This window comes from Gymnoscopelus microlampas (assembly GCF_963454915.1).
Source record: "Gymnoscopelus microlampas genome assembly, chromosome: 15".
Taxonomy (NCBI): domain Eukaryota; kingdom Metazoa; phylum Chordata; class Actinopteri; order Myctophiformes; family Myctophidae; genus Gymnoscopelus; species Gymnoscopelus microlampas.
In genome coordinates this window covers 32,478,890-32,581,274 of record NC_139952.1, presented here as the reverse complement: position 1 = coordinate 32,581,274, position 102,385 = coordinate 32,478,890, and the positions used below count along the sequence as shown (strand labels likewise).

At 41.7% G+C, this 102,385-nt stretch overlaps 4 protein-coding genes across 10 annotated transcripts in view; 1 reads left to right on the top strand and 3 right to left on the bottom strand.

Annotated features, from left to right (window-relative positions):
- The window catches only part of fam91a1 (family with sequence similarity 91 member A1), a 60,203-nt gene extending 44,867 nt beyond the window's left edge, over positions 1 to 15,336 (bottom strand). For all 4 annotated transcript variants that reach the window (XM_084079905.1, XM_084079907.1, XM_084079906.1 and 1 more), the window contains exons 1-6: positions 15,057 to 15,336; positions 14,239 to 14,323; positions 10,632 to 10,783; positions 4,624 to 4,681; positions 806 to 873; positions 49 to 162 (exon numbers count right to left, since the gene is read on the bottom strand). In XM_084079905.1, coding sequence (XP_083936031.1) covers positions 49 to 162; positions 806 to 873; positions 4,624 to 4,681; positions 10,632 to 10,783; positions 14,239 to 14,323; positions 15,057 to 15,128 — 549 coding nt within the window. In that variant the 5' untranslated portion in view covers positions 15,129 to 15,336. The remainder of the gene's footprint in view (positions 1 to 48; positions 163 to 805; positions 874 to 4,623; positions 4,682 to 10,631; positions 10,784 to 14,238; positions 14,324 to 15,056) is intronic.
- Positions 15,337 to 20,048: 4,712 nt separating this feature from the next.
- Positions 20,049 to 29,173, top strand: klhl38a (kelch-like family member 38a). The gene is made up of 4 exons (XM_084079827.1): positions 20,049 to 20,186; positions 22,768 to 24,124; positions 26,236 to 26,341; positions 26,497 to 29,173. The coding sequence occupies exons 1-4, from the start codon at positions 20,176 to 20,178 to the stop codon at positions 26,784 to 26,786; spliced, it is 1,764 nt and encodes a 587-aa protein (XP_083935953.1). The 5' UTR covers positions 20,049 to 20,175; the 3' UTR covers positions 26,787 to 29,173.
- Positions 29,174 to 33,846: 4,673 nt separating this feature from the next.
- spire1a (spire-type actin nucleation factor 1a) lies at positions 33,847 to 94,190 on the bottom strand. Of its 4 annotated transcripts, none has more exons than XM_084080958.1 (18): positions 93,615 to 94,190; positions 87,422 to 87,453; positions 65,851 to 66,117; positions 62,571 to 62,696; positions 53,173 to 53,247; positions 52,486 to 52,650; positions 49,792 to 49,881; positions 49,162 to 49,291; positions 44,805 to 44,852; positions 44,069 to 44,223; positions 41,866 to 41,947; positions 40,441 to 40,583; positions 38,753 to 38,782; positions 37,530 to 37,667; positions 37,031 to 37,101; positions 36,908 to 36,935; positions 36,594 to 36,757; positions 33,847 to 36,481 (listed from the first exon to the last, which is right to left on the bottom strand). In XM_084080958.1, exons 1-18 carry the CDS (start codon positions 94,012 to 94,014, stop codon positions 36,211 to 36,213), a joined length of 2,415 nt encoding a protein of 804 aa, XP_083937084.1. In that variant the 5' UTR covers positions 94,015 to 94,190; the 3' UTR covers positions 33,847 to 36,210. The 4 variants fall into 4 exon arrangements, with proteins under 4 accessions (XP_083937084.1, XP_083937085.1, XP_083937086.1 ...); XM_084080959.1 differs by having other exon boundaries at positions 49,792 to 49,878; XM_084080960.1 differs by lacking the exon at positions 38,753 to 38,782.
- A 3,908-nt stretch (positions 94,191 to 98,098) lies between these two features.
- On the bottom strand, positions 98,099 to 100,678 carry LOC311061742 (uncharacterized protein; the record flags this gene model as incomplete). The annotated part of the gene is made up of 3 exons (XM_084080434.1): positions 98,099 to 98,218; positions 99,446 to 99,585; positions 100,546 to 100,678. The coding sequence occupies 3 exons, from the start codon at positions 100,676 to 100,678 to the stop codon at positions 98,099 to 98,101; spliced, it is 393 nt and encodes a 130-aa protein (XP_083936560.1).
- Positions 100,679 to 102,385: the final 1,707 nt, after the last annotated feature.

The following is a 102,385-nucleotide window of genomic DNA, read 5'->3' as shown; positions in this document are numbered from 1 at the left end:
AAAATAATAATATCATAGGACAAAGAAAATTATGGCGGTCTCTCTCACCCTGATGTCGTCCTCTGTGATGTAGCCTGTTTGAGCGACCCACCAGGGTTCAACCGAGATCTCCACCGGCTTGGCGGGCAGAAGGTCACGCGCCGATTTCCTGCGGAAGAATTTCTGCCAGGAGGAAGGGTGGGACACACACACACACAGACAGACATTAGAACCCCCATGTTGCACTTAACGTGTTAAAACCGGGACAGCATCTGGTGTCATTTTAGATTTTAGCGTTGGCTATTCAAAAATAGCAGATATAGCTCACAGCACGCCACTTCGTGCCGTGCTGCGAGCTTGCTCATCTGCTATTCTTGAACCCTGCTGAAAAATCTCGAAAGTGTGAGAACGACTGATTTAGAAGGCATTTGTAGAATCGGGTCCTAATGTGTTAATTCATACTATCTCATGAGGCGTTGTGAGCTTGTATATCGGTTATTTCTAATATGTGCCACAATCATACAACGAAGCACGAGTCGGTAGAAAAGGCACCAATATGTTAAAAAATGTTATCATGGAGAGCTTAAAGGAGTAGTTCACACAAAATAATACTTATTTTCTATCAATTACACACCCCATGACCCATTACTGGGTCATCAAATTATTGGCTGTGCGACAAAAACAAAAACTCTCCATGAATTCAAGGCTTCATGGGGTGTATAATTGATAGAAAATCCATGGCCTAATAACATATACATTTTGAAGGTTCTTGACATGAAAATGTTTGAGAAGCACTGCTCCTTAAGACGAAAAGAAGATGTCTCACTTTGGAGGACCTGCACTGGTTCATCAGGTCGATGTACTGGTTCCTCCCGATACCCAGCAGCCTCAGACCTAAGGCATGATGGGAGAGAAATGACTCAAGCAAATGTCTCAAGCGTTTTTTTTTGTTTTTTTTTTCCATTACTGGTCTGAGGAGCTCTTCAAGAAATTGGGAGAGAGAGTCAGAGTGAGAGAGGGGAGAAGTTGCGCAAATTGGTTCCCAGAATATTTCCAGCCTCGTACTGGAGAGCTATTTCCACCCGGGAAGGAGCCTTTTGAGCGCTGTGAGTGACTCATTGCCACTCTGCAGTGGCAGTACTTACGTGCACACGCACGCACTTAAATGGAGAGAGTATGTTTGTATGTGTCTGCACACACACACACACACACACACACACACACACACACACACACACACACACACACACACACACACACACACACACACACACACACACACACACACACACACACACACACACACACACACACACACACACACACACACACTTCTGCTAAAGTGCACCAAGAGGCCTTATGGGGATTTAAATGTGTGTCTGTAAACAGCTATGTGTGTGAGTGTTTATTTGTGTGTGTGTGTGTGTGAGTGTGTGTGTGTGTGTGTGTGTGTGTGTGTGTGTGTGTGTGTGCGTGCGTGCGTGCGTGCGCCTATGCAGACACATGCAAACATACTCTCTCCATTTACGTTTTGAGTGAAGCTTTGCATGACAAAATGTCTGCACACAAAATAGTGTCACTGTGCTGTGGAGGAGGTTCACTAGAGGCTCTCTGGGGTCAGGGACAGCAGAGGGGACACAGCAGTGGGGACACAGCATAGGGGACATAACAAAAACAAGCTGGGCACTCTGCCAAGACACACAAACGCCATCCATCTAACAACACGTTAATCAACCTTTTCAGTCTCTCCGGGACCAAAATGAGATCCTTGTAGCTTGTAGATTTGCTACAAGCTACAAGTTTTTGTTTGATGTTTGAAATTATTTAAAAAAAATGTGATATATGTACTTATTTTAGAAAGTCTTTTGATATCAAAATACAAATATATAAATACTGTATATAAGAAACATTAAAAAAGGGGATATTTTCTCACGTCACGACCCATATAAATGGTTCCAGGGCCTAAAAATGGGTCTCTCTCTCTCTCTCTCTCATACACACATACTCCCTCTCGCCCACTTCTGCATGACAAACTTCCATGCCCTGCAGGGGGATTAGAGGAGACAGCGCACCCTGCAGGACAGGCAGTGACAGCTTGCTGGCAGCCTTAATCTGCCAGGCCTCACTCAGTCCCCAGCCCCTGCCAAGGCCCGTCTCACCTGACAAGCACAAAAGTCACGGAACCCCGCGGCAGGGCCTGCCTTCTTTCAGCTCTGACGCAATACTACTGCAACAGAGTCTCTAGAGCAGCCGTTCCCAACCTGTGGGTTGGGACTCCCAGGGGGGTCCCCACATGATTTTGGGGGGGTCCCCAGATGACAGTGAAGTGACAATTTAAGGACTTTTCACTCTCTGGCTGCCAAGAACGAGTTATCACGAGTGTTTTTCTGAATGCCCTGGCTGCCAAGAACGAGTTATCATGAGTTTAAAAAAAACAAAAAAAATACTTTGTTGGTTTCATTGATCCAAGCCGGAACACAATCGATTGATTGATCATTAAAATAAACATGCTCTGAAAATGCACGCAGCCCACCCATTTCACCACTAAACATGGCAGCCGTGTTAAGTGGTCATATTGAGATTTTCAAGTGGGCCCTGATCCAGAAAAGGTTGAGAACGACACTTTTCTAGAGGAAATCAGTTCCCTTTTTAAAGATGATGGGAGCGCATCAGCTACTTAGCGTAGCCTAACTTTTATTTTTATTTTTTAAGCCGCTTTGATAGTGGGAGCGTTTGCAACCTTGTTTTTGCTAGTGAGATAAGCAGGACATATTAGGACTGCTAGTGTAAGCCACTGGGGCTGAAAACCATTTCGGTGACAGATTACTGTCCTCCTATGTGGTAAACTTCATTGTAAAAACATCTTGGGAAATGGTTTTGGAGATGCTGTGTGTAATTTGCAAGAGAAATGTTTTTAGGCTCAGTGCCTTGCGCCAATATTGCCAATAAACACTAGAAGATTTCTGCATTCAATATCTCTAAAACCAATGTGCTGGGGCATTTTGGCTGCAGTACAAAGACTATACCTTTAAATCACGAAGCCATATGCTAGACATTATACCAACGGCGACACATTTTATATTTGCAGCACGCTCACTGTGACATGAGCTGCCTCTGGGATGAGTGTTCAACACTACCATTCTGGCTTTTCATCTAAAATACCAACTGGCAATGAAGCACGCATCCTGGAAGAGAGTGGCAAAGGACATGAACAAATATTATATAATCATCCAACTTAGCTTGCAGAAGCTGTGTGTTTAAAATACAGTTTCCAAAATTGTGAAAGGATAATTAAAGGGGTAGCAAGTCATATTTTTTGTTGTTGTTGTTTTTGTTCATAAATAAGTGTTAGATATATCTATCTCTGATAGCAATCATTGCTATATCTCTGATCATTGCGATGGTGTTCATTCAGAAATAGGGAAAACATCCGTTTTCAGGTCGGGATACCAATTTATTCAATCAGGAGAGCTCATACAGGGTACAGGATAAACAAGTGAAATTGGAATTGATGAAACAAAACCAAACAATTGCAGGCACATTTTGATCTGGAACACAAAAAAATCCTGACCTGAAAATGTATTTTCCGTTAATAAAGAGCTGGACAGATTGGGGAGACCCCTGTTAGTGAACAAACATTCCATAGCAATGATTACTATCAGAACGTAGAGTTTTAACCTTTTAACAAAACATATCACTTAGCCTACACCCCCTTGAAACAAGACAAAGAGTCTTATAAAGGCGTGGCCATCCTGTCCAACCTCTAGCTATCGATAGCTCGTTGCTAGGTGTACACTTGAACGAGTCTTTAGATTCGGTGCGGTTTCGTGGAACGTCTGTTCGTTCTCCGCCGCAGTGAAGTACAACGGGCGGACACCATTAAAGAAGTTTCTGATTTCGTGATGTCATGCACCTAGTAGTATGAGCAGTGATTGGTCTACCTATGTGGGGGGTAGGCCAATAGCAGACTAGCAGCCGCTAAATAACTGCTAAATCAGTCATTACATTATTGGAAGGCCAACGCTGGGCCGTGCGTGTCCGGAATGCCTGCGTGGATAATGCATGCCAGACTTTGCAAAGGTTCTGCAAAAAGCCAAAGATTGCTTTAACCCATTTAGACCGGGAAAGCATCTGACTGTGTCATTTTCAGATTTATTTGGCTATTCAAAAATAGCAGATCTACAAGCTCATAGCGCGGTACCGAGTGCCGCGCTACGAGCTTGTAGATCTGCTATTTTTGAAAGATCTTGAACATTTATGTTCAAGATCTTAAACATACTTAACTAAAATCTTTGCTTCTGGAGGTCCCTGGAATAAAATATTTTAAAATTGTTCGCTTTAAAAAATATATATATTCAAAGATTTGCGCACATTTTCACGATTTTTCAAAAATAGCAGATCTACAAGCTCATGAGCTTAGATCTGCTATTTTTGAATAGCCAAAGACATCTAAAATGACAGAGACGCGTTCCCTGTCTTAATGGGTTAAGCTTGTAGATGAAAGTGTGCTAAGGTCAAAGCGTCCTGCGGGGGGAGTTACAGCTCGGCAGCACTTCACAGTGATTGCTCCGTCGTATTTGCATTCTGACAGGCCTTTACAAAATAATGACTGTGGAAAAGGCAGGGAACTGCGAGGGAACTCACAATCAGCAGCGGTGAAGTTGGGCAGGGAGTCATAACTCTTCTCACTGTTCATAATGTCCTGCAGGAGGAGAGAGAGAGAGAGAGAGAGAGAGAGAGAGAGAGAGAGAGAGAGAGAGAGAGAGAGAGAGGGAGAATGAAAACAATTTCTTCTCTGGGGCCCTGCCGGTGCTACAGTACATTTCTCCGCCTTTGATTAACCACATTCAAAGGGCCGTCCGCACCAAGAATGACAACTATGGAATAACTAGAAAGGTGCGCCAGGTCTTCGCCAGGCTGGGTGGTCTACCCAGTGGGGCTGTCACGTTTATTTGACAATTAATTGTCATACAAATAATTATGATTCATGATTTAATTTAGGTTTTGACATTGAACATTGGAACATATGAATAAAAATGTTATATGTAATAATGAACACAAATTAAATAATTTCATAATTGTATACTTTCAAAAAAGTGGAAATAGCTGATCTACAAGCTCACAACGCGTCGCGTTGTGAGCTTCTTTGAAAATGTAAAAAATAAAAAAATCAACATGGAAACAATTACGACAATTCTACAAAATAATTGCGATTATCTAAAATAATCACGATTAGGCCGTAATAATTGTGACAGGCCTACAGGCCTACGGACAGGACAAGAAGCAACGACATACGGTTCAAGTTTTCGCATTTGTGGCACATCCTACAGGCAGAAGAAAGTGCTTTTGGAGGTGTGCACTATAGCAGCCCCTCAACATGCGATTCCAATTTGGGGATGATTGGATATTCATGATACAAAATATCAGTCAAAACATCGGTACTCAATGGTCTAGGACTCTCCAAAATCGGGATCAGCAACGGACCCATAAATATGACATCAGCCAGGCTCTACAACCATGTTCTGAACAGTGAATATGTTATCAGCAAACACAGTTTCCACGATTTAAGAAGGTTGTACAGAGACACTCTTTTGTGCACCAGTCGACCCTGAAGTTAAAGCGGCTCTATGTAACTTTTTTTCTTATGAATAAAATGTAATTTTGGCCAATCTGTATGGTGGAGTATTCAATTCAATTCAATTCAATCTTTATTTCAGACTCAGGGTCCATAAGAACAGTATGACATGACACATACACAGTGCTTAAAACTATAAAAAAGCAAAGAGATAAAACAATACAAAACATAAAACACATAAAACAAAAACAGTCCATCTACAGCTGCTCAGAGTCTGTAAAGGCTGTTGCGCCAATGACTCCATATCATGGAGGAGAACCGTGTAGAACTCTTGATAGGGTTCATTAAAATCTTAATTACATGATTGTCAGACTCTTCAATACGACATATGAATTAGTACATTAGATTTCTTAACAGGGCTTGACAGGTAGGTACTCCCAAATTAACAAACAGCTGACTGGCACTGTGCCATCTTGGTACCCTCACCAGCAAAGTATGTTAATACAATATCATTTATACAATTGGGGTGGTTGTATTTTGTCTAACTGCTCTTCTATTGAGACATTAGGTTGTGTCAAAGGTCATGTCTCACCTAGACACAGGATCTGACGTGAATTTTGACCTGAAGGTCAAGTTCATTTTATCCCCTGAGCAAGCAGGCAGGCTCTATTAGCTCAATGGTAAAACTGTCATTGCAGGAAAACAGGTAAAGTGCAGCTTTAAAGAAATAATAGTAATCAATCCCAGACCAAATAGTACATTGAAGGGCCTCATTGATTGTAATGTTCTATTAAATGTATGCATTATGTTTGTACTTTTGTCTTTGGTGTTACAAATGGTGCCACTGGTGATGCAAAGCTACAATAAAGGATAATCAATAAATCAATCAATGAAATAGACAAGAGGACACTAAAAAAGGAAGCTTTAAAATGACTATGCCTAAAACATTTACGCACGTCGCGTGCGCGCACACACACACATTTTATTTAATAGAATTTCTTGTATTATTTAGATACAAGAACACATGAGGGTTCAGTGAGCATTTAGTGACACCTAGTGGCCAAATTAAACCATGTCCTGAGACACACTGGTGGGGCGATGTTCTGTGTTGTTGGTACTGTTGTTACAGTGTTACACATCATCCAGGCCTTGTATTTAACCTGAATGCTCCATTTCTGACAGAGTATGGATTCTATCCAGACTAAGAAGAATGGAGGAACGCCTGGGGGAGACAATACAGCCACAACACAGTGGCATGCTTTAGTTTTTCACTTGTTTTTACTTGACAGTCACAGAGTACATTTTGATTGTATTTTGTTTTTTAAATACAAATTACATTTTGCCCAAATGTAAAAGTTAAAGCTGCACTATGTAACTTTCCTGTTGTTCCTGTTGTCCGGAGTGCTGATTTTCTTTTACCATTGAGCTAATAGAGCCTGCCTGCTTGCTCAGGGGATAAATTGAATCTCGACCTTCAGGTAAAAAATTGTGTCAAACCAGGAACAGGATGGTTTTCAAATGTCTCACCTAGACACAGGATCTAAATGTCTCAATAGAAGAGCAGGGAGACCAAAGACAACCACCCCAATTATATAAGTAATATTGTATTAACATACACATTGGACAAAATTACATTTTGTTAATTTAAAGAAAAGTTGCATAGTGCCACTTTAAGCTACCCAGCAGCACATAAAGTAATTAAAACCAGCCCAACCTTTACCAGCTGCAACATTAAAGATTAAAGACATGATAAACACATTAATGCATTTCTAATTACAGTACATTCCAATAATATGATCGTAAAAAGGACCATTTTGCATAACATGCACTTTTATTTTTGGTACTCTAAGTATATTTTGATGTCATTACTTTTGTACTTTTGCTCGAGTAAAATATTTGATACAGAAACAACCACTAAAGCACGCACATGCCACATACTATACACTCACTAAAATACCAGGTGCCGGGCAGAGGTCAGAATCGCAAAACAATAAAGTCTGCACACTGGATCATGCTCCAAAGTTTAATCCAGGGGTCTTCAACAGGGGGTCCGGGACCCCTAGGGGGTCCTCAGAGTTACTACAGGGGGTCCGGCAAATTTTTGTGTGATTAGATTTTTTTTTTACCACACAACGCCTCGCACTGCGAGGCGTTGTGAGCTTGTAGATCGGCTATTTTTGGCAAAGAGGTATAGAGGGAAAAAAGAGCAGACCAAGTAAACAAAAAGGGTTGTATCTGAAACACAATTGTATACGATATAGAGGGGGTCCCTGCTTCATCTCTCTCTCAGCTAGGGGGTCCTTGGCCTGAAAACGTTGAAGACCCCTGGTTTAATCCATTAAAAGCGGGAAAGCATCTGTGTCATTTTAGATTTTAGCGTTGTCTATTCAAACATCTTAAAGATTGTGCAAATCTTTGAATAGGCCTATAAATATGTTTTTAAAGTGCAACATTTTTAACTCAAATCTTAGCTTCTGGGGGTCCCTGGAACAAAATATTTTGAGGTGGGGGCGTCAGGCCACGTGACGTCTTAGACGTCATGTGGCACAGAATGAGTTAGCAGGGTCAAATGTATTGGTTTCCACCAAGGACGTGACGTTTCGAGCCTCACCGTCTGATGAACATCACTTCTTTGTTGGAAACAAATACATTGTAAACTTTTTACAAATTAAAAGTCCTGTATTCAAATGTTTTAAAACAATAAAGTCCACACACTGGATCATGCTCCAGAGTTAGTTGTTTAATTGTCTACATTGTGGTATTGCTAATTGTATTGTAATTGAGTATCTGAGTATGCTGCCTCTGCCCCCCTCTTCTTCTTCTCGTTCTCTTTTTATGGAAATAAAAAAAACAATGGAAATTGCACAAAAACTAATTTCACCCACTGTTTTAAAACTATAAACCTGTGATGATGTGACAATAAAGTTAATTAATTCTGAGTATAGTATGCAAGGCTACACAACTGAGACTGCCTATCCATCACAATACAGTGTTACGAAAAAATGAAAACTGGGAAAGATAACTGTAGGTAATTGCCTCTCACTAAGCCGAGAGAGGCAATTACAATTTAGGCATTTAGCAGACACTCTTATCCAGAGCGACTTACAATAAGCAAGGTAAGCACATACATAAAATTCAGAGAGATAGTGTAGTGCCTCAGTAAACAAGGATCACAGGTAAGCCAAGAACCTAGCATCAGTCTAAACAATATACTATAAAAATAATAATCTGTACATTGAAACCATAGGATACCATAAACAATGAACCTAGCATCTGTCTAAATAACATGCTATATAAATTACATGTTAACCTTTGCATAGAGACCCTTCCACCTTTAGGTTGAACTGACATACGTAAGACAGATAATACACATAACATACGTTCTACTGCATATATTATGGGATGGCCTTTAGTTTTGGCCTGAAACTACACAAATTAGCATTCATCTCCCTCTGCCAGTCTTGAACTGCCATCACTCTAATGGTCTGATGCCAAAACACAGGTCATGGCTCCAATTTCATCCAACTGTGATTCTATATATGCTCAACAAAATATGAAGCTTTGTATTGAGGGGGTTCAGGGGGACCGGACCCCCAGTCAAATGATGTGTGGTTTGATTTCAGCTATAATTCAATTCACTTGACATTACAATAGCGATATGTTTCAATATTAGCACTGTGTAGAAATGTTCCTACTGTATACCATTTCCCCCGCATTAACAACACATGAATGTGCAAATCGGGTTGATAAGAGTACATATCCGATACCAGTTTGGAGGAAAAAAAAGAAGACAAAAGAAGAATGCAGAGAATGAATACCATTTTGACGGACATTTTACAAGCTCTGACTAACGCAACACTCTCTGATATCTATCACTGCACGTGTTGTTGTCGTTTGCCTGTCACAATCATCATTATGATAAATTAGTAATTACATGATATCAGATCATTGCATAGACTCACATACTCGCCCATACCCAATCCATTTTAAGCAGTATTGGCGGCATTTCCCATACTAGAAACGATATCTAAACAACTCTAATATACTATGAATCAATTTCTCATACAGTTCAGACAATTTGACATATATATTTTTCTCTTCTTTTTTTTTTTAGAGGAGCCAATAAACATTTTTACCCTCTTTTTCCTTGATATGTCTTCCCGGTGAGGAGCCCCCACCGGGAAGACATAGCCGCACTCGGAGTTAAATTAACACTGAGGCTTTTACAGTGTAGCTTGGGTTCCAAGAGACATAAATCATATCATTTGGGGGTTCAAGGCCTAATGCATTTCAAACTGGGGGTGAAATTAAACAGGTGGAGAATCGCTAATGTATTACACTTGTTTCACTTGTCCATATCCTGCATGATATAGACAAACATCCTGACAAAACCTCATTATTTTATGCCAAATATCTCAATAGTAACACGACTACTACACTTGTTACATATTTTAAGTGTAGGAACAGTAAAAAAATAGGCTTTTTTTTTTTTTAAATGCTCAAAACTCATACAGAATCATTTGGTAAGCTGCTTACGGCATTGAAGTCTTTTCACTGTTTGGTTGTTTGACGTTGTTTGGTTGTTTGACGTCGTTTGGACGTTGTCGCCAGTGACAAAGGTTTTGTCTGGAGCTCAGGTGATGCGCAGGTAAAGAGGGGTTGGAAGAGCTGAACTTGAAAAAAGCTATTAAACACTTGAGTGTGAAGGGATGTTTGTCATTGGCTGCCTTTGGCTGTACATACAGGGTGAGCGTTCATATCATTCCCTTTTGCGATGTTAATATCTTGCATGTTCATATCTAGAAAACGACCGTTAAACCCTTGTGCGCTCTCCTTTGAGAGCATAGGGCGTGTGACGGATTGGTGTAATGTACATGAGGGAATACACAACTACATTATGCCTTTGTGGCATGTTTTTCTGACGTTTAGTCTCGCTGGTGCCTAAATCCCCTGTAGCACCCTGCTTACCTCCACGATTCCTACAGTATATGATAGTTAGGAACCAAATGGACCTGTAAGGGTCCATTTATACACTCTCAGAGTTAAATGAACACGAATGATTTTACTGAGTGCTTACCTCCATGATTCCTATGTAATAGGAGAAGGGCGTGACGCGCAGTCCTTTGACCATGATGTCAGACAGGTGGTACGGGTACAGCATCAGATGCTCACGGCTGTACTTCAGCAGCTCCTCGTAGTACTTGCGCTCGTCCTTCCGCACGTGGCGCACTGCGCACGCAAACACACACACACACACACAAACAGTACACACAGATTTATTAGAACGTGGGCCAGCCTAGTGCCGTGCAGACACACACATACACTCATGCAAACACGCACACACACAGGCACGCACGCACACACGCACGCACAGACACACACCCCAGTGTTACCACCTGGATTCGAACTCGGCTCTCCTGCATGGAAAACCAAAGACCCACCGCTTAACCAAAGATCCACCGCTTGCCCAAAAGGGGAATCAGCCCCTGGTCAAGGACATATTGGGCATCTGCAGCCGGTTGCACCAGCTATGTGTTAAGTTCAAATTTAGCCTAGCTAGAACTAGGGATGTTCATGGTTAACAATTTAACCGGTAACCGTTAATAGTGGTGGATACTGGATAGTCTTCATAATTTACTCACCAAAGACTATGTTTACCCACATTTGGCTGTACAGCTTGGAGACCCTAAAGGGCTTAACCGTTTCACAACCTCAAATGCTGTCCTAGCGGGTGAGTGATCCACAGACATTCGTCCATTCAAAAAAGTATACTTTATTCTTATCGGTTAATTAACCAGTAATGAGTTTTGGTTACCGGTTAAGAAAGGTTCCCCAAATGGCCAATTGGCCATCTCTAGTTAGAACTAATCGATTTCAATTCTTACTACTAAGATGTGATTTAAGCATTAATAAAATAACAGCAGTTGTTATTTACAATGTAATTCTAAGCAACAACTAGCCTACAGTACATATAGTTACACATGCCCTAGGGTAGGTGTAAGTCACAGTCACATAATTACACTCAACAACTGTAATTACACATCATGTTTTCATTAAATTACAGGCCATTTTGCATCACAGTAATCCAGTAGAGACCAGATTTATTGATATGATATTTAAATATCGATCTAGTTTACAACGACGTGCTACGATGCCAAGAGGCTCATGCCAGCCAAGAAGCTACTGTGTACGGTAACCATGGCAATGGAACTCTATCTTCAATCAGATCTGATTGGCCACTCGTTATAATGACTTTACATCCAAACTTGTCTAAGTCAGTGGTTCTCAAAGTGGGGTCCAGTGACCCCAGGGGTCCTTGAGGGGATTCCACGATTAAACGGCTGAACTTACACATAGCTCACGCTGGGCAAGACCTAGCCGGTTGAGTGTCTAAACGGAAGTACCGGAATTTGGCGGAAGTACCGCCCAAGGAAATGACGTTGACGCTTTACAAATCTGTTTACATTCTCTGTGAATGAAACGAGTGTTGTGATTGGACGAAAAAGATCGATATACGTACGACGGACGTCCCGCCCCAATAGATACTCTCTGCAATAGGTCGTGACCAGGCTTTTCTCTTTGCAGATGAGTAAGGCTGGAAACGAGGCTACACATAGCTAAGCCTGTCACAATTATTACATACATCGCCTGATCGTAATTATTTGTGCATAATCATCAAAAATCGTCCAAGCAAAAAAAAATCTTACGTTTTCCAAAATTTGTGGAAATAGCAGATCTACAAGCTCACGTGTCACGACGCAACATGTTGTATTAACATAATCTACCATACAGATGTACTAGTTACAGTATATTGTATTTAATATACTCTGAAGCAAACTTGAACAGACGTTTCGGTCCCACTGGACCTTCATCAAGAGTGTCTTACTCTTGATGAAGGCCCAGTGGGACCGAAACGTCTGTCAATTTAAATAAAAGCAGAGGCTGCTGAGCAAGAGCAGTGTGCGGGAGTTTTTTGTTCATGAAAATATTTTTTTCATGTTTGCTTCGGTTTTCATTGTCCAACACACCTGCATCCGAATGACGTGGATTGTGCGAATACTTCCTTACATAGATTTAATGTACTCTAGTCTACCATACAGTTATTACAGTTGTAATTACATTTTATTCAATAATATAGTACTGGATTTTGTTTCTTTTTTTAATGTTCTGTACACACTATCCTGGCAGTCTGTCCAGAACAAGTGTAACACTGAATTCGATACAGCTTATCCTTTATCATTCTCCCAAAGTCAGAAGGGTCTCCTCAAATAGCAGCACAGATAATTGCCTCAAATTGTCATCTGTCTAAAGTCAAGAAGTATACAATTTATCCCATTTCTTTGTATAACTGCTAGCTGGCCTGCATGTATACAGCATATTTCCTGCCTTCAGTGTCTTGCTCAATGGCCCTTCGACATGACGCTGGACCTGTCACAATGATTACATAATCGTCTTATCGCAATTATTTGAGATAATCGCAATTATGTTTGCATTATCATCATAATCTTTCCCATTATGAAAAATGTTCACACATTTTCAAATATTAAAAAAGCAGAAATAGCAGATCGACAAGCTTGCAACGTGTCACAAAGTAACGTTGTTTTTATATATATAATTTCTTTGTATATTTCAGTTATTTGTCATATCGGCCCTGTGCAATTTTTGATTACGAAGCCTAAAAGGCTTCATATTTTCCAATGTTCAATGCGAAACACACAATTAAAAATGTTAATCTCAATTAGAGGGACAATTAATCGTCAACTTAGATGCGTAATCTAAGACGCAAGACGCATGACGCAAGAAGGTACCATGGATTGGAACCAGGAACCTTCCAGTTCCAGGATGCCTGCTCTATCTACCTCCTGTGCCACGACTCCCCCTCGCGTGGGAGACCCAAGTTTCTACCACTCTTCCAAGAGGGATTCCCGAAATATCTCCCCGGGAGATATTGGGGCTTATGAGCTTCAGCCAGTACTACTTCAATCTCAACCAGTAGGTGTCCTACCTGACACCAGGGTCTTAATGTCTCAATGGAAGAGCAGGGAGACCACCTCCAACCACTGCACCACTGATCTACAGTACTAGTTATATTAACAGTCATCCATGCCACGTTATTCATTACATTAAGTTCCTGGATTGCAGCTTTATGGTTCCATGACCAAATAAATTCATGGTTTGTTTGTGTGGTTTACAGCATTGGTTCTCAAAGTGGGTCCGGGGACCCCCAGGGGTCTTTGGGGGGTCCAGGGGGGGTCCAGGGGGTCCCCAGCTAAATAATTTAATATAGCGTCACAATCATTTTAACCACTTTATCCATATTTTATACTTTGGCTATTCAAAAATAACAGATCTACAAGCTCCTAGTTTTTGAAAATGTGTGCAAATCTTTAAATCTTTTTTCTTTAAAGGCGAACGTTTTTAACACAAATCTTTGCTTCTTGGGGTCCCTGGCACAACATATTTTCAGATGGGGGTCCGCAGCCAAATTCATATTATTTTGGGGGTCCTTGAGATGAAAAAGTTTGAGAACCACTGGTTTACAGTACAAACCTTAACTGTACAGCAATACCACCAGAAAATGTTGCCCTTTGGCAAACTCTGCATATTCCTCCCTTCTGGCCTCAGGGTGTAATTTTTGCCCTTGAATGGTAATAAAATTGTTTCTACACGTGCTCACTGCTCACCTAAGTTATTGCGGAAACGCAGCTGGTTGCGGATACTGTAGAGCAGTACATGTTTCTCATACTCCCTCTGAGAGTTTCCCAGACCCTGGGAAAGAAAAGAAAAGAAAAAGAAATCATGAGGAAATGTGAACACATCTAAGCAGAAAGACAAACAGAGAGAGAGACAGAGAGAGTCAGCTCTATCTCTCTCTCTCTGAGACATAACTCTGTTTATACATTTATGTGTATTCCCTTTAATTTGTGTACCATATACATGTCTTAGTTTGTAATTGTTTTTACTAACATATGTTTTTTCGTGCCAATAAAGCTCCTTTGAATTGAATTGAATTGAATTGAGAGAGGAAGAGGTAGCATTAAGGGGCAAGACGGAGAGAGAGAGAGAGAGAGAGAGAGAGAGAGAGAGAGAGAGAGAGAGAGAGAGAGAGGTCATTCATGACATAACAGCTCGGTGGTTTGCTGCTGGTAGGTGGGATTTATGGAGCCATAATCAAAGCGTCATCATGGGGGGGGGGGGTTCACATCACATCACATCTGATGTGTCGCGGTGTTAGGCTACTATCATAAATATTATGAACCATAACCTGTCCTGTCCTGGCATCACCTGTCAAATCGACCAGTCACGTGATCGAGGTGATGATAATAACAAAGATGGTTTAGTGTCATCATGGCTCCGTTGTTGCAGATCATGCGTGTGACCGACCGATTAGTGTCAATGACACATGCACCCCCCTCCTCCTCCTCCCTCCTCGGGGGACAGATCGATACATTTACAGTACATGCATCATACTAACATAATAATGACATTAATGACACGTTACCTGTTTGACATTAGCTGGCAGTTTGTTCCACGGATAATTCTGTCTGATGTGGAATTCCACGTCCGTGTTCATATTTGCAGTGCAGAGTAAAACACGACGGCTTTAAAACACAGCCTCGATCACGCACACACACACTGTGACTAGCACGCACACACACACATACACACACCGATCAATGTTAGAATGATCGGATATGTTGCCGCTAAAGGTTATTCTGCTTTCCAATAAAATAAAAAAACGTTACCACTTCCTTGTTGTATTTTCGAGCGAGCCGTTCACGTCACGCTTTCGGCCGCCGACGTCACGTCCGGGCCAGGCGTGACCACCATGGACATGAATGAATGGAGTATTTACTGCAAGGCAAGGGGTCCCAAACCTTTTCATGTGCATTTGGCTGCTGCGGACCCCCATCTGAAAATATGTTGTGCCAAGGACCCCATACAAGATTTGGTGATAGAAATGTCAAAAAAAATTCAAACATTTTCAAAGAATGTCAATATTTTTTTAAATAGCTGATAGGGGTCCTGGGGGTCCCCGACCCGTACCCCACTTTGAGAACCCCTGCATATTCGACCACGGACCACCATAACTCTGAAAGTGTACAAATGTACATTTGTACACTGTCAGAGTTACAGACACATATGGGGTCCATTTGGTTCCTAACTATCCATCATATTTTATCTGGGGACCCCCTGGAACCCCCTCAAGGACCCCTGGGGGTCCCCGGACCCCACTTTGAGAACCCTTGGTTTACTGTATCTATCTTCCTTATTACTTGCTTATTACTGCAGTGGTGGACAAAGTCCATAGTCATGTAAATACTCCACTATTCCAAAGTACAAATTACGAAGTACATTTTCTATTTGATATCAATGCATTGCTGTATTGAAATTTTGAAATTTAGAACACCCATGTTCAGGGGATTTTTTTAATGAAATTAGCAGATCTACAAGCTCACAGGGCGTTGCAGTCATATGTGGTAGTGTGACACGTGAGCTTGTAGATCGGCTATTTTCACTATATTTGAAATATGGCTTAAGTGATTGATTCCACTCATTCTGATGAACTAATTTAGCTGGGGACCCCCTGGAACCCCCTCAAGGACCCCTGGGGGTCCCCAGACCCCACTTTGAGAACCACTGTATTTACTGGACCCACTTACTTATTTTAGTAGGTTTACTTTTTACTTACCGGTATGTATTTTTATTTCATTAATGGATGTGAATGGAGATAAGGATAAATTATTATGAACCATTATTATTTTCATGAGGGAAAGTCTTATACACAGAATGCAAAGTTCAATAAAATATCAAGAAACATAAATTATGTATCAGACCTGCTGCTCATAAACATTGATTTAGCCTTTTAAGGCATATTACATAGGCCCATGTGTTACATTGCTATTCATAGGCTATAGACTTAGGATTCATAGGATATATGACTTTTTAGGTTACTGTACTTATAGGAACATTATGATGAATAATAAATCTCTCTTGTCCCAGGTGTCTCTCCCTGCTGCCCATAAGAGGTCCATTCAAGGCTGAGCAAAAACAGGTATTGTTTGATTGTCACACAAAACAAGTATCTTAGGCTTTAATGATATTTTGTTGTTTGTGTTGCTGTCAGTGCATGTAAACGGAGCTATGATGTTGAACAAATGCTGCAGTTTTCTGTGGGCTATATAGGCTATCCTTTTGTTTAAATTTGAATCAAGGATTGTTTTTATTTATTCCCAGGGCAATGTTTTAATGTTTGAAACTAATAAGGATCAAATTAATTGAAATAACTGAGTTTCCTAAGCATTTTAACCTACCGTATATAGCTAAAATAGCAGTCTGCTATTTTTGCTATGATAAAACTTTTGAAATGTTTTGAAAATCCAAGTTGTATTTGTGGCTTGTTATCAGTCAGGGGTGCTAGTAGAGACATGTGGGTGATGGATCCCCCAGGGCCCAGGTAAATGAATGTGTCTCTCAATAGACCAAAGACAAAAGGTATGCAGTATACATTTTCTTAACCGCAAATTGTCATATATATATTTTTAAACATTCAAACTGATACCCTGAAGGCGCTTTTAAAAGAATTAAACAACACAGTGAAAGAAGAACGATCGAAATATTTCTCCCATCTAATTGCTTCTAATCCCCATGATCCAAAACTTCTCTTTAGCACCATCAACTCTTATACATCGTCCTTCCGACTCCAGTGAAATAACTTCCACTGAGAGATGTGATGCCTTTCAAGCCTTCTTCTTAGACAAGGTCTCCAGCATTAGATCCCAAATATTACCTTATTTATTACTGTAGGCCTATTCTCTTTTTTTCTGGACTCCCAAAAAAGGCAATTGTTCAAAACACAGCAGCTAGAGTTCTTACAAGAACCAGGAGGGACCACATTTCTCCTGTTCTTGCCTCACTGCACTGCTACAGTGGTGCCAGTGGCGTTCCGAATTTTAAATGACTGAACTGACTTACTCCTCATTTTTTTTTACCTCCTGTCTCCTCACATACTCACCAGTAATCTCATCAGCAGACAAACTTTTACTTGACCCCCCCAAGACAAGGCTTGTGTTGTGACGGAAGGTGACAGGGCATTCGCTGTTAGGCTGGCATTGTAGCCTAGGGTGCCTGCCCTGGACCGTCACGCTACGGCCCAGGGCACTCTTATTTTTTCTTATTATTTTTTAATTGTTCCTTTGTTTTTAATTATCATCGTTGAATTGCCTTTATATTTCCTGTTTATGTACTGTATGTGAAGCAGTTTGTAAACCTTTTTTTGAAAAGTGCTATATACATTTTCCATAATCCTTAAAAATCTTTCAAATGCGTAATTTGTTTTCAGAAGAAAATAATAGCCCGGCCAGCTATTTTCGCTTGCCATGGGACGAAATAGATTGTAAATCGTAAGATGACCATTGAGCTCAAATTACGGACCTCCAAAATATTCACCCGCCTCTGCGACGACGTCCCTTATCACGCCCCAGTTAGTACACACACCACCACCAACATGTATTTAGCTGTCACTTGGTAACCACCAGTAAAAAAAAGTGTAGGATTTCAGTGTGTCAGAGTGCACCAACGCTTAGTGACAGCTCACTCCCATGTAGCTGCTCTGTGTTATTCAATCTGTCCATGTGTGTCTGTCTCAGATTCCTCGCCATATGCCCCTAAACAAACATGACAATAACTCATCTCATCGCGCCTGGAGCTGCGCGGTGGCTTGCTGGAGACAGTGGTGGAAAAAGTACTACAATACCGCAATGTAGCAACACTCTGTTACAAGTAAAAGTCCGGTAATCAAAATTTACTTGAGTAAAAAGTGCAAAAGTATTGGCATAAAATAAGTACCAAAAGTAAAAGTAGCCTACTCATTATTCAGAACGTCCTGTTTCACAAGTTATCACATGTCTAAAATGTATTTAAAATATTTTGAAAATAGCTGATCTACAAGCTGGTCGCTGATCTACATAGCTGGTCGCACCGCGACGTGTTGTGTGCTTGTAGATCGGCTATTTTCAAATAGCCAAAATTTAAATAGAGCTGAAGTGGTTAATGTATGTTTTGTAATAATCTAAAATCTACAATGTAACTAATAACTAAAGTTTTCAAATAATTGTAGTGGAGTAAAATTATTACAATTGGAAATACTCCAGTAAGTACAGTAAAAGTACCTCAAAATTGTACTGTACTTAAGTACAGTACTTGATTAAATGTAGGCTACATGGTTACTTTCCACCACTGGCTGGAGATAAGGCCCTTTTACCGTCAGAAGATAAAGACATCATGCCTTCTGTAGATCAGCTATTTTCCGCTGTACGACCGAGTCATTTCATTGTTGTCTTTGCCTTCCCTAACTTCAGATCATGGTACAGATCCTGTCCTATCTGTTGATATATTTTAATAAAGATAGTGACAGTGGTTCCCAAACACCATGTGCCGTGGCGTGAGACAAGACATTTACAAAAAAATAATAATAATACATTTGTTTTTGAAATTACATTTTTGTTCACCAACTGTATAATGCCAAAAATAGGGACACCAGGTTGAAATGGTTAAGCATGGCAGAGGTTGATTGATTTGATTGATTGAATACTTTATTAACAGTTTGCAAAAAAGTACAGTGGTACGATTATACAAATGGTGTTAAAAGGATTACACAAAACGTGCTTGTTTCCATTGTCGTCCTGAGGTCAGACAAGTGAAACAAAAACAAAGCCATGCACCTTGGCATGGACAAATGACTCCTCACGCACGCACGCACACACACACACACACACACACACACACACACACACACACACACACACACACACACACACACACACACACACACACACACACACACACACACACACTCACCACCTCGGGACAAACCGTCCGTATCCACAGCTGTTGCTCTTGCTCAGGTTCACCCATCAGCACCGCACTATATTTACCTGCTTCCTCGCTTACACCTGATTTATACTTATCACACACCGTGCAGCGCACCAGAAATAGCCGATCTACAAGCTCACTGCATGTCGCCAAGCGACGCTCTGTGAGCTTGTAGATCAGCTATTTTGGGTGCGCGACACAGTCAGAAGAGGAGAGAAGAGAAGGATAATGATGGGAGCGATGGTGGGGGCCGGGCATTTGCACGTGAGGGGGATAAGGGGGTCGCTGCCCCCCACGGGGGGACTTTTCATTAGACACCCGTTCTCCGTGTGGGGCACCAGCGGTGCTGGGGAGGGACCCCCCATGATGACTGTGCCCTCCCCAGGCTATTGTAAACACACACACTGTAGTCTCCAGTGGACCGGGGCTGATGAGCCACTAAGCCGGTGGCACGGTACCAAGCGGCCCTGCTGTGTCACATGAGAGCGCCTGGCCGGAGACACGGTGGCCTGCGATAGGCTACTATTAGCGGCAGGAATGTACACAGTGGCCCTCATGGCAAACTCCCACAGCTCCTAGCAGGAGAGTCCTCCTCTGTTTCTCACTGTGTGACTGATCGCACTGCTCTAGCCTACTTTACCACATCATATTTACTCTAGGAGAACATTTTTTGGAGTTATTTTCTCCATTGTGGCTGACATTGTTCCTGCCCAGACTCAAGACGTATCACGGATGTATTGATTTACATGTACAGGAGGTAAGGATTTGTTTTTATACTTTGGTGAACGAACCGCACTACCAGATTTTGGGAATTCAGATGGTTTGTCAGAATTGTTCATTGATTTATTGAGACGCAGAATACTCCTTAAAACACAAATTTAGGTTAGGCTACAAACAACTCATAACCCAAAGAGTGGTTTAACTATTGTTATAACTACAACAACTATAAGGTTTGTCACAGCCAGGGTCAGCTATACTGTGTTAGGACTAGGAGCACAAGTGAGAGCTGTATGTTGCAACTTTATCTTTGGAAATGATATACATGGAATTTATAGAAGAGTCCTAGATGAGCCTTCAGATTCACATCACAGGTTTACAGGTGTAAAAGAGTGGGTTGTAGCCTACAAGCTCCCAACATTTGCAGTTTCAAGAAAGGGGTTAAGAATAGAGAAAGAGAGAAACAAGGAAAATTAGTTAGATAGGCCTATGTCAAATATTCTAATATAATATTAGCAATGTCTAAAGGTGTGTGGTTCATAATATGAATAATATACTACAAGGTGGGGAAAATAGCAGCAGAATACAATCATACAATCATCTCTTCTGCAGGTGAGACATTTCTTAGATATCAAACATGTCAGTGTACTGTATACAAGCCTTGATTTGAACACAGGATGATATCATCAAATAGACAACAGTATGGTCAGTGACAGGTTCAAAACACTTACTGTAAACCCGACTGTATACTTAGATGACCCAGGGCAGCAGGGCTCTATACTAGGTCCACTCCTTGTTTCCCCTCTACACCAGATCTCGTGTGGTTAAGACACAATATATTACAATAATACACAGAAACATAAAAGAAAAAAAACATAAAAGTAGTCTACCCATTGGTAGACTCTTTTAGATGAAACTGATCCTGTTTTTTACTGGTGATATTTGATGTGATGTTAATTAACCACTTAACCATCCTAGTTAAGTTGACCGGAGTCCTCCAGTGATATACTAGGCCTTCTCCTATTTTCCCTCTACACCAAATTAGTTTATTTTAATGATCAATCAATCGATTGTGTTCCACCTCGGACCAATGGAACTAACATAGTACTGTATACTTTACCCTTGTATTTATCTGTATCACTTTTCGATATTAATGTTATATTTTATTAAAAATCGTAGCGTTTTGTCAATCATTCGGAGGCCCACTTGCGATACTCTCGCGGCCCACCTGGGCCCACAGGTTGAGAACCACTGCTCAATGTCTCGCCTTCTCCCTGGCAACTGAAGTGACCGTGTTTGGCCCCTGTGATCAACACAATGCCGGGGTCTATTTCAGCCCCAGTTAAACGGTGTGGGGGAATACTGTCAGCTGTATGGTGTCACTCACTCACACCCATCAGGGCATCACAAAATGATTATCCATCCAAATATATACCAGGCAGAGTGGGCCCCCTGTGTGTGTGTGTGTGTGTGTGTGTGTGTGTGTGTGTGTGTGTGTGTGTGTGTGTGTGTGTGTGTGTGTGTGTGTGTGTGTGTGTGTGTGTGTGTGTGTGTGTGTGTGTGTGTGTGTGTGTGTGTGTGTGTGTGTGAGTGCGTGCGTGCGTGCATGTGTGCATGTGTGCGTGCGCGCAAATCAGTAGCTGTCTCGATGGTGATTAGAAGACTTAGTGATGATAATAGCCCCTGGAAATTACCCCTCTACCAAACGCCAGGATTGTCAATGGCGACACCCTTCATTTGGGGGAGAGAGAGAGCGAGTGAATGAGACGAGGGAAAGAGAAAGAAAAATATAATGAGAGAGCGTGGGTGAGAGGGAAGTGGAGAGAGATAGTGAGAGTGAAAGAGAGAGACTCTTGATTCTTGAGAAACGGCTGTCTTGTGACATAACCCATGAAGCGGCAGATCAGAGAGAAGTGGATGCATGGAGATAATTTAGGGAAAGGGGTTAAAAATAGAACAGCTGGCAGTGGGTGATCATAACATCAATGGCAGCTGTCCGGCAGGATGTGTCAGAGTTAAAGAGAGCGGGCTAAAAGGTTTACTCTGGTATCCATACTGACAGGAAGGATCTGCATTCTTAATGCCATGGTAAAAGTCAGACTCATCCTCCGTAGAACATCATGGCTCTTCCTGCTGAGATGATCGGGTCATTAGCTGAGCCATGAAGTGATGCAAAACTACTGTTATAGTGAGTCTGTGTATGAATGCAGTACAGTCCCCCTGTCTGTCAGCCAATGTGTCCACCAGCGGCCACAAGTGGCCTCTAGGTGGTCTTGTTCATCAGAGATTATACATTAATAATAATAATCTATTTTAAAGGACCCTACCTGTGGTCTGGCATGTCATGTGTAGCCCAATGACTCGTGGTATATTTGACATTGCTGCTGACCATTTTTGAAAGCATACCATAGTTACTTGTTCATTTCCAAGGAATATTTTGGATTCAATTATTTTCAGTGGCCTATGGTAGTAGTCTGGTATAGAGTTTACAGGAGCCTCTCAAAGATGTCATGGCTTATAGAGTTAACATTATTGTGAACCCAGTGTAACATTGACATTAGGACCAGTCCAAGTGGCCTCCTTAGTGAATCTGTCTCTCTGTTCCTCTGTCCCTCCTCCAGAATGGCCTGGAGACTTCATCAAGTGTTACCATTCAAAGACCTGGAGCTTCCCTCCCACCTGCTCACCCAGCTCAACATCCTCCGTCAGGAGCGCGTCATGACGGATGTACTGCTCTGCACCGAGCACCGGGAGATACCCTGCCACCGTAACGTCCTGGTGTCCAGCAGCCCTTACTTCCGTGCCATGTTCTGTAGCAACTTCCTGGAAAGCAGCCAGGCACGCGTGGACCTGAAGGGAATCGCGCCCGATGTTCTCAGCGGCATCGTGGACTACATCTACACCGGCGCCATCACCATCTCCATGGAGATTGTGCTTCCACTCATGCAGGCGGCGTCTATGCTCCACTACGGGCGTCTCTTTGAGGCGTGCTCTGCATTTCTCCAGGAGCAGCTCAGTCCAGATAACTGTCTAAGCATGATAAGACTTTCGGAGATCCTTCACTGTGAAAGTTTGAAGGAGAGGGCCAAAGAGATGGCTGTGAGGTGTTTCTCTGACGTGGCCGCCACAGAGGACTTCTGTGAGCTGTCTCTTCCTGAGCTCATGTGTTACTTGGAGGATGACCGTCTTTGTGCGGAGGAAGAGCAGGTGTTTGAGACCCTATTAGCGTGGATCCACCACGACCCTTTCTCGCGACGTGGCGCAATACACGACCTCTTCAAGAAAGTCCGCCTTCGTTACATCCACCCAACGTACCTATTCCAATTCATTGCCAACGACCCACTGGTGCAGTCTTCCACTCTTTGCACCGAAATTATCGAGTCGGTGCGACGCCTCATGCTCTCAGTCAGCACCAAGTGCAGCCGCGAGCTCAAGCCACTTTGGACCACGCCGCGCCGCTACACCTGCAGAGAAACACTGGTGGTGGTCGGAGGGCGCAAAAACAACGAGCAGACTTCACGCGAGGCCTTGCTCTACGACGAGAGGACCCATCGCTGGCAGTGGTTGGCCAAGCTACCGCTGCGCCTCTACAAAGCTGCGTACGTGTGCATTCATAGCATCCTCTATGTGGTGGGTGGGCTGCGTCTCTGTATGGTATCAGGCGACAGCTCCGTGAGCGCTACAGTTTACACACTCTCCCTTAAGACCAACCAGTGGCGAACAGCTGAGCCAATGTTGGATCCACGATATGCCCACCAGAGTGTGTCCTACCAGCACTTTATTTTTGTCCTAGGAGGCATTGGAGTGGACAAGCAGATCTCCAGCTCGGTGGAGAGGTATAACAGTATGTTCAATCAATGGGAGGCCATGGCGCCCTTGCCCACACCGGTGCTGCATCCGGCGGTTGCGGCCAGTGATCAGAGGATCTATGTTTTTGGTGGAGAGGACGCCATGCAGAATCCTGTGAGGCTGATTCAGGTAGAGAAGGCTTTATAATGAAAGATTAATTTGGAACTCTACAAATAAGCAATAATAGTTATTTTTCGGTATCCAAACTTAATAGGCAAGCTCTCTCTAGTCACTAGAGAGTGACTAGAAACGGCTGTCTTATGACATAACCGATGAAGCGGCAGATCAGAGAGAAGTGGATGCATGGAGATGATTTAGGGAAAGGGGTTAAAAATAGAACAGTTGGCAGTGGGTGATCATAGCATCAATAACATCAACACCAAGACAGACCAATCACAACAGTGGAGTGCCAGTCTGGCTCAGGAGATAGAGTGGCCGTCTGGCAATCGGAAGATTACCAGTTTGATCCCCGCCTCCTCCTTGAGCAAGGCACTTAACCCCTAACTAACTGCTCCGCGATGAGCAGGGTGGTGCCTTGCACGGTTCCCTCCGCCGTCAGTGTGTGAATGTGTGTGAAAATGTGAATGTGATGCACATTGTAAAAGCCCTTTGGATAGAGATGCTAATGTACCATTTAGACCTGGAAAGCATTTGTGTCATTTCAGACTTTAGCTATTCAAAAATAGCAGATATACAAGCTTTGTGCCACGCTATGCGCTTGTAGATCTGCTATTTTTGATCATTCTTGAATTTTTCTTTTTACTCAAATCTTTGCTTCTGGGGGTCTCACAAAATATTTTGAGATGGAGGTCTGCGACCAAATACATAATTTTGGGGGTCCTTCCTTGACATGAAAAGGTAGGGATACAGTTACAGCATTCCCATCCCGTCACTCCCGTCCCCATGACGACCACTGCTTGCTCTCTGCAGCATGACTGGACCTGTTTCCTGACCTCCAAGGACACAGGCCTGCAATGTTTGACAGAAAGCCTCAAGTGGGCAACAAGTGGTGGTGGGGGGGTGCTTTTCTTCTTTATAATTATGAATAAGAATACAAGTATGTATATGCAATTTCTATAGAGCTTTTCTATATACCCAAAGATGCCTCAAAATAGTTAAAATGAAAAGGTGAAATGGGGATTTAAATTAGGAAAGACAAATTTCCGATACACAGACATGAACATTGTATGGTTAAAGTAAACAAATGTGGGTGGGACAAGTTTGGTTGGGGGTCCTCTCCAAAACGGTTTAACACAGATTATGTCATTTCCTGTATTCTGGTGAATTTTAAAGCGGCACTAAGTAACTTTTTTTATGAATAAAATGAAATTTTGTCCAGTCTGTATAGTAGAGTTTGTTAATACAATATAACTTATTATACAATTGGGGTGGTTGTATTTTGTCTCCCTACTCTTCTATCGAGACATTTAGATCGTGTCAAAGGTCATATCTCACCTAGACACAGGATCTGACGAATTTTGAGATTCAATTTATCCCCTGAGCAAGCAGGCAGGCTCTATTAGCTCAATGGTAAAATTTTAGTCAGCACTTGCACAGGAAACCAAAAACGGTTCAAAACCGTGGTAGAAGAGGAAAATTAATGGGTATACTGTATTTTGTCATTTCATCCATTATAAACCAAAAAACAGGAGAATTTCAGGATACATTTCAATTCAGGAGCCAAAAAGGAGACAGGGTAAAAAATCAGGAGTCTCCTGCTTAAATCAGGAGTGTTGGCAGGTGCTTGAGTGTGCTACTCACTAAGCTACAGTATGGCCGGCCCCAAAAAATAGGGAGGTGCCAGGTCCACTGCAGTGATTGGTCTGTCTTGGACATACAGTAGCTTCTGTGGTTGGATCGCTAGAGAGTGTGCCCCTTGGGGTTATTTTAATGAACCTATAGTTTTGTTTACAAATTTTTGCTTAATTGTGTACAGTGTATGTTGTTGAACCTCAATGTTGAAATAATGTATTATCTTATTACCTTGTATTACAACATTATATGTAACAAATTAGCATTATTTCAACTAGACCGGTGCGCACAGGCCTACTCGGGAACGATGCAAGTCGGGAACAATGCAAGTAGAGAATGCATGCCCCACCCGGTTATGCAAACCCATTGTACCCGTTATCAGAGTACCCGTTGTGTCTGTCTGTCTGTCTGTCCGTTTTTTAGCAAGCCACACACATGGAGTATGAATTAAGCTTTACTGACCATAATAATGTGTGCTGTGCCAACAGGTGTATCACATCTCTCGTAACCTGTGGTCCAGACTGGAGACCAGGACGGTGAAGAATGTCTGTGCTCCAGCTGCCGTCATCGAAGACAAGATCTACATCGTGGGAGGTGAGTGCAGGCAACTGTGTACAGTCTGCTCATTCATGTATGAAAAGCCATTAAGTAATACAGTTATTTCGCCACAGCTGTCACATAAGAAAATGCGCATGAAAGGCTTTACGTGGATATAGGCTCTGATGTTCTCGATTCATGTTTATCTCCAGGGTACACCAGGCGAATGATCGCTTACGACACCAAGGCCAACAAGTTTGTGAAGTGTGAGAACCTGAGAGAGCGCAGGATGCATCACAGCGCCACAGTGATCAACAACAAGCTCTATGTGACTGGAGGACGCATCCTCAACGGACACGATGTCATCGAGGACTCAGACTGCTTCGACTGTTACGACCCCAAGACAGACACGTGGACTTCCAAGGGCTCTCTGCCCTACAAGTTATTTGACCACGGCTCCCTGCCACTAGTTTGTGTTTCAAACAGGCCCAATCCACCCTGACCCCAGCACCACCGCCCGGCCACCCACTTTGGGTGGCCTTGCTACATGCTATAACCTTTGCCACGAGACATCATTGGCCTGTCTCTGTAGCTAAGGATGGGACCCCCATCTAGGTCAGCCTATACCTCCCACAACATAGCGGTATGCTATGCTAGGCTGAGTAGCATCTGTGGTATTCAAAATCAAAGGAGACCTCGGCTGGCAAGCAGTGGGTGTCATAACTGTGGCATTTGAGAGGAAGTAGAACTGAGGATCCCTGAAGTAATGAGAGGCAGACTTTACTGTACACAACAAGCAGCTGTTCAGACACAGGGGAAATCTGATGTCTGCAGTCTCTTTATGCTTACTATTAATAGTCACTAACAGTTTATTTATTTCTTAGAAGGTATTTGCCTGTATATCTGCATAAAAATCGGATACACAGTACACGTTGAAAGTTTGTGTGCAGGTTAACTGTGCTCTGATTTTTGTCGTGATGTGGCTGTGTAGACATCTTCATGAATGTTACAAAGCACTTCAATCACAAGAGAAATCACATTCCTGCCTAGCCAGCGTCTTCTGTCACAGTTCTCTTGCAATTTAGAGACATCGAGACAAAAGGCCCATATGCTGCAGAGCTAGCAGAGAGGTTGGTGAAGCAGACTTCAACCACATTCGCAGAAATGTTGTTGGAGAGACTCATTTTGCTTAAATTAAACAATCTGGTGAAAAGCTACTATAGCCTAATTAAAAACTATAATTATTTTTGCTTTGATCTATGACGGATGTCAGGGTGTCAGATGTCACTGCTTTAACCACCACCAATGGCTTTGCATGCATACAAATGCACATGTGCATTCAACGTTTGCATTTTCCATTTTATATTCTGTGGTGTTTGACTTACAACATCGGCTGCTGAAGTCTACAGTAAGGTTTACAGTTTGGTCCAAAATGGTGTAGACAAAAAAATATTTTTGCAGAGTTCTACCTTGGGTGGTGATTACTGCCAAGGAGGTTATGCAATGACATCTCTCTGTTTGTTCATCTTGGTCTGTGACCGACTGATATCTTGAAAACCATGGCCGGTTTGCCATGACATTTGGGTTCATTATTCACGTTCCCAAGAGGAAGAAACATAGATTTTGGTTACCCCATGACCTTTCATCAGGTCAAACTTAAAGATTTCAAATGAGCATATCTCAAAAGGGGATGGCTGGATTGCATTGGAATTTGTTGTGCACATTCAGCAAGTCATGATGACCTTTGCTCTAGCACCACTAGACTAAACTAAACCGGCTAAACTGGCTAAACTAAAATCTAATTGTATCTCCCTTTGTTGTACAGACACTAATTGCACATTCTTGCTCCGAAGAGGATGATTTTGGTGACCCCATGAACTTTCCTATTCTAGTGCCTCAATGAGCAACTTGGGGAGTGCTTTAGGTCCTGGCACGGGTCCACATGCTACTGAGTGCTTTCTTTGTTTGCAATGATAGTAAAAACACCCACTAGGACAGGTGTGTAGGGAAAATCAGGCAACATAGCTCAGGAGAGTCCGCTCACTGTCTTCACTTACAGAAATCTTTATTGCAGAAACATTTCGGTCAACTGACCTTCATCGGGTATCTGACTCAAGATACCTGTCTTGTTTGCAATGATAAAACCTACAGTGTCAGCAAGTTATGCAGCTTTAATGTTTTACCGTCAATGATTGTTTTCAAGGCAATCAATTGTTCTTACTTCACATTGTTTTATGTTAGCCTGTGTTAGCCTTTAATTTCACCCTGTGTTGTTTTTGGCAAATGAAAACAGCTTCAAGAGATGTTAGTATATTGAACCGTGGTGACTCACTGATTCTGTGGGAAGGTCTGTGGGTGTGTGGTCCTGTGCTGTCTGCTACTTCTGACGAGCTTCTGAAGACATGTGTCGGATGACGTCCTCAAGCGACATGAGAGACTACAGAAAATCTGAGAAAATGCAGTGACTGACACGTTCCAAAATGCATCAACAGCCCCTTTAGTGTCCGTAATAAGTGCCTAAACTGTGTCAGGTGTTGGACAGCGGTCACTGACATCATGAAAATAATGCATTGTTTCTCACATGATGAAGGCTACACTAAAGTTAATTTATCCACTTGTAACTCTCAGAGTTAAATGAATGCAGAACATTTTACTGTGCATTTGTCTTCTCACCATCTAACACGCTTGACCCCTGTGGGAGTGACATCCACCGCTTGTGGTGTCCGACAGGTCCCTGCGCTAGGCAACAGTCACTATGGCAACCGAGTCACATCACATGACTGGAGGGGACCGTGTCACAGCGCGTCCCTACAGTGTGTCTACTGTATTTCAAATCATACTGCTGCTACACTGCGTAATGCATAATGTACTGTGGGTGTTTCTGTTGCTAGCGCCAAGCACATTTTCTCCATACTGTTAAATGTTGGATTTTCATTACTTATTTATGAAACTTGTATTTTTATAAAGGAAGATATTCATTTGCACACAAATAGAAAACCTGTGGTTGGATTTAAACTGTATGGCAGGGTATGCAATACAAAACAATATAACTAGCACATCTGAAGGTGCCTGCTCTTCCATTGAAACATTTAGACCCTGGTGTCAGGTAGGACAAGTAGCAATGTACAAGTAGTACTGTCTGCCTGAAGACTTGTTGACAAGTACATCTGCCTGAAGCTCATATATCTATCTCCCCAGGTCAAGTGGGGATTCCCTCTCGGAAGAGTAGCAGAAATTTGGTCTCTCATGCAAGAGACACAGGTTTGAATCCTGGGTAGGTCATAAAGTTATGAATTGCAGGTTTACTTAGGGAGTTAGATATAAAAAAAGGCCATTACACGGGCAGACTCCACGTTGTGCGCTTTTGAAATGGACACATAACTCATATGGACAACATGAGTGTTGTGCATGTTAGACCCCCAACCCGGCACGTTCTGACCATGAAGCGTGTTTGGCACGGGGAGGCCTGCATGCGACGCAGCTCCAGTTACCGAATTCCCCTTGAGACGCTCAGTCTCACCAAAGTGGCACTGGCCTATTTGTATGCAGCCCCGGGGTGAAGCTGACCCTAGGGGGGATAGAGACCTGGGATCAGCTGTCCCTTTTCATGTACCAATCCCTGCCCATTAGAGGGGGAACCTTGAAACTGCGCCAAGCGCAGCGATCGTGAGGGGATTTTACCACACTCTCTATTAGTAAGCTGAGGCTGTCGTTGACTTAAATACCTCCTTGTTAGCCTGGTTACACTGGTGTGTGTGTGTGTGTGTGTGTGTGTGTGTGTGTGTGTGTGTGTGTGTGTGTGTGTATGTGTGTGTGTGTGTGTGTGTGTGTGAGAGTGTGTGTGTGTGTGTGTGTGTGTGTGTGTGTGTGTGTGTGTGTGTGCGTGCGTGCATTCGCACATGTATGTGTGGCCCTAAGGCCCAAAGTAATTTACAAAATGTTCAACACTGCTCTCATGTTCTGTTCATTTAGCCAGTGCAGCAATTTGACAAGAACACACCATTAAAACATTTTTATTGGCCTGCTGCTAAATTCAGGTAAGTGTATCTATCCAGCCTAGCCTGTTTACTGGTGTGTGTTTGCGTGCGGGGTAACCAAAGAGACCAGTGTGTGAGGGTCACCCTTGCTTAATTTATACCCCGTCATCATACAACGGTGTCGGACTGTGGAAATAGCCGATCTACAAGCTCACAACGTGTCGCATTGTGAGGCGTTGTGAGCTTGTAGATCAGACATTTCTGCCATGCGACACTGCCCTATGGTGAAGTCAGGCTTCAGAATTCCGTTTCCTGGCCGGCTATTTCCAGTACTTGTTGCCAACCCATGCAGGGAGTGGGGGGGGGGGGGGTAGCCTTTCAGTGCTAGCTGCCGAGATGCCAGTTCAGGGCTGCCGCAGAGTAATTTGACAATTTTTGGAATTAATCAGTCAAAATGAATTTGAATCAGTTCTAACTGAAACATATTCTCAGATTTCCCACGAGACATATCTAAAAAGAATAATGCATGCAAGGTGTTTGGATTTAACATAATTATTGAAACATAAAAATACTATCTATACCTATTGCTGCTACTACGCATGCAAAAACAGTCGATAATTCACAGTTTTATTTTGAGGGCTTATTACTATTAAGCCAGCCACTGGTTATAGCCTATAGCCTACATACATCCAGATGTGCACACATACATATCACGCATACAGTAAATAAATACATTCTTATACACATGCCTGCATTCAAACTATTATTTAGCATTGTACAGTGGTCTCCCTCTTTGATGCATAAATTCTATATCAGGACAACTAGAAATTCTGACTTTTTTTTACTGGAACCACTAGAGGTCACCATAACCACTGGTTGAGAAGCCACCCCTTGTCTAAAAACAGAGGAGACCCTTCCTTCACCCAGTCTGTTGCTTTTCCTATTACCTGTATAGAAGTCTGTTATGATGTTGACAGACAGTGTTTTTTGGTTTTTTTTTTAAACACACACTTCTTCCTTTCATCTATTCTATTGCCCACAGTAGTTTTCAAACTATGGTTTGGGACCCAAGTGGGGTTGCAGGAAGGTGATGGTGGGATCACACATTGACAGCTGGAAAAAAGGTATTAACTAAGACATTAAGTCTGTTTCATTTGTTTTTTCAAAAACATAGCCTGTGTGAATGCATTTTCTTTCTTTTCCCACCATTTTTATAGGGTTAGAGTAGGGGCAACAGATATAGGCTATTACATGCTTCCATTTACGTGTACATAAACACTTTTCTGTAGCTTTTAAACTACAATGATAAGACAATATTAGCAGGGATCACAGCAATGTAAACACATTTTGTAACACATATTCCTATTCAATGCTATCAATGTATGCTTTTTTTATATGCTTTATTTCAACTTTGAAATTGCACCATAAGTCAATTCGGGGGTTGCTTTATGAAGTTACTGTTTAACTTCATGAAGCAGAACACTAAACTGCAGTTCAAAGAAGTTAACAGAAACATCACTTCTCGCAAATCCAGTTGTCTGTAACTCTTTGAATAGAACATGACCAATTATCCCATCCTCCATCACTGTAGTGGTATGCGACACAGTTCCTCTCTTCATCATTATGAGGCTTTCAAGGGCGCCAGTACCTGCAGAGTAAAACGCCTTAATGTATTTTTAACCACATCCACTCAGTCATGCACAGTGACTTTGATAGAATTAGAATAGAAAAACGTACCTTGACATTTTCCATCATTCCGTCCTTTTCAGACCAATCCAAGACCAACACCCCAAGTTTGAATCCTCTGATGAATTCCTGATCATTTGCACATGATTGAATAATAACATTTCTCTAATACATTTAAAGGTAGGGTAAGTGATTCTCTTTGGTTAAAATAAGAGTTAAATAGCTTTATATTCTGATAATACTCATTGCTACAGGGTGTTTGTTCAGTAACAGGAGTCTCCATGTCTCTCCAGCTCTTTAGTAAACAGAAAATGCATTTTCAGGTCAGGATACCAATTCTATCCAATCAGGATAGAGACCTCAGTCGGGATAGAAATTAACCAAGTGCAATTGGAAGTGATGACACTAAGAAATGAGCAGATAAAATTGGAAATGGAACATAAAAATGAAGCTGATAAATGGATACTCTCCCCTGATTGGCTGACATTTTGTAACCTACCTGAAAATGTATTTTCTGTTTATTAAAGAGCTGGAGAGACGGGGAGACCCCTGTTACTGAACACTTTGTAGCAATAATTATTATCAAATACAGTGCTTTAACTTTTTTTTTTAACCAAAATATATCACTTACCCTACCTTTAAGTTTGCATTATAATCACCGAATCACATGCATCTATGTAGAATTACAATTGTCCATTATCTGTACACTATTGCCATCTAGTGGTCATTTGGGAACGTCACCAAATAAACCATTTATCCTGACACGCATATATAGGCCTAATGTTACACATAACATTCAAATGATAGCCCTGTGTTTCACTAGCTGGTTATTTTCACATATTGATTTGACTGTTTCACAGAAGGCGTTCATAGCAGAGAGAGAGAGCTTTCATTCTTGTTCTGCTCTAGGCTGCTCAGATGTAGCGATAGACCAGTCCAGTTTATTGTTCATGTGTAGGCTACTCCCAGGAACTTGTTGGTGTCACATCTCCATCTCCTCCCCTTGGATGGTGATGGGAGCCTCTTTATGCACCACTGGTACAGTAGTCCACCACCAGCTCCATTGTACGGTACCACTACCGTACAAAACACTCCACCAGTATTATTGGTTACTTACATTACTTTTCCATAGATAAAATAAGGCTATTTGAAGTTAAGTTTATATACAGTAAGTATTTTCACTGCCCATTCATGAAAACTCTATTAGGTGCTTAAGGTATCACAGTAAAAAGGTGTAAATGTTAAATGCGTACTTAAAGCAAAAGGAATAATGGTATAACCCTAACTGTTGGTTAGTAATGTGTTTGAATACAACCCTATAAATAAATGTATAGAAAGGACAGTATATGATGTAGGATTTAAACCTATACAGCTATAGGGTACAGACGTATTGGCATCCATACCTGGGTCATCAGGTTATATAATATAGAGTATTCAAGTGTTACAGCTTTTGTTGACAATAAGCCTAATGCAATTTTACCGTTACACTAATGTTTTTCAAAGGACCGTAAACGAGTTTACACAGAGCCTGAATTTGCCCAGTTTTACCAGTGTGCAGCTCTACATTTTACCAGTGTGCAAGCTCTTTATGGCTGTACGCAAGGTGTTTAGATTCAACGTGATTACTACAAGATAAAAACTCTATCTAGACCTACTGCTACAACAACGCAATTCAAAGACAGTCGTTAATTGTGTTCTATTAATTCTATATCAACACAACTAGAAATGCCATTCCAGTGTTTAGCCAAATAATTCAAGAAAATTACATTCAATGCTTAACTGGAACCACCGGAGGTCCCCATATCACCAAAAGTCTGTTGCTCTCCCAATCACCTGTATAGAATTATGTTAGATCAAACTGTAGCCTAAAACCACAGAGCAAATGATACTGGAGACAAATATCAGTCTATCATGTTTTATTATAATTTCTTTCATTAAAAAAAAAAAGAAATCACATTACAGCATGCGCACCATTCATTCCTTACCGAGGGTTTAAAATGTGGTCATACTGTAGGTACCATTTGACAGTAGCATGACATCACTTTAACAAGCTGGTTTTGTCTTTCTGCCTCGCTGGTAACAAGGTCACAAAACTAAGTATATGACAGTACAGGCAGGTGTGAAAGATCATGTGTATGTAAGATCATTTGAACACAAATATAAAACTATACGCATTCCAATGTCAGAACTAAACTAAATAGCCTATACATTCAGTTGAGTGGGGTGGATTTTACTTTTCTCTGGCCAGACACCAACAAACTCTCAATCATTCACTCAAATGTTCACCCTTGGAAGAACCCTGGGAAATGGCACTGTGGAACCCCAAAAGGTGAACAGACAGACAAATGTAAAAAGACAAAAATAATTAAGACAGAAACAAAACAATGGTCCAATAAAAGTGCTATTTGAGATCTATGAATCAAAAGACCATTGTACATACAAAAGTCAAATAAAAACCTTTTATATTAGATTGACACAAACCATAACATTAGAATATAATACTAATAAGAGATTAAGAGAACTAGGAGTGTGTCAGGACATGACACTCCTTGTGCTCAAACCTTTGAAAATAAAATAAACATGGATAAATTATACTTCTGTATACAGTCAAAAATCCAAATGCATGGATTTTCATACATACTAAAAGAGTTTTTCATTATTTGAACTTAAAGTTTTGGAATATTAGATTTGGAAGGATTTTAGATATACAGCATGTACACACTCAAACCCCCACAATTCTGTGCTTCTGTTGCTCAGCTTAGAACAAAGCATTGTGGGCCACAATGAGTCACTGAGCCACCCCGTTAATGTCCCAGCTCAATCTTCACACTAACTATTTACAATGTACAATACATCCACAATTACACAAGCACAGCACAAGACCCTGAGCGTTACTTTCATCGTGAAAGTCTAAAAATGGACCCATCGGCACATTTCTACACTTTCAGTGTTAACACTTAAGGACATGGCCGTGTATTTTGGAGAGGAGGGAACTATTTTGGCACCAGGCACAGAATTCTATGTACTGTACATCAATGGCCAAGTGGCTAAAACCCACCCGACAAAAACACTGACACCACTCTGGCTCCTCACTTCAACATTCATCTCTAAATGTCTAAAAAGATGAGTGATATTTTGGCAATATGTTAAATTAGAAAGGGCAGCGATATGAGGCAGAGATGGATCCATCCCAGCAGACCTGACTAAGTGGATCTACAGTGCATTTCTGTCAAACAGACAATCGGTTCGTTCTTCCTGAGTGCTAGCAGTAGTAAACAGGAACGGGAAAACTGTGTTTACAGCGTAGGGATCTGGATGGGGAACTTCCGCCTCCAGTATTGACAAAGTCACCGCGCAATGTTATTGGCTAAAGAAAACGTGTCAAATATACATTCGCATGCTTGGGTTCATCATCCCACTAACAACATCGCCCTGAATTATTACACACAGTAAAATCCTGCATGTTAATTTAAAGGAGAATTTTGCCCTAAGCGTTTTCCTACCTTGATTTGATGTCGTTAAGTCATGATGAGTGGTCCTGGACCCCCAGTTCATAACGAGCGAAGTTCGGGGACCCCCCAAACCGCAGCTCAGAACGGCCGAGTTGGGCTAAATCTGCTTATTTCTGTCGCTCGGAAATAGTTTTTTACTGTATGTATCTGTAGTGTGTGTTTCGTCTGATGTCACTGCTATGCTATTGCTACATGGGCGCCGCCATTTCTGTTTACAGATCTGATATACTGAAATCACGTTACCGATCTGATATACTGAAATCACGTTACAGATCTGATATACTGAAATCACATTTTAAATTTCGTCCGCGATACTTCCGCCCTCCAGAATAGCGGATCCTGTGTGTTATTACACACTTTTTCACTGTGCAGCCACCCGCAGAAAAATGGGGCCATTACATTTTTCAATCGGCCGCCAAAGAGTTTCCAGCAAGATGAGTTTGTGACATGTGAAACGTGGCTCGTCTTTATGACCATCACGAACAGAGCAGGTCTACTTTTCCTGAGAAGGGGGGTTAATACTAAATTGGTGTAAAAGGGGCTTTGGGTTAATGGTCACATGTGACTTATTTTCTTGTTAAATAAGTCACCAGTCCGAGACACTGCAGTGAACTTGTTGACAAAACTGTCCATCTAAAAAAACTAAACAAAAAAAACACATTCTTTTTGAGTTTCTTTCAGAGTCCACCCCGCGCCTTGTCCTTTGAGGAGGTCGGTGTGGGGAAATTACGAATTGAGGGAATTGTCCTTTCTACACCTCGTTGATGGTGCGCTCCGACGGCCTGAAGTTGACGGAGTTGGAGGACGAGGACGACGCCAAGTAGAATGACTGCGTTTTGCGGTTGAGGCGCGCACGCTTGCTGGCCACTGACAGGCTCCGCTTGCTGGACGAGATGATCTCGGTGATGAACTTCTTGCAGTCCACGCACACCTCCATGGTGGCCCAGTCCTCTGTCAGCTCCTTGGGCAGCTCCGGCTCGTCCCGGGACCGGCACTCGGTCGATCCGCTGTGCTTCGACAGCCTGGGGGGTTGCAGGGAAAAAAGCGTTAAAGACAGGACATCAGCCTTGTTATTGTGGTTCTCATCTGTAAAATATGTAGTTACAAAAAAAGACAAATTCTACAGGCCCGTACTTGGACACGGTTTTACGCAGGCTGTGTCTGTTGTGTCCGGACCCAAAGGGCGTCTTGTCTGCCTGGGCGCTGGCCGAGGACGTAGCATCTTCCTCCTTCGACATGGCGCTGGGACCCAGGGAGTAGATGGGCAAGTTGGAATAGGGCTTCGACGGGAGCCGCATCTGAGGTAGAAATTATTAAAGCTTAATTTAGGTCACTGGTTCGGCCCCCGGACCACCATGTACTGTATATGTCTATAAGTGTCTAAGGCCTAACAGAAGCCGTGTTAGCGACACTTCAAGGGGTTCGTTTGGGTTGTGGGAGCGGCTTACCTTTTTACAGCACTGTGAGCACACAGGCCTGGAGAAGAGACAAAAGCAGGTTGTTTGTTATCCCGTTTTTGGATTTTTAGTACAGCATAAAGACAGTGATGTTAACAGTTCGATCTGATTTACCGTTTGCAGAACTGGCAGATGTAGGACCACGTGAATAAGGAGAACTTCTTGGTCCGGCATGAAAAGCAAAGCTAGAGTGTGGAGACGAAAGGGAAAACATTGACATGTTAAGACGATTTTATACTTTGTCGTACGACAGTGGCACACGCCTAAAATAGGCCATCTACAAGTTCACAGCGCGTCGGTTGAGACGCATTGTGAGCTTGTCGATCAGCTATTTTCGGCGTGCAACAACCCGCGGACAACAGAGCTTGAATTACACATCATATTCCAAGTACTGTATGTGGGAGTTGGATGCCTTCTCGCCAGATATACAAAATTAACCTCTTTTCGTGACATGGCTAATACTCAAACTGACACTATGCGATGCAACACAGCTAAATAGTGAGTGTTCATTTTAGCACTGGACACCTTCAGAGATTGATTAACACCCATTCTGCTGTAGGGCCAGCTGTATAGGGGTTTTGCCTGCTTAAATAAAAATGTACAAACACTGTACCTTTCCTTTCTTGAGGGCAGTGTAGATGTCCTTGTACTGCTGGAACTTCTCCAGCTCCGCTTTGACCAGCACCTGCCTGATGTGCATGACCTCATCCACTGTCAATGCCAGGCACTCCACCGGGTAGCAGAACTCCTCCTAGAGTGAAGGACAGGACGCACGGCAGGTCAACAACACTACCCCTATGTGGGAAGGGATGGCTCCCCGTATCCCAAGGTGTTAGGACACGGCGTGAGGTGATCATGTTGAAGAGATGATGGTGACACCATGTGAATGAAGGCGAAAATGACACCGTCATGCTGAGAAAGCAACCATTCAAGTAGTCTCCTGTAGCCAGAGATCTCTGCCTACTGATGCTGTACGTCTGGTGACATCTAAATTCAGTGAATGGGCTAAAACTGAATTCAGAAATGTAAACAATACCAGCTTCCCAGAGCCAATTCAAAGACTTCAAGGTCCTTCATATTGGGACAGTGATATTTGTTTTCAAAGCAGTGGGGAGTAGCGGTCGTCAGACGTATCAGTGGGAAAGATCTGACCGCCTGGCTATGCGAGACTACCCTTTAACCAAATACCACCACGCACCCCCAAACAACTCAATCTAGCCAGGAGACCAAGTCATGTGACAGAGATGACAATGCTATTAAAAGAGCTCCACTCTAGGATTATTATAGTTTATTAAAACTGTTTTTTTTTTAATGTTAACATAAACTTAAAATCTAAAGTAAAACCAACAAACGACTAAAAACTACTTATGGTATGGACTCGTAAAATGTAGTAAAACACTAATATTTCTTTACTACAGTACATTATCTCCGCTCCCATGAGGGTAGAGGAATGCTACTGTAGCAGGGGGAAAGGTCTACCTCGGTCACCTTTTCATTGGTGGCTTGATACATTTGGAGAAACATTAGCGACTGATTGCGGAAACGATGTGAAATAACCAAAACCATTTATATTTAGTTGCACGTGGGTGTCACGCACCAAAAATAGCCGAATGCGTGTAGATCGGCTATTTTCGGTGACACCCAAGTGCAAATCAGTAAAAATCAGTGATTGTTCCTCTGGATGTTTTTTAGACAACATAATTAAACAAAATTAAAGAAAAGAACCTGGCTCCCCGCACCCTATTAGTATCAAAGATGCCTTCGTGAAGGATGGGATGGGGTGTGGTTGGGTAGGGGTGTTAGTTGCAACTTGGTGACATAATCAAAGTGACATACCCCGCCTTGATCACTGCTGACCACTTCCACCTGACCAATAGGAGAATTACAATACAGTCAAACAGGAATAAAACCTCCTGTTGCAACAATCTGAGGGTTAAAGGTCCAGTCAGTTCAAAATTGGCAACGTTTCCCTTTAAGCGTAATGTGTGACTTCTGCATTCAACAAACTCAGTTTCTCATTTCAACTCAGTGGAAATGATAATTGATAATTGAGCAACGTTATCTAATGTCTGTTTCTAACATAGAATGTGTATCTATGTTATCTAAATGCAACAACTGACACTGCAGTTTGTGTCTGGACAATCCCCTGACAGCTGGATAATCCACTGGCATCGGTTAGACTCTAGACATTTGTGTGTTTCAGGTTTTCTATAGCACAATGAGAGCGAGTGATGATGATGACCAACAGATGATACACACTGGCCAGGTTACCTTGTTGGTGGGTTCCGCCTGTTGCTGCTTTGTGTAAAAAACAAACAAACAGAGGAAACAACTGGACTTAAGTATTTGGAGGAGCCAGATAGCCAGCCATTGAAAAGATTGTAACGGGGAAATTGAGACGGGCTTGGGGACAAAGGCCTCATTGTTTAACACTGCTGCCTGCACATGCCGTCACAGGGGATAAACTACCATTATGAGGAAAAAACATGTACATATTTGAAAGGGTAAAAATCCCATTAACCACTCTGTACCTGGCACCCCTAATTTGGCCATGTCATTATAGACCCCTTGTACAGTATACCATGATGTCAGTTTATATAATTCATCATAATGATAAACTGTCGTCAAGTCGCACAGCTAGCATCTTTATGTTGGCAGACAATCAGAAAAAATCCAAATATAAAAGGATTTCTATGCTATTGCCAATAGCATTGCCGTTGGTTCTTCATTTCGAAACAGGTCTTTTCCCAGAATATCCATATTTTGCAATAGAATTGTGATCTGAATCAATATTTTAGCTCTACATCGATCAAAAATCTCAGTTTTATGACTGAGGCAATTACATACGCATGACGACATGTAGCACTGCAATACAGTAGATTATAGAGGCTCTATAGCCGCGCCCTGAGGAAGACATGTTGTCAAAACTGGACAGAGTCTTTGGCATTTTATTGTTTTTAATATGTAGCCCTGTCGTCAAATTAAAGGCTTTTTAACTACGTCCTTGCTCAAGTGTGCCCATTTGATGGGACCCCTCTTCATCTTTGATCCTGTATCGACTTCGTGAGCACCTCATTACCACCTGGACTGGAGTCTTCACCCATTAAAACTCTTAAGTAGCACTCGGCTCGCCTGTTCTTTGACAGTAGATTAGGATAGATTTTTGTTCCTGCAATTTCACGACTGCAAATACAGTCCTGGTGGGTGTTAATTTCGGACCAGAGTGAGTCACATTGTAAATAGTAGCCCATTTTATACTTAGTGGTTAAATGGTTAATTACCTTTCGTTAATAGTTAAAAAAAGCATTAAGAAAAAATCATTCCCATGCCATTGTTATTGTACAACCAACCCTAAAATACATTTTTTACATTGGAATATGGACCACAATAAAGTTCCTCAGGTGCTGGATGTGGTCCGCAGGCCGCCAGATCTCGATGGTGCAACCTAGTGAGTAAATAATGACTATTGGCTGCAGGACACCGATGGATAAATCAGACTTTTAGACTGCTTGTGGCTGACTTACCAGAGACTTGGAGCTCTGTCTGGAAGGAGGCACAAAGGGACGCACGCTGGTGGGAGCCTCCTTCTCAATGGAGTGCCTCCTATGATGGGCATGGCGCTCAACTGGCTCCGGGGTGGAGGAAATGGGCAGGAAGTTCGGTCGACCTGGAGATGATGACAAAACGTGAGAAAGATGTGGAACGACAATCAAGGTAGTGGACGATGAGCAGATAAGAGGCCTCAAGTTTTACGTCAAGACTAGAGTCCAGCTGATGCTTCAGGCCTCATTTGACCTTTTGATGGCATAGATAATCAGCAATTATGCAACCGATATGTCCCGATTTTTTGGGGCGGTGTAACCACCCCCTATAAGTGAGGTTTGGACACTGACCAATCCGGCACCGTGATTGGCCAATAGTCTAGGCTAACGCTTCCAGAGTCAATGCAAATCTAAACTTTTGCAAAGTCACCCAATCACATTACAGCTAGTGTCACCACCACTAGGTTTAGGCATAGTTTTAGTGAGGTTGTATTTAAGGGGTTAAGGTTAGGTTTAGGCATAGTTTTTGGGCGGTGCAACCGCCCCTATATGTGAGGTTTGAAATTTTCGCCCCCCCAACCCTGCGCTGTGATTGGCCACCAGTGTACCCCCCTAACCCTGCACCGTGATTGACCACCATGACTCTATTCAGGACTGTGATTGGCTAGAAACACATGACACATGTGCATAGCCCTATAAATACGCACGCACACTTAAGAAAAACACTTTTGTTTTTTTTAAGTGATTCACTTCCATCACTGTGATGACCACTGTGACCACACCGCCCACTTCACACTGGGTGCGATTTTTTACCTTTTGATAAAAAGGAAGAGCAGATCCAGATGTGTCTCAGCTTGTAGATAAGCCATCTTTGTAAAATGTTGAACCCAATAAAACCTGGAATGCATCCGTGTCATTTTAGATTTTAGCATTGGTTATTCAAAAATAGCAGATGTACAAGTACAATCGCACAAGTGGTGTGAGATATACTGATTTGGAAGGCATTAAGAGAATCGGCCTCGTCTTAATGGGTTAAATAAAATCAGTTCAGTTCGTGGGCGTCATTGTTATGAGATTGATTAGTTTAGACCCCTCCCAGACCCTTCCCCACTTTACCAAACTGCTGTCAGTGCTTTATCATCAAATCTATTCCACTTGCTTATTGAGAAAAAAATCAGTCCAGTCCCCCGCACCTCGCGACTTAATTGTACCGAATTAACCCAAATAAAGTTACAAAGCCCCCAAAAATGAACAAACCCAACCGGAAAAAATGCACACAGTCCGCATTTACGCGCGCGCATGCGGCCCCCGATGTGTCTCCCGCCCCATGTCATTTTCCATTCCAGCGCCCCTGGGGTACAGTGTTAACAGACCTTACTGGTCCTCATGGTAGTGTTCAGCTCTTACCTTTCCTGACTATGACCGACTCAGGTGATGTGTCCTCTACCATGGATGTGGATGCACTGGAGCTGCTCTGAGTGGCATCTTCCTAACATGTGGAAGACATGACCCAGTGTTTACAATTGAGGCACTTTGCAGACACTCTCATCCACATCTACTCGCAGTACAAAAGTGCAGGATCGGAGTAAACGGCATGAATCCTAGTCCAGTGATTCTCAACCTGTGGGTCATGAGGATATTGCAAGTGGGCCCCCCCGACTAATTGGCAAAACACTAGGATTTTAATGATACAACATTAAAAAAGTGTGGCCACTTGGGCGGCCTGGCAGTGCATCGTGGGGTTGAGTCCCAATCCCAGAGGCCTTTGCTGCATGTCTCTCCGTATCTCTCTCCCCCTGTTTCCTGTCCATCTCTACTATACACTATAGAGGCAGAAAAAGCCCTAAAAAAGGCTTTAAAAAAAGATTTTCAAGTGCAGGCCCTGATCCAGAAAAGGTTGAGAACCACTGCCCTAGTCAACAAACAGGGTAAATGGTCAAATCAACAAGTGTCAAGACCTTACGTTTACATAAGAGTGATTTGTATATGAATCAAGAGCGAGTATCCTTTGCACTGCTTGTAATATTGTGTTACCTTGTGTTGATGCAGCTATAGATACGTTCTGTTAATGCGAGTTACAATTTTAGGTCACCACGTGATCATTATGCTATTTAGAGCGCGTCTCACGTACGTTAGCTTGGGGCCCTCGGCTCACCTGACTCAGCACGACAGATTGAAACATGTCATGTCGAGTTCAACAGGTTCATACATTTATTACTTTTAACTGTTCACATTAACCCTGAGATTGGTTAATACATGGCTATGTCATATGTTGCTAGCTGTACTGCTAGTCATGGCCAACTCATTGACAGGATACATGCGTGTAGGTTTTCACAATAGAAACATAAAGGCATCCATCCGGTCATTGCTGGCGTGAGGATTTAATCTGAATCATAACAGGAAATGTTACGCCAACATTAGCAGTAACTTGAGATAAAGATGTGTTTGTAATGCTTTTGATATGCTTTGATAGCGTCAAAGGGAAAGAAATGTAGCTGTAGCCATTTAATCACTCTGTTTACGGGACACTTATTTGTGTCACTCCTATTATTGTTCATATTAGGTTTGGTAACACGGCAGATTAATGTATTTGTTATTTTCCATCACCAGAATTATTAGTTTGTTTACCCTCTGTAACTCATAAGCTCAGGGCAGCTGTTATCCATCCATATTGGCTATGCATGGTACTTTTTACCCTAAATGTATTCTTGTAAGGTAGCCATCCTAGTTACAATGTTGCAGACTACATCAGTGATTCTCAGCCTTTTGAGCTGTGGACCACTAGAAGATTTCAATGTACAGTATATGTAAAACATGTATATGTACAGTATGTCACAGTACGATTGGAGAACCAGTCAGAACCAGTCGCCGCCCAGCCGTGGGGGAGCGTGGGAGGTGAACTCTTAGAAAACTAGCACTCATTTTTCAATCTGACTGGTTCTTCTATCGTACCATGTATACGCTTAGAAAATAAGTATGCACCGCAATGGAAACAAGCCGTAAGCTTTTTTGCGTTATCCTTTTGATTATGATGGGTCAGATGTACAGTATGTTACATGTGACATGTTTTTATTTCATGATCAATAAAGATATCAATCAAATTTGAATAAAAAACATTTGATTAATATTTAAAATTAAAAGCATACTGTATCAGTTATTGCGAGATGTGTTGCGCACTGAAAATAGCAGATCAACAGTCTCACAACGCAGCGTGATGCAACGCACTGTGAGCTTTAAGATCGGCTATTTCCGACACGTGACACCAGCACACATAGATTGGACTTTACTGCAAAAGGGAGAAGTAAATTAAAATAAATAAAAGAAAATTATCAGCGTCAATCATCTCTCAGTTTATTTATTTTACGCATGAATGAGCCTCTATTCTTCCTGGGGTGCTGAACAAAGCAACAACAAATGTGCAACAAAAAATACAAATAAAATAAAACAAAAAAAATAAACAATAGTCCTTTATTATTCATAGTCTGGAAACTTTGGCTTTAAGTGGAGATCTGGCCGACACGTCGGGGACATCCTAGTACAAAACAAACGCAATCAATAATAATCTCCGCTACAATTCCTCATTTAGTTGTGATGTTGAGTGCGGTCTTACGTCTGAGTCGGAGCTGTCCAGCTCGGCCAGCGTGGGCGCTTTGAGCAGTCTCTTCCGCTGGATCAGCGGCTGCGCTCCGCCTGGCCCGGGAGCCAAGGCTGCGTTGCCCAGGGATTGTGTGCTGCCAGCCAGCTTCCTGGGGGCGTCTGGTGTGTCTGTAGGTGGTGGAGAGAGGGGGGGGGGGGGGGATACCGTCAGAAATACAGTAGAGCTGTAACAGTTAAAGTAATGACATTCCTGGAGGTGCAAGGCAGGCATCTGGTTGTGTTGTGTTAATTGTGTTGTTGCATAGATCTAACCACTTAGACCCTCTATACCAAGTAAAATGGACCCGAGTTGCGCTGTACTGTACGGACCCGAGTTACACTGCATTTCTTTTTCAATCTACACCAAATTTCTTAACCAAAAATAGCAGATTTACAAGCATCCACTTAAAGCAGTCAATGACCACTTACTTACTTGATCACTAACTTATAATGACCCTTAAAATTATTGTAATGTATCACAACTATAATTCATAATGCCTGTAAAAATCTAATTACTAAGATTCTGTTGGAAATGCCCATGTTTCAATGCCCGAAGAGGACCCATTATACTGCCAATCCGACTGATATCTTCATGTACGTACACGTACAGTGACACAAATTGAAGAGGACAAAACACATCCAATCAATGTGTGAATTGAAACGTGCACCAGGGTGTGATGAGGCATCATGCATGCCGTGTACGCATTTACCTGAGCCACGGAACAGGTCCTGGGGTGTGCTGATGCTCTTCCCTGCGCCTGTGGAGAGGAACACAGCCTTCAGTAGGACCCTGACACTCATGACATGATGAGAATATTCAATATTATCGAAGAATGCCCAAGCCTACACAGTGGGGTCATGACAAGAATCAGCAGCTTCGGTTCATTCTGGATTTTACACAGAAACACGCACACACGTGCATGCACACACACATATTTTGTGCAGGGAAAGCCTGGCAAACACTCTGGGAGTTTGTCAGACACAGTGGAAGCAGAGACAGGAGGATTTGTGGGGTCACAGAAAGTGCAAAAAACATCATTCCGAACGTATTGGCTGCAGTCATGTGACTCTGGGTGTCTACTGTACGTTCAGTGGTGCAGTATTGCTTCCGTGGCGTTCCGACTGTTAACACGAGGGGGGAAGCTGGAGCGTTACGCAACCCGTCATATGACACAGTGACGGCGGATTAAGAATGACAAGCGGGTCGACTGCAGAGGCAGTAGTGACAGACAATGCATCCCTACTGGCTCCAAGTCATGACTCACTGGCAGAGAAGCACTTATACTACATTCTTAAAATCCTGATTGTTCATTTAACACCAAGAAGTGTAGAAATGGAAGCAAATGGACCCATTTGGTTCCATTATTACACTCTCGGGAATTACAAATGGATACATTAATGAGGATTTGACTTGTGTCCCAGGATATTTCAGCTGCCATTCCAAGAGCTCAGAATAGCAATAGACTCTGCTAAACCACACTTATCTTATTCATTATCACTGAATACATGTTTTTTAAAGTACTGTTAACTGGGTGGAAGGGTGTCATGTCTCACAGCAGCCAGCGTGTGGCAGTGTTACTGCAGTGGCTCGTGTCAAACACACATTCCAAAACAAGAGAGTGAAATGTTAAGATGAGGGGTGTGTGTGTGCAGTTCAGGTAGGGACTGAATGAAATAAAATGAACAACAGCCAGCAGAGAAACAAACACACAGTACACGCATTTGTAAGAAAAGCAGGAATAATTTTACCTGACGAGTCAAAACTGTAAGGCATGTTTAGAGGCCTGATAACTGAACAAGAGGCCCGTGGTAGAACAAAAAAAGGAGAGAAGCAATGGAAAGAAAAGGAGAGAACAATGGATGTCGATGTCTAGAACCTCTATTAACCCATTTTCCAATCCGGGAACGCATCTGAAAATGTCTTCTAAATCTTAACAGATTTCTGAAAACCGTATGTTGCTATAATATCAGTGGTTCTCAAACTTGCTCATGTCAAGGACCCCCCAAATGATATGTATTTGGTCGCGGACCCCCCTCTCAAAATGTTTTGTTCCAGGGACCCCCGAAGCAAAGATTTGAGTTACAAATGTTCGCTTAAAAAAAATATATATATATATTCAAAGATTTGCACACATTTTTCATGATTTTTCAAAAATAGCAGATCTACAAGCTCATAGCGCGGCACTCTGTTCCGTGCTATAAGCTTGTATATCTGCTATTTTTAAATAGCCAATGTATAATATAATGGTTAAAATCTAAAATGACAGATACTTTCCCGGTCTTAATGGGTTAAAGCTGCAAACCTTTTTTTTGGGTCGACGAATTAGATTTCAATTTCTGACGCTCAATCAGATGGATTCCAGGCGTAGCCAGGGGAGACATTGCGTGCACAAGCTTCAAGACAGAACTACTCGTCAACCAGTAGGTGTCCTACCCGACACCAGAGTCGAAATGTCTCAAAGCAATATTACTTTATCTACATCTGTGGAGGTTGGAGGTAGTCTCCCTACTCTACATTAACACAGTGGTTCTCAACCTGTGCGTCGGAACCCCCAGGGGGATCCCCACATGATTTTGGGGGTGTCCCCAGATATATAAAAAAAAGAGAAATGAAATTAAAAAAGACCATTACTGCATCAAAAGTAAAGCTGGTCAAACATTGGCCAAATTGTCAAAAAAAGAAAGAGGGAAAAATTGTGAACATGGCCGATCTACAAGCTCACAACGTTGTGAGCTTGTAGTATTTTTACAATATTTATCTGTGGAACAGAGTCAAACTAAATGTAATGTCTCAACTCCTACAATTCCAAGTGCTTGTCAGACTGGGGGGTCCCCAGTTCAAATATGATTGTGGGGGGGTCACGGCCTGAAAAGGTTGAGAACCACTGCATTAACGTACTGTATTAATATACATGTTTTATTCATTAAACTAAGTATCAGATTGCAGCTTTAAAACATCGGCACAAAGTCACAAACGCAAAACTATGTGCTGAAGAACATGCAGAACCGTGTGCATTTCTTCAGGGAAGTCTAATACTCTGCCGTTAAGTCTTATGTAACAAACAACCTACATATATTACCCTCCTAACTCCCTGAACAAAAGACACCCTGTGAATTCTGTATGGTTGCATTGTTGGAGAAAAAGGCCGACCATGAAGTATGAATTCCTTAACATTTAATCACATTAACCCTGGAGTCCTGATTTTGGGGGATATTGTCAAAAAGAAACAAATACAGCCAAAAATCCATCCATCTTCTCTATCGTTTGTCTGGAATCAAAGCACAGAGGGAACAGTTCTAGCAGAGAATCCCAGACTTCCCTTCCTTCCCCCAAAAACACTGATCTTCATGCAGTATACAGACCCAATTCTGATCTCCATGTAGTATACAGATCTAATTCTGATCTCCATGTAGAATACAGATCCAATTCTGATCTCCATGTAGTATACAGATCCAATTCTGATCTCCATGTAGTATACAGATCCAATTCTGATCTTCATGCAGTATACAGATCTAATCCTATATCCATGCAGTATACAGATCTAAACCTGACCCGTTCCAACAACTGCAACAACGTGCCAACAGACCGTATCACCGCGGAAACAGGGGATCGATATTTTGATTTCTTTCCTTAATTCAGTTTACGCCAATAAAAGACATTAGCCCGTACGGGAGCTTTTTTCAGCAATCTTATAAGTGCTTTCAGACTATAAATCGCTTATACACCACCAGTGGAAAAACTGACCTTATTTACAGGTCAATTTTGTTTTACCCTGTTCTCTTGTGAGTAGGACAAGTGAAAATCACTTCTAAATGTGTTCCGTCTCTCGAGAGCTCGTTGTCTAGGCCAGTGGAGGGTGGAAGAAGTACTCAGATCTTTTTTTTTACTTGAGTAAAAGTAGCAATACCACAATATAAGAATACTGTGACAAGAAAAAGGCCTGTGTTCAAAAAAAGTATAAACATTTTGGTTTACAGTACTAAAGTAAAATTACTTAAAATGTTCAAACCTTTTCAAATGGGTTTATGTGGTTAATGCATGTTTTGTAATAACCTAAAACGAATTACTACTAATTAACTAGTATCTAAAGATGTGAATGAATTGTAGTGGAGTAAAAAGTACAACATTTTCCTCTGGGATGTAGTAGAGTACTAATTTAGTATAAACATGGATATACCCAAGTACAGTAAACGTACCTATAATTTGTACTTAAATATACAGTACTTGAGTAAATGTACATCCACCACTGGTGGAGGACAAGTGAAAATCACTTCAAAATGCGTTCGTTGTCTAGGCACTGCAATATCTCCAGCAGCCTACAAAAGATATATTCACATTTTACGACATGTCCTGACATGTGCTCATACAGAACGATAGGATTCAGGTTAAAACTTGGGAGAAGTTGCCCTTTAAACTTTATGAAAGGCCCTGACTGACTGACTCAGAGCTATGGAGGGAAGAAGGGGGTCAGAACTGCGATGTTTTAATATGATTAAATGTTAATGGTTATGTCCCCAGGTGACAGGTTATGTTAGGAGCCGTCATGCACAACGCACAGCAATATCCAGAGTGCTGATTTAACTCCCAGGAGTTCATTTACTCTTAAATTAACACCATTTTGACCAGTGATATGTGTGCAGGTCAAATTGTGTCTTTTATACCGATACAGCGCACTAAAGGGAGCAAAATATTGAATTGCCAATTATATTTTAACTAATGGCATGACAAATTCAAAACTGATGCATCAAAAAAGTGCTTCCTTTCATGTGTGAAAGGAATGCTGTACTACTGTGTTATTCAGAAGTCCGAGTTCAGTAAATACTTAAAACACAGAGTACTGTATGTTGAATAATGTCATTAAGGACGTTTAGAGAAAACGTGACAATATCAAGACACTGAATGTCAATGTTTGTATTACACAAAGGAGCTGGTGTGCTCCCTCTGACTCCCAGGTGCTTTATATTATCATTAGCCAATGATTTTTGTATACGTTCCTTTGACTGACAGTATAATATTTGCCTGATGAAGACAAATATTGTAATGTAATACGTGTGTGTTTGTCTTACCCAGGCGGTGTCTGCGGATGGTGTCAGGGGAGACGGGTCTGAGCTTCCTCTCAGCCTTGATGCCCTCCAGTAAACGCTCATGGAGGCTGGCGGGACGCTGGACGCGGGGCTTCAACTTACGGGAAGACACCTGCCGGGACGGGACAACCGTGCGTCAGTGACAGCTCTGTCACCAAGGACACCGTGATGCTACTGTAGCTTCCACAATAAAAACATCTTTAAAGGAGTAGTTTGAGACTCAATGGAGACTCAATTGAGCCTCCGCCATTCATCAAATTATTGGCTTAGGAATGCGACAAAAACCAAAGAATCTCCATGAATTCAAGGCTTCATCTCTCTCTACGTCGTCCTCAGACGAGCCCTCCATATATATTCATGGGGTGTGTAATTGATAGACAATAAGTAATGTTTGGGGTAAACTACTCCTTTTAATGAATAAGTGATTAACTACAGTTGGACCCCGTAATAAATATGAATATTTTAGGTACAAAATCCTATTGTTTCTCCTTTCTGGTGGAAATTGATTAATGCTTGGGTAGTTTCAAAAAGACTAAAGCACCTTTAAAGCAGCAAATGATCAGAGTGTGTGTGTGTGTGTGTGTGTGTGCGCATGTGTACTGTGTAACTCACAGGGTTGAGAGGGGGCCGTGATCTGATGAAGTCCAGAATGACCTCGTGGGCACTCTTCTTTAACCTAGGAGGGATGCCTCCGTTTACCTGCTTGACAAATATACAAAGAGAAGTACAGTACATATATTTTCATTTTCATGTCGGCATCTGAAAAGCAAACCTCTAAAGTGGGGCCGACTGGAGAGGAAAATGAGGAAACAACAAAATAGATATGAATTAAATAAATAAATTCAATTTCAGATTATTGTGCCAGTTTAACAACATTCAACCTGACGTCTCTATTTTAGGCATGTCAATCACAAATGTTCAGAATTAACTAAAATAGCAGATCCACAAACACCCAACGCACTGTGCTTGTTTGTATCAGCTTATTTTTTAAGCCATTTTGCAATAGGGGGCCAGAGCCAGAGGCTAAGACTATTTGGGGGTCCTTGGCATGGAATAGTTTGAAAAGCTCTGATCTAGTGTCTAGATCAGAGCTTTTCTAACTATTCCACTACTAGATTCTAGTGTACTTAAACAACAACTACCATAAAACTATCAATGAAATTCTACCGTAGTCATAGAGCTCAACCCACACACAGCCTTCTCTATCAATGTGGCCTAGTTTGTAATCATATCTACTACTGGACATCTTTGCTGTCAGGCAGGAACATTATATCTCCATATTTCATTTAGTTTTACTTTTTTACATAAACAAATTATGTACTTTATACAAGTGTGTCACGCAAAAGTAGCAAGATTACGCATCTACAAGCTCACAGCGTGCGTTGTGAGCTTGTAGATCCGCTATTTTTCTAAATGTTTAAAGAGAAAGTCAGTGATAAATTGTTTTATAAATATACTTAAGGTAGGGTTAGGGTTAGTGGTATTTTTGGTTAAAACAAAAAGTATTTTGTTAAAAGGTTAAAGCACTATATTCTGATAGTAATCATTGCTATAGAGTGTTTGTTCAGTAACAGGAGTCTCCCCTTCTCTCCAGCTCTTTAATAAACAGAAAAAGTATTTTCCGGTAGGTGTCAAAATCTCAGCCAATCAGGAGAAAGTACCCATTTTTAAGCTTCATTTTTACAGTGTTCCAGTTCCAATTTTGTCTGCTCATTTCTTAGTGTCATCACTTCCAATTTCACTTGTTTAATCTATATCCTGATTGGATAAAATTGGAAATGAAACTAACGAAAATGCATTTTCTGTTTTATAAAGAGCTGGAGAGACAAGGAGACTCCTTTTACTGAACAAACACTCTATAGCAATGAGTACTATCAGAATATAGAGCTATTTAACACTTATTTTAACCAAAGAAAATCACTTACCCTAGCTTTAATGTCTGAGTTTTATAAATATTGAACCAAGGAAAAGAGCTTGTGACTAAATGATAACCATCCAGGATCAATTGGAACATTTTTCTTACCCTGAAAAGTAACCGTTTTGGACATACAAGGTTTACACCCGACAGTGATGATATACAGTAGGTTTCAACGGTCTGAGGGAAGACTCTGTTGAGTATAAACCTGACCACATAGTCCACCAAACAAGCCAATGGAACAAAGGTTTGCTGTTGTCTCATACACAACTGACCTGGGCTGCTGATGGACCAAAGTTCCATCATTTTAGCCTCAAGCCACTTGTTAGAATGAATGAATGAATGAATAGAATGAATGAATGAATAGAAAACCTGCAAGATATCTGCCTGTAATCATGATCAGAGTAGTAAACATTGTATTGTGAGCAGCAGTAAACCATACAGCCCAACAGGTCATACTGTACATACTGTACGTCTGCGTTTAGAAACAACCGCTGAAATGTCAAAATGCATCAACTGCAGTTACCGACTTTGAAATGAGTTTCACAATGTGCTTGGCAAATAGTACTGTGTTTGCCAAGCAGATCAGAAAATAAGCTGGCAAAAGATCTCATGTGTTTGGAGCAAATAAATCCCTTTCAATTAGATTTTAAGTGGATTCATTTGGAAGAGATTTTTCTTCAGTGGTCTTAGTCATTTAATAACCTAATGTTCATTGAAGTGGTTGGCACAAATACTTTGGAAATGTGTTAGAAATGGTCACCACTAGAGGTTCGAATCCACCGCGGTGCTTTCAGTTTGGCCGAGCGTATTTACAAACACACAATTGGCCGTGTGTGGGGAGGGAAGCCGGGCAGGACACCGTCGCAAGACTGAGTATAAATTCAGCGTCACCTAAACGAGACCTTAAGTACAAAGCCTCACCATCCTGAATCCTTTCTGCTAGGCCTCTATCCAGTTGGACACAGAATAAAGCGCAATGAGAGAATATTTATAGATATTTGTCTTTTACAAGCTAAAAGAGTAATAGCATTGACCTGTAAGAGGCCAGACAAACCAAGCATTGCACAGTGGTTAAGGGAACTGTCTTTATGTCTACCTCTGGAGAAAATCACATATATCCTTAAGGACAAACAAGAGATGTTTCAGGAGGTGTGGGGTCGTTTTATACAGAACATGGAAAACAATAATCTGTCACATTTAATGGAAGAATCTGGAGAGGAGTAGTGCTGATGTCATTGTGTTATTCTTTTGTTTTTTAGTGATTGTCTTGTAATGTTTAAATGTACTTGTCCATTTTGCTTTCTGTTATGTAAGTAATGTAATGTTGAAATATTTTGTGAAAAAAGGAAAAAATCAATAAACATATTGTTGAAAAAACAAAGCCTCACCATGACTTTGCGGAGCTTGTATCGCTTTGAGCGGATGTCGTCCATAAGCATCTCATAGGGCGTCAGCTGGTATTCGATGGGCAGCGGGTTGTACTGGCGCTCGTGGACCTTCTTCAGCTTGACGCCGTCCCGCAGGTCACGCATCACCTGCACCCAGAAGCGCGCCTGAAAGATGGTGAGAAACATTTAAATAGCTGCCAAAGAATGGTGGTTTGTGTCGACCTTAAAAAGGGACACTGTCAAACTTTTTATGTACATTTCAGTTCACTGTTGATGGTTATCACAGTATAATTAACCTTGTTCCCAGGTTTTAACATTCATCAGTGACATCACTAGGGTAAAATTGTTTTCTCAGTGTTATGACTGCTAACAGAACATTAGCGGCAGTGGGGAAGCAGTGGCTCAGGAGGTAGAGCGGCCGCTTGAGAATTGGAAGGTTCCTGTGTGAAAATGGGTGAACTGTAATGCACATTGTAATGCACTTTGGATAAAGGCGCTATATAAATGCATCATTTACCATTAGCTATACAACAAAGAGATCACTTTGACAATCATGATAGTGACCCTTTGCGGCTAGTTCATAGCTCAAACGATTCTGTTGGCTGACAGAAATTATGTATTCCACAATGTAACCAGTATCGAGGAGAGTCGTACGTTTAGCATAACGACACTTGAGATCTCCCTTACCCAATCAGCATTCTGGAGCTCGTCGAGGTCTTGAACAGGATCACCCCGCGTATGAACTTCCATCTTCCTCAGGTTCTACCCATCCATCCCAGAGAAAGAGAGGAAGGTTAGAAAAGGTGAACTGCCCTACTGCACGGGCAGAGGAAGGACTAACAAACAGAAACCATCAAAACAAACACAGAGGTTGAGAAATGTAACCCCTTTCAACCTGACATCTGACAGTCTTTGCGTGTCATTATAGGCGAATATAATAAATTACAAGCTCACAATGTGTGATGCGAGTTTGAAGATCAGCTATTTGCTCATTTTGAAATATAACTTAAGGTCTTTACACAGCGGGGGCATTGACAAACAAATGATACTGAAATCGCCAGAGTATTTCACATCAAAACTATTCATATGGTTGATTTCTCATTTCATACAGGCTTGATTCCTTTATTCAGGTATCGAAGCATCAAAGCGAGCACAAGTAGACTGAAGAACAGTTTTTTACCCCAGGCTGTGAGACTATTAAATACGTCTATGAAATGAAATTATTTATTTCTATGGTGTGACGGCCTTGTATGCTGACCTTGGTCTTTTAAACTGACTTTTTAAACTGTTTTTAATCTTTACGGAAATTTAGTATTGTTATTTATGAACTGTTTTATTCTTTGTTTTATGGAGCACCCCCAACCTAAGTTTTTCACAGTGCATGTACTTGTACTTGTACTTGTACCTTGTGACAATAAACATCTTGAATCTTGAATCTTGAATTCAGTGAAAATTCAACCTCATTCCGAATCAAAATTACATCGCTTTATCACCACGTAATATTTGTGCTGCGTGTATATGTACTCATGACACAAATATTTTGAAACGTATATTTTCATTGTATTATTTAATTGCAAAAAATAAACCCTAAACCTAACCCCCTGTGCATAAGGACCTTTAAGTGGTTTCAATAACGTCATGACATTGACACGGTGCTGGAAAGGCAAAACATTAGTGACCAGAGTTTCCCCTCATCTGACCGTGCCATCTGGCATGGTTGTCAATCGATATGGCTCTTAGTTTCTGATATCCGCCTGGACCCATCTGATGGGGACAACACTGAGCTAGGGCTGGGAGCAGAAATCAATGGCCGACTAATGACTGCTTTTAATGTTTGTCTTTCTGCCAAGTCCTCTCTGTAGCGCGTCAACAGTACCAGCTAGCTGTACTGTTGTGGGGTTCGGTGACCCCCAGGGCAGGGTCCTTGAGGGGTTCTGTTTGAAGGGTCCCCAGCTAAATGATTCATAGTTGGGACCCAAATGGACCCTTTTGGATCAGTAACACTGAGACTGTACAAATGGAACAAAATTGACCTGTAAGCTCAAGTTAAATTAACATTGGGACCCCAACCTACACTGTAAAAATCTTCAGAGATAAGAATCACATCACATGTCTGTGGCCCAAAACGTATCAAAACTGTGGGTCCTTGAAATGAAAAGAAGTTGATAATCAAGACCTGTCCATCACTGCTTAAGAGTCCTACAGTCCAACATAGAGGACCCCCCCCCCTGTTTTTATTTAAAAATGTTAAGTTAGCATTATTAAATATCACTAGTATTATCATTATTATAATTTAACAGGTATTAGTATTAGGATAATTTGCATTGATTGATGTGTAACTAGAAAAAGTGCTCCTCGGAGCACAGGTCTCCGCCAGGTCAGGTAGGCTACTGTGGCCTCCTGGTGGCGCTATAATAGGCCAACGTGAAAAGGGCCATTTCTTCTTAGGCCTTGCACGTCAATCGGACACTGACTGCATTCATGATTTGAGGCATTTTGTTAAAAACATGTGTTTTGCTAAATTAGACCTGTTGGTGGCGCTATAACAGGCCAATGTTAAAAGGGTGGCATTTGTTCCTCAACATAGTGTGAATGTGCGTGCAAAGTTTGAGCGCAATTGGACGGTGCATTCATGATTTGCAGAATTTTGTTCAAAACAAGCCAATAATGCAAACTTTAGATGTCAATCGTAGCCAATCAGTATGGAATATGAAAAATCAAACACATCCGTCGTGATCACATGACTATAAAGATCATGTGTACCGATTTGCGTGAAATTTGGATGAAATCTGAAGGCTTACAATCAAAAAATGTGTTTTACATAAGTCGGCCTCCTGGTGGCGCTATAAAAGGCAGATGTGAAAAATGCAGGGCAAAGGTTTTTCCTTGACCTATAGGGAGTGTGCATACAAAGTTTTACACAGATCGGTGCAATTATAGGTAAAAACACAAATCGGCCTGTTATAGCGCCACCATGAGGCTGATTTGAACATTTTCAAATGGTAGTTCTTCCTCGGCCTAATGGGAATGTGCTTGCAAAATTTCACGGAAATTGCATGCCGTGTTCATGATTTGAGGCATTGTGTTCAAAACGGAGCACTCCTGCAAACTTTGGAAGGCAATTTTAGTCAATCAGGAAGGAATATGAAAAATCTGAAAGACCCGTTTCGTTTAATGACTATAGAGATACTGTGTACCGATTTGCGTGCTGTTTGGACAAAATCTGTAGGAGTACTGGCAAGAAATGTGTTTTGCACCAATCGGCCTCCTGGTGGCGCTATAACAGGCCCCTGTGAAAAATTGGGGGCAGAGGTTCTGCTCTGGTATCCAGGGAGTGTGTGTGCACAGTTTGGCTGCGAGCAAGCCAACGGTGCCGGAGATTAGCTGTACACAGACAGATCGAAGGACGGACACACGGACGGACGGACGGACGGACAGGGGGTAAAACATACTCTCTCGCCATGCCTTTCGGCCTGGCGGAGACAATTATTTATTTATTTATAGTTATTACCTTCTGATTATTGCATTTTATTTTTAACACTGGGTGTATAGATATAAGAGAAAAAAAAGAAAACGTTTGCAAGAACTAAATGTAACCTAAAGGTCATTACGCGCCAGGAGCGACGCAAATACATTATATGAAAATGTGACGCCATTATTACACAGACTTTTATTTTGGCGAATCCTTCATTCATACAGGTGGATTTGACGGCGCTGAAAAATCTACCTCGTTTCGAAAAATAATTCTGTCTCCCCGTTCATGTTGCACAACACAAACAGCAGCTTAAATCAATGCGAACTAGAAAAAGTGCTCCTCGGAGCACAGGTCTCCGCCAGGTCAGGTAGGCTATTGTGGCCTCCTGGTGGCGCTATAATAGGCCAACGTGAAAAGGGTTCCATTTCTTCTTAGGCCTTGCACGACAATCGGACACTGACTGCATTCATGATTTGAGGCATTTTGTTAAAAACATGTGTTTTGCTAAATTAGACCTGTTGGTGGCGCTACAACAGGCCAATGTTAAAAGGGTGGCATTTGTTCCTCAACATAGTGTGAATGTGCGTGCAAAGTTTGAGTGCAATTGGATGGTGCGTTCATGATTTGCAGAATTTTGTTCAGAACAAGCCAATAATGCAAACTTTAGATGTCAATCTTAGCCAATCAGTATGGAATATGAAAAATCAAACACATCCGTCTTGATCACATGACTATAGAGATCATGTGTACCGATTTGCGTGAAATTTGGATAAAATTGGAAGGAGTAGTATAAAAAAATGTGTTTTACACAGGTCGGCCTCCTGGTGGCGCTATAAAAGGCAGATGTGAAAAATGCAGGGCAAAGGTTTTTCCTTGACCTCTAGGGAGTGTGCATACAAAGTTTTACACAGATCGGTGCAATTATAGGTAAAAACACGAATCGGCCTGTTATAGCGCCACCATGAGGCTGATTTGAAAATGTTCAAATGGTAGTTCTTCCTCGTTCTAATGGGAATGTGCGTGCAGAATTTCACGGAAATTGCATGCTGTGTTCATGATTTGAGGCATTTTGTTCAAAACGGTGCACTCCTGCAAACTTTGGAAGCCATTTTTAGCCAATCAGGATGGAATATGAGAAATCTGAAAGACCCGTTTCGTTTAATGATTATAGAGATACTGTGTACCGATTTGTGGGATTTTTGGACAAAATCTGTAGGAGTACTGTCAAAAAATGTGTTTTGCACAAATCAGCCTCCTGGTGGCGCTGTAACAGGCCCCTGTGAAAAAATTGGGGCAGAGGTTCTGCTCTGGTATCCAGGGACTGTGTGTGCACAGTTTGGCTGCGAGCAAGCCAACGGTGCCGGAGATTAGCTGTACACAGACAGATCGAATGACGGACGGACGGACGGACGGACGGACAGGGGGTAAAACATACTCTCTCGCCATGCCTTTCGGCCTGGCGGAGACAATTAATGGCACAAAACAAAACGCTCCCAGTGTGTACAGACCTTTAGAGTAAAATGTCACTCGATGGCCAGCTGCACTGTAAAGTGAATTACATAACAGGTACAGTATGTACTGTAACATACTGTAGGCACTGGGGCATGGACGTGAAGACATATTCAGCCAGCCCCATCCACCTTTCAGCAGGTTTAGCAGTACTGTCATCATACCGTATGTTTTATAGATCAATGTCCAGGAGACAGACGAAGACGGCTGCATATCCGTCAGAGACAGCGTCAGAAGCCCTGCCACCACGGAAATACTGCAGAGGTTTCACTTTCTGCTACAGAAGCTATTCCACGCATGTTGTCTAGAGGCCTAGCTAATCAAACAGTTATTTTAGGCCAGATGAATCAAACATGATCCATGCCAGACGCTCAGATCAAAAAGAAGGAAGCCCTGAGGATTCGCTGCTGCCTCTTTCTTCAGCTACGCAGTAAAATACTCCGTGTTAATTTATTCATTTCTAACTCTGAAACCCTCTGGGTCCATTTGTGCACCGAGTTAAATGAACACTCGGGAGTTTACCGTGTGTACTTCAGTGATGAAAGTACTTTGATTTTTTTACTAAGTAGCAATGTCAAAGTACAAAAGTACAGTACAAACCTTTTGAAAATAACATATTTACAAGGTCTGTGACATGTTGTGAGCTTAGGCTATTTTCGAAGTATCAAATAGGGCTAAAATTTGAAATACAAAGTCTGAATCTACAAAGTAACTAAAGCTGTCAAATCATTTTAGTGGAGGAAAAAGTACCATATCTGCTTCTGAGATGTTATACAGTAGAAATTTAAAGTATCAAAAAATGGGAAATACTCAAGTTGAGTAAATGTACCACAAAATTGTACTCAAGTACATTACTTTTAGTGTACTTACTACTTAGCTATAAGTCGGGGCATCTCTTCCATGGCATGTCCTACCCAGCATTTGAACCAGGGTCTCCCAGGTGGGAGACCAAACTTCTACCGCTCAGACAAAATACCCGCTTGGCCAGGGGAGATATTGCGATCATGAACAACACTACTTGTCAGTAGGTGTCCTACGTGACACCAGGGTCTACATTTCTCAATGGAAGAGTAGGGAGACCACCTCCAACCACTGCAGATCTACCGGTTACTGTACATTGTATTACCATACTCTACACATTTGAGAAAGTCAAATGTGCATAGATGTATGCCATTTTACAGCAACACCATTTCATGACCGTTACAACCATGCACAGTGCACATGCGCTTATATGTAGGAGCTGCACAGTAAAACAAATTCACTGTTGGTCACTGGGAGCTGACCAGTGCAGATTCAGATTCAGATCTGCACTGGTCAGCTCCCAGTGCAACCACGGTCTTCTACAGTTGCTGGCCAATAGGAGCTGACCAGTAAAACCATAGTCTTCTACTGTTGTACTGGGAGCTGCCCAGTACAAACATACTCTTCTGTTGTGGGCCACTGGGACTTTCCCAGTACAACCACACTCTTCTACTGTTGTGAGCCACTGGGAGCTGCCCAGTACAACCACACACTTCTGTTGGCCACTGGGAGCTGTCCAGTACCACCAAGATCCACCACTGTCATCTAGTCAGAAGATCCACTAAATTATAATTGGGATTAAGAGGTGTGCTCAAAGACAACAGTGTCAGTTTCTGAGGTGAGGGAGAGCAATGAGTCACTTATCCCACCCCGACTGTTCTCACCAAGCCCACGGATCCAGTCACACAAGCTTGCTTCCCTACAGTAACTGCTCCCATTGAGCTCCTATAAGTCCCATAATTAGTTGCGTTTATTGCTTGCCAATATATGAAAATATTGCGAGTTGTGAGCTTGCGGGACAACAAACATTGTATGACTAAGAATGAATCAGGCTTATGTATGTATGTAACTCTATCACGGTCACACAGGCTGAACACAGCCATGCAAGCTCAACTCTGCTATGAAACCACTGTTATGTTTGGATTCACCAGCTCACTGACAGCTCTGCTCAACACTGCAGTTCCCATATGACGCTCTGCCTCCAGTCACCCATCTTATCTCCATTCATTCACACACACACACACACCGTCATACAGCCTTGGCAAACGCACATTTTGTTCTCACCAAGACGCCCACACACACTTCTCAACGGAGGGATTCTATTTATTTATAGAGCTGCAAAATACTGGTTCGAAGAGAAAAGCTATTTAAAAGAAAAGGAGGTGTCATTCACTGCTGACGTTTTTCCCTTTTCTCCTTTGTACATAGTTTTGTATTTGTTGATGACATGAATGACTGCGTTATTTCTTTATGCTATGTTGATGACTTGAATACATAGGACCACAATGATAACAGTTTTGTGATATGCTTTTAGCCTTAATGTCTGACTGTACCTCATGCCGTTCACATTTCTGCCGAATAAAGTTTTCAATCAAGGAGAAAAATCTATGACACCATGACTACGGAACAAGCGATGAAGTAAAACAGACACATTGGAATGTGGTGCAAACAGGATTTCCTGAAGCCTACGCTAGTTATTATATGATTATGTATTAACGAGTATACGGGACCATTCAGTACAGTTGGCCTCTGCCCTGTATTTTAATCTCCTTATGGTGGTCTAAAGAGGTTCCACTGGCTTTTGCAACCATATGTTACATAAGTGTATAAGGGTGACTCCACACTGCAGCAGTCATACAGTACATAATGAAATCCTCACTGTTAATTTATCTGAGAGTTGTAAAATGTACCATTTACTAGATTTTGCCATGTACCCAGCACCTACTGTACACCTGGTCTAAGCATGTGCTATCACAATGCAGCCTGCATACTAACTGAAATTTAAATACATTCTGAGGAACAAAAGAATACTGGTGGGTGGGGAAGAGTTTGAGTATTTCAATTCATAACTGGCCATTACAAAAAAAAGATTAGGAAAATGTTTTATATCCTACATGTGGCCATGTATTTTACGCATTAAGAAAGGTACAGACGACGTACAGTCATAAAAATATATATTCTTCATTTCATTAGTTGAGCTGCACGAAACGTGTGTAGGCCTCATAATGTAATTATGAGAATGCACACAAACAAACATCAAAATGGCTCCGCTCAACTACTCACACTTTTAGGTTAACTTGTTGTCAGACAGGTATAACTTCTAATAGTGCCTGCACATAACTTTGACAAAGCAGTTTCACGCCCAGGGCATGGAGGCCATGGCCACCGTGGCCCCTCACTTTGGCCTTGTGACCCTTCAAAAAAGTATATGTCCTGTTTCTTTTGTTGAGATTGTGAATTCTTAACTCATTCCCTCAACATCCCATCTTCAAATGAATCCAGTGACTGACAGATCCAGGGATGAGAGTGTATTATATAAATTAATTTCACAAAATAATATATATTTTGTTGTGAAATAACCAGCTTGTTTATTTATTTTACTGATAGTTATGCCATGTTTTGAAAATGTTATAAATGAAAGTAATTTTTTTGGACTTATAATCATTGTTTTATGTGATGGCCTTCCTGTCATGGCATTTATGCTCTCAAAAAATGTACAACCCTAATAGGTTAAGTGACCTTGCCCTTGAAATCACAAAATTCCACGCCCTTCTTTAAAAGTCATTATGGGAATATGTGACGCAAGCTGGCGGCCCGATACAGGTGAAAACAAGGCAGGTATGTAGCATAACATTCAACAGAGTCTGAATGTTGGCATGCCAACACCCTGCTGGGACCATGGACAATAGGCAGAAATTCTACAATAAGGTTATTTGAGGCGTAATGTCAGGACTTCTCATGTCCCGTCTTAAGTGATATAAAGGGACATGGCCTGGCCTGAATTTATATCCTGTATCTGATATCCTAGATGGATCTCACCACAGCTTTAAACGACACCTCACTAATTCAGCACAAGGAGAGTTAAAACACCAGATTAAAATCGCCAGAATGACTGTCTTTTTTGTTTTGCTTGGGGTAAGGTAGAGCAGACCAGGCTAGTTCAGTGAAATAATCCAAAATATGTTGGGAGACTATACAGCAAGCTGTAGTCTGTGTTTATTTAACCCATTAAGACCTGAGGCCGATTTTAAAAATGTTTTCTGAAAAACGTATATTGCTATATCAGTGGAGCTCAAACCTTTCTATGTCAAGGACCCCAAAATGATATGCATTTGGCCATCTACCCCGGACCCAAACTTACAAAAATACATTATTAATAAACCACTTCAGCCCAATTTCAATTGTTTGGGAACCACTGCCACAGGGCATGTGTTGGTGGAAATCAGCCATGCTACTCGACCCTGTGGGAAGACAATTCTCCTTTATGTCATTGTAATGAAGAGTGTGGTTTTGTGTTATTGGGGACGTATTAGATTAACAGGGTTTAGGTATTAGATTTCCCAGATTTAGGAAGCCTGCTGGTCTCACAAACCCAGTTCAACCAGTTTACTGCTGCTATGATGCCATTAAATCTACATTCACTAGAGCCCTGAGGGAAGGAACTCTGTGCTTGCTGCTACAGTATGTACACTGCAAAATCCTCAGCATTCATTTCACTCTCTAAGTGAAAAAAATTGAAATGGGGTAATTACTGTGTGCTTTTCCAAGACACAGGTCTACCTTCCCCTGTCACTTTCAGTTTTTTACCATACCGAGCTCTGCTATCTCACTCGACAGCTATTATGATGGTGACGTTGGGTGATAAGGTCTAGCACTGAGTCTAATGTTCAAGGTATAATTCATGATTATCTGGATTTGATCATGTAAGAATGAGAAGCAAATATAGTGGATGTGAACATAGAACTAAATTATTTTTTTTTAAAGTCATGTAGATCTTGAACGGCGTGGCTCCAATGTGGATCTCGCCTTCGTGTGACGTCAGTCATCTACGACAAATCTATATTATCCAAATTTGGGCATGGGCAACTTCTTCATCACCAGACGATGGTGCTGCGGGCCTAAAATACCCGATCTACCATCTTGCGATGTGACACGTTGTGAACATGTAGATCGGCTACTGTCAGCGTGCATGGGAGTATACATCTGACTTTACTGGTCCATTTTTAGACTGCTGTGCATATCTACTGCTGTGCCGTAGTATTTGATTGATAGTGTGTGTGTGTGTGCGTGCATCTCTCACCTCCTTGGCGCTCCTGATCTTCTCCAGGAAAGTGCGGAGCTCCCTCGTCTCGGCGTACAGCGCGCGACACACCGCCTGGTAGTGGTTGGGGGCGTCTGACGGACTGGGTAGGTGGGACGAGCATATCTGTTTGGGAGGGGGGGCATGATATAGATTATTGTGCAAACATCAACTCTAGGAATCAGGTAGTCAGTTAGACCACCTGCTCGCCTGATATAGGCGTTTAAAAGTCCCTGAGCAAGATACTTATCCCCTAACATTCCCCACCCTCCCATGTGCTACCATCAACTGGATGAGGATTTAAAAACAATTTCCCCTCTCCTGGGAACCATAAAAATACTCCTTTCCCTTCCGAGTTGATTTCACATCAAACATAACTAAGTCTCCTCAGCGGTGAGGAGAACCGGATCGGCCAGTTGCAGCATCTTTGGATAACGAGCTGACCTCCGTATTAATCCCTGACCTTCACGGTATTTTGTGACAACGAAAACAAACAAGGCGGCACCCATCATTATCTTCAGCAACAATGGGGCGAAACCGGGCCAATGACATTTCTTTTCCAACCTCCAGGGTTGGGCCCGCCACAGGAATGTTTTGACACAGCAAAACTGTCGTCTTCCTTCTCAGACGTTCAGGGGAAATTCACAGGTAACATGAAACCAGGTAGTTGTCAGGTTTAAATTGCTAAATAGTGGCGGTTTCCATTCTTCCTGCCAAGTATGCAGATCTCCATCGAGTGAATTGGGGACCAGAAGATAACATTAACCACTTTCAAACTGGAGACCCCATTTTGGGCATGTCATTATAGGATAACATTTTCCAAAAATGACAAGACATTGTTGTACGGCTAATAGCAAGAATAGCTCATCTAAAAAGGCTCACCAAGTATAAATTGGGGCTAAAGTGGTTAAAACCGGGGTTATTCAGACTGATACCGAGAGTAAAACTGGTTTATTGTAACACTTGACCAGGTAAATAACTGCAGGGTCCCCACACATTTTTAGCAATGAATTTCCAAAACTTTTCCAAAACCTTTCCAGAATATTTAGCCCAATTTCCAGGCCTATATAACAATCATTCGGCGCAATAATGTGTCTCTTACTCCTATGTAGAATGCCCAAAGATAGGCAGTGTAGCAAAAATAAAGTTTGAGACAGGCTGCCGTCACACAGCCCGTTCGGCGAAAAACTACTTATGTTACATATTTCGTGTAATATTATTCATGTTTATGAAAATGTTTTGTTTTAACAAAATCAATAGCCAAAAACAATGCATAGCCAAATATTTTTCCAGGACCCTTGATAAATTCCAGGACCTTTGATGATGTTCGATCAATTTCAAACCTTTTCCAGTACTGGATTTTTTTATTTTTTATTTCAAAATATTTCCAGGAATTTCATGACCGTGGGGACCCTGTAACTGGTGCTGATATAATGATACCACCAAACATGGGTAAAAATGCCTGCCACCGTTTAATCTAAGTCTCTATGATGACAATTTAATCGTTGAGCGACATAACTCAATGCGACAGACTGATCAACATGGGCATGACAGCAACAACAAGCATATCTCTCTACATTTTAAAATCATCTCACTATTCCGGTATCTGCAGAACATTTGTGTTTGCATGTTCTTTCAGCCTCAAGCTTCAGTGGACCCCACCCCCCCTTCCTTCTCCAAATTTATGTCAACCTGACAGAATAGCAGAGTAGTCTGAAATAAACAAGACCAGAATGTACAGTTATCCAATATGGCCGTGTTGTAAGTAACCACATGTAATACACACTAAATCCAGTGCTTGTTGTGGTTCTTTAAGGAGCTGAACGAAACCAGGCTAGAGACGCAAACAGGCTTTAGTGCTTGCGTTACATACCAGGCTATACGCTGGGGTTCATCATTATGATGAGAGGATCAGAGCATAAGAGTTTCTAAGCCCATTCCCCAAATACCAGTGTGTTTACAGAGCTAGAACTAAAGTCCCATGATTCAGAAGAGATGAATTCAGTTTGGAGTGTAGAACGCCCTTGTGGGTGTTTTTAACCACTTTAAACCTGGCGTCCCTTATTTTGGGCATATCATTATAGGTAGGGATGGGGATTGTGAATATAGTTTGGATCCCCTTACCGATCAGTTTCCTTGTTGATCCCTTTATCAATCCTTTTCTATTATTGGTAGCCGTTTCTATTATTGGTAGCTGTTGGTAGCCATCGGTAGCTGGTAAAACAAGGAACATGAATCTAAGGGCTTGCATGTACATTTTGCTTCACTGTTGCGCAAGAAATTCAACAGAAGCTTTATTAGAATTACCTATGTTTGTACCAGTTATTTGATTTCAATGACATGACTGATCTCTCAAGAGTCGAGACATGACGTCACGTTATGCCCTGCTAGAATTGATAAGAAAACGTATAAGCCTAAAACGTATTGATTTCCGATTCTCAATATCTTCGGAATCGATTCCCTTCAGATTCTCGATTCCCATCCCTAATTATAGGTGGATGTTTTTCCAACTTCTTTCAAAAAAAGCCGATCTACAGGCTTACCACACATTGCATCGCGACGTTGTGAGCTTGTAGATCAGCCATTTTCACCATGTGACACAGTTGTACAAGGAAACATAAAACAGGCGTGAGGGCTAACCGAGGGAGACTGACATGCTGAGCTCTCATTTCCTTCCAGGGCCGTAGGCTAATCAGAATTTTAATTATGATTAATTTAAAGTTGAGCAATGTGCTCAGCTTTTAGATCAGATTCTAAGTAGCCTTGGGCTAATATTGAATAATAAAAGGTTTTGCGATATTTTCCCACTCTTTATATATTTAAAGGGGATATTTCCCCAATATCACAAATAATGTAGTCTCCACTCCTTTGTTTTTTTTTTTGTAACTACATTTAAGTGACATTTTTCCTCTGCATTTACCCATCCTAACTATAAGGAGCAGTGGGCGCTATTAATACAGGGTCCGGGGAGCAGTTGGGGGCTAATTGAATTGCTCAGGAAGTCTTCGACACATACAGGACACAAAGTGAAATTGGTGATGAAGCAAAAACAAAAAAACGTCTGAGTTCCCTCTCCTGATTGGACAAAATTAGTATCCCAACCTGAAAATGTATATTCGGTTTACAAAAAATACGATTGCATTTTTCATATTTTTTAAACGTAATACAATAAAATATTGTATATCTCGATATTGTGGCATGACTATGACACAACATTTTGGATATGGCCCCAAACGCAACTCCAAGACACAACCAGTTTCAGCCTGGACACTCAACATACCGTCATGATGTCTCGATACGTGCGGACACTGTCAACGGCGTTGCCGGGGACGATGGCGGTGGGCCCCTCGTCTCCCTCCCCCTCCTCCTCCTCCTCCTCGGTGGCCTCGTAACCCTCGTCGGGACAGGGGTCGTCGCATTCGGTCTCGGTGGTGTTGGTCATCAGGTCTATGAGGCGCTCCAGGGGCGGGCTCAGCTCCCGCTCCTCGTTCTCCTTCAGGCCGTAGTCCAGGGCCTTGTAAATCATGATGCCTAGAGACTCGATCACCTGCGGTAGAGAGAAAAGTAGGGTTGCAACGTTTAATCAAACTAATCAATTATAAAACAGTATTCATTTCAATGAAATCATCAATTTTCACATGTAGCGAAAATAACTTGTACATTGGCTATTTTTGCAATTTTTGTGCAACACTGTTGTATGACAAAGTATAAAACAGGGCTTAAGTTGCTAATCAGACTAATTGATTTAGTCAATTAGAAATAATTATAATTCTGAGAAAAGTCAGGTAACAAGGCTAGAGCCTTCCGGTACATATAAGGTTTTAACTTTTAAGTGACTAAATTTAGTACAAAAAGTTTCAAATAATCCTGATATTGATTTGAAGTCATATCGCCCAACCCTAGCGTGTAGATCATCCATTTTCAGTAAGACATTGGTGAAGAGGGAAAACAGGAGGGTGCCTAGTATAGATCCCTGCAGTCTAGGGGTTTATGAAACTGTGCAATTGTACATACAGATGTGGGTCCCAGTCCACAATAGTTAGACTAATAGGGTAGACTAATTATATTACATGTCCTCAAGCTAGAGGCCAAGCAAGGCAGTCCTGCAGGCTGCTCCCAGCATCACTGTAATTAGACCAACTCTGCATGATTTCCTCACCGCTTCCACACATTGCCAATCAAAGTCCCTCATACAAGACACACACACACACACACACACACACACACACACACACACACACACGATACAAGTACACATCTTAAAAGATCTTCATCTCTCAGAATGTACAAAGCACTTCTTTCACCGCTCCGATATGAGCTCCGCTCTGTGCCATATGCTTTCCCAAAGGCTCAATCACATCGTTCCAATCAGGTTGACAAAGTGGCCACTTGTTGCACCCACAAATGAGATGGCCGTCTGGGCGGACAGTTTTGGGTGCTCCGAACAAACCAGAGCTTAACATGCCAAGTTGACCCAAGGTGCCCAAAACAACAACCCATGCAAACTTCAGGACGATGAGGTTCCCATTAGGGATAATACAATTCTAGGAAGGAGCAAGTGATTTCAAGCCAGCGGGTCAATAAATAAAAGCTATTCTAAGACTAAATCTAATTTTACATGAAAAGGTAGCAGACTTTGAAGTGTTTGTCTAAGGACCATCTGCCAACATTAGTGAAGTCCATAACCGGGAGCAAGCGCTTAAGATCAACGTTTGTGGACACACCCCTAAGTGGCGCACCTTATATTTAGAATCTATACAATGAAGCGTAAAGCAGAGGTTCTCAAAGTGGGGTCCGGGGACCCCCAGAGGTCCTTGATGGGGCTTCCCAACGAAATTGGGAACACTTTAACACTTAAGCCCATTTTAATTTAGTTTTAAGTGGTTCACTATAGTTTTGCCAGCTAGAAGATAATCCAATGAGATAATGTACAGCATAAGAATGACTATTCTCCCTTTCTTCTCTCTCCAGACAGTTCTGTACTAAATCTATTTCTAACGACTAAGATCTTCTCTTATGGGGGTCTATGGCAACAAATCTTTTCAATGGGGGTCCACGGCCTCATACACATTACGTTTAAGACCCATTGGTGTAAAATATTAGCACAGGTTTATTGTGGTTAAAGCGTACTCGCCGAGAGTGAGAGCCATTGTGTCAGCCTGCCCGAGGTTAAGGTACATCTGCTAAACAGGCTGTTCCAAAATGTATGTTCAACAGTTCATCATTAGCTTCTAGGGATGGAAGCGGGAGTTGTTTATAAAGGGAGGTACCCAAACACAAGAGGTGAGGAGAGGGTGAGGCTTGCGGATGGAGATGGGCGAGGCTGGCTATAATTAAGCTACGGTAGGTGCCAAGGAATGCCAGCTGGGTCGGTCGTCTTTGTGGGTAGAGCGCTTAAGGGAGGGGTGTTGACCGAGCATGTCAGGGCTCATTGGCTTAATAGCAGATCAAAACAAATCATTATGGTCAATGACAAATGTACTGTTCAACGTTTTGTTTATATAGAAGATCCCATTACGGGGGCTTGGCTTAGTGAGTAGCGAGGCCGTCTGGTGACTGGTGGTAATCAGAAGGTCAGAAGATCACTGGTTCTCTCCGTGGTCACAAAGAGGTGTCCCTGAGCAAGAGGTGTCACCCCCTAGCACTCATTATGACCATCTGAGCAGCCTAGCCATCAGCTGCTGCTGAAGATTAAATTGAATTTCCCCCATGGGACTAACAAAGGTCTACCTTTTTAAGCAAAGGCAAACACCACATTAACCCTGCAAGTTGTCCCTTATTTTAGGCACGTCATTATAATATATACAGTACTGTAGATGAACATTTGTCTTGCCTTCCATGACCCATAAACAATAGCCTACATTTGGCTCCATGCTTATCAACAACTACCACTAAAGCCTAAATTCTGGGTTTATAGAACACAATACACTAACCCCGTTCTTCTCACAGAAGGAATAGCTTTTTCTGGAGTGACTATAATCATCCTTCAGCCGTCTCGGTTTGTCGACTGATAATCCTGTACCACTAGGGCTAAAATTAATATCCCCATCCTGTTTGTCTTATTGCATAACCCTATAATCCGACATGGACTCTGGAGAGCAATAGGACCGGAGACTGACGCTTGATTTGTACATCATTGAGTGTGGTGTCATGCACCAAAAATAGCCCATCTACATATCACAACGCGTTGAGCTGGGAACCGCTGTGAGCTTGTATATCAGCTATTTTCGGATGAGACACCGGTGCAAAACTAAGTATATGTCAGGCTTAGAATGACTGCACACAATAGTACAGAATGTGTCAAGAGCCTAAAAAATGTTTATACTGGAAAAAAGTTGTATACTGGAAAACGGCATCAGGGCCAGGCCCAGCAGGGAGGCAATGCTATGGGCTTAAATTAGTGCCAATAATATTTTGTACTTGTAAAAATAATTTGTATTTGTAAACACATTTTGCATTTGTAAAAAAAATATTTGTACTCGTAAAAATAATATGTACTCGTAAAAATATTTTTTGCATTCGTAAAAAAAATATTTGTACTCGTAAAAATAATATGTACTCGTAAATAAAATATTTGTCTTCGTAAATAAAATATTTGTATTCGTAAATAAGATATTTGTATTCGTAAATAAAATATTTGTCTTCGTAAAACAAAGTTTTGTATTCGTAAGATAAAAATGTGTGTTGTAATTGTAGAATAATTTACAATGAACATTGTGACCAGAAAAAAAAAAACAGCTTGCTCGCTCGAAGATCTGTTCTACGGATTGTAAAACTTTATTTTTGGCACTCTGCACTTCCGGGTCTGAGCCAATCACGTGAGGCCTTTTCCACTACCCAATCATAAAGCTCCATAGGTCTCCATGGCAACATGGCAAACGGGGTTGCCATGTTGCAACCCCAAGAGTTTTAACTGCAACATAATTCCATTTCTCAGGAAATAAACAACGGATTACAATAATATAACATTCCCTATAATCAGTAACATGTAGGTGATACCTATGTCTATCAAATATGATTTTATTGAAAGGCAATCAAAGGCTATAGATCGAGTTTAGAAAGCAAACAGGTCATGTCTGGGGGCCTCAGTGCGGCTGCAGAGTTTGATTGAGTGTGAGACTAGGACCCACATGCCATATGTCAAAATGAGCGGCTTCATCGGGAATCGTGCGCGTGTATTTTGATAAGAGATTGGTTACATGGTTTAATTGATATTAATTTATTAGTGCATTCAATTTCCCCATCCACTTTAATGGGAAAATTAAAAAACTCGATTTCAAGTATTTTTTTTCCAGAAACTGTAAGGGCTAGAGTTACAAGACTTGGAGGGGAGGTTCATAATTTATTCCGAAATTATCAAAAAAAGAAATACACCAGTCGGCCCCATGGTGGCGCTATAAAGGCCCCCTTTACGTTTTGGCCTATAACTCTTGAACCGTAGGTCGTAAAATATAAATCTTTTTTCCCCTAGATTCCTTTGGTCATGACGCAACTCCCCATATAGGCCACGCCCATTTGCGCCAGGATAGATTTTCCGCCATTTTACATTTTCTTCAAAACACACTTTTAGCTCCTCCTCCCACATATTTTGTCCACATTTCACAAAAAACACATTACACATGATCTCTGGACCCATGCGATAAACATCTCCAAACCGAATTTTGATAGTCCATACGGTTCTTCCATAAATGGCTTCCAAAATTTGCGGGAGGGGCCTGTTTTACAAAAAAGCCCCCACCCCCCCTCCTCCTCCAGCATTATAGGCTTGACAGCACTGCTACTGACCTATAGGGTGTACCAACGTCGCGTCACCAAAAGTTCGCCACGCCCACCTTTTCGATGCTACAGCCCTTGAGGGGTCAGACTGTACATAGAGACATGCTTAAGACTAGAGAGTGACGGTGGTTTGTGTTTGTAAACATTAACAGTTTGAGGTTAACAATGTAGGCTATTCAAGAGACGTAGTATGGCTTGGATCTCAGCTGTACCACACAAAGATTTAACGTTCAAGAACCTACCCAAATACAGCCGTGTTTGTTCACGTCATTTTCTCAAAGGTACATTTTTACCAAAAACATGAAACTGCTATTTTGTTTCTGCTAACTAAAAGTAACTACGTAATGCAACTATAGGGTGGTCCAGAGTGTTAAGTGACTTTTTTCCCCCTCTCTAACGATTTGACACGCGGGCTGCTCTGCTCATAGACCGAACATTCCACTACCGCGCGAGGTCTCCAACTTTAAAAAAACTAGACGCGTAGCAATTCTGGGAAATTGCAAAGTGTGGTTGCGCCGACGCCGGTCGCGGGTCTCGGCCGCCGGGACTCGAGGGATACGCCGGGAGGAATACCGTCGCAGGCCGCGCGACGTGCCATTCGAATCGGGTGCCGGTCGGATCCTGCCTTCGTGATACGTGCTGTTTTGATTTTAAGAAATAGGCCCCTCCCACTAAATAAATAGGCCCCTCCCACAAATGTAACGGGCCAATCATATTGTTACGTCACTCCTGATATCGCTTTTATTACATTTTGAAAGGATTGTTCCCCCCAAAAATCCTGTTTTTGCATCAAACGGTTACGTTTTGTGCATTTGTGAGGCCCCCTATGGGTCAAAGTGGAAATGCTTTTGGGGATTCGTTGAGTAAACCACCCTCGACATGTGATTTAAATTTGGGATTGACCGGACGTTTCGTTCGTGATTTCTGGCATTTTTGGTAAAACAGGCCCCTCCCACTAACTTTGGAAGCCATTTACGGACGAACAGTAAGGATTATCAAAATTCTGTTTGGACATGTTTATCGCATGGGCCAGAGATCATGTGTAACGATTTTTGTGAAATTTGGACAAAATATGTGGGAGGAGGAGCTAAAAGTGTGTTTTGAAGAAAATTCAAAATGGCGGAAAATTATCCTGACGCAAATGGGCGTGGCCTATATGGGGAGTTAGATTTTTATTTTACGACCTACGGTTCAAAAGTTATAGGCCAAAACGTAAAGGGGGCTTTTATACCGCCACCATGAGGCCGACTGGTGTATTTCTTTTTTTGATAATTTCGGATTAAATTATGAACCTCCCCTCCAAGTCTTGCAACTCTAGCCCTTACAGTTTCTGAAAAAAAAATACTTGAAATCGAGTTTTTTAATTTTCCCATCAAAGTGGATGGGGAAATTTAATGCACTAATAAATTAATATCAATTAAACTATGTCACCAATCTCTTAGCAAAATACATGCGCACGATTCCCGATGAAGCCGCTCATTTTGACATATGGCATGTGGGTCCTAGTCTCACACTCAATCAAACTCTGCAGCCGCACTGAGGCCCCCAGACATGACCTGTTTGCTTTCTAAACTCGATCTAGCCTTTGATTGCCTTTCAATAAAACCATATTTGATAGACATAGGTATCACCTACATGTTACTGATTAAATGGAATGTTATATTATTGTAATCCGTTGTTTATTTCCTGAGCAATGGAATTATGTTGCAGTTAAAACTCTTGGGGTTGCAACATGGCAACCCCGTTTGCCATGTTGCCATGGAGACCTATGGAGCTTTATGATTGGGTAGTGGAAAAGGCCTCACGTGATTGGCTCAGACCCGGAAGTGCAGAGTGCCAAAAATAAAGTTTTACAATCCGTAGAACAGATCTTCGAGCGAGCAAGCTGTTGTTTTTTTCTAGTCACAATGTTCATTGTAAATGTAATTCTACAATTACAACAAACATTTTTATCTTACGAATACAAAACTTTGTTTTACGAAGACAAATATTTTATTTACGAATACAAATATCTTATTTACGAATACAAATATTTTATTTACGAAGACAAATATTTTATTTACGAGTACATATTTTTACGAGTACAAATCTTTTTTTTACGAATGCAAAAAATATTTTTACGAGTACATATTATTTTTGCGAGTACAAATATTTTTTTTACAAATGCAAAATGTGTTTACAAATACAAATTATTTTTACAAGTACAAAATATTATTGGCACTAATTTAAGCCCATACAATGCTGTCAAAATTCTACAAATGTCAAAAACTCAATTACTCAGATTTACTTAAATTAGGGCCCGACCAATATTGGCCTATCACAGATAGATCATATCCATCAACCCCCCGACCACACACACATTTCTTTAGTAAATATTTTTTTTAATATAATGTTTTATTATAGTGCAACAAGTTGTCTCAACACTTTGCTTATACACTAGAGCAGTGGCCCAAATCTTTCCCCCATGAGCACTTGGAAAAACAGAATAGTGCATCTCTCTTCCATTCTGAGAAAATCTCAGAACTTGGCTTTGTAATAATGCATCACAATCTCATTTGAACCAAGACTTGTGACTCGGGAGGAATGAGGCAGAAGGAAGCTGCTACAAACATGGCGAGAAACACTCAGACAACCGGAAAATCCACTGCCGTTTCACCCTTCAACAAACTTACTAAATACTTTATAACAACCAATTACAATGTAGTGCTTGCTGCCGCTTACACCGCTACACACCATACTGTGAAATGTGTCATGAAATGCTGTGGGGTAATGTGACAGAAATTCTATGCATAGACTTGCACCTGATGTGATGTACCTCCTGCTACTGTATGTTGACTAGGCCTGTCACAATTATTACATAATCACCCGATCAATTATTTCAGCTAATCGCAATTATTTTGCATAATCAGTTTGCATTCATCTGTAAAAAAAACAGCTGAATGAAATTATCCCTAGGTCAAATGGGTAGTTAAGGAGACATCCTGAGTAGGGCACAACCAATATCGTATAGATTTAGTTTTTTTTCTCAATACTGATTTATCGGCCAATGGTCTATTCTTCGTTATCAGCCGATGTTCCACTTATTTTACACACGTCACATATACAGGATAGAATATATTATATGTTCTATCCTGTAATATTCCCCAATATCTGCATTAGCCCTAAGGCCGTCACGATTACGAAATGTTTGACGATTAATCGTCGCTCGAATAATTGCGATCAACGATTTAATTGTGTTTGTCATTGGAATATTATGAATAAAAAACGAATTTCTGTTTGGCTTTTAGGCTTTGTAAACAAAAGGTGCACAGGGCAGATATGACTTGAATAACTTACATAATTGAATAACTTTATACTTAAAAACAATAGTGGAAATGGACGATCTTCAAGCTCAAAACGAGTCACATTTTGATCTTGTAGATCGGCCAAGCTTGTAGATCTGCAAGCTCAAAACGTATCACATTTTGAGCTTGTAGATCGGCCATTTCCACAATTTTTCTAAATGAAAGTTTCTCAACATGGAATTGATTTTGCAAAAAAAAAAGTGATTATGTAATAATTGTGACAGGCCTAATCAGCCCCAAAATCATCGGTCAGGCCCTACTTGAGATGTCTCTTCACTAGCCATTTGGCCTGGGGAACAACCAGCTACACTACCTCAACAGCAGTCTGTACAGCACAACACCCTGCACAATTATCATTAAAGCAGTTTGCACTATAATCTAATTTGCCAACGAGGAAGACTGCTGTGGCACAAACAAGTCTAGTCGGACACCATGTGCCAAAGAGACAAGAGATGCACTCACAAGAGACATTTAACTCAATGGAGTCAGAGAGAAGTCAACCTGACTCAACTGGCTGCTAGAAAGAAATGGGTCAGTCAACAGTGGGTCACTCATACCAGGCCAGTTATTTGAGAGCTTCACAGAAAGAAATAAAAATACCTTGTGTCTGACACACTTTGTCATGGTGACGTGGGGGTAACAAGCATAATAACTGTTCAATTAACCAGGACCGAGAACCTTTATTCTTACTGTACATTATAAAATGGTTGTAAACTCACTCTCACGCTGCACTTTCAGGATCGCCAACTCTGTCACACTCCCATAGTGCTTCTCACACCACAAAAAAAACACTATCCGCTCTGTCAAAATACTATACATCAAGATAATATGCAGTGTGCCAACTTCCCCCCTTTCAATTTTGAACCACTTCACTTCTGCTCATCTTAATTAAATTATGATAGAATGTAATCCTGTATGTAGGCATAAATATGGCCAAGCATGATTCCTGTATGTGAACATAATTATGGCCAAGCATAGCATGATTGATTTCATGATGTTCACCATTAATTAGGCTTGCTAAATAGCATGGTGTTGTTCACCATAAAAAAGGTAGGATAAGTGATATTTTTTTGGTTAAAACAAAAAGGTTTTTGTTAAAAGGTTAAATAGCTCTTTAATAAACAAAGTACATTTTCAGATAGGTTGCCAATTTCAGCCATCGGGAGAGAGTACCAATTTATCAGCTTAAATTTTATAGTGTTCAAGAAATTAGCAGACAAATTTAGAACTGGGTGTCATTACATCCATATTTCACTTGTTTATCCTGTATCGTACTCTCCTGATTGGTAATGGTATCCCAACCTGAAAAATGCATTTTCTGTTTACTTAAGAGCTGGCGAAACAGGGATACCCCTGTTACTGAACAAACACACTATAGTATTTGATATCAGAATAGAGATATTCAACACTTATTTTAACTAAGAAATATCACTTACCCTACCTTCAATTAGGCCTGCTACTTTTAATATAGTATTTGTCTATCCTTATGCATTCTTTACAGACCAACAATGTTATGACTACTGAAATGAACTTTAAATCCAACTAGCTAACGTAACTTACATTTCCTATTCTTTATTTAATAATAATCTGTGCAGAGCCAGGCAATTCCATTTAGTATTCTTAAACATTATTCTGTGAAGAATCATAAACACTTGATCTAGATATTGTACATTCAAGTGTGCCACAGATAAGAGTCCATGGAGAAAAACTCAGAACTTGGCTTTCTAATCATGCATCACAATCTAATTTGCCGTAGCTTCCTCCTCCTGCCTCATTCCTCTCCAGTCACAAGTCTGTAAACAAAGACTCAAGACAACTCGAAAATCCACTGCCGTTTCATCCTTTAACAAACAGCCTGAAATACTTTATAGCAACTAATGACAATGTTTAGTGTTTGTATCCTTGGATCCTTTTTTAAGACCACCTTACGTGTTTGCTGCCGATTACATTGCCACATAATATAATCCATGTGAAGCTGTCAGTAAATGCTGTGGGGAGATCAGATCTGACAGAAATGCTATGCATAGATAGACCTGCACCTGTGATGGGCCTTCTGCTCTACTGACAACGTCTCTGGGTGTTTCCGTGTGTGTGTCAAGAGGATGGGTGTGTGTCAAGGCGTGAATGGGTAAACTTTAATGAACATGTGTGTTCCCATCACTTCAGTTTCAGCCAACCTCAGCTTGCCTTGCATGGGAGGAAACGGCGCCCACATTTCCACACGCTTCAAAAGAAGCGCCACCAGCTGAGTCATTTGGGTGTCATGGGAAAAATTAATCTACACATGCTGAGGATTTGCTCTTGGAAAAACATGTTCGAGAAATCCTCTTCATGAGCCGAAACTTGAGACATCCCGCATTAATAATGTTTTGCACTGGTTTTGCACCTTCTTTCTATGCAATAATATAAAATGTTCAGAACCAGAGCAGCCCCTTATGGGTCTCGCATGGTCAACCCACCGTCTGGGTTTTACCGGAGAAAAAGGTCACACATTTTATGTAATCCCCCCCCCACAATTTTCGGTGTAGGCAATAGGCATTTCTCTTTGCATTTACTTTGCCTGAAATTGTGGTGCACGCTGGTTCTGGAGAACCGCTGATCCCAACTTCACACTAATCATACAATGGGCAATCTGCAATACACACACTTAATGGTGTGAAGGCAATTGGTTGGACTGTTCTCCAGATTATGTGACAGACAGACAGATTTGTGGAATGTAATAGATAGATAAAGAAAGTGAACAGACACAAGAAGGTAAGGAGAGAAGAGGGGGATGACGTGCAGTCAAGGGCCTCAGATCTGATTCAAACCCACGCAAGCTGCGGGAAGGACCATAGCCTTATTTATGGGGTATGCCCGGGCATCTTACTCTGCGAGACACTGGAGAGCCCCTGCCATGCATTGATCACTTTTCAATAGTTGTGCCCCAGACTTTGGATATCTATCCAATGCTCTGGCTACTGCGAGACTTTCAATCGAGTAACATTCACTCGGGCGCCAAGCAATTCTCTCACGCCACACCATACAATGATGATACTCAGCAGTTGTTGTGCAAGCAGCATTATGCTCAATGCTCATGACATCATTCGGCCGGAGCCAGCAGAGCTGCAGGGCTTACGTTTGCCACGAGAGTCCAGACTTCCTACCGCGGCTACTCAAAAACAAACAACAAGTTGTTTTTTCTACAGAATCTGCAGAGAATCTTGTTTGACCTTTTTCCTGTTAGCAGGAGTCAGAAGGACAAGCTTGGTTAAGCAGTGATGAATATGAAGGCCTTTCGTCTCCCAAATGTGGGCTGCTTGCGTTTTCAAGCAAAATCCTGAATGTTAGAGCCAAAGCTACCCATTAGGGGTTTGCAAATACACAACTCCAGGTCGAATCACATTTTTGTGAACCAAGGTAAGTTTCAGGTACTAAATCCAACTTACAAAACAAAACCCTGCCCAAGAAAAAGAGCCTCTGCTTGTCCTACAAAATTACATTAAAAACACCTGTTCATTTGAATCCAGGTGGGCCAATAAGCTGCAGAAGAAGACTTTTGAGGACATGAGGCAAATAGACACATGCGTAATTAGGATCATCATTCCTTGTACTCATCTCTTCTCAAACAGCACAGAAAGGAAAGCAGTCCAGCTGGAGCTGGATGACGCCCGACTTATACTTACAGTAGTTACCAAAAATAGCAGATCTACAAGCTCACAACGTGTTGCAGCAAGCTTGAGACACAGCTGAGCCATCTACAACTAGCATGGCCTAGCGCCGGCCATATGGCTGATATGAGTCATCATCTCTCTATGCTTTATCAGTCCACTGGCACAGGGCAAATAAAGGCTTGGTATGAAAAAGTCAATAGTACGTAGTAGTTCTGCATTATTTGCCTGCGATTGTGTCTGTGATAAAGAAATGTACCTATATAAAAGTATAGCTCTGGCACGGTAAACAGTGTTTATCCGGTTGCAAAGGAACTAAAACAGTGACCTTTGACAGAAGAGCTGCATACCAACAAATGACCTGATTATCGAGTCCCCAGCCGGACGATTTGCTGTTACGTCATTCCCCTACTCTCCAAGTTTGCCGTCTCACTCCACTATTGCTGACAAATAAAGGCAAAAAACAAAATGTCATATATTAGGGGTGCAACACTAAATCAAACTCGATTATTTTATTATAATAAAATAATCGAGTATAATACAATTATCGATTAATCAAGAAGCATGGACAGTGAAGTTTAATGGTGATGCAACAGCTAACCATTTTCAAACAGGAACTTTTCAAAGACAGCAAAATTAGCTATTTTGGATGACAACATTGTACAGCAAAGTGTAAAATAGGCCAGAGCAAAATGTTGGTTAATCAGATTAATTGATTTAATGGATTACAAAAATATATCATTTTGCGTAGCCCAAGACGGTCTTGGGCTGCTAGCTAGACCAATATGGTCTTAGACCATATTGTTTACTTGGGTAGTTCCTTGTTTACAGAGATGAAAGTGTTATCAAATGCAGTATTCTCATTGTTATTTGTAATTATTACTGTATCTGTGTCTGGGTATGTGGCCCTTGGTTTGAAAGCTCAGGCGACTACAGCATGAATGCCTGGATGATAATCTATATTTACTGTATATCAGATGGATCTCAAGTAAAATGAACAAAGTCATTATCTTATGAAACATGCCAAAGAAGTCTTCAATACTAGCACACAGGTTGTCTAACAGGTCCTTCTAGATACCAACATGTGCATGCGTGCATAAAAAGGACTGGGTGATAATCTGTATTCAATCTCTAAAACTGAAAGTGGGGTCCAGGGACCCTCAAGGTTCCTTGAGGAAGTTCCAACTAGACCTTTACAGGTCTGTAACGCTGAGAGTTTACAAATTGAACCAAAACTCTCAGAGTTATGGGCATCCTCGTTTTAGAACCACTTCTCTAAAAATATTTAAATATGTTGGGCTCTCCATGCAATTGAATCACAGACCAGAGTGGCTCAGAGCATTACTACTGTTACTAATGTATTGTGTATTCACACACAAACTGCAGGCGGGGTTGACGTCATACTTGGAGCAGACTGCAGTAGCTGTGGTCACCCTCTGGGTTCAACCCAACAACAGGGCTTTTTCACTTCACAGACCACAGACAGATAAGCAGCTCTCAGCGTTTTGGGATGCAGGAGGGCAAAGCCATCCATCAGACACACACACAGACGAGTTATGCAACCAATACTGCGTGCAGAGGCCCATTACTGCAGCAGTGGGTGCAGCCTCCAATAACACTCCCAGTCTCCCACGGTTATTTGCCTGTAAATACCAAGACGTTTAGTACTAATTTTAGCCATTGGTCAGAAATTTTACCAATTAAGAGGCTGCACTGGCCTGCGTGTTCCACTCAATCCATCTCAGCAGTGGAGTCTGGCTGAGGGGGCGAGACAGATGTCAATCTGAATCACAAAACCACCGGCACTGTCGTTCTGTGCCCTTGTTTTTGTCACACAAAGCTAGAGGCTGACTGACAGGTAAAAGAATGCATTTAGACCACAGAGCTCTTCACTTCAACATGTATTAAATTGGGCAGTGCATGCATTAGTAAGAGCCAATATTAAAATCTGATCAGATAAAATCTAGTACAGCAACAAATTATTATTTATATAAACGATTTCCCTGTTGATTGCCTTTTTTTGTGGCAGGGGGGGTTATATAAACTCTGAAATAACTTTCATTATCTGAACCTAAACAGACAAATTGCTTATACCAATTTTATCCAATAAGGCAAAAGAACCCCACTAAGAGTATTTATCAGCTTTAATTTTAGTGTTCCAGTTCCATCTTTACTTGGTAATCATGTATCCTGTAGGAGTTAATTTGTGAATTAACCACTTGCAACCTGGCACCCTTATTTTAGGCATGTCAAAAGTATTAAGGGCTTGGTGGTTAAGTGGTAATGCACCCATTAGGAACACTAGGAATTAGGATTAGGAATCAGAAACTCCAAAAAGTGACATAAGCAGACTGGTGTCCACATAGAGACAGAAACAGTTAGCCACAGTTAATGGAACAGTAGCCTGATTCCTGCTGAGCAGAGTAGAAAATATTGTCAAACCCCCCACGATGACTCCACATGCAGCACAAATCTGGTCCGACAGCCGAGAACAAATACTGGCGCCCTGCACACAAGACCCATTTATATGACTCCAAAACTATTAGGATCCCGATTGTATCTCTGGCGTAAGATCTGAGGAAGGGTGGAGCACTCAATGTCTTTGAAAAACTAAAAAATAATAGATTTCTCCAACTGCAGCGACAGTTAGAAATAGAACACATTGATCCGAGTCCTAAATATCAGTGGTTGTGGCTTTGGGTTTCCTGTGCTCCCGGCATACAAAGAGGTGTCAGTTGGGGGTAGAAATTTGAGTCGAGTGAGTTAGCAGACAAGGATGGTAAAGTGGAGTTGTCCATGACGAGAAATCATTCGATGATTAGAGTACAGTAAAGGCCAGATATAATGCCTGATGTAGGTCATGGTCCCACATGCAAAGCGTCAGCATCCAGTTCTCAACCCACTCTTGTATATATTCTGGGGCACTTCTCAGCCCCGATTGATAGAGACAGTGGAGAGGCAGGAAATGCTGAGAGCAGGCTGGGAAAACAAACCGGGGACTCGCAATCGAGCCATTGCGCCCATGTGGTTGCACCCTAACCATTAGGCTATTGTGTCGCCTGTTCACTTCTATGAGAGCAAGCGGTTGGAGTGTCCAGTTTCGGCACTTTAAACAATGCTTTCAATGAGTCTGAAGTTCAACACTGGTGAACTTTGACCGGGTGTCAACCAATAGGAACGAAGTGCCGTGGTTGACCCCACTTGGCAGGCATTTGGCTTATAGCTTTCTTTCAGTGAGCAAACCACTCCAACCAGTTCTGGTGTGTTGGTAAAAGTCAAATTACCAACACCAGAAAACTGGCAGTGACCACACCCCAACATTGGAAATTGACGCATCTGAGGCCTCTGTAACGCTTCTGACACAGATGTGTGACTGTACTAGTGCTGGTAAATTAATATTCGAATACGGGGGGGAAGAATTATGTTCAAATGTAAACATTTATATTCGATTAAAACATTTTTTTGTTTATTTGACAAGGACAATACAAAAAAATATGTATCAAGTTATAAAACAAACAGAATATATTTTTTATTGGATCCATCCATCCAAGAATATAAGACAATTTTTAAGACCAATATTCGATTCATTTCTGAGGAAGGTTAACAGCCCTAGACTGTACCCTTGTGGTTGGTTGCTCGCTGTCGTGCAGATAATAACAGATCTACAAGCTCATAATGTGACGCTAAAATGTATTGAAGAGTAGGGAGATCACCTCCAGCCACTGCACATGTACTAGTTATATTGTATTAACATACCGTACAGATTGGTTAATACAGTTTATTCATTAACCATTTGAAGTCTAGGGGTGCCGCTTAGGACGCACACCACATATAGGCTCTAATGCAGCCTGACCGCGAGTCGCAGGTTCGAGTCCCGAGCCCAACGACCTTTGCTGCGTGTCACTTCCCGTCCCTCTCTCCCAGCTGCCTGTCCATCTCTATTGTGTACTATCAATGAATCAAAAAGATTTTTTTTAATCCTAGCGTCCCTATTCTGGGCATGTCATAAGGAATATACAGCTCACAACGTGTCCCAACGCAATGCATTCCCTCTAGTCACTAGAGGGAATGAAGGAGGGGTCCACGTATAGACCCCTGCGAGACACCAGTCACCGAAGTATACAGGGTTTAAGTGGTTAAAATAAGTTAGGGATTACAACTTTAAGATTTGTCATGTGCGTTTTAATTTTGATTCTTTGAGACAGAGACGGTAAAGGCAGGAGAGAGAGAGGATGACATACAGTTAAGAGCATGGGGTCAGATTCAAACCCAAGCCAGCCACAGGAAGACTATAGCCTTTATGTGGCATCTCTTACCAGGTGAGCCCCCTCTGTGCCTCCACAGACCACCACCTGCTACTTTAACGTTATCTGTTACCAACAACACTGCTGCCAGTATAATTGGTCTCCAAACCTCACAGAAATAAACAATAGGGTTAGGTGCATTGCCTGCATTGATAACATCACACACCCACTCAATCTCCTTACCCTACAGCCCTGGGGCCTAGAGAACACACACAAATCCACTTGATCACCACCTTAATGCCCTACAGGCACTGGTACAAAACAGTGCAGAAGGGCTCGCCTTGGGAAAAGCCTGATAACGCTTTGGGAAAAGGCTGACACATGCTGCCATAGCTGAAGTAGGCCTCGCTGTCTGAACAGGCCTGAATATGTATAGCTGTCACTGTATATAATTATTAGTAACTCCTTGGGTACAAGAAAGTCTACTGTCTACTTGCTACTTGGTGGCAAAGTGTGAAATCAGGACTATTATCCGTCACTCTCACACACTACAGCCATTTCCTGGTACTCACTCAGTGTAGCAGCAGTTACCATTACCTGTTACTCAGTCACACTGAGTGCATCAGTATTATTACCAGTTACTCACTCAATGCAGCAGTGGGTAGTTACAATAACTGTTAGTCACATTGCAGCTGCATCAAGCGCACAGTCAAGACAGAGCAAAACTCAAGAGGGAGAGAACAGAGAGTTCAGAGCCCGCAGGGGACAGAGACGCCCAGCCCGCTCCACATACACAACACACAGGAGCCTCACATGCAGACACATGCAGCCTCTGTTCAGCCAGCTGCTAACTACTGTACACAGGCTGAACACACTGCACCATGTGAGCCACGCAGCCTGTTAGGAAAACAAGATGCTGAGTGCGGAACACGCATTTCACGTTCAATGTCAGATGTTATCAGTTCTATGATTATAAGGGGCAGCTGATCAAAAGGTTCCAAGTCTTTATTTCAAAGAATAGTGTGCATAGTTTTTTCCATACAGGGCAATATTGATTATATCGATAGTGATTTGAGACTAGATATTATCTGGGATTTTGCATAATTGTGAAATGGCAGTGTCGTCTTTTCCTGCTTTTAAACACTTAAGTATTATTATCCTTCAAAAATAGCTTGATCTACAAGCTCACAATGTCAATGTGACACATTGTGAGCTTGTAGATATTATCATCACAATACTATATAAATCACAATTATCGATACAGGTATTTGGTCAAGCTCAAAATGGGACACATTGTGAGCTTGTAGATCAGCTATAATTTTTTAATTATCGTCTAATGTTCGCCTATTATGATACACCCAAAATAGGGATGCTCAAGTTCAAGTAGTTAAGTAACTTGTGCGTAAGCTCATTGCTTAACCAGAAGAAAGTTGATTAACAGGGAACATGACAGGCATGTTCATGGATGGCAAACTGAGAAACATCTAATAGGATGCTCCAATTAAGCTTACCTTAATCCTCAACTTGAGACCAACTAGGCTAAACCCATCTGTTCACTGCCTACAGTGGGAGAGGCATGTCTCCATGGTGCCAGACAAACAACGAAGAGGTAACTGGAGCCATGACTGAGCCAATCAAATATATATAGGTCACCGACCACTTTGCAATCACTGATATTATTGCCATTGCTAATCAATGCCAGTGTCATGGTGCTGTGTCAGAAAAGTGGAAGACAGACACTCAAAAGAAGGGTGGGTCAGCTCTTCCTGATCCAATCATTGGCTCATGCATGAAATCAAAGAGGCTACAAGAGAAATGGTCTGGCTGGCGATTCGGCAAGATCTGACTATAAGGCTGCAGAGTGCAAACTTAATCAAAAATAATGTAAACGCGTGATTTTGTATTTCAGTTTTGAAATAGTGAAACGTGTTAATAATTCAACCATGTAATGACTATACCACACAAATTGAAGGCACAAGGATGGAAATCTTTCAGGGGCAATGTAGTCTCGCGTAGCCAGACCCCACAGAAAATGAAAAACAGCGACCTCTGCTTTTCTGATATTCTGTGGAGTCTGGCAGGAGTATAATGTTAGACTAGAGCGCAGGGAAACACCGGTTTCATGTCTGCCTATAGCGCATCACTTCCGGTTGGTGCGACCATGTTTTCATTCCCACTAACAATATTTCTACACGGAACACTAACACCACTTCTCCCAGAGAACATGGATGGTTTTGGTTATAAGCCCACTTGTTTCTATGATGAAAGAGTAATTTAAAATGTGAATATCTTTCCGTGGTTTTGTCCGCTCCGAGGACACTATTGTTAAATTAGTTTCGGCTAGTTTCGAGGGGGGGAGGGTGGATCATGGTGGATGGACACGTGAATCCCGCCCACTACATTTGATTGGGTAAAGCGCGGCCCACTTCCTGATCTGAAGGCACGCCCACTTTTAGCCAATGCGCACTGGTTAGGACGAACCGCTCCGACAGATTCCACCGCAGGTCGGAATCTGTTCTTGAGAGATTAGGGGCAATGAGACTACCGGTAGTCAATCAATTATAATCATTCTTGCCAACTAATTTTATACAACAATTAAGGGATTAATTGAAAGCACTCCAACATATTCATTAGATCAATTAAATGAGAGACTAGACATTCCAAAAACACTCAGTTACAAAAAACAGGGGGAGGCTGATGAATATAGCTTTTTTCTTTTGGTCAAATAAGACAATATTGACAAATCCTACAAAACCCGAGTTAAACTAGCAGACGATTGTGCTGTTCACAACCAAACAGGCGCCACTAGTGATGGAATGTGTTAACACATAGCCTGCCATTCATGTCAGTCAGTGTGTTAAATGTCAATTCACCTCATTTTCTCCATCACTGTATAGTGTATACTGTCAAAGAGATCAGAATCAGTGACCACGGGATGAGTCTACCATAAGAGGTGGGTGGGGACGGTCTGTGTGTTCATTGATGGGGGCTGGGAGAGGGAGGAGTGTTTGTGTGCTTGGTGTCTTGCTGACCAGCCTCGGCCTGATCATGGGACAGTGTGGGATAGTCTCTGGTCTCGGATGTGTTGGCTGTGATCGCATTCGCATGTCAGCTGAGCCGGGAGGAATTCCGAACCAATTCAGACACACACAATCTCCGACAGAGGGTGGGGGTATGAACGAAATCAACAGATGTAAACACGGCTACTGTTGAGGGAGTGGATGGGGAACTTTCTACGAGATTACGCTTATTGTGTAGCTTATGTGCAAAAACAGGGGGAGGGGGCAATGACCCATCTCACAGATACTAAGCCAGATTCGACATTGTGGAGTTCAGAGCACCACTTTCACCCTACGCTAGGCAAGAACTGTTACTGAAAATGCCGTATAGGATGTACCGCCCAAGGAAGTTACGTTGCTGTGCAAAACCGTTTACATTCTCAGGGCATGAAAACCGTGTTGTGATTGGACAAAAGCTTGCAGGGGGATGTACCACACGTACAACTGAAATCCTGCCCTATAGGCACTTTCTGCTGTAGTCCTTATATTGAGAGGTTATGAAGCCACTATTTTGTGCATGTCGTAATAGGCAAAAAATGTCAAAGATTTTCAAACAATGTTAAAAACAGCATTGTCAAGTCAAGTCAGATTACAAGCTATAAGCTCAGTGAGTATAACGTTTGAACTGTATAGGCCAAAACATGAATCTGCCTGTCACAGCGCCACCATGAGGCTGATTTGAAAAATGTAGGGTGGCATTTCTTCCTTGGCCTAGTAGGGATGTGCGTACAAAGTTTCACAGAAATCGGAGGCTGCGTTCATGACTATTTACCAATGAATGCCCCCGCCCTCCCCCCCAGTTGAAAATCCCTATAACGATAGAAAGCAATACATTATTTTTTTTAACAATCATCTTTTAATTATTATCATTACAAACTAATAAAATAACTCTTGTTGTAAAAAAAAAAAAGTTGTCCCTTAACCGGCTGAGCAACTGTAGCGGTCGCACCTCCACGTTTATTCTGCTCTCTCAACCGTGTCGAGCTCGTGACAGACGGAGATGGCAGCTAAAAACAGACGAGTGGAGGCATAAAGATGATGCATTGTTGATTAAGGACAAACAACACGTTACATTTCTTAAGTACTTTTCAGCGTGGAGTATTAGGGAGTTAAAGTTAAACAACCGCGAAACGGCAACACAATGTTGCCGTCACCAGAAAAGAAGGACGCGTCACAAACCCACTCACTTGTCTACAGGCTCAGGGGATAGCTGTGGCTCATCGCTCTGACGAGTCAGCTGAGACAGTGGCACGTTTACGTCTGAATTAGCTGTAGAACTAGACACGTTTTATTTTTCAAGTAAACAAGAAAAATCTGATCATGGATCTCAGGATCCACAGCATGGCTCCAATGTGGATCTCAGACTTCACGTGGCATCGTCTATGACAATCAATTCGAGGAAAGACGTTTAAAATATTTATATTATTAATACATTATTTTAAGCCTGGAACCAAGCCATCCAGGCTCCTGGTGAATCATGAGCATAAAACAGGATTCTGTCTAAAAAATATTTGAAAACTGCAACAGAAAAGGATTCCAGGCTTAAAATAAATATAAATATTTTCAGGAAAATAAATTAATGGGCTTTCCATCTGTGGAACCACAAAATGGCTGCCAATGCTATGCTCTATAGGCGGCTAGACTTCTGCAGTCTGCCTCGGTCCTATCTGTGCCATCTCATTTACAACTCTGATGTTATGTGGCGTTATTGGGTATATTTCTGTCCATACAGACACTGGGCTGAAAACGGCATTTCATAATAATGACAACTGTCACCTGATACTGATACCTGAACCTGTTATTAGGTTCAGGGAGAGGCAGAGGCATTTATTGGAAAATCACCAAGGCCTTTATGATATTGTGCACTAGTGTCTGTTATTAGACATATATACACACACCATAGATTTGCTCAATACAATGTTTTTATTTTGCCTTGACGTGCATTGTTCCACCCTCCAGTATTAACCATGTAATTATGTTTTTAAAAAATCCTAAATAGCAGATCTACAAGCCACCACCACAACACGTTGTGAGCTTGTAGATTGGCTATTTGGCTATTTTCACTAATCATACAACAAAGTATATAGGCCGGGCTTAAGTAGTTAAGTCATAACAAAGTTGAATCACCATTGCAGGACATTTGGTACGCCCACCTCTTTGTGGTATGAACACTGCTGGTTCAGGCTAATGGTTTAAGAACGTGGGCCTAGCGCTAGAAATAGAATGTGAAATGCCCTTTTCTGGATTGAACAAACCACAGGGCATAATTGCAGGCTTTTAGACACAGTAAACATCTATGGTATCAGCGGGTGGAAAAAAAGCTCAGAATGCATTCCATCATCCGTGTCAATCAAGGATATTTTCCCCTTCACAAGGGAAACCAAAGTTCTTAATAGCTGAATATAGTTGCACTCAAAATCCTAAATTAGAGTATGAAGCTTAGTGGCCAGCATAGAAAAACATCAACTTGCTACTGCTGCTAACCCATACTAAAATTAGTAAAGAGCACCACTTCAAACAGATCTTCAAAGTAGACAAATCTAAGCCAATGAAAAAGTTATTTGCTACAACTTTCCAAACAAAAGTAAATGCCTGACTTTTAGCCGGTTTGAAACCAGCAAACAACTACAATTGAGATTAAAATTGGCTACTACCAGTCAGAAGCATAATTTTTTTTAAAGTGTTTTATGAAAAGTATGCCCCGAGTATTGAGTATTTCCATTTAGTGAAATTGTGAATGTGGACTAAGGAGACAAACACTTAGGATGTAGAACTCACCTGTAACGATGTGTGAGCTGCTCTGTATTTATCTGCAATGACAAGACGGAGCACTCATTAGTGCATTGTAGGTTTGAATGGATATTCATTATTCAAGCAGGTTTGTTAACATGCATGCATGCAGCAATAAATTCAACCATAAATAAAGCAAACAGACTGTGAATCATTTGTAGACATGTACAGCATGAATACATTCATGAAGAGAACTGATTGTGTGCAAACTGTGCACAAGCCCCCCATACATACACACACACTTCCCCAGGGCTAACCTCACACAGTGTTGACAAGCATGAAATATTGAACACCAGATCTGAAGGGCTAGCCAGGAATGGAGGTGGCCAGACAGCAGGTGACAACAAAATGAAATAATTCTATATCCATTGGATAACTATAAACAGTATAATTAATTATACGTTTAAATGTACTGTATAACAATGTCCACAGACATTGGTATTTGTGCGCTTTGCTTGGACTATGACACTCCCGATTTTCTGTTTCTTTTTTTTCTTGACATTAGTCGTTTTGTTTTTTTCCTCTATTGTCTGGTTAATGTTTTGTTTTTTATGAAATGCTTAGCCAAGTTGTCTTTATATTGTATGATTCCTTGAAGACAGGATGAGACATCTCAACGGGTAATTCCTGATAAAGAATTTCAATAACAAACAAAAAATATTGTTTCATCCATTGTCCAATTATGTTTTTAATTCCATTAAGCACAGTGTGTGATGGATCAAATCAAAATACACATACATACCATTACAATTACATTTGAGTTCCTACCTCTGAAGACAATGCATTGTTCTGTGAACAAAGCCCTGTGCATAAATTGAGTGCAGGGCCCCTGGGGCAAAGTGAGAGGTGTCACATTTTGGTGCTGGGGAGGCTAGATGGCCATGGTTATAGGGACCAATCAAATCTCCATCAAAGCATCTCTGCATTCAGTTTCCATGGTAACGCCTCATTAAATGCAAAGGTCAAATCAGAGGAGCCTACCTGAACCTTGAATCATGCAGTAAATCAATGTAAACAACATTGAATGTCCTGCATCGATTTATTGTGGTGACTACAGTGTTACCATTCTGGACTTTACTGGGGTCCTATATTATTTTGTCATGCAAGAGCTTCAAGATCTGCTATTCTTGCCGATTTTTCCAAGTTTTTGAAAATGTCCCAAAATAGCAATGCCAGGGTAAATGTGGTTAAGACCCCATTGATGAGAAAAGAAGAAAAGGTGCAAAATGGAATGGGGTGAAGTTAATACACGCGTTGCACCTGTGATCTGCTATTTTCAAACATTTTGATTTTTTTTATGTTGACAATTTTTCCCTATAATTATGCCCAACATAAGGAGGATGCCAGTGTTAATGTGGTTAAAAATCTACTCTACTCACAATATTGAGAAAAGGCATATTGTGAGTTCAGCTAAACAGATGCACATCATTCTATAATATGAAATCTAACAAATGTCAGCCTCATGACTACATCTTTCCATTTGCTGCAGAACATGACACGTCAGAGGTGAAGGTACAGACACAGTCAGCAATATAGAACAGAGGACTTTGGCCACAGGTGCTCTGAATAGAGTTCATTTCACAACAGGACATTCTTACGATCAATAAATCGACGAACTTTTAATCAAACTCTCATTAAATCTAATGAACCCTAATGGTCCATGTGGTTCCATTTGTACAGTCCGTCTCTGAATTAAATGATCACTGAGGATTTTACTGTGTAGAGGCAATGTTGAAAAGGGAAAAAGTTCAGTACTCCTGCCCCAGTGCAGCTCAGTTCTGTATACCGGCTGTCTTGAATGACTTGCTGAAAGGGGGGAAAAAAACACAAACAGCAACGCACCACTGCTCATCTTGGAAACACTACGTCTACTGTTAGCCCCAGACGGGGAGAGGTGCTTACACCATGACGCCGTCTCTCCTACAGCCAGTCAGCCAGGCTACGTAAAAATCAGCATATTCAGAGCCGTGCACAGCATCAACTCTAGAATAGCTTATGCAAGGTCTTTCGAATAGCTATATGTGCTTATTACACGGCTTGGTTGAATGCTCGATTCTGATTGGTCAGTCATCGGTCATTATTTCTGGATAATGACCGATGATAATGACCGGTGAGACCGACGAGGAAACTGTGTAATCAGAGACTCAGAACACCTGCTCATATCAACCTGAGCTGCTTGATTTTATGCTTTATCCAACATTGACAGCCATGTAAACAAACAACCAATGTCATTTACAACTAAACGATGCTCTCAAGAATGTTTTTGAAAACATTTGAAGTGAGAAATAGACGATGCAATAACCGAAAAGTCATTCTATTTGATCCACTGCACTTCCTTGTTTATCGTGGCACAACAACGGGGGAATACCAAAACGCTCGCCCCAAAACATAGTCGCCCCGGGGCAAATCCGGCGGTATTACAGGCAAATCGGCAGTAAATAGAATGGGGGGCGAGTGTGTTTTGGGGCGAGTTTTTTTCCATTTCGTCATTTGTTTTTGCGAGGCGAACTTGTCCGCCCAGCCCAATACTTATGGAATACTTTCATTGCCGTAAGCAAGGAAATACTTCGTTTTGTTGTTACTTTTGGGTAAATGTATTTATGTATTTATTAAGTAGCCGTGTAATAAGCGGGATAATGCATGGGGAGGTAGTCATTATTGAAATTTAAAGCCCGACAGGGCGATTAACCACCGAGGCCGCCTCGGTGGTTAATCGCCCTGTCGGGCTTTAAATTTCAATAATGACTACCTCCCCATGCATTATCCCTTGCATATTGCATAATGTTGACTGACTGAATGGATCATTAATTGAGCAGAAGAAATCAACTGAGTATGAATCCCATTAATAACATCCTGGGTGCCATTACTAAGTAAGTACACATCAACATGTCTTCATGCTATGCCACCCACTGAGGGACAGCGGGAGCGATTGGTGTGTGTGTGTGTGTGTGTGTGTGTGTGTGTGTGTGTGTGTGTGTGTGTGTGTGTGTGTGTGTGTGTGTGTGTGTATAAATAAAATCCCCCCCAAACAATTATTTGACTACAGCATGGGGCGGTGGGCATAATTTGCAACTGTCACTGAGGTTTTATCCCTCTGTTAATCATCATACGCTCTCAGTGTTTCCCCTATATGCATTAAGCAGTGGTGGGCCGCCACCCCTTAATTCAGACCACCACAGTATGATTTTTTCTGTAAAAGAAAAAAACGTATATGTAAACTTTACAGATTATTACTGTGCACTGTAATATATAAGACCGTTTGAGCATAAATATGCATTTTTTCCCCCCACACCTTCAACATCTGGCTAGGGGAAACACTGCGCTGTGATTGGCTGAACTGACCATGGTCCCAGTAAACCACATTAGAAAGTGACCTGTGACCTCACTTCAACAGAACCTCCTAAATTTAAGATCTCCACCGTATCTCTGAGGGCCTGTCAGTTGAAGGTCCGTAATTTTTTCAGCACAAGCGGCCATAGGTTAACCGTATTTTTTGGCACGAGGTGAAATTTGTCCTCTGCATTTAACCCGTCCCCTCCACTATAAGGGGAGCAGTGGGCATTATGGGCAAGTGCCATTAATACAGAACTCTGGGAGCAGTTAGAGGTCAAGTGCTTTGCTCAGGGACACTTCCAACACAGACCGGGGGGCAAACCGGGGACCTTCCGTTTCCCAGACGGACCCTCCTATTCAGTTATGGGCGCCCAATATACATGTCATCCCACAGCAGTATCGCAAAGAGGGCATCAAAGTCAAACAGTAAAGATCAATTTACACTCTTCGACAGCTAACCCACAACACAACAGTGTAGTGCCAAAGGGCTTGTAATAATCATATAGGCTAAATCAGGCAGACGTTGGTGCAGCTACTGTGCAGTATTCAGTCAGCACTGCTTAAGTATAGTGGCTGTCTGGGCATTGTCCAGTCCATGGCTGGCAGCTCCTGGCCTGTTGCCTATAGAGCTCCTCTCGGTTACATAAGCACCGATTTAGTCCTGCCAACATCCTGAACGAGCCTCCCAGCTACTGAGAGTTGTAGACGGACAGCTAGTTTGCAGGCATCCGCCTAATGGGCCTCACGTCTTTCTCATCGCCGGCCCTAATGAGAATCAGGATGGGACAGAGCCGTCTCAAAATACCTCGGCCACTGGCCAGGGTAGCGGCACAGACTTTGAATTTCCAAGTGCTGGAGTCACACCGCTCAAAGTTGTGCATGCCATGTACTGGTGGAATTTGTTCAGTTTCTGGCATGGTCAGAACTGGGAATTTAATGTCAAGGGTTTGTAACGGTTATATGGAAAAGTAAGCTAGATAGTAGATACATAACTTCAGTGCTACACTGGACACAGGAGAGAATATTCTTGGGTTTAGGTTTGTTTACAAACAAGACAAACCTAACTGCTCCTCTTATTGGGTTCAACAGCTGACTAAGGACAAGAAAGTCTGAGTGAAGGAGGGAATTAGAATGAGGGAGAGTTAGGTAGCAAATATGTTCTCTGCAGGAGCAGGACCAGAGACAATGTCAAGCCCAGTGCTTGAGGATAATGTCACTACTTTACGTCCACACAGACACACCTTTATCACTTACGCATTGATGCAATACCAAAGCTGTTTGAGAGGTAGGGCGTACAATACAGAGTTAAACACGTGTTCTTTATACCTCTCACACCCAAAGCAATAGACCTACTGGTTCTAGTCTTAAAGTGGAAACTTTAAAAATCAAGATTAGGTATATTTTAAGTGATAATGGGCGTAGGAGTCTAGGAGACCTCACAGGGCTCCGAGCAAGCAGGGAAAACTCACATCCCACGTTTTATATAGGCCTATTTTATTGTTGCAAAACAGAATCCCCCATTGTATGGAGTCTGTGTTTCCCATAGGAGGAGGAAGGAATAATCATGTTGTTCCCCAGTGTGTTTTGAACCTTAGGCATAAATAAGCATTAGCCAATTTCCAGTGCATTAGATTTACATCAATGATGATACATGATAACAATCAAATACCACCTGTCCTCTAACGTTAGCAGCTGGCATATGATGCAAGTCTACTCATTGGATGCCTGCAACCTGGATGTTGGGAGGAGTACCCTTTTGTTTCGATAGCAAGGTGCCCTGCAGTCATGTTTACAATGGCCAACTGATCCTATACAGTTTGAATCACTCACATGGTTTACTATTTACAATAGCCAACTCCCTACAGTTTGAATTACTCACATGGTTTACCGTTTCAAATGGCCAATTGACCACTGTACCTTCAGCCGTTCAAACACAAATATAGCCAATACGATATCCCTAATTAATTCCCTGTAGCTATAAATAGCCTACTAGTTAATACAAAACAATATCTGATTTTCTCGCCCCAAGTCCCAACCATTTTATTCGGTGTAGCAGTAGTACTGTAGTAGGCTTTATGTGGAAAAATGAATAGTAGTAAACACAGACATCCACCACATGGCTTAGAGGGGTAGACAAACACAATATGGCCACTGTATTGATGGGGAATCGGGAATGGTCTGTGAATAAACTCCTATACTCCATCGCACAACAGTGTCGCCTGCCGAAAAGAGCATATCTATCTACAAGCTGTCAACGCATTTGCCAGCTTCTAGAACGGCTTTTTACAACAAGGGACACCTTCATAACACGCATCTCATTCATTGACTGCGGCGCTCAGCGTCCAACTGCCAGTGTTGCCAGATTGTGTGAGAGAAATAAGCAACCAGGTCTATGAAAACAAGCCCAAAAGAAGCCACGTGAGCTATATTCAGCTATTTTCAAAATAAATCTTGTAGAAAGTGAAACATTTGAAATATTCTAACACAAATTTGGTATGAGAGTCCCTGGCACAAAACATTTTCAGATGGATTAAGAGACAAATACATCAATAATTTGGAGGTCCTTGACATGAAAATATTTGAGAACCACGTACTGGTTTTTGAACAAGCCCAAATGAGTAACTGCACTCTATAAACAAGCACCAAAAACCGCCACCAATTTTGACAAGCAACTTTACATAAAAAGAAGCCTTAAGTCGCTTATAATAAGCCGACATAGCAACACTGCCAACTGCGCACATTACGCAAATTACGCAGCGGCTACGCAGACACCGTTCGGAACCACCAAACGCACCAATAAACATAAACCGACCCGGTGCGGTTCGGTTCGGTTGATTCAGGCGTTTACCTGTGTCGTCCTGGTGGTGTACTATCAAGGTCCCGTCTCTGCGGATCCTCACGTCCTCGGGTCCTTCGATTTTCCGTATCGCCTCATGTTGATGGTCAACAATAACAGAGCCCTGCGCACTGTGCGCAGCGGGGGTCTTGTTGCTGCTGGTGGTGGTCCTCCGGTGTCTGTGCTGCAGACTCCGGCAGCACTGGTAACACACGGCCCACGCCTGCTCCTCGTTGATGGGCTGACTGTACAGCGACAGGATCTCCTCCAGGCACAGGTCCGGAGGATCGGCTCCGGTCGCGGTTCCTCCGTCCGTACAGTGATGATCCATCGCGATGTCCGCGGACGAATTCAAATCCACGCCGAAATCCTGGATGGCGGTTGGAGAAACGGTCCCTGGCCGCTTGGCCATCCCAACCGCGCCAGGAAAGAAAATAAATTGAACTGTATGAAGCTGTACGAGGGTGGGGATTTGAAGAAAAAATATATTCAATCGTGATTAAAGTTCCAGTGGTAGTGAGACAGGATGAAGGTTGTTTCTCTCGCGTGTTGTCTACTGTCTAGCCTGGATGTCATCAGCTCACTGATTCTTGCTGCTCACCACCAGCTGTTAATTATGAACCCGCATGCGTAGGGTACGTTTTTGCCACAACTCTATTTACAAGGCAGCATTTCCTCCTCCCATAAATTAAACATGGTTGATATGGGTTTATTATAGCTTAATATTGTTTGAAATTAGTTTAGATCGGGGTATGTGAGCCTCAGCGGGGTTGAATATTAATTACCATACGTATAATAAGAATCATCAATAATAATAATAATATGTATTATTATTTTTCTTATTCTTCTTATTATTATCGTCATCATCATTATTAGGTTACTATTGTTTTGTTAATTATGCAAAGAGAGATATGCCTGCAGTATGCAACAGCCAATGCATTGACAAAAGTATTTGTCAATGCATTATTGGCAATGCATCTTGTATGGACTAAAACTAATGAAAGAAAACATTGTGCACACCTTTTTTCAAAAGGCAATTGTTGTGATGTAGATCTGCTATTTGCAAAGGATTTTTATCCATTTGAAGACTTTAACTTAAATAAAACATTTGAGTACTTTTTCCACCACTGGCTGTTTCTGAGTTTTGTGCTGTCTGTCACCCAGACATTTCCATTTACTTAAAAGACATGACCACCAAATGGTCTTTCCATTAGTCTCTCTAGGAGAAAGCTGAGCATCCTCCATTTGATGAATGGCTGTCTTGTTTTAGTGGAGGTAATCAATAACAACACTGCAATACAGGCTCCCTGCATGAAGAGACCTGGGTTAGCTTCCAGTGCCACCTGCTGGACAAATAAGAGAACTCCTTGTGGGTTACCCATTCTGGATATGATTTCCAGAAAAGACCTGAATTTTACTGAACTCACATACTCTGGGGAAAAGATAGGGGAGCACTTGTTTGTGTGTATGTACTGTATGTTATTGTCATGTGCTTTGTATTGTAATGTATTTTAAACTTATTGACTGTTAAATGTGAGAGGACCTCAATGGAAATAAATCTCAGAACTTTCTTGTGTAATCCTCGAACTGCTGTAACCATGTGGTTTTGCTTTTCAAAATAAATCAAATCAAATCAAATCAAGACAGTGGTGGACTATGGGATCAATTGTCATCCTGCGCAGTGTTGGAGATAAAGCATTATAGGCTACTGTAAATAATCCATAACATCATGATATGAGTAGCAGTTAGCACAACTCATGTTGATTACAAATTGGGTAATATTGTTACAGTTATATGTCAAGTAATGCATTACTTTCAGAAACTCTGTTACATTCTTTAAGCTCCAAACAAATTCATGCAGACTGACAATGTCGTTTGTCTGGCATTCTGGGAGGGGGGGGTTCACTTTAAAACACAGCTGGGGACATTTTAACATCTACTCTGCATTGTGTATGCACCACAGACAGTTTATAAGTTGATTGATTCAATAATTAGATATTTTATATTTGGTCAGACATCCCCACCCCATTCAACTTCAAACTCTAACCATGTTATTCTCTGAAAACACATGTCCCTGGTTCCTGTGGCTGATGTTGTCCATCTAATGTGTGAGGAGGCCATGTTTCCTTCAATTACGTGTATTTTTTTCATTTATTTCATTTTTTCGCAAAAAAAATAAAAAGGAATAGAAAAAAACAGCGCCCACACGCATTAGGATACTATCAGTCACCAGAACCAGGGATGTGTGTTTTAAATTAGTCTTAAGCTATGGTTCAAATGGAGTCTGAAGTTCAATGAGCTTTTATAGGAGGAGCGTGTCTGATCAAATTAATATCAAATATCTAAATATTGAATCAGGCAATTAAAAAACAGTCTGTGTGCCGGGTGCACACAAAAGCCCGATGTTAAACCCCAGAAGTGCTTTAAAGCCATATACCCCATTAAGATTTTAATTTAAGTTTTATAATTATTATAATTATTATATTGTTTGTGTGTCCTCCAGGTTTCATCATGATGACATTGACAATTAGGCTGCTAAAATAGCATTTTAATACCATTCTTATCTACTCCATGTAATATACAGTAATGCCCACTACTTTGTACATCATATGAGTATTTTATGTAAGTAAAGCAAATATAAAGCTTTAGGCCACTTGGCACATAAAGTAACATTGTTGCATAACATAACTTTTAATTGAAAGTAAAGTCACATATTACATTTTGAAAATAATATACTGATCCTGGCCTGGTCTTGATTTGAGACTAATTTTCACAAGCAAAACATTATAGACTATAAGGCTACACGTGTAACACACCTTACAACACAAACGCAAATGGTCTGAAATATACAACAATAAAGACAAGCAAGAGCACACAATTAAAGCTGCAATCCATCACTTTCTTTGTGTGAATACAATCTTATTTTAACCCTGTATGGTAGAGTAATACAAGTGTCTGTCTGTCTGTCTGTCTGTCTGTCTGTCTGTCTGTCTGTCTGTCTGTCAACCACGGTGGTATCCTGTGGTCAGGTAGGACATCTACTGGTTAACTTAACACAATGGTACTGCATAAAGCACAAAATGCAATTCATCCTTTGCCCAAACAGACTTTCTATATTAGTTCAACAGTAGAAATGTTGGCGCTTGCGCTGGACATACAGGTTTGAATCCCTAGTAGGACATGAAAGTTACGGATTGCAGCTTTACGAAGTTAGGCTTGCCAACAAAGTGAAAACAGTTTAACCGCTGAAGCGTTATTTTATACTTTGACGCACGACGGTGTCGCGCAGAAATAGCTAGAATAGCTGATCTACAGCTGAGCTGGTAGATCTGCTATTTTTGCTATTAAAAAAAGAAAACGTTAGAATTTTTTTAAAGTGGTTACAAACTAAGTGGTGCGTAGGCACATGCGGGCGGGCTTGTTTTGTTACCTTGCAAAGGCCTGTAAAAATAGCCCTCTGCCTTCAAGTTACAATTTTCCCTGCACTTTGCTTTCAGGACAGCACTTCAGGTTTATCTGGAATTACAAACGGCGTTTACTAAGATCTGAGAAGGTTAGCTTTTTTTTTCTCTCCCAACCCTCTCCGTTCCAGTCAAAGGAAACCATGGCATATACTCTCGTACACAGGATCGAAGCAAATGCTTGAGGAAGGTCCCACACACACAGAGAACACAATGTGATGTGCTGATTTGAAATTGTTGTGTGTAGAGGTTCTCATGGTTCACTGAATGGATGCATTCCCCACCTGCACCATGTCAGCACAGTGCTTCCACAGGGTTATCCCTATGTTCCCAGGGTGCTATGTTTCAGGGTCCTATGTTTCCAGGGTCCTATGTTCCCGGGGTCCTATGTTCCCAGGGTCCTATGTTCTCAAGGTCCTATGTTCCTGGGGTCCTATGTGTCCAGGATACTATTTTCCCAGGGTCCTATGTTTTGTAAGGTGCACCCAAGTGAGCCACAAGGAGAGCGGGCGCCCGCATGCTGAAATAGAAGCCATTGTTCTTGCATGAAAAAAGTTTTGAAATCTTTCTGAAATTACCAAACCTGCCTACCGCTGATGTCAATGGCACGTTTCTGAACTGTCCACAGCGCTCCTCTGAGACACAGACAGAGTAGACATAAATGGTGCCATCTTATAATGAGCATTAGTGAGGATTAATCATACGAAGATAGGTCGAAAATGGGTGAAATGGTGCTTTAACAGAATATTGAACTGGGAAACATGGGACCCTGTAAACATAGATACCCCCCCTGCCTCCACTGTCTGTGAACCATTCCCTGTTCTACACACATGCATTTTGCACAAACATGAGATGCAAGCATCATCCCAAGGTCTTTGGGTGAAGGTGAGGCTGATGCAGGTGCTTATGCTACCCAAGGTCGCCAGAGTCACTTCTGTGTGAGCCATTATCTCACATTCCGCCTGAACCGCCTGCTGAGCCCACCCACACATCTTCATCCTTCCTCATCCTACTCCTCCTCACAGAATCTCTTCTTCATCTTTCGTCGCATTCCTTTCCGGGTTCGGCATCTCCGGCGCCGTTGACGTCGACTGGTGGCGAGTCCTTAGAAGTGGTCTCCTTCGACGCTCTCCGTCTGGAGTCCCGGGTGCTCTGCTGTGAAAATAGAACAAGTAGGATTCATGAACGCTACGTGATTGAAACACCAACAAGCTAGGCAGAGAGACAGCCTGCAGGGTTCAATAACAAATAGGCCTTTCACAATTACTAAATAATCGCCTAACCGCAAACATTTGAGATAATCACAATTATTTTACATAATCGTCATAATCGTTTCCATGTTGGGAAAGGTTCATACATTTTGAAACATTTAAAAAAATAGTGGAAAAATCTACAAGCTCACAACGCGTCACGAGGCGACGCGTTGTGAGCTTGTAGATCGTCTATTTCCACTATTTTGTAACACATATAAAATATTAAATATGACATATTTTAGCCATGATACAATATTTATTTTCTGTGTGTCACTGAAATACTCTAGAGAAGTACTGTAGGAGGTTAAATAAAGAAAATATTTGCTTATTTCTAAGTCACTGAAATGATTGTTTGTTTGCTTGTTATGGAAGTGACGGTTTGAATCGAGCCAGCCAAAGTAAAGCTTGAGAAACAGCTAATAACCCCCAGGGCTATTAAAACTACAGCCTTTCTCTTCCTGGAAAGTTAGCATGCTGAAATAGAAGCCATTGTTCCTGCATTAATACAAATATACAGTACATTTCTTTCTTATTTGAAGTGACCAAATCCACCAACCGATGATCACTGGTAGGCAGGTTTCTAAACTGTCAACACAGCCAATCTACAAGCTCACAACACGTCGCATTGCATTGTGAGCTTGCTTGTAGATCTGCCATTTTGAAAGATTTTGAAAAATGTGAATACTTTTACTTTGGCGCTTTACATATATTTTTATCCCAATACTTTTGTACTTTTACTTTTTTTTACATTTTTGTCTACTTGGTCTGTGTCTCAAAGGAGGGCTGTGGACACTTCAGAAACCCGCCTACCAGTGACATCATCGATGGGTAAGCTAATAGAAACTGCAGAGTTCTATTCCTGGAAAGTTAGCATGCTATGATAGAAGCCATTGTTTTTGCTTTAATAAAAAATAAAAAAATAAAAAAAATAGAAAATAATAATCTGCCTAACAATGATGTCACTGGTAGGCGGGTTTCTGAACTGTGAGACACAGACCGTGTAGAAAAGAACGGTACCATATTATCATGAGCATTAGTGAAGACCAACTATATGAAGGTTGAAAATGGGTGAAATCATCCTAAAAACTGTAAAGAATTCAGAGTATTTCTTCCCCCACTGGTTACATACATCATTACAGGAACGCCTGGGTCTTCTCTGGTGGTTACATCCGGTGGCGGTGGTGGTGGTGAGGGTGAGGCTCTGCTTCCCACACTGGGTGCCTGTGTTCACCATCCTCTTCTCTTTCAGACAGCTCTCCAGACCTTTACCTGTTAGTGTTGAATAGTAGATACAGAGCTGTTACAATGACAGCCTGATTTGTGAAACATCAAGTCAAACCAATATGGTCTGGTTAGAGACCTAATAGATTTAGGCATCTCTTGTAGGCCTACTACACTGCTGGGACAGTGACTCTATTTAAGAAAAGAAAAGAAAAACAAATAAGAATAATAAAATCTGCACACTCACAACAAGTCACCATGCCACACATTGTGAGCTTGAAGATCTGCTATTTTGCTTTTGCACTGCAGATGCATGGACATTTGTAATTTAAATTTGTAATTTAATAAAGAAAAAAAAGGTCTATATTGGCATTATGACATGCCCAAAATAGGGACACCAGGGTAAAAGTGGTTAATTGCGTGACTGAGCGGTGACACCAGTTATTAGCCTAGATACTTTGGATGATGCATATGTCACCTGAGAGCCTGACTATGACAAATATGGCATTTCACAGCCTACGTATGTGTGTCAGCCTCGATATATATATAGACACATGACATGACATGACTGTCCTTTATCCGGCTGATGATTGCATGTGTTTTATTATTATATTGTGTTTCATTCAACCGCTGTAGTTCAGGGGTCTTCAACAGGGGGTCAGGGACCCCTAGGGGGTCCTCAGAGTTACCACAGGGGGGCCACTAAATCTTTGTGTGATATGATTTTTACATCAACCACTTAAACCCTAGCATCCCTTTTCTGACAAGAACTTAAAGAACCAAAAATAGCAGATCTACAATGTTGTGAGCTTGTAGATCGGCTATTTTTGGCAAAGAGGTATAGGTGTAGAGGGGGAAAAGAGCAGACAAAAACATTATAATAATCTGAAACACAATTTTATACAATACAGAAGAGGGGGTTCATCTCTCTCTCAGCTAGGGGGTCCTTGGCCTGGAAAACGTTAAAGACCCCTGCTGTTAGCCTAATACGTGAGCTCCATCTCTTACTGTTTATGATACCGGGCAGAGTGCTCTCTACGTCGGTGTTGGTGAGCCACGTCGACTCGGTCTCCCTGGTCCAGCTCTCATGGTGGTACCGAGGCTCGATGATCGCGTCAGCCCGGCTCCCTCCGCAACCCATCGGTAGATCAGATCACCCTAGGGTGCTGTCAGTCAGTCGACCACCTGCGCCCAGGTTACACGCAGGGTGTTTTTGTTTACAGTGACAGCGGCACAGCAGCATCAGCAGCAGCATCCAGCGTTGCCAGGTTTCGCGAGAGAACCAAGCAACCGGGTCTATGAAAACAAACCCAAAAAGATCGAAGCGAGCCCGGCCCCGGCCTTCGCCCTTTAAACATAATACGTTGGCAATTTGAAAATAGCCAATCTACAAGGCTCACAATGGGTCGCGATGCGAGTCATGCGACTTGTAGATCTGTTATCCCCCCCCCCTTTTTATTTATTTTTTAAACATTTTAACAAGACAAATCTTGTATGGGGGGGGGGGTCCTGGCATAACATATTTTCAGATGGGGGTCCGCGAACAAATACATATAGGCTACTAATTTGGGGGTCTTTGAGAACCACTGGTTTAAACAACATTAGAGAACAAGGCCAAAATACGCAACTACACTTTAGAAACAGGCCCAAAAAAAACTCAATCCGCATACCAATATTTACAAGCAATTTACCAGAAAAACAAGCCCAAAGTCGCTTATAATAAGCGGACATGGCAACACTGGCGGCAGCATCCTCCGATACCAGTGCGCTTCCCGTTTGCACCCAACCAACGCCAGCAGTGACGGATGGATGATGGTGATTGGTGATGCGTGTTGATGCCTATGGTTGATGGATGCACACACCCCTGGCCCCCACAGTGATGCACTGTAAATCCCCGCTAAAGCTGCAATCCGTAACTTGATTCTATCCTATAGCCTTGGATCAAGACTACTATCAAAGATATATTTGATCGATTCTTCTGACTGATTTAATTCTTTGCATACTGATTCGAAAGTAAAAGTCAGACTTGATCAAATGCCCACTCTCTCCTGCCCAGTTATCCTGGTGCCCATGCACTCTTCCTAGTGCCCAGTCGTCTCCACCCCTAAGTGCCCACTCTTCCAGGTGCCCATATGTCCCTAGTGCCCACTCGTCCTAGTGCCCAGAATGTTTAGGTGCCCACCTATCCTGTTACCTATAAAAATACATCTATGATAGTCTTGATGATCGAGGACCATGGTTAATTATATACCATATCCAGCCAGGTACCCGGGTCTCCTCCATGATGAGAGACCATGTTTTTACCCCACAATCAAGGGATCTCGTCCAAAGGAGATGTGCTTATGAGCTTCAGGCAGTACTGTCAACCAGTAGGCGGCGTCCTACCCAAAACAAGGGTCTTAATGTCTCAGAAGAGCTGGGAGACCACCTCCAACCACTGCAGATTATTATGTACTTAATTATATTATGGGCCTACTTTACCATACAGATGTGGTAGTTATACAGATGTAGACTACTAGTTATGTTGTATTAACATACTCTACCATACAGATGTACTAGTTATATTGCATTAATTTAATCTACCATGCAAATGTACTAGTTACACTAGTTATATTGTATTAACATGCTCTACCATACAGATGTAGGCCTACTAGTTATACTGTATTAACATACTCTGCCATACAGATGTGCTAGTTATATTGTACAGATTGGTTAAAATTAAAGTTTATTAAAATAAGTTGATTAACGGATTGCAGCTTTAACAGAGTATAATTTGTACACACTACTGATAGAAATGGAAAAATTAACATTGAGGCTTTTACTGTGTGGGTAATTATGAATATATTAT

Excerpts from the sequence above, each read along its gene's own strand:
- klhl38a (XM_084079827.1), top strand. Across the intron at positions 24,125-26,235 it reads ATCCTGTGAGGCTGATTCAG|GTGTATCACATCTCTCGTAA; the intron begins GTAGAGAAGGCT and ends CTGTGCCAACAG. Across the intron at positions 26,342-26,496 it reads CAAGATCTACATCGTGGGAG|GGTACACCAGGCGAATGATC; the intron begins GTGAGTGCAGGC and ends GTTTATCTCCAG.
- spire1a (XM_084080958.1), bottom strand. The coding sequence starts at position 94,014 with ATGGCCAAGCGGCCAGGGACCGTTTCTCCAACCGCCATCCAGGATTTC. Across the intron at positions 87,454-93,614 it reads ACACCACCAGGACGACACAG|ATAAATACAGAGCAGCTCAC; the intron begins GTAAACGCCTGA and ends TTGTCATTGCAG. Across the intron at positions 41,948-44,068 it reads TGGACAGCTCCGACTCAGAC|GAAGATGCCACTCAGAGCAG; the intron begins GTAAGACCGCAC and ends TCCACATGTTAG.